Source organism: Mangifera indica, chromosome 6 (genome assembly GCF_011075055.1).
Source record: "Mangifera indica cultivar Alphonso chromosome 6, CATAS_Mindica_2.1, whole genome shotgun sequence".
Lineage (NCBI taxonomy): Eukaryota > Viridiplantae > Streptophyta > Magnoliopsida > Sapindales > Anacardiaceae > Mangifera > Mangifera indica.
The window spans coordinates 18,428,393-18,572,571 of NC_058142.1; the positions used below are offsets into that span (position 1 = coordinate 18,428,393).

Below are 144,179 nucleotides of genomic sequence, written 5' to 3' on the forward strand. Positions count from 1 at the left end.
GCAATTTGACAAAGAGCTTACATTACGTGAGCCCCGGGAAGAAGCAAATTTTGCTTTTGCAATTTAGTATTTAAATGACATTGAATAAATTAAAGAGACAGACATCCTTATAAGACTTTTCCAAACTCATAAGTCTTAGTCAATGGTTGTTGAGGTGGTGGAGCCTTTTGGGATTCCAAATTTTAACTCATAATGAAATCTATCTCTCACATGTATAAATAATGACAGTTGATTAGAAGTATTTTACGTCATTTTAGAAAGAAAATAGTTTAAATTTTAAATATTTATAAATATAACGCATAAATAGAAACTTTTGAAATCTACATTGACTTAAAAGTCTCTGAAACAAAAACAAAACATGGATAGAAAATGTACAAACTTTTAATAAATGACAAAGATTAATTTGTTTTATGAAAATGACATACTAATTTAGACTCTAAATTAATTGAAAAAATTAATAAAATATAACTTTAATGATTACAAGCAAAATCCTATGAAATCGTAATATGTTTTTATTGATTAATCATGGTTGGATCTTAAATATTATTATTAAATACCCAAGTGATGTTTCTATAAAAAAAAAAAAATTAATTAATTAATTGTAAATAACCTGTGTAGTAGTCAACCAAATGCATGAACTTGGAAAATAAAGTTTAGACAAAAATATAGTTGATAATTGCTTAACTCAACATATATGGACAAGATGCATAACTCGGGTCAATTTGAATTTAATGTCCAAAATGTGTTTGCTATTTTTAAATTAGATAACAAATTAATTATAAATTACAATAATTAAGTAGTAAGTTTTAAATTGCTTATTCATTAGTAATGAAATTGAGTCATATTTATTAAACATAATTTTTCATATACAAATTAATTATACAAACAATTTCTCAAAAATTGATGTGAACATTTCTACGTACTTTTTTCGTTTGCATGCATAATATTATTCATCTATTAGCTGTTTTATTTTTTACCAAATGATTTATTTGGGTGACCAAAAATATTGCTGATTTTAAATAAAATAAAAAAAAAAGATTTTATTATTGGAAAAGAGTCTACATCTTATTCAGAAGAAAAGAACAAGACAAAGGCCATATATTTCTTATGTATTTAATGGATGACATATATTCCAATTTTTTATTGGTTTGAGTAATATCATGGGTGTGAGTAAGATTATGGATAAAATAATTTTCGATTTGAAAATAGTTATAATAGAAAATATCAATCATATCATTAGAAATGAACTAAAAATGAAACGAAATAAAAAATAATATAGAGTAAACATTTAGGGGGTTTGAAAATCTCAAAGTCTCACTTATGGACTAACTGAGGTTAAAATTTTCTGTTAGAGATAAGAGTAAAATAATTATTTTATTAATAATATTTAAAAAATAAAATTCATTATATTTTCCCCTCTAAGTTTTAAAAGTTAACAATTTCACTTATACTTAAAGTTTTTTAACTTTGAAAAGTCACATTCCCCCCCTAAACCTAGGGTTTTGTTTTTCTCCACTTTGGTCACCATTTCCAATGTTGACGACCTCATCTCTCCACTCTAAATCATCAAAAATTTAATTTTTATGGATGTTTAATATATATCCATCTAATATTTGTGTGTACTGCAAGCACACAACCAATTTCATTTATGACATGTCTATTATTTTGTGGTTTACTCTGCATCATTCTTTATTTTGTTTTAGTCTTAATTCACTTTTAATGATATAACTGAGATTTTCTATTATAACTATTTTCGAATTGAAAATTATTTCATTCATGATCTTATCCATATTCATGATAACTACTTCTGGTAATTGTATTTATATTAAAAAATGATGCAATAGTTGTGATTGCATTCCCACCAATTTTTCCAAATTGCCTCTCCCGTGGTGGAAAAATCCACCAATTATACAACAAAAATTAAATTATCAAAACACCGAATTCCACATTAGGATTTGACCATACAAAAATTCAAAAAAATAAAAGAAGGATAGAAATTGCATATGGGATAGCAATACACCATCACTTTTTTTTTTTTTAAAAAAATTAAAGAGCTTTGTTTTTTTAATTAAAAAAAATTAAGCTGTCAAATCTTCATATTAAAGAAGTCAAGTTTTTATATGGGTCAACATGGGCGGCATACATTTTATAATATTGGAGTGAATTTCATGATTGCACCCAAGGTTTGGTCTGAAAACATTTTTCGCTTTTTAAATGTATAAATCACATTTTCTTAACCTAAAATCTAACTTGATTAAAGAAAAAATATTTTGCCATAATGTTTGAAAGTAAAATTATCATATCATACTAAAATTAAAAAAATATCATATTACTCATTTAAGATATTAAATTTACATTAATACCCTCTTTTTATGTACTATCACAACTATTGCTATCGAGTTTTTGTCACTCATATCTTAGTAAGCCACCACAATCCGACATACTCTCAAGGTTGCAAGCCTCCCTCTTTCTTGCATCTATCATTACCTTCCTCTTTATCGCATGCCTAATCGAACCTCACCACCCTCTCTCCCACACCCACCACCTCTCCCTTCTCTCTCGCCATGTTCTTAGCTTTCAGTATCCCAATTTGCTAACACATCTGCTTTCGACAACCCAATCCTCTAGCCCTTATTAACCTACAAATTGCATTAGACCGAATCTTTGTGCTTGCCAATGACCCACTCCAACTATTCTATTAGTTTCAATGGGTGTGAACAAAATCTTTCTATCATTAGTGAAGTCTCCATGTGCGGTCACTAATGTGCATCATTTGCAAGGCCCAAGAAATAGTTGATGGGTTATGGTTGTTTGGAGTTACAACTAAGGTTTCCAAAATTATAAAGACTATATAATAAGTTTTCAAACCTGTAAAATAGTTAAATAATATATTTAAAATTTTAAGACGAGATAACTAAAAAAGTTATTTTTATTTTTTAGATGTTTAAATTACTAAGTTTTTAGTTAAGATTAAGAAGAAAAAGGGGAAATTAAAAAAAAACAAAAAGGTTTCTAGACCAAACTTTGGATGGGAATATCTCATTCACCCCAAATTTTATTATTAAATTATCTGGCCCCACAAGACACGCCTTTGTAAATATAGCCTTCCGATTAGTATTTAATAAGCAAAGTTTACAAGGTTCTCATCAGCGTAAGGAGGTAGCTGGACTGCAAGAATTCAAGGCTCAAGATCAGACATCTGCTTGCAGCGATGAGTGCAAGTTAGTAAACTATCATATGCCTTTTCTCACTATTGTTTTCCTTGATATAATTGCTCAACTTTAAGGCTTACAAGAGGCTGTTTTTGAGCATAGATTTCTGTTTTATCTCATATCTTTAATATCATGGATGGATTCATTGTGTTGGGTTGTCACAAACAGTTGGAATATGGGTTAGGTGTTAGTCTATGGAGTGTGATGGAAAGTTTCACTCTTTAAGTTAACTTTTGAGATGAGATAGACCTAATTACACTTAGTTCTAATATTGTAGTCAGGTTACAACAACTTTAACAAGAGTCTTCGAAATGATAGTTGACATGAAAGTTCAATCAGTAACTTGTTATACCTTTAAATGGTTGGTTGTGATGGCTTTCAAACTGATGGCCCATGTGTTGAATGGAAATCATTGAGCTAACTTTTGGGAAAATCCGTTAAGTGTTGAGAGTAACCAGTAGACGTGAAGATCCAACCGGTAACTCGTTGCGTCTTTACATTATTAGTTATAGCCCAAATGGGTGAGGGGAAGTCCGTGAGCTAGTTTTAGGGGAAGTGTTTGAGTGTCAGAAGTTACCAATTAACGTGAATGTCCAGTCAATAGTCGTTACGCCCACGGACGATTGATTGTTATGAGTGTTAGAATAATGCCCCGATTTGTGAGGGAAAGTCCTTGAGCCACCTTTTTAGGATAGGAGATACTCAATAACACCTTTTTGATTTTGTCTGAACAATTACTTGAAACTTTGCGTTAGTTTATTTGTTTAAAATGAATATTACTTGGTCTTTAATCTAGTGTTTTTTATTCTTACTCTACAGATTTGACTAAAATCAAAGAGCTTGAGGCAAAGATAAGAAAAAAGGATAAGGAAATTAAGGAGCTTAATGACAAGGTGATTTGGCAAGACGGGAAAATTAAGCGGCTAGAAGGGAGGTTAGCTCGGAGGAAGAGTGAAGTTGACAAGATTTCAAACAAGCTAACTCAGAAGACTATGGAATTTGACAAGCTCAGGAATCAGCTTGGTGGAGTTATGAAAAGCTTGTCCTCAATTATAAATGGAGGACATTAAGAACCCAATGCTAATAAAATTAATAAAGTCTGCAAAAGCTTGCCTTGCATTATATTCAATAAGAATTTGGTTCTTGGATTCATAAATATTAATTTACTGCAATCGATATCATTTTATTTTGAGTCATGTTCCACAAATGTACACAAATTTGTCATGAAACAAAAGGAAAAATGAACAGTACAATCATAAATTCTCCAAACAATAACACAAGATGTTTTGAAAATATTCAATACAAAGAAATCACAGACGGAAGAAGAAAATTTACGCCCTTGGGATGCTTTGAGTGGCAAGTGTGTCGTGTTAAGTACGAGAATACCAGAATAAGAGTTCGAAATCTACGTCAGTCTGTCTAACCACCACTAAAACCAAATTGCCTTATTTACTTAGTCATCGTCCACTCATATTATGAAAACCATGCTCAAATGCCTATTATTAAACCGAAAAAAAAATTTAATTAGAAATTTCACTTTTCATGATCACCGTTTCCATTTTCTCAGTCCACCACTTAGCTGAAGCTTCAAGGTTGAAACTTTCTGCAGAAAAAAATGGAACTATAGGAAAAGTAAAGGTGCTGTCTTGGGCCTTTTTTTTAATTTCTGTTTTCCATTCGGCTTAAGAATTGTGTTCTGTTGTTGTTTCTTTGTTTTTCCGTATATCCAGATGGAGGATTAAGGTTTCATTTTTGTTTTTTCGGTGTTTATATATGAGCTGAAATAGTTTTATGTGTTTTTAGGGTTTAAGTTTTGAGTTTTGCTTGTAATTTGAGCTTGATTAATGATTGGTTTATTGAAAGAGCTTAATTTGCTTGTAATGAATAAGTTCAAAACACATCGTTTCATTAATCATATTGAAATGAAAAAAAGGTGATGGCTTATTGCAGAAGATGTTTGTCTCTCTCTAAAACTTGTGTTCTCTGACTAAAAGGGGATCTAGGGCTGTGATGTGCTGCTCCAATCAGGCATGATTTTAACGATGATGATGCGATTGTCGAGATAGTTATTAACAAGAAAATTAATAGTGAGTTTTGATGGGGGTATCATTTTCAATTAATAATCAGATGGTTTAGATTACTTTTGCTAGTTGTAGTTAGTTGTAATTTGGTGTATAAAAGATGTAATTTGTCATAATTATTGTATTTTTTTTTTTGAGACTATTGAATGAAGCTTGAGGTATTATTCAATTTTCTTCTCTCTGTGTTGTCTTGAGTGCTTATAGTGATGAAAATAGTTTTATTTTTAAGGTTCTTGGTGTTTGATAGTTAATTCTGTTTTCTCTGTGATTCTGATTACTTAAAGTGACTTAATAGATTCTTAGGGAAGTTTTTGTTGGTATATGTGTTGCTGGAGGTGTTGAATTAGGTCCTTGGGATCCTTGTTACAAAGAATTATAATTATATCTGTTTCACACCTTCAAAGTAAAATTTTTTCTATAAAAAAATTTTAGAGTTCAGTACTTTAATAAAAATATTGGTCTTTTCAATAAAACAAAAAAGTGATATTCCATTTGTAATGATATATCAGGAAATTGCCTGAAGATGAGTTTAACTTGGAGATTGAAACCGACAAGTAGTAAAAAGTTGAGAAATCAGAAAGGAGAATGGCAATGGAAATTCATGAATATAGCAGGTATTATGTGGGGGCAGTGGAATGTGAAAGTAATAGGAGAGGAGAGGAGAGGAGAGGAGAGGAGAGCCATGCAATTTGACAAAGAGCTTACGTTACGTGAGCCCCGGGAATAAGCAAATAGTTTTTATGTATTTTGCTTTTCCAATTTAGTATTTAAATGATCGTTATTATGTGATTAAATATTATTTTTTTAATTTAAAATTATATAATGAGATATTATTTGAATATTTAATTAAATATTTAAAATTCTATATACATAATTTTATTAAATTTTTTATTTATAAAATAAAAGAGGAAATTTATGTAAATGACTTAGAAGTTAGACTCCTGTAAAAAGTGATATTATCATGATAAATTGGTAATAGAAAATTGTACTGACAGCTAGAATTTTATTGTGATGGAAAGTGAAGAATTGTGTCCTCCTATGAGCTAATTGTTTTCAAATCGTGACACATGATATTATGAAAAGTGATTTCATGATAATAAAAATTTGTATTTGCATATTCATTAATTGTAAGAAACGTTAATAACTTATAAGAGTTCGTCTTCTTATTTTATAGACTAAAGGTCTTCCTTTTATATTGTATAAAAGATGAACTCTTATAAGTTATGAATGTTTCTTACAATCATGAATCGTCTCTTTATTTAAAATCTTTTCCTATGGATGACACAAGAAATATATGGGTGAAAAATTGATTTTAAAATCAATTATCAAATCATTTCTTATAATAAAAAATAAATGGTTGAAAAAAGGTTATATAATTTATATGGGTGGATTATTTGCTTTTGAAGAGATTATACTTGGAAAATAAGATGGTGGAACATTGATTTTCAAATTCTATTTAGAAGATAAAATATGGTATTTTTTTTATATAAATTTACACATTGTCCATATAGTATCTTTTATTATTATTATTATTATTATTATTATTATTAATAAAGAAAACGTTATTATTATTTTTAATAGTTATTGAAAAAAAATTACATTAAGTAAATTAAAGAGACAACATCCTTATAAAACTCTTCCAAACACATAAGTTTTGGTCAATGGTTGTTGAGGTGGTGGAGCCTTTTGGGATTCCAAATTTTAACTCATAATGAAATCCATTTCTCACACGTTTAGATAATGGCCGTTGATTAGGAGTATTTCACATAATTTTAGGAAGAAAATAGCTTAAATTTTAGATATTTATAAATATAATGCATCTATAGAAACTTTAGAAGTCTACATTGACTCAAAGTCTACATTGACCCAAAGTCTTTAAAACAAAGACAAAACATGAATTGAACATGTACAAACTTCCAATAAATTACAAAGATCAATTTGTTTCAAGAAAATGATACATTAATTTAGACTCTAAATTAATTGAAAAAATTAATAAAATATAACTTTAATCAATACAAGCAAAATCCTATGAAATTATAATATGTTTTTATTGATTAACCGTGGTTGGATCTTAAATATTATTATTAAATACCCAAGTGATGTTTCTATGGAAAAAGAAATTAATTAATTGTAAATAACCTATGTAGTTGTCAAACATTGCATGAACTAGGAAAATAAAGTTTAGAAAAAATAAAGTTAATAGTTGCTTAAGTCAACATATATAGACAAGATGCATGACTTGAGTCAATTAGAATTTAATGTCCAAAATGTGTTTGCTACTTTTAAATTAGATAACAAATTAATTATAAATTACAATAATTAAGTAGTAAGTTTTAAATTCCTTATTCATTAGTAATGAAATTGAGTCATATTTATTAAAAATAATTTTTCATATGCAAATTAATTATACAAACAATTTCTCATAAATTGATGCGAAAATTTCTGCATACTTTTTCGTTTGCATGTATAATATTATTCATCTATTAGTAGTTTTATTTTTTACCAAATGATTCAATTCGGTGACCAAAAAAATTGCTGATTTTAAATTTAAAAAAAAAAGATTTTATTGTTGGAAAAGAGTCTACATCTTATTCAGAAGAAAAGAACAAGACAAAGGCCATATATTTCTTATGTATTTAATGGATGACATATATTCCAATTTTTTATTGGTTTGAGTAAAATCATGGGTGTGAGTAAGATCATAGATAAAATAATTTTCGATTTGAAGATAGTTATAATATAAAATTTCAATCATAACACTAGAAGTAGACTAAGATTAAAACGAAATAAAGAATAATGAAGAGTAAACACCTATGGAGTTTGAAAAACTCAAAGTCTCATCTATGAGCCAACTGGGGTTAAAATTTTCTGTTAGAGGCAAAGGTAAAATCTTTGTTTTACTAATAATATTAAAAAATATTTCTCATAAGTTTTTAAAACTAACAATTTCATTCATATTTAAAAGTTTTTTAACTTTGAAAAGTCACATTTCCCCCCCCCCCCCCAAACCTAGGGTTTTGTTCTTCTTCTCTTTGATCACTATCTCCGGAGCTGACGACCTTCTCTCTCTACTGTAAATCATCAAAAATTTAATTCTTATGGATGCTTAGTATAGATCCATCCAATGTTTATGTGTACTAAAAGTACACAACCAATTATATTTATAACCATATCTATTGTTTTGTGGTTTACTCCACATCATTCTTGATTTTGTTTCAGTCTTAGTCCACTTCTAGTGATATGACTGAGATTTTCTATTAAAACTATTTTCAAATCGAAAATTATTTAATCCATAATCTTACTCACACCCATGATAACTATTTCTAGTAGTTGCATTTACTTCAGAGAACGATGCAATATTTGTGGGGCAAGTTTGATGGTTTTTTATTATAAAAAAAATATTAATTCAGAATTTTTTTTCATGATATTATTACTATATAAGCATATTATTATAAAAAAAAAAGTGGAGAATATTTTCTCTTTCACATTATCTCAATCAGAAAAAATTTTGAACATCATATAACTGTATTAAATTACAGAGTCATTGGGAATATTATTAAATATAATGTGCAACTTTATCTTTTAAATTTCTTCACAAATTTAATGGATTTATCATCATACCCATATATTCGGCTCGTAATCCTTCAAGGATGTTATGTCAAAAAATAGTACTCTTGCATTTGTTCTTCTGAGACATTCTATTTAATCAATTTTTCAAGGCTCATATATTTAAGGTGAAGAGTCATGTAAAAAGCTCATTTAATATCATCCATCTAATTTTAGGAATTTCAGATTCAAATATTATCATATTTATAAAACTTCTAGTTTTGTAGACAATATATATGAGTTAATCTTTGAAACTTTCAACTTAAATATTATCTCACATTTACAAAATAACTGATTTTATAGAAAAAAATATTAGGATTAATTTCTGAAAACTTTAGGTTCATTTACAAAACTTCTGGTTTTATAATTAGTATTCAGAATATTATAATAAGTATTTTGATTATATTTTAGACTTTAAATCTATATTTTTTATAATTTATACAAACTTTAGATTGTAAATATAATATAATTATTATAAAATAAATAATTTGATAAAACTTAGGACTTGAGACCCATTTATGCATATAAGTTACAAATGAAGAGAGGAGAAAATATTTATACTAGTTTTTGCCACCTCCATTTAATGAGATAAAGCAATTTTCCAAAGCCATTTAATGCAAGCCACCCAAAGTCAATATTGCCCGCTCAAATGGCTCATTTCTTTGCTGGGTAGAAAATTACATTCACATGTGGGAAGTCACCAAATCATTGAATGCATTCCCACCAATTTTTCCAAATTGCGTCTCACGTGGTGGAAAAATCCACCATATGTACAAACAAAATTAAATTATCGAAACACCTAATTCCACGTTAGGATTTGACCATAAAAAAATTCAAAAAAATAGAAGGACAGAAATTGCATATGGGATAACAATACACCATCACTTTTTTTTTTTTTTTTAAATTGAAGAGCTTTGTTTTTTTTTTTATAAAAAAAATTAAGCCGTCAAATCTTCGTATTAAAGAAGTCAAATTTTCATATCTTCTTATTAAAGAGCATATGGGTCAACATGTGCTGCATACATTTAATAATATTGGAGTGAATATCCTTTTTGCACCCAAGGTTTGGTCTCAGAACATTTTTCACTTTTTAAATGTAGAAATCACATTTTTTTTAACCTAAAATCTAACTTGATTAAAAATAAATATTTCACCACAATGTTTGGAAGTAAAATTATCATATCATACTAAAATTTAAAAAATATCATATTACTCATTTAAGATATTAAATTTATATTAATACTCTCTTTTACATTCTATCACAATTATTGTTATCGAGTTTTTGTCACTCTTATTTTAGTAAGCCACCACACATTGACAAACTCTTAAGGTTGTAAGCCTTTCTCTTTCTTGCATCTGTCATTACCTTCCTCTTTATCGCACGCCTAATCGAGCCTTACCACCCTCTCTCCCACACTCACCACCTCTTGTGAACTCCTGTGAAAACCTTGGTGTTCAAAACGGAATTGAGTGAAAGTTCAGGTTCACGGTGGGATATCAAACTCAACTTATAGCAACTTTGGGCCCACTCGGAAAGTCAATTCAATGATAAGAGGTGAATTTGAATTAAATCACTTTTGAGTTTAATTTTATAGTAATATTATATGTTTAATTTTATATATAAATAATAAAATATTATTATGTAATTACATAATTTTGCATTAAAAATAAATAATATCTAATTATACAGTAATATATCATTATTTTTATATAAAATTATATATATTATTTACCTACATAATTTTATTATTAACTGTAATTTTGAGCTAAGATTAGATTTTAATCCAATCAAATTTGAATTGAGTGGTGGCCAGTTCAATAGCTTGACTTATCTGAGCTTGATTTCACATATGGTAATGTTGTTATTCATTGGTGACTTTGACGTGAGTTAGAGTACGTCTGAGTTCAAAGTGGCAAAAAATTCGAGCACCTACAGGTTTGAATTCAACTGGGGACAAAATTCTCAGATTGAAATTGACCTCAGCTTATTCCAAACAATGGAGAAAGCTTTGAATAAAAAAATATTAAATAAAATGGTCAAAGAATTGAGAAGAAGAATTGATGTGAGGAGTTATGAAGTAATTTTAAACTTTCATTCTTTAATTTTTAAAAATTCAAATATTCATTTATAAGTTAATTTTTATTAAAAATTTTAGTGAAGATTAAGAGTAAAATCGATCTTTGTTCGATGACAGTGTTTTTATTTCAGATGAAGATTGATCATTTTCATCTAAAATGAAAGGAGATGAAAGGAAGAGTGAGCAAGAGGGAGAGAGAAGGTCGAAGAGAAGAGAAAAAAAACCCAGGGGTAAAATGGATATTTTTCAAACTTGGGGTGTTAGATTTTTCAATCTGGAGAGAAAATTATGATAAAATTTTAATTTTTTAAAATATTTTTAGTAAATAACTATTTTACTCTTAACCTTAATTGAAATTTTTAACAAAAATTAACTCATGAGTGAGTATATGAATTTTTGAAAGCAGACATGTGAGTGTTTGAAATTAGGCTAGAGAACTATTTTCTACCTAAGTTTGGATGTGTTTCCAAAGTCACACCTGCGAAGTTTGAAAAACCCAAAGTCCCACCTATGAGCCAACTATGGTTAAAATTTTCTTTTAGAGATATGAGTAAAATCATCATTTTATTAATAATATTAAAAAATAAAATTCATTATATTTCTCTCAAGTTTTAAAAACTAATAATTTCACTCATACTTAAAGTTTTCTAACTTTAAAAAGTCATATTTCCCCCTCTAAACCTTGGGTTTTTTCTTCTCCTCTTTGCTCACTATGTCTAACACTAACAATCTCTTCTCTCCACCCTAAAATGCTGAACAGTGCCTCCCTTCTTTAGATCTCTTCATCTCCGACGAAGAGATCAATCTCTTCATTGAGAAGAAGAGATCTCTAGATCTCTTTGTCGTAGATGAAAATAGTCTTGGCCACAATTCATGAATCATTGATTTCGATTCGGAATTGTTGGTTCATGGTTCAAAAAAATAAAAACCTTGAATCGGAATCATTACAGGACGGTTTATAATCGGTTCATAACCGACATTGAATTGAGGGTTTCAATTCATGGCCCTAGTTCAAAACCAACATTGAACTGTTTTTTATTTTGCCGCAATGTTTGAAAGTAAAATTATCATATCATATTAAAATTAAAAAAAATATCATATTACTTATTTAAGATACAAAATTTTATTAGTACCCTCTTTTATGCATTACCATACCTATTGTTATCGCGTTTCTGCGATTCTTACCTTAGTAAGTTCTACCACTTTTACCTTAGTAACCACCCAACACTGACACATTCTCAAAGTTGCAAGCCTCCCTCCTTGCATTTGTCATCACCTTTCTCTCTATCGTATGCCTAATTGACCTTCACAACCCTCTCTCCCTTCTCTCTTGCCATGTTCTTAGATTTCAGTATCCCAATCCATTAACTCATTTGCTTTCGACGACCCAATCTTGTAGCTCTTATTCACCTGCAAATTGCATTAGACCGAATCTTTGTGCTTGCCAATGACCTACTCCAACTATTTTGTTAGTTTCAATGGATGTGGACAAGATCTTTCTACCGTTAGTGAAGTCTCCATGTGTGGCCATTGATATGCATCATTTGCAAGGACCAAGAAATAGTTGATGGGCTATGGTTGTTTAGAGTTACAATAAGGTTTCCAAAATTACAATGACTCAATAATAAACTTCCGAACGAGTTAAACTAATATATTTAAAACTTTAAGACAAGATAAGTAAAAAGTTATTTTTATTTTTTGGGATGTTTAAATTACTTAGTTGTTAGTTAAGATTTAGAAGAGAATTTGTGATTTATACATTCAGAAATTATAAAAAAAAAAAAGTTTTTAGACCAAACTTTGGATGGGAAAATGTGATTCACCCCAAATTTTATTATAAAATATCTAGGCCCCCAAGACACGTCTTTGTATATATAGGCTTCCGATTAGTATTTGATAAGCAAATGTTACAAGGATTCTCATCAGCCTAAGGAGGTAGCCGGACTGCCAGAATTCAAGGCTCAAGATCAAACAGATCCGCTTGCAGCGATGAATACAAGTTAGTAATCTATCATATGCCTTTTCTCACTACTGTTTTCCTTGATATAATTGCTCAACTTTAAGGCTTACAATGGGTTGTTTTTGAGCATAGATTTCTGTTTTATCTCATACCTTTAATATCATAGATGGATTCATTGTGTTGGGCTGTCACAAACAGTTGGAATATGGGTTAGGTGTTTAGAGTATGGCGGAAAGTTTCACTCTTTGAGTTAACTTTTTAGATGAGATAGACCTAATTACTCTTAATTCTATTATTATAGTCAAGTTACAACAACTCTTAACAAAAGTCTTCGAAGTAAAGATTGACATGAAAGTCCAATTGGTAATTTGCTATGCGTTTGAATGGCTGGTTGTGATGATTTTCGAATTGATAGCCCATGTGTTGAATGGAAGTCATTGAGCTAAGTTTTGGGAAAGTCCTTAAGGGTTGGAAGTAACCAGTAGACGGGAAGGTCCAACCAATAACTCTATGCGCCTTTACATAATTAGTTAAAGCTCGATGTGTGAGGGAAAGTCTTTGAGCTAGTTTTAGGGGAAGTGTTTGAGTGTCAGAAGTTACTAATTAACGTGAATGTCAAGCTAATGGTTGTTACGCCTATGGACAATTGATTGATTGTGAGGCGTGTTAGAATAATGCCCCGATTTGTGAGGGAAAGTCCTTGAGCCAGCCTTTTAGGATAGGAGATACTCAATAACAGCTTTTTGATCTTGTCTGAACAATTACTTGAAACTTTGTGTTAGTTTCTGTGTTTAAAATGAATATTACTTGGTGTTTAATCTAGTGTTTTTTATTCTTAATCTACAGATTCGCGTAAAATGAGTAAGGCAAGCATAACAGCCATGGATAAGGAAAATGAGCTGGTTAGAGATACGGTGACTCTGCGAGATGAAGAAATTAAGCTGCAAAACGAAGAAATTAAGCTGCTGAAGGAGAGGGTGGCTCTGCGAGACAGTGAAATTAAGCAGCTCAATCAGAGGGTGGCTGGACAAGATGGTGAAAATAAGCAGCTCAATCAGAGGGTGGCTCGACAAGATGGTGAAATTAAGCAGCTCAAAGAGAGGGCGACTCGGTGCGGTTTGTTCTGCTGTTGACTGCTTATATTATGCTCCAGCTTGTGGCTTCTGATACTGTAATATCATTGCTTTTTTTAAATCGAAACTGGAGGGTTCGCATTTGTTAGTATTTAAGGTTGTATTTTGAAGCTTCATTTCGGTTTCTTAGATTGCCAAATCAGTCTAGTGGTGGAGAATCTGTGTCTTCTAAGACTGAAGATCTTAAAGATACAAATTTTAGGATGAATTATGAATGTTCTGTCAAAATCTGTTCTATAATTGAAGGTTTTCTTTTTGTTTATGGTTGATTCATTGTATGGATGACATTAGAGAATACTTTTCACAACATAATATGTAATTTTGGAATTTTCTGTTTAGCTTGCAGAAGATGTTTGCCTCTGAGTGTTAATTGACAACACAAAGACACTAGTTGAAATGATCCTGCTTGCAATGTCCCACACGCTTGGGAAGGAATGTGAATACTAGTTAAATAATGGGAAATTATTAAAAATAGGCAAAATTAAAGGGGTCTAAGCGAAATTGCCCAAAAAATCTAGGTTTAAGCAAAAATGCCCAGGTTTTGTGAAATGACGAAACTGCCCCCATATATAAACACAGCAAATTTTCACTGTACAATTCAAAAAAAACCCCATCTCCCACGGCAATCCCATGGCGAACGTCATTTCGGCCGATTTTCTTGCTTTCCGGCAACCGACAATGACAAATAAGGTTAGTATATCTCCCGTAATCCTTTTTGGATCAAGTTATTGCTGATATTATTGAGATTTGATTGAGAATTTTGGGTTTGAAATTTTAGGGTTTACAGTTTGAACAATGCTTAAAATGTTTCGATTTTTGGTTGTTTTCGTTGAATTGATTGAGGGGTTTATGTTATACAATGTGTAGATTTGATTTATGTGAAAATCGGAGGTCGAAACGATCAAAATTTGGCCGAAAATGGCTGCCGAATGGATCGGCAGTCTTGCTGTGGGAACAGCGTTTCCCACGGCAAGACGATTTATCCCATGGCAACTGCATGGACAATGGGTTTTGGGGGGGGTAAACTGGCTTTTTTAAAACATTGGGGTGTCGGGGAAATCCTTAGCCCACGTTGGGTTTTTATGAAATTTCGCACGTTGTCGTGGGAAAAGCAAAATTACGAAACTGCCCCCTTATAAGCACAGCAAAATTTCCCACAGCAAATTGCGTTTTCACTGTGCATTTCCACGAAAATTCCAAAAGCTTTCCCCCTCCCACGTCAATCCCACGGCGAAGGTCATTTCCGTCGATTTTCTTGCTTTCCGGCAACCGAAAATGGCAAAGAAGGTTAGTATATCTCCCGTCATCTTGTTTGGATCAAGTTATTGCTGATATAATTGAGATTTGATTGAGAATTTTGGGTTTGAAATTTTAGGGTTTACGGTTTGAACAATGCTTAAAATGTTTCGATTTTTGGTTGTTTTGGTTGAATTGATTGAGGGGTTTTATGTTAATCAATGTCTAGCTTAGATGTATGTGAAAATCGGAGGTCAAAACGACCAAAATTTGGTCGAAATTGGCTGCCAAATGGATCGGCAGTCTTGCCGTGGGAACGGCGTTTCCCACGGCAAGACGAATTTTCCCACGGCAGCGTATTTTGCATGCTTAGTTGGGGGGTAAAGTGGGTTTTTTAAAATGTTAGGGAGCCGGATGAGATTCATTACGACACAGCGGTTTTTTTGGAAATTTGTCATATAACAGTGGATCTTTTTAATTAAAGAATTTTCATGAGGGGTTAAATTGAGATTTTTCTTATTTACGGTTTCTGATCGTGTTGTTTTCAAATTTTATATCCGTTTTTGCTGTTTTAGGGTTTTGTATATGTATTTTTAAAATTTTAAATTCGAGTTTTTGAATTTCGGTGCTTTTTGACACAACTTACGATGTAACGACGTAATTTCAACTTGATATTTTGATTTTTTCGTTTATAAGATATATCGATTTGTTTTTTTTTAATTTTTCAAATGATTTTTCGGTTGGCGACATTCATAGGTATTTCAACGTATAGAATTCGAATTTCAGTTACGTTTTTCCGAATTTCACCATTTTAGGATATATCGATTCGTATTTTCAAGATTTCCGAACGATTTTCCGAGTATCGTCACTTTAAGGTATTTCAACGTATAGAATTCGAATTTCAGTTCCTTTTTTTCGAATTTCACCATTTTAGGGTATATCGATTCGTATTTTCAAGATCTCCGAACGATTTTCCGAGTATCGTCACTTTAAGGTATTTCAACGTATATAATTCGAATTTCAGTTCTGTTTTTTCTGAATTTCACTATTTTAGGATATATCGATTCGTATTTTCAAGATTTCCAAACGATTTTTCGAGTATCGTCACTTTAAGGTATTTCAACGTATAGAATTCGAATTTCAGTTCCGTTTTTTCGAATTTCACCATTTTAGGATATATCGATTCGTATTTTCAAGATCTTCGAACGATTTTCTGAGTATTGTCACTTTAAGGTATTTCAACGTATAGAATTCGAATTTCAGTTCTGTTTTTTCAAATTTCACCATTTTAGGGTATATCGATTCGTATTTTCAAGATCTCCGAACAATTTTCCGAGTATCGTCACTTTAAGGTATTTCAACGTATATAATTCGAATTTCAGTTCCGTTTTTCTGAATTTCACCATTTTAGGATATATCGATTCGTATTTTCAAGATTTCCGAACTATTTTCCGAGTATCGTCACTTTAAGGTATTTCAACGTATAGAATTCGAATTTCAGTTTCATTTTTTTGAATTTCACCATTTTATGATATATTGAATTTCACCAACGACAATGGCATGCTTGCACGGAATACGTGAAAGCTAAAACTTTCTACACGTGCAAGAGATGTCACCAAAGTCCACAATACCCATGAATCCACCAAATCCAACAACCTGATACCGAGTAGGTGTAATCGGTCGAACCTCCAGACTTGCAGACTTTGAAAGGCGATTGCTGATCTTCTCTTCTGCCCAAGGGGTGAGGAAGTTATGACATTCACCTGTAATTCGAAAAAAATATTAAGAATACATTTGGTAATATGATTAACAAAGTGGAAAAAAGTATATGAGACAACTTTTAATTAAGATCAATTTGATACTTACTTGCATGGGTTCTCCTCTCATAAAACCATCGTTGCATGGTACCATGAATAAACTCCAAAAGCATGGTTATAGGTAGGCCCCGAGCGTGTCTGACAAGGGCATTAAATGACTCAGCAATATTTGTGGTCATGATGTTGTATCGATATCCTGGAAAGTACACTCTACTCTAACGGTGAAAGCCGACATCCCGTAGATAAGCTCCAGTTTGGGGGTTCATTGAGTCAATGGATTGCATCATCGAACCAAATTCAGACTCTGTGTATGATTTAGCGGCTTTCCAATATGCACCCGCGACCTGTAAGATGGTAAAAAATATGAAAACTCATTGTAAGCAAAATGTTTGAAAATGATAAACTATTATAAGTTTAATTACTTGTTTACAATATACCTTTGAGTCCCGTTTATACTTTGCCCGCATGTTACACAGAAGGTGATGACAACAGCATCCATGGTGGACATCTGGAAAGACTTCAGCCATTGTCGAGTAGATAGCATGATGTCGATCGGAGATTATTGCAAGCTCAGAGAGGTCAGGGATGCATTCTTTAATTCTCATAAGAAACCAACACCACGTGTCGTGATCTTCTTTTTTGCCGACACCGAAACCAATAGGGTATATTTGATTATTACCATCAAGAGCCACCGCAATAAATAAATGTCCCAGATATCGACCTTTAAGGAAAGCAGCGTCAATGCAAATAACGAGGCAAAGATATTGACTAAACGCACGAACGGAACATCCTAACACCATGAAAAAATTTGTAAATTGATGCTCATCATCTGTTTCAATAGCAGTAACGGTGCCCAGATTAGTACGTTGTAAATTGTAACAATAATCTGGTAACAGCATAAAAGATTCCTCCGGTGAACCCCTCAATGAATTGATAGCTCAATTTCTTGCCCGCCAAGCCTGTGAGTAGGAAATATCAATTTTATATCGGTCGGCGATGTCTACAATTATTTCTTTAGGCCGATAAATTCGATCAATCATCACAAACTTTGATCTCATTAATTGACCTAAAGCTCGGGCGCCAGCTTGTCTGTGATGTGGCAAGATTTGATCAACTAAACATGTGTGGGTAGGATTCATAGAGTTGATACCCCACACATCACCAACAGTGGACTTGGTTGCATGTATATACCACTTACAATTTTCGATCGTGCACTTAATTTCCCACCGTTTCTTGTCAGACTTTTTGACATCAAATTGAAATCATTTCAGTAAGGCGAATTGCTTCACAGCGTCTTTCAATTTGACTTTATTATGAAAAATATCCCCTATCTTGACACCATGCTCCTCTCGGATCGATCTGGAACTACCTGATGATGCTGATGGCTGTGGAGGAAAATCAAGAAGCCACCTAAATGGATCAGTGGGGACATTGTCAAAAAATGGCCCAGAATAATTTCCACCACCTGAAATAGGATCTTCAAGCTGTAAACTATCCATACCCTCGGTAACTGATGCCATATACTCAGGCTCTACATCTTCTGAAGGAATGTCGGGCATATCATTTCCATCAAAGTCACCCCAATAGGGAACTATATCTTTTTCTCCATGAGCCCATGAGTTTGCAATATACAACGGGTCATTACTGAAATCAATCAACTTTTCCAAATCATATTCTTTTTTGACCCAACTACTTTCGTTTTTATCTTCATCTTCATCTTCATTTTCATCCTCCTGCCCTTCAATTGGGGTACATGTAACAAATACATGAATACATTCCTGAAAGTACTGGGACATATCAAGAAGATCCCTGGACATCTTCATCATTTTGGATCTGGATGGGGCCGTCAAGCTCAATTTTTCTTGGCTTCATTGATACTTGAATGTAGTTTTTCATTGGATCAATACTGCAAGACTCCGTCAAAAGCTCAATAAATCCCTCGAATGTTGTTCCATAAAGGATTTTAATCAATTGTTTGGCTCCTCCAACATATTTCATTGTGTTGTTGCGACCTTGAATCCATTCTCCCTGATAACGAACTGATGCATAACCATCCATTTTAATTATGAATCCTGCAATGACCAGTTTTTGAAGATAATTATTCATTTATAATAAAAAAATCAATAATAACTATGAAAAACAGTCGTACAATTATTAATAATTAAGAAAAACTCCTAATATTTTTCTAATAATTTATTTATCCCCCTATAATTATTTGACAATTTATATAACAATTTATATAACACTTTCGTATGTTATTTTACCCCTCAAAATGCATCTATCTGTTTGTAACGTTCCATTTAAAACGTTTTTATAATATCTATACTTTGAAATAGATATTCAAATTTTATACTTTGAAATGCTTTAAAATGTCAATAATAAAAAATTTCTTCAGAAATCTGGAAAATACTAGTGGATATATCTTAAAACGATAAAATTCAAAAAAACAGAATTGAAATTCAAATTCTAAAAGTTGAAATACCCTAGAATGGTAATAATCGAACAATTCTTCGAAAATCTGAAAAATACAAGTTGATATATCCTAAAACGGTGAAATTCAAAAAAACAGAATTGAAATTTGAATTCTAAAAGTTGAAATACCCTAGAATAACATCAATCAAAAAATTCTTCAGAAATCTTAAAAAAACGAATCGATATATCCTAAAGGGATGAAATTCGAAAAAACGGCACTGAAATTCGGAATCTAAAAGTTGAAATACCCTAGTATGACAACAATCGAAAAATTCTGCAAAAATCTGGAAAATGTGAATTGATATATCCTAAAGGAGTGAAACTCGAAAAAACCTATAATTTCAATTATAATGCGCCTACCATGTTTAATATGAAAATGTGCCCTAGTTTTAATAACATTTCATTTGACATTTTAGAAAAAGTAATTAAATAAATAAATAAATATCAAAATGCCTTTATAATGTCAAATATCTAAAAACCCCCCATATTTATCTTAAATTACATTTAACCCCCTATACTTGTGAAGCATTGCATTTAAACCCCATATTATGGCATAAAAACTAAATTTAACAAATGAAATTAAGTTTTAGACTAAGATTGACATAAATACCTTTTTTTGATGAATAGTATTTTTTCGAATCGAATATAGAAATACGAACTTCTTCCGTCCGAACGAATCCCTACTAATTGATGTTGAATAAAAACGAAAGTGAGAGTGAGTGTTTGAGTGATATGAGAAGTGTGTGTAAATAAAGGGAGTGAGGAGGGTTTATATAGATGAGAGGAAGGGTAATTTTGACATTTTAGAAAAAGTAATTAAATAAATAAATATCAAAATACCTTTATAATGTCAAATATCTAAAAACCCCCCATATTTATCCTAAATTACATTTAACCCCCTATACTTGTGAAGCATTACATTTAACCCCCATATTATGGCATAAAAACTAAACTTAACAAATGAAATTAAGTTTTAGACTAAGATAGACATAAATACCTTTTTTTGATGAATAGTGTTTTTTCAAGTCGAACACAAAAATACGAACTTCTTCCGTCCGAACGAATCTCTACTAATTGATGTTGAAAAAAAATGAAAGTAAGAGTGAGTGTTTGAGTGATATGAGAAGTGTGTGTAAATAAAATGAGTGATGAGGGTTTATATAGATGAGGGGAAGGGTAATTTTGACATTTTAGAAAAAGTTTGAAATAAATAAATAAATATGAAAATGTCTTTACAATGTAAAATATCCAAAAACCCCTCATATTTATCTAAAATTATTTTAACCCCCATAATGAGTGAGGGGAGTTATATAAATGAAGGGAAGGGTAATTTTGATATTTTAGAAAAAGTTTGAAATAAATAAATAAATATCAAAATGCCTTTATAATGTAAAATATCCAAAAACCCCTCATATTTATCTAAAATTACATCAAAACCCTATAGTAAGTGGGAGAGTTATATAAATATGAGGGGAAGGGTATTTTTGGTATTAAAAAAAGTCATAGGCATTTTTTTTTTGGAACAGTGATTTTGGGCATTTTGGCTTGGAAATAGTGATTTTGGGTATTTTTGCTTAATGGGAGGGCATTTTGGCCATTTTTTAAAATTTCCCTTAAATAATTTATGTTCTCCTAAATTATTAAACGTGTTTAGGTTGTAAAACTCAAAAACAAAATTACGATAGATTTTGTGTCCAAAGTGAACAATTCTAAGTGATGTAAAGATACTTTTAATCAATCAAAAGACAAGAGTATATAGTCTAGTTCTCTCATGGGTTGTTCTTAGAGTTTCTAGATGATGTAGAGATACTTTTAATCTATCAAAAAGAAAGAGTATACAATCTAGTAAAGGATTTAAGGGCGTAGTATGACCTATCATTATGTTTTTCTACAAGACGTCTCCTCATATCATTTTGGCACATTGGAATTTTTTTCGCATTTAATAACAAAATTTTCATAAGTAATGACAAACCGAAAAATATAATATAGAGTGGTCAAATTATATAAATGTAAAAATATAAGGGTCAATGAGAAATAATAAAATCTAAAAAGTCATTGTTATATTTTGGGGATTGTTTTGATTTTTTTAATATATTAAATTAATAACTTTTCAAGCCTAAAAAGATATTAGAATATTTATTTTTCATATTTAAGGGGTATAACTCAAATGTTTTAAATACAAAGAAGGTTAGATGACCCTCCTTGACCTCATTACTATTCATATGTCCTTCACTTATATGTTGAAGTTTGGTTTCCTACTCTATTTTGTCATAACATGAGGATGGAGCACACTCATTATAATTTTACCATCTGAATACAAGTAGTGTTCAACTCATTTTTGATATTATGCTACATAATTACTAATTCCAAAGAGTTTAAACCACATGTAAAGGCTCAACAAGAATGTTTCAAGCTATGTTGGAGTAAGGTAACCGATATTCTTGTATCGTGTAGTTCCACATAGTCGTTTTAATAAGTTTGGTGATAATGTGATTATTAAATATGTATGGCTTATTAGTTCCCGATTGTTCATATATGTGCAACCATTTGAAGTTAACCCTTCCAATTTTGTGCTGGACAGCACCATGCCCTTCTGGTTGGGTTATCAGTCCAGATAAGAGCAGGTGCTTTTGATACATAGAAGGCAACCAATCATGGGATCAGTTGGAGATCCAATGTAAAAACTTTGGGGGACACTTTGCTGCCCTTACATCATATGAAGAACTAAACACTGCTCAGAAGTTATGTAGTGAAACTTTCAACGGCTGCTGGACTGAAGGAAGAGGCATTAACAGTACTTCTGGTTTGAATTGGAACTGCTCTGATAATGCACCACAACGGAATGAATCAAGCTAGCTGAGTAGATCTTTTTACTCTAGTTGCTCCAATTTTTCTTGCCATGTCAATGCTTCAGTTGATTTTTGTACATTGGTGACTAATGGATCTATGACCCTTGTGATTGATAGATGCAATGCATCTTATGCCTCTATTTGCATGATCAATTTTGATAACACCTCAGTTACCAGACTGCATTCATCTCAATATCTTATTTTCTCTCTCTCTCTCTCTCTCCATTTTTCCATTTTGAATTATAAATTTTGGTTTAGTTGATATTATTAGTTTTGGTTGGTTAGGATGTCAGTATTTAGCCAATTGTTGACATCATTTTATCATCTCTTTCAGATTCTTTCTTTCTTTTATGACTTTTTATTTCTTTTACATAGAGAACAAATGTTACCGCTTGCACTGCCATAGGGAATACCCTATCATCCTTGGAGTTGTTAGTGGTGGTATCACAGCATTTGCTGCCGTGATTTGGCTCCTTGTGTACAGGTGGAGCAAAAGGTGCCGAAAGTCTTGCAAACTAACAAATAGAGCAACTTTTGCATTAGTTCCTCCATCCTGGAAGGTTTTCACCAGCGAGGAATTAGGTTGATTACAAAGAATTTTAGTGAAGGAAATCGCCTTATGGGAGACGCCAAAACAGGGAGCACATATAGTGGCATTCTACTTGATGGATCAAGGGCGGCAGTTAAGAGGTTAAAAAGGTCTAGTTTTAGGAGGAAAGAGTTCTATTCTGAGATTGGAAGAGTTGCAAGGCTTCATCATCCAAATTTGGTGGCTGTCAGGGGAAGCTGCTACGATCATGGTGATCGCTACATTGTTTATGAGTTTACTGTAAATGGCCCCTTAGATCAATGGCTACAGCACATACCAAGGGGCAGACAAAGTTTGGATTGGACAATGAGAATGAAAATTGCGACAACTCTTGCTCAAGGAAATTGCGTTAAGTCTTAATCCTTCTACCTCCTATAATGCTCAAGGAATTGTTCTTATAATGTCTTCTAGATGCAAACTTAAGTTTTGGTAACAATTATCATATACCAGAATTGTGATGATGACTGATGCCTTGGGTAGTTCATATGTGTTGCAGTGAACTTATCTAGTAAGATCTTTAATGAAGGATAAAGAGCAAATTTCATTATTTTTTAAACTGCTAAAAGATTGGTCATGACTGAATAAAAGTTCATAGTTTTGTTTGGTGCATAGTCTTTTGTATTGTTTAATTCTTTTTCTCTTGAAACAGGTTATTGCATGACAAGGTTAAGCTGCATGTTGTGCACCGGGAAATCCATGCCAGTAATGTTTGCTTGATGAAGAATTTGGAGCACTTTTGATGGGAGTTGGTTTGTCAAAGTTTGTGCCATGGGAAGTGATGCAGGAGAGGACTGTAATGGCAGGTGGCACATATGGGTACCTTGCTCCAGAATTTGTTTATAGGAATGAGCTTACAACAAAAAGTGATGTTTACAGCTTTGGAGTTCTACTTCTGGATATCCTGAGCAGGTACAGGCCTGCCCAGGCAGTTGATTCAATGGGCTGGCAGAGTACATTCGAATGGGCCACACCTTTGGTGCTCTCACATCACTACCTGGACGTCTTGGATCCTTGCATATCTTCTTCTTCTTCTTCCAACATTCCAGAAGCCACGGTCGTTCAGAAGGTGGTGGACCTCGTATACACTTGTACACAACATGCCCCTTCTATGCACCCAAGAATGTCCCACGTTGTTCATCAGCGGCAACTATTGGCCCAGCCAACTGTTCCAAAGTAGGTCCTCTCATCTCAGCCTCTAGAAGGATTTGCAATACTAACAATAGGAAACACGCAATTGAGGTTTTCTCTAGATGTTGAGACTTTATGTTAGCTTTTGAGAAACAGTTGCGAAACAATAGCTTAGAGCCAACTTATATTAACAGACTCAGCATGCCTTGATGTATTCTTATTTATCGTAGTTGTAAAACAGGTGTTTTCGATGCAAGTATTGCAGTCATTTTGTAGATTATTTTCATCTTTCCATAGCACCTTACATTGTGCAGCACTAGCTGAATCTAAACTTCCTTTATAGTTGGGAAAAATCGTCAAATCTGATACGCGTACAACCACTCATCAAAGAACAGAAAACAAGATTTTGTGCAAGACACTTGAAAATTGAATCCTACTAACCACCAGAGTAATGCAGATGTTGGTAGGTCAAAATTCGAACTGAGCTGGCTTGAGTTTGATTTTCAACTCAAGTCAATCAAGTTTGAATTGAGCAGTCATGACTCGAGTTAAAGATCAAATATTAATCATTAGCATGCCAAGATATGCAATGGAAATGTATAATTGAGGCATGCTGTTGTATTATTAAAAGGAACTGCAATGCTGTACATTAGTGTTAAAAGAACATTGAACTTTTTACATATGAGTTTCAAGAAATGCTAGAACAGCCATACCAGCAGCCCAGACATCATCATCTAATACATGTTCAGCAGGGGAGTGACTTATTCCTCCACGACAACGAACAAATAACATTCCGACCTGTTCAAAAATATGCATGATTGCCATATGTTCTGGAAGCTTTACTTTCTGCAAAATGTAACGTCAGCTCTAGAGTACAAACCTTGGTTAAATCAGCCATGGCCATTGCATCATGCCCTGCACCGCTCATTAGAACAGGAACTTCATGTTGAGCCTTACCTGTCATTTTCTTTAATGCAGCATGGGCTGCAGACTTCAGCTGTGAACTTAATTCGGAATTGCAAATCACTGCATTTGCATTGTGCTGAAACAATCCATAGCACATACTGTTACTGGGTATGCTTTTTGAAAGAAAAGTGCAGTATAAGATGAAAATGCCTCACCTTCCGTTCAATGATGCAAGAAACCGAACGCCTTTCACATATTTGATACATTCGATTAGATAATTCATGAAGGACATCCCCTCGTCCCTTGTCATCAATCGCTCGTATATCCACTGTGAATGTAACCTGCAGCTTTTGATTTCTGTCAGTTCAAACAGTACAAACAGGACTTCTCAGCAGAATCCATTGAAAGAAAAGTTTCTTGCCTGTCCTGGAATGACATTGCTTGCACCAGGCCATGTTGATATCTCTCCAACAGTACAAACAAGAGAACTAGATAATGATTCCAAGGTGGTAGCATCAGAATCACCATCATAAAACAGATAATCTTTAGGATGCTTGCAAAGGCTTTCGAGCACTACAATTAACTCTGCTGCAGCAGCCATTGGATCCTGCCGCATCGACATTGGAACTGTTCCAGCATGCCCTTGTGAACCTCTTACAGTAACCTGAAAAAGCAACCATGCAACAAAGTATCTTTTATGAAATCTCTGAGATAAGTGGTAAAAGAACCTCATACACCTTCAATCTTGTCTGTCCGGCTATGCCTTTAACTACTCCGAGAGGGAAACCGACATATTCCAGTACAGGCCCTTGTTCAATATGAACCTGCAGCAGTGAATTAATATAATGTCCATGAGTTACAACAAAATTTCCAGCAAATGTGCCCAAATAATCAGCTAAGTTTTGTTCTTCAGACAATGCTCTGTGGGCTGAAATACCTCAATGTAACCCCAGACTGATGATGGATCATACTTGAGAAGTGACAAACTTTCTTCTGCAATGTCTATGGAGTGCTTCTTCAGAGCATCTTGCACTGTTACACCACTGAAGAAGGATTATGCATAAATAGACAGATAGCAACAGTGTTTTAAATCAATAAAGTTGGGAGTTACTGGAAGAAACCTCTTATCAGATGTCTGCAATGTTGTCACTGGTAAAATGCCAGCTACAGCACCACTCCCTAAGAAAGTAGACTGAAACCGCACACCTTCCTCATCACTAAAAGCAATCACCTGCAGAGTTTAGACACACAAATACTCAACATAGGAACACAATTATTTACATGGAAATCCTAACATGGGAAAAACCACAGGTAGGCATAGAGAATTTCATTACAGATGATGAAGAGATTACTCTAATTTTGCAGCACACACTCTCACTCACTTAATCACTTTACATATACTTATTGGTCATATCAAGCTTCTACCTACTATGTTCGACTAAACTAACCCGTAGACAGGGTTCTAACCGCTACATTTTCTCAAGTGTATTCGGAAGGGTCTCCTTGAAACTATTGGTCTAATCCCTCTGTTACAACCACAAATCTCCTTGAAAAGTCATTCTTCCAATCCATTCCCTGTTACTTCTTTTCTTATTGAGGCAAAAATAGGAGATCAGTGTAGCCAATGCAAGAGTTCTATGATCTACTTTCTGCAAATCTTAACAAGCATACAAGAAAATGTTACAAGAAACTTCACAGACCTCAACAGGACGCTTAAGTTTCCCCAACATCCCAGTGCTATTCAAAACCTTCAATGCAGATATGGCCGAGATTATGCCTAATGACCCATCAAACATTCCAGCATCAACAACAGTATCCTATTTCAGAAAATACAAAACTGAAACTATCAGTAAGTATACAATCCAAATCTTGTCAGTATGTTCAGATTTAAAGGCCAAAATCATCACCAAATGAGAACCAATCAGCAGAGCATCAGAAGTCATATTCATCCCCTCAGTCCGACCATGAACATTGCCCATTTGGTCCACCCACCTGAAAATCAAATAAACCAACATCATTCAACAGCCCCAAAACACAATCTGATCAAAGGAAGGTCGAAAGCTAACGTTCTCAAACCAGCATCTTCCATCCATTCGCCAAGAAGCTTCCCAGCCCTCACTGCAGCCGGGCTCATGAATGTCCTCTCAAGATACCCATCAGCATCACTCACCTATTATTAATACAATTAGTTCCAAATAAGCCATCAAATTCTCTAATACCAACAACAATCAGTCAAGATGATCAAATCAAAATTATTTTAATATTTATAAAAAAAAAAAGAAAACTATATAATATACAAATGCGATACCTTTCCAAGTTCATTCAGCCTAGCCACAGCCTCGTCTCTTAATATTTCTGGAAACAAGCCATCCCTTTTATCATCTGCAGATTCCATTGACATGAAATATTCATTCAGCTCAAACGGGTATTATACAAACATGTAAAGAAAACGTTCATGGTTACCAGAATACAGGTAGGAGGAAGCCAAGGGAGGGAGCAAAGAGAGAGCAACAGAGCAAAGCCAAATCGAATAGAAACAATGATGAGATTTTGAGTGACAAATAGAGGCCATGGCTGCAACAAAAACCTTGCAAAAACAATCACGCAAGTTAAAGAGGAGCCACGGAAACTGAAAGAAACATGTTCATGGTTAAAATACAAGATTGAGTTTAAGTTTTGTTTCTTCACAAGTGGGGTCCCAGCAGCCAGGAGCCAGCAGAGGCAAGACACATGGTGGCCATGTTACTCTCACGTGATCTCGTTCTTCAATTTTAACATTTGATCATTTTAGGGTTAGACATATGTATATATGGTAATTGAACTTTCCACGATTTTTAAAGTCATTCTATAAAAATATCAAAATAATAAAATTATATATATTTATTTTGAGTATATAAATAGATATATATTTAAAAGTAAAAAAATTTTAAATTAAAAATAAAATAATACTTAATTATATGATAATACATATAAGTTTATATTTATTTATGTATATAAAATAGGTACATATAATATTAATCATATAAAAAACTATAATTGTATTATCTGAATGAAATAAGTGAAAAATTGTATTAAAATATTTGAGAGATGATGAATGTTAGAAGTGTCTTTTATGAGATTATTGTAACACATATAACTGATTTTTGAAGTGTAAAAGTACTTGATATGATGGGTATTAACGTAATATCAATATAATAAGTGAATAATTATGCTTTAATTGTGATCGTTAAAAATTGTGGAAAGTGGTTTTAATATAATAAGAAATTGTTATTTAATTTGGAGAAATTGCAAGGGTCTTGATGGATATAAATAGGGTTAAACTCGAACCGAGTCTGTTTGAGTTTGAGCTCAATTAGAACAAATCTGAAATGAGTTAACCCTATACGAACTCGATCAAGCTCAAGCTATTTGTTAAAATTTTCAATTAAAAATTTTGATACAAAATAACATCATTTTGATCATTAAGTATTAAAACGACGTCATTTTAACAACGAAAAATGAGTCGAGTCAAATTCAAACCAAGTTCGAGCTTAGCTTTCACGAGTTTGACCTCGACCTCAATTCGGCTCAAATCCGACCCTAGATATGGACTGTTGTTTCCTAATTGTGGCTTTTAGAAGGAATCTGCAAGAGCCGAATTACATATTTGGTCAAGGATGAATTAAACAAAAATCACATAAATTAAAATTTCAATATTCCACACCTAAAATATTGGTAGAGTTAAATGTTATAAACTTAATTATAATGTGATTACTTATTATTAAATATTCCAATAGAGATAACAATAATAGAAAAATATTGGATGATAATTATTATTCTATTAAAGGATAAAAATTTGTTTTATTTTATTAAATAGGTCGAAATTTCTAATTTAATTAACAACTTTAAAGTTTTTATATTCATTAAATTAAATTTTTATTATTTTTTATTAAATATTAAAGGTTTGATCTATTAAATGATAAAAAAAAGTCAATTGATGATATTCTAGGAAAAGACCCGAAGATAATTTTAAGTTTAACTGAGAGATTGAAAATTGCAAAATTTACAACAACAAAATTTAGTAAGAAGATGAGACGTTGGAGAGGAGAATTACGATGGAGATTCATGAATGTATGTAGTATCTGGAGTAGAGATGACAATTTCATTTTAATTTTAGGGACAACGATCCTCTCTAACCTTAATTTTATTTATATTATGTTTAAAAAAAATGAGAAAATTTTTTTTTCTTACATACATAGAAAGAAAATTTTTCCTAGCGTTGATTAGGAGAGAATAAGGGGGAGAGTTTTCTTAGAGAGGATAAAAAATTGTTTTTATTTTTATAACAGAAATAGACTGCAGATGAAAATTAATATTCCCACGATAACAAGAATGGAAGTCCCCTCTCTAATCTTCATAGTTGTCATCCCTAGTCTAGAAGAAGATCTAGCAAGGCTGACGTGGGGGCGGTGGAATGCGATAGTAACGGGGGAGAAGAGGAGAGCCATGCGATTTGACAAAGGGCCTTACGTGAGCCTCGTGAAGAAGCAAACTAGTTTTTCTGCATTTTGCTTTTCGAAGTTAGCGTGTGGGGCTCCTCAATTTCAGGCTTTTAGGTGGATTCCATTATCCTCCACCTGCATCATCCCCACTAATCTTTTGTAAAATCCTTGTTTATAGTTTATCTTCTCAAACGTGGCCTTAAACCTGCGTTGTAATTTTATAAGTTATTACTAGAATTTTATTGTCTATGAAAAGTTGAAGATTGTGAGCGCATCATTTGGTATGAATTAATTGTTTTTCAAATGTGACATTAACTATTCATATCTTACTATATATAATAAATATTTTGTAATATGGTATAGAACAAATAAAAAGTAATAAATAGTCTAAAGTGTATCGCATTACACTTATTTAGAGATATATTGACATGATAGAAATACATTTGAGAAAATTTAAAATTTTATATAATGCTTGTGATTTTTTTAAGATAATCACACGATAATTAAAATTTTTTATTATTTTTATTAATATATTATTTTTAAAAAGACATATTTTATAATATGATAAAATATATGATATATAATATAAAAAATTAGATTTTTAATATAAATTATAAAACTCAATTTGACGATTATGACTATAACTGAAAACATTATAGAAAATGTTCTCATAATAGTAGGAAATTAATCTTACATGTCAAGAAGGAGAAGGATGGTAGCTATCAAAAGTTCTACTTTTTACTTTCTAAACAGAAAGTATTTTATTCGTACTGTGTCAATAGATTGATGTGTAAATGACCGAGTGACTGTTGAAGTATTCCTAGTTCTTATTAGGCCAAAAGAAATATTCCCACCCAAGGTTTGATGTACTACCCAACTCTCACCCTCAACCTTTCAAAAATCAAAATACCTATCCATAATCAAATTCCTATTACTTTTTACTATTAATTATAAAGGTAAAAACATTATTTCATTAGTAATATTAAAATTATACATATAATTTTATCCATTTTCCACCCCCACATATTAAAAACTAATATTTTTTCCTCAATTTAAGTTTTAAAAAGTCACATTTTTTCTTTAAGGTGTTTTTTTTTCTTTCCACTATTCTCTAACGATCAAAATTCGGTCGAACCCATCTTCTCCATCACCACTCTCTGTCGACATTCTCTCTCTCTAACCACAAAGTCAATGCTCTCTCTCCTTGAATCTACTCAATTTGTGAGATGAAAGAGAAGACAAATGGGTTGATTCATCTTTCTCCTTTGTCTCCTGAATCGACAAAAAAAAAAAACGAATAAACCAAAATTGACTCTCCTTCTCATCATGTCTTCTCTTTCATCACGCTTTCCAATTGATTTGTGAGATGAAGGAAAAGACGAATCAACTGATCCATCTTCTCTTTCATCTCACGAATTGGCTAAATTCAGGGAGAGAGAGCGTCAACTTTGTCATGGCCATTGGAGAAGGAGCGTCAACGAAAGTTTAGGTTGGGAAGAGAGAATCACCAGAGACAAAAATGGTGGCCAAAAAGGGAAGAAAAAGCTTTAGAGATGGAAAAAAAAAATCACTTTTTTAAACTGAAAAAAATTAATACTGAAATGAAATTGTCAGTTTCAAAATCTGAGGGGACAATGAGATTATTATTTTTTTTAAATTTACTAATGAAATAACATTTTTATCCTTATAGCTAATAGCAAAATGTAACAAAAGTTAATTGACAAATGGGTATTTAAAATTTCGAAAAATTGAGAATGTGAGTTATCGAACCTTAGATGGGAATAGGTCTTTCGACCTTATTGTTATTGTTTGAAAACTTTTGGTGGTGATGTAAGATGCAAGAATTTTACTTGGCTTTGTGCTTGCGCTTCTTGATTGACTTCTTCACATGTCCTTATCATATCATATCTTTATTGTATAATTCTAAAACGCGCAATAGTTTCTAATGCCTCAAGAGGTTAAATTAAATTTCGACACCAATTTCTATTCGTGTTTTTGCCGTGCTGCCAAACTCAACTTATATATTTGTTTCATAAATATATCAAATCGTATGTTGTGAGCAATTTCATATTATGCTATCTCAATATTTCAATTTTCACTCACTCATAATAAGTAGAATAGAAGAACTCTTTAAAATGTGAAATATCAAGTGTAGAGTTAACAAAGCAGGTTCAATTGTATACTTCAATAAATAGATTTAAGTGTATATAGAACTATCTTATAACATGCACGCATTGAAGTGAGAAACCCTAATAATGTTGGGTTAATCTCTTTTAAGGTTTATCAATTTAGAAATCAGTCTTCACTAAGTGAGATTCTTTGTAATTAAATAAATCACTATATATTAAATGTTGAACAATCAAATTATCAAACCTAGAAACTAATCGACAATTTGATACTATTCACCAAAGTCAAATTCAATCGAATAATTAAAATAGATTTTAACTATGACTCAAATCAAATTTGACACTAATAATTAATAAAATCAATCAGTTTTGTCCAGATTTTAAGTCGGGTATATCTTTCTCATGTGGATCATGCTGCACCTATTTATTTTAAATTAATTATTGTAAGTTGGTGTTTTCTTATAACAAAACTTGGTGTGAATTTAAGGAAATTTGTTGATTAAATTTGTATGTATGTAAGAGTCTTCACTTTTAGATAACAAAAGCCACATTATTATATACCATGAATACTTAGGTAAAGCTTAAAGTTTAAGAATATGCATTGGCATTACAAATATAATACATAAAATTCATTTCCACTTAGAAAGCAATTGACTAGAAACCATATGTATTAAAATATTATGGCCAAAAGACTTACTCCCACTCAAGTTTTAATCCAATTCCGAAAACTTAAGTGTGAAGTTTTAAAAACTTAAATATTCACTCATCATGTAACTTCAGTTAAATTTTTTTGTTAATTATAAGGGTAAAATCGTTATTTTACTATTAACCTTAAAATAAATAAAATTACATCTCATTTACCCTCGTTTAGTTTAAAAAACTAACAAGTTTTCTTTACTTAAAAGTTTGAAAATTTACATTTTTCTCTTGTTAGGGTTTCATTTTTTCATTTGAGCTTTTTGACAATTAATCTTTTATGCATCTCCCTCTCTGATGGTTTTTTGATATAGAAACTATCTAAAATCTAGTCAAAACGATCAAACAATATCACATAAATCTATGCAATATTACACAAATGTGTATAGTTCAACCATGTGTGCGTTAGCATAGTAAATTATAGATTACTGGACTACTCCAAAAGTTTACAATTCAATTTGATAAGGATGCATTTGAATCAAATTATGCCTAAAAATGAATCAATAAGCTCGATTAGACTTTAAAAGGGATAGTTCTAGATTAAGTTCGGTTCACTCAAGATTAAAATAGTAATGTTAAAAAAGAAAAAAAATTATCAATAAGATAAAATACAACGATATTAATTAGACATCAATCTTAAGCTCCCGTCTTGCTTGCTCCCTTCTATTTCCCTAGCAGAGACTTGGAGTGTCTTTGGTGGGTTCCAGGAATCTTACCAAATGACAATTCGTTTATTTATTATTGTATATATTCATACTCACCCAGCACCACGACATATTATATCATCTAATTATATTTTTGTTTATTGTTTGTGCTTATCCTAAGGCACAGATTAGCCATTTGTTTGACCTCACAAGTACAGGATAATCATACTATTAAAATAAGTTTATATCTGCAATTTTTTTTAAACTATTACCCATTTTGTATCAATGTAATAAAATCACGTATAATTATAATTAATATTAATAATAATATATTATTATATAATTACATAATTTTAAATTAAAATTTAAATATTATTTAATTATATTATAACAATTATTATTAATATTTATTATTAATATGAAATAATTTTACGTATAATTGATAGTTAAAATGAAAAAACTCTTTCAAAATAGAAAATATCAATTACTTATACATGTAGAACTTCGGCCTAAAGCCCAATATTGTTTTATGGGCCTTAGGCCCAAACTAAAAGGAGCACATCGGGACCTTTTTAAGGAACAAGCCCGAGAGAACAATAAAGAAAATCGAGGGAAAAGAGTGAAGAAAGGTGAGAGAAGGGAGACAGCGAGTTGATCAGTGAAGATCTGTACCAGTGAGTATGGCGATGTTCTATTGCTTTTTGTTTTTTTTCAAGAATTTGTCACAATTTATTGCATCAAGCTGTGTATTTGCTTGGAGTTTTTATGGTTCGTGTTATTTTATTGGGTGATTAACATCTGGGATGTCAGAAACGTTGTTATTTGAATGATAGGAAATGGATTTTCAAAGGGCATGTATTGTGTTTGATGTTTTCTTTTTCTACACTTGTTTAAGAGGGCAAGAAGAAGGTTAAAAAAGAGAGCTTTTCTTGCGTTTCTCGGATTTTATAGTATGAATTTTTTTTAGTTTACAACTGGGAATTAGTTTCTTCTTGTGAGATTTTCAAATTTTGAGTAGTTGAGTAGTCTTGAAGTTGCATTTGGTGTTCTCCATACCAAATTTTTTGTTATGAATTTTGGGTTTTTTTTTTTTTTTGTGTACTTCAATATTGTAATGGGAAATTCATGTGAGAGATGAAATTTTTAAGGGGAATGAAGAAGTTTTTATTACAATGTAGTTGGAATAAGAGTGTGAAGACAGGGCAATCCTGCATATGTTGAACATGTTATGAGTTTTACTTATTTGGGAGCAGAGAACTTTTGATGAATTTTTATAATTTTTGTGTTAAGAGTTTCACTTCTACCCAACATGTATCGCGATCCTAATTACATCTCTATAAAACGTGTTCATTTACAGAGGTGTTAGAATCTGAAAATGGGTTTTGAAGAAGCAGTGATGGTGCGAAATTCTACTGCTTGTGCCATGGAGTGGAGCATTGAGCTTGAGAAGGCCCTGCGCTCAAAAAATCCTGGTGAGAATTAGAGTATTCCTATATAACTGTATGTTTATTTTGTGTGGGATTTTAATTTGAATACTTTTGGACTCTGATACTGATGTGCAATCAGGTAGATGTATTGAGGCAATATATCAAATTGGACAAAGACTGGAGCAGTGGAGTGGAGAACCAGAAAGTACAATGGTAGTTTACAACATGTTTGGTCTGGTACCAGGAGAGGACAGGCTGTTTGCAAATACTATCTTTTTACGCCTTGCTGATTCATTTCAGTTGGGAAATGAACGTACTAGGGTCACCATTGTCAGGATTTTCTTGTCACTGCTCAAGCACTGCAGAAACAAGAAGAAAAATAAACAAATGAATGGGGTTTTATCCAAGTCTAGGGTACAAAACCACTTAGAACTGTTGAAAAGAGTTAAGAGTGTTTTTGACTCTGGGGATGCAGAGTCGAGAGCATTGGCTTTAGTCTTATTTGGTTGTTGGGCTGATTTTGCAAAAGACAGTGCACAGATACGATACTTGGTACTTTCCAGCTTGGTATCTTCTAATGTCTTGGAGGTCAGTGAAATATTCTTTCTACTGTTAAAATGCTTCTATTTTCTTTTTTTAAAATTATTTTTATCATCATAAATATTCTCTTTATATGAAAATTTTTAAAATAAAATCTAGAATTTCTAACTTATTGATAGTTGGCAATTTTTTTTCTATCAAAATTACTTGCTATGCATATTGTGTATTTATATGTAAAAATATATGCATTTGCATTTAGTTCCACTACGTTGTGGGCTTTTGCAGATTGTATTGTTGTGTTCATGTCATTAACCATATTATCGTTCTGGGAGCAATGGAAAGTTGTCTGAATGAGGTTAAAATGTTGTATTTGACATGACTAATGTTAGAGAAGAGACACTTGTTAAATTTATCATCATATAGTTATATAGATGGCAATTGGTTTCTGCCACCCAACCAACCGTTAAGCGGAACAGAAAAAATTATTCTCCCATCCTTTTGTTAGCCTACGCATGTTGCCTTGTTTTTTTTAATGATTTTAAATGAGTATTTTTGCAGAAATATCTGCGAACTTAGATTCTATTCTACAGGTAAGAGCATCATTGTTTGCTGCAGGTTGCTTTTCTGAGCTAGCAGATGACTTCTCATCTGTTGTGTTAGAGATGCTGGTTAATATGGTGACTTCTTCTGAAAAAGAGTCAGTTGTGAGGCTAGCTGCTGTGCGTGCTTTTGCAAAAATGGGGTGCACATTCTCTAATGCAAATAGAGCTTTCAAGGTTTCTTGACTCTCTCTGAATCCATTTAACCCTCAGATAAAATTGCATATGCAAATTTCCCTGTAAAAGAATATTCTTGTCATAGTTATAGGTGAAAAAGGGGACATGGTAGTAATACATGCATGGGATGTTATGAACCGATATGGAAGCTCTAAAATTTTTCTTCTATGTTAGAAGTTGAGAACTGCATACATGTAATCTTGAATGTACATCAATGTAGAATTTATTTTTCACATCATTATAGATTTTAACTTTAATCTTATATTAGTTCATATGAAGAGTAATAACTGTTTTCCATTTTCAGATGTTTTGAACTTTTATATTTTGACTTATCTTTGATTATACAAAATTATGCTTTTCTTAATCATAATACCCAAAAGTAGTGAGAATATTGCTTGGCCTTGGCTAGGCTTTGGAAGAATACCAGAGCAAGTAATAGAAGTGTTGCAAAATTGCTACAAGTGTTTGGGTTTTTCTTCTTTAAAACCAATAATATAGGTAAGCGTTCATTTAAAGGGATGCTTCTTTAGAGCATGTTGAGTAAATTGATGAATATCTTATGAAAAATTTTCTATTTAAGAGCGAACCAGTAATGTGTACTATTGGTCTTGTAGAAGAGTCATATGATGACAAACTATAGAATATGTGGAAACTTATCATACTCCATAAATATTTTTAATAAACTTCTATTTGCATTGGTAGAATCATTCATAATTTATGTGGTTCCATGATTGGTCATGGTTGCTAATCTCTATGTCTAATATCAACTAATCATCAGCTTCACACAGGCAGGTCTAAAGCTGGTTGTCAACTGTCCTGAAGAGGATATTTTGGTTGCAATGTTGGCTTCACTCTCAAAACTATCTTACAAGTCTACTGTTCTTATTTCTGAACAGGTATCTATTTATTCATCTGCGTGTGTTCTAGTCAGGGGGCTACTGTTTGGGTTCGTGCCTATCTTATTCTCAACATATCCAAAAGGCTTATTTTATTTGTCCTAGATTCCATATGTCAGTCCTTGATTAGAGCAAAAAGCTGTAGACTAAGTCCATTTTGCTTGGATGGATTAAAATTTGTATCCCCCCTTCTCTCTCTGCCCCATATGTTTCCTTAAATCTCTGTTTTGATCCTTCAGAGTTTTAACTTTGTTATTGGTGACAAGTTGGGCAGAAATTTTGCTGTCTTTTTGTCCTTTTAAAGTACAAATTGAGAACGTTTTGTTAACTTTGCTATATGGATGCAGGTGGATTTTCTTTTATTGCTTCTTAATAGTGAAAGATCTCTCCGTACTCAAGCAACTGCCTTAAGATGTCTCCATTTTATTTTTTCGAAGGGAAAATGTCAATCTCTCATCTGTGCAAGTGTGATTAAACCATTACTTATCATTACAGATAATCCTGAACTTCCATCAACCATGCAATGTGAAGCTCTACAAATTCTACATAAGGTCAGCCCTGAACTCATGTGGTTAGCTTTGTTTTTGTATTGTTAGAATTGTGGCCTACTAATTCATCTGAGGGAATTTGCAGATCTTTTTGTGTACATCATCCAATCTGGCATCCATTGACATGAATGAATTTGCTGAGCTATTAAGAATTGTTAATAATGCATCCCAATCTACAAACTTGTCAAGGAGCCTCCATGCCATCCATATCCTGGTAGATGTGGTAATTAGGTTTCAGAGAATAACAGAAATGGATACCTTACCTCTACCTTCTCAGGTTATATCATTAATTATGAATCAAATCACCTTGCTGGTGAAGCCATTGTCAGATCTGTGCCAGTTTAATTCTACAGTATTTCAAGACATCCAAAACCTTCTCAGTCTTCTTTATCTTATTGTTGGAGAACATCCAGACATCAGTGTCTTTGTTCTGGATAAAATTTATTCATTTATTGAGCATCTTGTGAATAGTTATAACAACGTTATGTCTGGTAAGCAAGCAGATTTAGCAGTTAATGATATTATGGAGTTCAATAGGGAAAGTCATGAAGCCGTCACTTCAAAGCTTGTGTGTATTGTGAGCAGATTTGTGGTCTCCTGCCTAGAGAGTCTGAATGAAACTGGTGCCTTCCATAACCAAGTCTTTGATAAAGTAAAGCTTCTGGTTGAGTGTGTACGTCAGTGCAATTTATTTAATTGCTATACACACACAATCTACTCTATATTGTTTCATTCTCAAATCATCTGGGTTTGCATGGTTAATAGGAATGAAGGAGGTGGTGGAGTTGAAGGAAACTCACATATCTTTGGTCAAAATTACTTTATTGAGCATGAACTCTGTACCCTTGAGTTTGCAAAGAGGCTGTTAGCGAAGGGGGATTACTGGCCTGCTTACAAAACTGGAATATATGCAGCATGTCGAGGAGTGTGGTTCACAGCCACATTTATATTTGGGCAATTAGTTATGAAAGTTCAATCTGATACCTATGGTTGCTGGTTAAAATCATTATCTCAGTTGGCCCACTGTGAAATGATAAACCAGCGGCTTCTCTTAGCAAAGAAAGGTTCTCTCTCTTTTGATTGTCCAGAGATGAAAGAATTTCATCTCATGCTTTCCAAGGATTATTTGTGTGAAACTGGAAAGGATACCACTGGAAATATCTGTGAGCTTAATTTTAGTCAAGCACTTGAGATAGCTTACAAGAGTTGTGGCTCTGCAGGAAGAACATTAGAAGGCACTTGCACATCTGGTAAATCATTTTGTTTTCAGATATGGTTTTTCACTCTAAGAGCTAAGCTTCTTGAAGTGCTTGTGGAAATATTTGGAATTTTGAGCTCTTTCCCATCAGAACAGGACAACATTACTACTTACTCACAAGCTGGGGAAAGTTTGATGGTTGAGAGACTCAAATCATTGCAACAAATTACTCAAAAATCTTATAAGTTTAAGAGGCTATCACAGGAGTTCGATCTAATTGCCACATCTTTCATTGGAATGGACAGAAAGAGTTCAAAGTTCCTCCAAGCACTTGCTCTAGGTTGTTCAGCATTGGCCTTTAGCACTGGATTTGCTCTTTACTCTCATTTACTTCCTACCTATGGGAATCTAATGACTTGTGATCTCAAAGGCACACAGAACTTTTCACAGGCAATGCTAATACAAAATTTACTTGGGAGATTGTGGAATCTAGACCGAGAGACCTGTGCGAAACTCTGCATGCTTTTAGAGGCCAGTGAACAGTCCAGGAATTGTTTTCACTTGCAATCAAGAAATCAAAGACTAACTGATAGTAGTGAAGTTAAAGGTATTGTTGACATCTGTAGTTATGCTGTTTCTGGCATTGCTTGCCTGCAAAATGAGGCAAACAATGTGCATAATGAGGAGAATCTATCGAAAGTTGCTGAGGATGGCATCCATCTTCTGTCAAACATTATTTTGAAATGGATGTGCATCCCTTTCCGAGCTCCCAAGTACCTATTCAAAATAAGGTATGTCAATCTTACAATTCGTTTTACAGATGTTTTTCATGGCAGAGAATTAGTTGAACAGACTTCTTCAAAATGAGGTCAATCACTTCGTAAATCTACTAGTAGATAACAGTTAATTTAAGTAAAGATAAATCACTATTTTTTCAAAATTTTTGGAAGAAGTTGAAAATGTTTAGACTTGATATTCATTGTGGATTTTAGATTGCTTGCATTATGATCTTGTTTTTCTTTCATTAAAATTCAGGCCATGCTTTGGTTCAGAGCTCTTTGTCTCCAGTGCTGGCACGAGTAACCTCGGTGGAATATTCATCTCAACAGGCTTCCACCTATCACTAAATCTTTGTCTCCAATTGAAAAATGTGCCACCAGACCTCCCAGTTCGGCTGACTAAGTTCTACTGCATCCTATGCTGCAGTCAGAATCCTGTTTCAGATAGAAAAAACAATAGACAAATGCCTCAGAGTTCTCAACCTTGGGAAAAGGACAACATGGTAGAAATGAATGAAAAGCTGTTCCAGTACGTGACAGAGTGCACTCAAAAGATCAATCACAGTAAGCGTGCTGGGGATACCGATATTGATAATAATGCTAGGACTGTAAATACATTTGTGCAGATTGAACCAAATGACAGAGGACAAGGGTTCTCAAATTGCTTGCTTGATGTTTCACAATTTCCAGTAGGTACTTACAGGATCAAATGGCATAGCTGTTGTATTGACAGCCAAGGTTCTTACTGGAGCCTTCTCCCCTTGAATGCTGAACCTCTCTTCACTATAAAGTGAGATTTTGTTTCTGACCTTCTATGTATATATATATATATTCTGTGGACTTCTTAAGGTTTATGCGAATCAGGGATTGACACCAGGTTGTTAGCTCTAATTTTGTATGTTGTTAAACTGAAGTTGGAACTTTAAGTTGGTTGAATTGCAACTTCTGGCAATGTTGCCATGAAATTTTGTTCCATCTGAATTTAATAAGATTTTCATCTTCTTGACAACTTTCATCTTTCTTGGTCACTTTTCTTTTCTGGTAATTCTTCATTGTCATTTGTAGTAACTTTTTTTCTTTAATGCGTTTTTACATATTCTTGATGATCTCATCACTTGAATTGGATTTTTTGGATTTGAGTCAAGTTTGAATCAGCTCCTACTTAGACTCGATTCAATTTGAATTCACTGCAATACATCCCTGTCATCTAAGCCTGATAAACTCCTAATGTGACACAGGGCACTTTTGAGCAATGAGTTTAATTGAGCTTCAAGTAAGCCCACTGAGCTGGAAAGGGGTTCATCTAAGCCATAAAGCCTAATGTCACCTAGCTGAGCCCAAAAGAGGCTTATCCAACCCAAAGTGAGCCCAATTGAGCCTCAATAACCCAATTAGCTCATCAGCTGAGCCTTAATAGGCCCCAACTAGGCTATTCTTCTCAGTCATATGAGCCCAACATGGGTTTTTCCTATCTATATTATCATCCAACTCTCTCCTATAAAATTGTGTTCAATAAAATTATGCATACATATTTTTAATTATATAAATTAATATATACAAAATTTATCATGATATAATTATATAATTTTAAATTAAAAATAAAATAACATCTAGACAAATGATGATATATCTTATATGTACCTATTTTTTTACTAAAAAATATGTATATATAGATTTACTCATTTATATAGTATTTCATATATAAATAAGTGAGTATTAATATGTATAAATAAATTGTCATTATATAATTAAGTGATTTTAAATTAAAAAAAGTAAATAGTTTATTTACTCGACCACACAATAAGGCTAAATTGCTTACAAAATTAAAAATTATTTTGATGATTTCTTGCACAAATTCAATGATTTTATAATAGAAACATCTTGATGTGAATAGTGGTGGTGTTGTAAACCACAAGCAAAGAAGTAATCTTTTTGCACTTTAAATAAATATTTCTTGAAAATGAAGCAACAAATCATATAAAATTATTAATTTTAGCCAACAAACAGCATCATTGAATCCACAAAAAAACATTCCGTGCCTTCTCATTTCTGTTTCTCCAAATCTATTATTCTTTCTTACTCAACCACATGTGATATTTATCTTTTTTTATTTTTATTTTTATTTTTATTATTATATTAAGAAATATTATTATATATATATTCTTTAAGTGTAAACAATTTCGGACCAGGACTTGCATTGGTTGGCCATATCGGGACTTGGCGGCCATTTCTAATGTGAGTCTTGACATAATTGAATTTATGTCATATTATTAATTTATCTGACTAATTGGATTCGGAAAATACTTGAACCAAGTCTTTGGTTGTGTTAAGGTCTGGTTTTATTAGATATGACAATGGAGAGGGGTGGGGCAAGAGGGGGACGATTATTCCCGTCTCATTCTTGTTATGGGAATTATAAGAAATTCTTGTTCTTTATTTAATACGAATAATTCTCTCAATTTTTTTTTCATCCTTGTTTTTAAGTGCTCTATTTTGTTTTTTTCCTTATCTATTTTTTTGCTTATATTGAAAAATCATCTCTTTGTAGAAGATGAGATGAAGCAAGACAAACGAACTCTATTTTTAGAGTCAAAGTTGTCATCTCCAGGTTGAATTATTAAAACACTGATTAGGAATATGGTAACCTAATTTACATCATGCTTCTGATTAGAAAGATAAAATTAGTTGAATAGGTAGTGATTGGCATCAAAATATGGATCCCAACTGAGTGAGAATGGTGACAAAGGAAGCATTGTGTTGGATGCAGCTTGGCTCCATCCAAATTTGGAATCTGCTAATCCTATCTCGTGAATTCTTGTCTGTCCTACTCCTACTGTATCTAACAAAGTGAAAAAAAAAAAAAAAAACAATCAGGCAACTGCTAAATTCTGATTTTGCGGTTGAATTTGATTTGAGAATTGTAAATTGTATTGTGCAATTAAGTGTATGCTGTTCAAAAATTATGAATAGAGTGCAAATTTAAAATGGTTCGGCTTATTACTTAGAAATCTATATTCACTATTATGTTATTGGTATTTAAATAGAAATTTGGTAGAGTGATAATATTTTCTTATTTTTATTGAACAAAGAAGAGAGGATTATAATGAGAATTATAACATAATTATATAGTTAAACACAATTAATCCCTAGTATAATGAATTTAGATAATTGACTTAATTTCAGTTCTATCAGAAGTGATCTCAGAATAGTAGGTCTTGATTGCTATCTACCTTTAGTCAAAGAAAAATTAAAACGTAATATCATCATTGTAGGAGATAGATTTGACACGTTAAAGAGATTGTAAGAATAATTGAATTTACCTGGTTTTTAGATAAAAGAGCTTCTACATAAATGTTAAATTGACTTGGATGTAGATAACATAACTAGGTGTATTGTACCACTCGCGTAGAGTTAGTAATGGAGAAAAAGGTGGAAGGGTGGGAGGTATTAATTGTGCTGAAGACGTAAGACAATTGAATGGTAAGTTAAGTTTTGATAGAAGTAATTTGTGTTTAGAAATGAGTTTAATTAAAATAATAAAAAGAGTCATTTGTGTTGAGGAGAAGTTATTAAATATAATAAAGAGTTTTTAAGGGTAAAGTTGATTTTTAAAGTCCAATTTTTTTTTTTAGTGAATGATATTCATAATATATTTAAATATATCATTTTCTTGTATAAGTATAAAAGTAATAATTCATCAGTAAATTAATTCATTATAAAGAAAAATATAAATATATATTGAAATAAAATCGATTTTGATAGACGTAATCTTATTTTTAGTGAATCAAAATAGATATAATATGATTTTTAGTTTCTTTTTTACAATTGATTCCTTAAACCAGGAAAACTATTGGTAAGGTTTTGTAATTGAACCCTGCACACAGTGTCAAAGCTGGAAGATTTTCTTATGAAGTTTTTGGTTTTGGCAAGAAAATCAAAGTTTTTTGTTGAAAATCAAAGTTTTTTGTTTGTTTCCTTGTAAAAGTTGTTAACTGCTTACCTTGCCCGTCAGGAAATTAAGAAAATTAATTTTCAACCAGTAAAAGCTTTCATCATAGGCAGCCAGTCCCCATGTCATGTCATCTATAAAAACACCCAAAATTATTCTAGTGTCAAGCGTATGAGCATTTATATATCTACCCAAAACTCTTTATCTATCATTTGCACACGAAATCTTAGTTCACCCATTCTCTTTCTATGCCCTTTTCTCTCTGGTAAAATTTTCCAGGTTGTATAAATTTATCTCCAATGTTGCCCATCTGTTGAAAGTAGGCCCTGGAAGTGAAAAACTCCGGCCTCGGAAACTCTCGAAAGTAGGCCTGGAAATCCGAAACTATGGCTAAACCAGGTATCTTGCTTCTTTCCATAGTAATGGCTTTCGCCTGCTTGGATTTCAGAGTTCAGGTTTCTGCTGAGGATACTGAAGATATTCCTGTTCATGGTGCCCGGTTTCATGAACAAATGCTCCGAATGCAGGAGTTTAAAAACTCGCTCATTCACGGCGAATTCGCATCCTCCATTTCTCCTGCTCCTGCCTCTAGCTTTGTTCCTCCATCTCAGGTTTGAATATTGTAACATAACTTAGCTTGTGCCTGGTCAAGTGTGTGCCTTGACAATAATGTCCATTTTTTATGATGCCCAGGAAAAACCAGGTCCAAGAGTGTATCGTGTGACATCATATGGTGCTGACCCTTCTGGGAAATCAGACAGCACAGAGGCAATCCTGAAGGCAATATCAGACGCTTGCAATGGAACCAGTCAAGGGACTTTGATACAGGGAATTAGTAATCTTGGAGGAGCTCAGATTTTTCTTGAGGGTGGAAATTATTTAATCAGCAAGCCTCTACGGTTGCCGGCCGCTGGTGTAGGGAATTTCATGGTAGGCCCTCTACCATTGGAACTTTTTCAATTTTGTACTTAACTTCATCTAAGTCATGCCTTCCTATAAATTAGACGGTAAATTACGTAGTTGTTGTACAAAGGGAACGGTATAAAAAGAAATTTGAAAGGGACCGATATCGCTCTAATAAATAATACCATGTAGACAGGTCAACAATATGTTATTTCCAGGCTGTTTTTAAGAGTCCACATAGAACCTAAATGTTAAAGATGTTAAATATTAGACTTAGATATGACATTAAAAAGTATGAACTTCTGATACGAGATTTATATGATTTTAAAACTATCTAATCCTAATTTAAAAAGTATGAACTTCTGATACGAGATTTATATGATTTTGAAACTATCTAATCCTAATAACCAATTTTTCGGTTGTGGCTTTCCCGAGATTTGTCAACAAAATCTGCCAGATTGTATAAGGTGGTGCCCATCAACTAATCCCAATTATAGAAGTTGGATATATTGGCCAAGTTTTTCTTTAAAGTTTCCAGGTACTTACAGATAGAAGTGTTTCATGTGAATGAAATGATTCCAATATTGTTCCCCTTAAGCTTTTTAATTAAAAGCCTTGTTGCTTTGCATGAAATGGCAGCCTTTTGCTGATCCTTGAAGACTTGTGTCACAATTTGAAAAAAAAAAAAAAGCCCTTTCAAAGAAAAGAATCAGAATTATGTAGAGTTTTTAAAGTTTTTCCCTGGCTTGACAACCCATTTGGGACGAAGCCTAACCACAAAGCCAGTAAACCTTGGATGGGTCAAAAACATAAATTTTATACATTTTTTGTTGGTAATGTCACAGATTCATGGAGGAACAATAACAGCCTCAGACAATTTTCCTACAGATGGATATCTAATTGATTTATCAGCAGCAACTTCATCATCTTCAGCCAATAAACAAGAAATCAATCAAACTTCAACTGTTTCTCAGGTGCTTGCTTCAGGATCCTCTTACAACTTTGAATACGTAACCCTCAGAGACCTTATGCTAGATTCCAGCTTCAGGGGTGGAGGCATTCTGGTCGTAAATTCTCTCAGGACTGGCATTGACAATTGCTACATTGTCCATTTCAAAACCAATGGCATTCTGGTCCAAAGTGGCCATGAAACTTACATCCGAAACTCATTTCTTGGCCAGCACATCACTGCCGGTGGTGATCCTGACGAACGGAACTTCTCGGGCACGGCAATTAACCTGATGGGGAATGATAACGCCGTCACTGATGTTGTAATTTTCTCAGCTGCTGTAGGCATTATGGTTTCAGGTCCAGCCAACACATTTTCTGGGGTCCATTGCTACAATAAGGCCACAGGTTTTGGTGGCACTGGCATTTATTTAAAGCTTCCAGGATTGACACAAACCAGAATAATTAATTGCTACATGGATTACACTGGCATTGTTGCTGAGGACCCTGTCCAGCTTGATATTTCTAGCAGTTTCTTCCTAGGGGATGCATTCATTCTTCTAAAATCAATCAATGGCATCGTGAACGGGGTCAATATAGTCGATAACATGTTTTCTGGCAGCGATAATGGGGTTGGAATAGTTCAACTAGATCAGTCCAATGGAGCCTTCAGTAAAATTGATCAAGTTGTGGTGGATAGGAACAATGTTAAGGGGATGAATTTGAAAGCAACAGTTGGAAGAGGCTCAATGCAGGGGAATGGAACCAATTGGACAGTTGATTTTAGTTCAGTTTTGCTATTTCCTAATCTTATAAGCAATGTTCAGTATTCTTTAATGACAAGTGACAGTTCCTTCCCTGACCATGTTCTCCGGAATGTGTCGGCGAATAAGGTCGTGATCGAGTCCAATAAGGCGATTCCTGGCAACGTTTTCGTTACGGTGAATCAAGGAGGAACAAATTGAAGCTTAGCTCAATTGATTTGGTCATGGAGATCTTGCCTCATAACTGTGAATAGAGTTCAACATGTATACGCATTTCCTCATGGACCATATCAATATAAATCCCAAATAATAAAATTCAGCTTTTATTTGTTTGAAGCTCACATTTTTCTGCAGATGCGATATGCATAATCAAGCGTCCAGATATATATATCCTACATTTGCAGGAGATCAAAAACTTTATAACAAAAATTTATTCATAAATGGAGCTTCGTTGAAATTTTGTCTTTTAATATTTTTAATAATTTGCTAATCCTTATAAATTTTTATTGGAAAGAGTTTTAAGTTGAAATTAAGGTAAGTACTGTAGGGTGAATTTGAGTCAAATCAAACCCAAATAATGATTGACTCAAGCTCGAGCTTAAATTAAATTTAAAAAAATCTAATTTAAGTTTAAAATAATAATAAGTTGTCGAATAAGCTATCAAAGAGAAAGAATGAGGGTTGTCCGAGACAATAAAAAAAGGGGATTGTCAGAAAAAGTCAAAAAAGATGAAGCCACCCCCATTGTCAATAAAAAGTTGTGAAAAATCAATTGAGAAAATGGATCTACCAACATACTTTACAACGACTCGACAAAATCAAGCCTTGACTGGAAATCAAGTTGGGCTACCTCAGCAGCCTACGTTTTAACTCATTTAAATTAAACACTAAATCAAATCCAAATCGAATCTAACCTCTTTAATGTTGAAGATGAAAGTCTCATATCTAATAAAATCAATATAAATAAGTGATATATAAGTGTAATAGATTAAACCTTAAAACAATTCAATTGGTTTTGTATAATATAAGTTTCGATCTTTACACTAATAAGTCTAATATATTTGGATAATATGTTCTTTAAGAATTGTTGAAGTGTGAAATAATTAGTTTATTTGTCACAAAAAGGCGCGGCAGTTGAAACTATTTGTTAAATTGAAATTTCTTCCATGGAAATATGCAGGTCAAAAGTTGAAAATACTCTCATTCCTGAAGCTGATGCTTGATGCAGGACTCTTTAAACCTGTAAAGACAGCAGTAATTTGCCGATATAAACATTAATTTATTTTTTCAGGTAGAATCCGTATATTGGTTGAAAATTGATAATGAAAGTTGAACTACTATTTGCTATTTTATGAGTGTTTGTTGGGCATTTGATGGTGGGTGAGCCTACTCTTGTTGAAGAATTTAATTATTCATGTGCAGGTTGAAACAAAGAAAGTGATTGCTCTTGGTACGTTACCAATGTGACGTTTTTATGTGGTTGATTACTAATGTGATGATGCCCAACTATGGTTGATTTAATCCAAGCTCAAATTCGAGCTTGGTATAGTTGATTTTGAATTGATTCTTTTAGACTTAAATTGATTTCGAGTTACATTTGTTAATGTTCAACTTTGATTAAATCTAGCCCTATACCCAAGCAGGGGTGCATCCGTTCCAAACTAGTTTGGATCAAATCTATGACTCAAACTAATTGATTTCGAGTTAGAACTCTAATTTAATAGCTCGACCTGAAATTAACTTATTTCTTTATTCATTAATATTATTCATTTCGTTAACGATATTGTTTATTTTGTCATCAACCCATTGATAATACTATACACCAGTTCTAACAAGTTTAAATTTAAACTCAAATTGAGCATTATGACTTCAATCCGTGTTCAAGTCAATCCTAAGTTTGACTCAGTTTGGATCGAATCAACCTCCATATTTAAAAAGGAAAATGTTCTAAGTTAGGGCTGATTAAGCCCAAAACTTCACTACAAAAGCCTATTTGCATATGGGCCAAATCTTACTGTTTAAAATAGTCCATGCTACTTTTTCTTTCCTTGTTAAGTTACAGGATTACAGCAGACAATAAAGCGAAGCCCAGTTTTTATAGGAAAGAATATCTATGAATTATTCAATTTTTTCTAATGTTTTTATTTATTCGGTTTTATTTCAAAATAAAAATAAAAATTCTCCCTCAAAAACATGACCTAACATTTTATAATGTGTACTAAAATTAAACAAATTCATATTAGAATTTGAAGAAGAGTATACGGTCCTCAAAGTTAATATATAAAAAAAACGAAAAAAATTAATTCATGTTCAAGTATTATAGGATGAATATTGTTTTAAAAATCAATTCAAACTAATAAGTTAAATCGGTTTGATTGGAACTCAATGGTCAGTGCAGTCCAAGGCAAATGTTTAAACTTATATTTGCCATTAGACTAGACCAATCTCGCAGTTGAACAAGACAAATTATGTTAAGACAATCTAACAAAATTATCATATTAATGTCAACATATTGTTTGGTAAACTTTTTCAATTGCGTGGGCTCAAATCGAGTCCCAACAATTATAAGCAATATGCACCATACAAGTCTAACAATTGCAAGGGTTATGCATCATAGGAATTCATATGAGAAGAAAATGACACCACATGCTCTCATATAATAATTTTGTTGGTTCCCGTCATTTGTAGTTGTCCAAAACCTTGTTACGGCTCTATCTTCAAGTTCTAATTAAACTAGTCAACATATAAATCAATCTCTTCACCAAATTGATACCCTATTCAGGTTTGTGAACAGAGGGTGTGAAAGGAATTTTACTAGTCTTTAACTTTAGGATAGAAAAGTAGTGTCAATTATCCATAAGATTTATCAATTGCGCTTACATTCATCCGTGTCGGAAGTCGGTGGTATAAATTTCCAATTTAGTCAATCTAATCCTAAATTAATTATAAGAAAATTTAAAAGATTTTGACCAATTTATACCTCCGACACAAACAATTGGTTCCTGTACAAAATTTCAGCATCACTAATCAAAATGGTGGTCCATCCATTTATACTTTTCTGTAGAAAAATAAATCCCCTAATTTGTCCTTAACGGTAAATATTATTATTTTAAAATCGGCACTAAACGGGTCAAATTGTCGAAAAAACCAGTCATTTTATCAAAACATGTGAATATATTTCTTACATCTTGTAACTCTAAAATTAATTTAAAAAAAAAAACTATATTACAGTCATAAACGAAAGTATTATTAACTAAACTACATAAATTTTGATTTAGGATTTTTTTGATAACGAAGAATTTTATCCGAACCAGATTGTTACATTGGGTTAGAATTAATCATATCAGAAGTCAGTAATTTCATTTAAATATACTCTCAAATAAAGTTTGATTTCGGATTTCCTTACAATTAATAATCAAAATAAAGAGGATTATGAATTAACTACAAAAATTTCAACTACCCTCGTTATTAATACAATAAATGCATAATATTGAGTTGCTAATCTTTCTTGTAAAGTGTAAACAAGGTTGCATGTGTCGTTGATAATAAAGATGGCAATAAAGGCAAAAGAAAGAAAGTTAAGGATCCCACTTCCCTTAACCATAAGCACTTTCTACCGACTTCTGCTTTGCTTTCCAGTTAAGCCTCAGTAACCTACAAGAATCACTTTCATTTCCTCCGAGCTTCCACTTTGCTTTTTAATATTTTCTACGCTCTCCATCATCATAATTTTCTTGTCATTTCCCATGTCTACTTTTGTACAAATTCTCACTTATAAATTGGATATTGAAGAGTGACACACATGGTGCTCACGGGCCCATAAGCTTCGAAGTGATTTGGGTTTAACCTATGAAGAATCAATTCAGGATTTTTATCAAGAATAAGAATCATAGTAAGGTTTCATTTTGGAATCCAAATCTTTGTATGTAAATATATTATTCTCTTACAATTTACTGTAATGACAGAGGCATACCGGGCCCATAAGCTTTATTTTTTTTGAAGTAAAAGCCTTACAAAAAATGGTTTGAATGGAATATATTCAGAAAAAAATTCCAATAAAGTTTATAAAGTTATACGAAAATGTTTTCTATATTTAAGACGTTTTAATTATGCCTATAAAAAGTTGGGAGCAGAAACTCTAATTTTAGACTCTTAGAACTAGAGGTGGATTTAATCATAACTAACTTTGGGGTTAGTTCAAAATTGTAATTATAATACTTAATTTAAGCTCGAATTCAAATTTGTTTGAATTGATGCATAATGTCATTAAAGGGTCATCGATAGATGAATGATATTATCAAAGAGAGATCAACCAAATGAATAATTAAGCTGATCTCGAACTAAATTGTCAAACTGAAACTTCAGTTTGAAACTGATTCGAATAAGTTCGAATCGGATTCATTCCTATATGAAACAGATTTTAAACACCTATTTAATCATTTGTAAGCTCTGTTTAGCTTCTAAACATATGGTTTTTTTTTTTTTTTTTTTTGCAATTTTATTTAGCTTTTTCTGTGTATAAATACGAGGGCTTTGATTTGTTCAAGTCACCCAACACATAAAAGGAAATAGACAAGTCAAACAGCCAGCTTAACCAGGAACAATCTCCTTGGCTCCTGCAACTTCTTTGTTTTTCTTTTTATTTTTGTACCTTGTAGTAATAACAATCTGACCACTAAAAACAAAAATGCAGAAGCACTTCTTAGCTTTCTGGTGCTTCTTTTGTTTCTTTCTCAGACAAACAACTTCTTCTTCTTATTCTGTCAAAGACAAGAAGCTGGCTGAGTTCCAAGCAAGGATTCAAGACATTTCTGCCCCTAATTTGCCTCCTGCAGCTCCAGGCACCAAAAGGGTAGCTTTTTTTATGGAAGTTTTTATGTTCTTGTTTCTGTATTTGTTTTTGTTTTTATTGTTTTTGAGACTCTGTATGTTGCAGAGCGGGAGAGTTTTTTATCCAACTGGGTACGGAGCAGACCCGGGTGGAGTAGAAGAAAGCTGTGAAGCCTTTCTTCAAGCTCTGGAGGAAGCTTTCCAGGTGCAGAAAGGCCTGGAAATGCTGCCTGGTGTCAATGACTTGGGGGGTCTTATCGTTGATTTGCAAGGTGGAAACTACAAAATCAGCAAGCCCATTCGATTTCCCCCTTCTGGTGGAGGCAACATTGTGGTTAGTGCTCTATCCTTTATCACCATTCTTCTTAAATAGCAAAATGTTGACTTGAAAGACAGATTTTATCGTGGCTAGAATAGCACGAATAGGCGTGAAATCTCGTGGAGTCTTTGGACCCCGCTCAACTTTACAATCATAAATAGATATAAATGTATACATTTGCGTCTTTTAATACCGGTGCATTGAACTTGGAGGAATAGTGTCAAATGCAGAGATAAAACTTAATAGGGTAAAAGTTAAATAAAAAATAAAATACAGAGAATTAACTAAAAATAATAAAATTTAAGAAAGGTCACTATAAAATTTTAAGAATTAATATTAATATTTTTTAATATATGAAACTAATAATATTTCAAATCTAAGGGGCTAATCCCCTTATACCCTTTGTGTGTCCATCTCTAGGTAATAGGTTGTTAGATTGATCTTCTCGTGTTTAATAACTTAGATGTAAGGTAGATTGTAACATTTGGACTGATTAGGTTAAAAACTATAAGGGGTGTTTGGTTCAAAAATAGAAAAATTATTCTAGTAATTTATTTTTTATTATTTATATTACTTTATTTGATTAATAAGTAAAAAGAAATTTTGATAATCTTCTATTACTAATGACGGATAATATAAGAGGTAATATGATTACCACTTTCATTTTAAATATTAAAATATTAACAAGATTATCTTGATTTTATTATAAATATATTCTTATTTATTAATTTTTTTATGGTTAAAATAATTTCATTTTCGATTAATACAACAAATAACATAAAAAATATTTTAGAATAATTAAATTTAAGGGTATTTAAGTAAAATAATATATTAATATTATTTTATTATCTCTAACCAAATATAATAATTATTTATATCTATCTATTTTTATCAAATTTTATCAAACATAATAATAATTTATACTAAATAATCCTTAAGAGAATCTATCTTTAAGATAATCTTCTAATTTTAATAATAAAACATTTATCAAACCAAACGTTCCCATAGAGTTAAGAGTGGATCCAATGAATTTGAGTTGGCACAACATGAATCCATGTCTTATTTTGAATGAATTGATCTCGAGTTGGAGCTCTAGCTCCATTCAAGATCAACTTATTTGTTTATTGGTTGATGTTATTTATTCTATCAATGACACATTTTTTTCCTTCGACGATAATGTTTATCCATTCGATGATATTATATATTCATCCTTTCAGTGACAATGTTTATCTCTTCAATAATATTATTCGCTTCATTGTTAATCCTCTAGTTATATCGTACACTAACTATGAACAATTTAAACTTAAGCTTGAGTTGAATATTACAAATTCAATTTGAACTTGAGTCAACCCCACGTATAGCTCGAATTGAATCCACCCCTCTGTAAAGATTATAGAATAAAAACAATTTACTCATGATAATAATAAATAGTCAAACAGTGAAATAGTATTTATAATATAGATTAAAATAATGTTATACGATACGTATAAATAAATCATAAAATTTTTTTATATAAACTGATATGGTAATATTTAATTAAATAGTTATAAAGTAAAAAAATAAATAAATAATCATATCATATAATAATAAATTATCACCTCAAATAATGTATAAAAATTTATATAATTTATTTATTAAGATAATTTTATTATAGATTATTGTTAAAAGTCTTTGAATGGGGAGGGTATTTAAAAAGAGAAATTGAGTCTTTTGAGCAATCTTGGTACGTGGATTTGTGCCACACGTTCCGCCTGTCATGCACGATAATGCATTTTTAAAATTAGTCAATTCTCACTTCCTAACTAATTAATTCCGATTAGGGCTTTATTCATTATTCATGTGTAGGATCAACATGTCAATACCAATAAGTAAATAAAACGTTTAGGAGAATCTCACACTCCTTTGGTAAGTCGAAATGCGTCAAGTTTTTCACAAGCTAATCACGGTTCGGTTTGTTTAGAGTTGGACTTGACTTGATTAAAATCAATTTGAATTCAAGTTAATAAAGTTTGACTCTAGAGCTAAATACGAGTTTGATGTTGGTTGTCTTAGTGACTTTACGTTTCAAAAACAATACCGGTAAACCCTTAATTCTAGTATCATTAAAGAGTTGAAATCTGAATTTCCAAGAATATAAACGTTTTCAATTTAAAAAAAAAAAAGATTAAATACAAGAATTCAGGAATAGAAACTAGAAAGTAGTCAAAAAGGTAGAGAAAAGACTTTCTACTATAATATTTTTTTTCTGCCTTTTTTCTGCAATATTCATGTGAGTGTTTCAGAAGAAGGACCAGGTAAAATAATGCAAGCCACAAGAGTACCAATAATTATATGGCTAGGCGATTTTAATGTGCCAATACCTTTTGAATTTGTCTTGGAAAAATCACTCTTTCAATAAGTAAACAATTATTTGTTGAAGGGATTTGTGCACGATCCCTAACAGAGACACGAATACAACATTTTTCTTGACCTTTGTAATTTTGTTTCTTTGAAATTTATGAACCCTATGGTTAGATTTGAGCAGCCCCAACTCAATGTTAGTTCATATGAGTCGAAGTTGAGTTAAGATTGAATTGGTTTGAATCCAAGTCATTGAAATGTTGTTGACAGATCTCTAATGACTTTTTCTTTCTTCCAACGATTTTCCTTCATCTTTGATAATCATTCTGTTTTTTCTTCAATGCTTTCGAACAGTTTCTCTAACAAATCTTTGACAGTTCAAGCTAGACTTTTGGAATAAGAGCCAGATTTAAACTAACTCTTGTTTAGACTTGGCTTAAATCTATCTCTAATGAACCCTTTCTCTTGAAATATTATGGAATATATAATATCCTTTTCGACAAAAATATTAGATCACCAACGAATATAGAAACTTTAACTATATTTGTTAATTTTCTTAGGAGTAATATAGATTTTATTTGATGAGAGAATGTTATATGTTGGAGAGAAAGCAGAGTATCGTACTCTCCCACATGAGTCTAAACTAGCTCAAAAAGAGTAAGGTTATCAATTTTAAGTAAGGTTTTAATTTAGTTTAAGATCAACTCCTTTATTTATTTGGTGACATTGTTTATACTGTCGATGATATTATTCATCTCACTAATGATCTTTTGGTGATACTATGCACTAACTTGAGTAAACTTAAATTCGAACTAAACATTATAGTTTTCAATCTGAGCTTATCCTTAAACTTAGTTTGACTCAGATTCAATCCACCCCTACACATGGGTCATTGGATTAACTTCGAAAGAATCATGTAGTTTTGATCCAAGGACCTATGAAGGTAACTTTACCCATAAAATTTGCCCTTTCTTGATGCTCCCGAAAGCTATTGAAGTTCTTTATTGCAAGAAACACATTATATTTTTATATTTTATCAAGCTAGAAAGCTACATCACATGCATATTAGCCTATGAAATTGCTCCTTTAAAACTTTATCAAATTACTCATTAAGAATATGTAGCAGAAAACTTTCTCAAAAGAAGAATACGAAAAGAATCCTTTATTGGATCCATGTGCATGTTTAAACTTTATTGAATCATTTATAAGAAAAAAAGGTAAAAGAAAAGAAGATTTGATAAAGAATAGGGCAATGTGTTTCTTTTTCTCGCTTGCTAATCTTTTACCTTTCATGTCTTTATCCCTAATTAGGAGTGGATCCAATTGGAGCAACTCAAGCTCAAATTATTGTTCAGCTTAAATGAGTCAAGTTTGAATTGAGAATTTTCAATTTGAATTCAATTTGACTCAAATCATATCGCTTTGCCAGTGTCACCGTACTCAATCTCACCTTATTGATGATTCTTCTTCTTCTCTTATGATTTTTTTCTTCTTTGGTGATTTTTTTCTAGATTCAAAATATTTTTCTTTTTTTGTAGTGATTCTTTTAAATTCGAATGATTCTTTTTCTTAAACAATTGTTTTTTTTTTATATTTCTTCTTATTCTTTGGGAATTCTTCTAGATTAGAACGATTTTTTTTAATAATTCTTTTTCTATTTTTCTTATTCTTCTTCTTCTTCTACAACGCTTTTTCTTTCTGGATGATACTGTTTATTAGTCAAATAAATAAAGTTCGAACTAAGTGCATTAGATTCAAATCAAACTTAAACTAACCATTGTTTGGTTTCAACTCAACTTGAATTTCAAGAACTTCTATTGTCTAGGTATAGGCGGGCGTTTATGTGGTCTTTTTAATTTTACATTGCATCCATTCATAAATGTGCCTAATTAATTATTTATGTGCATGTTACTGAAATGATATATATTCCAAACAATCGGTACTTGGTATACACTTTTATCTAGTAAACAATCAGTACGCAGACTTTTCTTTTCTTGTAGAAGTCATTCATTGTTTATTACTAAAATACCAGTCTTTTCCAGCATATTTATTTTACTTCGGCTTTATTTTATATTCATTCATAAACATGACTAGAATGTTATTCCGCATGTTACTCAAATGATGTTGTGTATTTTTTTTTGTTTGAAATACTTAATATATATTTCACCCCATAATACTTTATGTTTAAAGAACTGATGTTCATTAGGGGTGTAAATCGAGCCGCCGCTTGCAAGTAGCAAGCAACTTGGCTCGACTATTGTGGAGCCGAGCTTGCGTTTGAGTCACTTGATCCTACTCTGAAGCCAAACTTGAGTTTTGAGGATAGTTGGCTCTCAAGTTGAGCTTGCAAGCTCACAGCTTGGCTTGATTAAAATATTAATAAACTCTTAAAAATTTATAATCTTATACTTGTATCTCTAAATCTTAGTTTTTGACTTTAGATATAGGGTGTGATCAATAAATTTATAAGTTATAAAATTTAAATATAATGATCTAAAAATTGAGGGTTTAAAGTAATTTCTTAGCGAAGCTCATATCAACCATTTGTATCTCAAGCTTGAACTCAATCCAGGATCTCGCCAACTCAACAAGTTAGATCTCTGCATTAAGGTAATCAAGCCAAGCACTATTTGGTTTGGCTCAGTTCGATTACACCTTAGTCCTAATTGATTAAAGTGTTCTTTTGTTATTAGATTATTTTAAATTAAAGATAAAATAAGTAGTTAGATCACTTAATCATATACTGACTCATCAATTTTTAATGCCCGCTAGTACCCTACTCTATATATACATATATATATATATATACATATATATATATATATATATATATATATATATATATATATATATATATACATACACACATATGTACACACACACAAAAAAAAAACAATGTATACGTGTATAAATTTGTGCAAAAATAATAACATGTTACTATGAGATTGAATGATTTTGAATTAAAGATAGAATAATACCAAATCATGTAGTAATATATTATCATTTGTATATAAATTCATGCACATAGTGTTACTATACACACACACACACATACATGCACACATATTAGAAATGTAATTTAACAAATATTCACGAAACCATAGTTAGGGCTGGATTCGAGCCGACCTCGAGCTCAACTCGGTTTACATATAGCTGAGCTCGAACTCGTGGAAACCAAGCTTGAACTCGGTTCAAATTCGGCTTGACTCGTTTTTTGTTATTAAAACGATGTCGTTTTGTATCAAATTTTTTAATTAAAATATTTGGCGAGTAACTCAAACTCGAGCTCGATAGAGCTCGTATAAGGCTGGCTCGTTTCGGGTTTGTTCGAGCCGAGCTCGAATGGGTCCAGCCCTAACCATAGTAGTATAAATTTTAACTTTTGTTATTATTTCACTAATTTTTATCATAATATTTAGTATGTCTTTAACCTTTTAGTATATTTGATATAATATTTTATTGAATGATACAGTATATAATTAATTTTTTTAATATTGTTTGTGATTAAAGGGGTAAATTAAATATCTTAATAATGAGTATTAAGATGTTTATTTGCAATATTTAATCATATAATAATGAATTATGGAAAAAAAAAAAACATAAATTAGCATTCATGGTTAATATATATAGATTTATTGGTGACTAAAATGACGGTGTGGACCACTTTTCGTGCTTTCTATCTAGATAAAAGGAGGGACACTACGAGCATCAACAACATTTCCAACTGATCGCCATCTCATAGAGCTGTGGTCACCAAATTCCATAGTGAAAAAAACCTCCACAGACCAACAAAATCCTGATGTTTTCACCATGAAATCACAAGCATTCCAAAACTATTACGAAGACATAACCTTCCATGACATCCTCTTCGATTCAAGCTACCAAGGTGGAGGAATTTTCATTGTGGATTCCGTCCGAATTCGCATAAACAATTGCTTTTTCCTTCATTTCTCCTCCCAGGGAATCTCCGTCCAAAAAGGCCATGAAATCTACATCTCAAACTCATTCCTCGGCCAACACCCCTCTGTTGGCGGTGACAAAATCGAGAAGGATTATTCTGGCACTGCCATTGCACTAGCCAGCAACGACAATGCCATAACCGATGTGGCGATTTTCTCGGCTGCCATTGGAGTTTTATTAACTGGACAAGCTAATATTCTCACCGGGGTCCATTGCTATAATAAAGCTACAGGATTTGGAGGTGTTGGAGTGTTGATTAAGCAATCTGGAGCTCAATTAACCAGGCTTGATAATTGTTACTTGGATTACACGGCAATTGTGATTGAAGATCCTGTGCAGGTTCATGTGACAAATGGCTTTTTCCTGGGGGATGCCAATGTTGTTCTGAGGTCAATTAATGGCAAAATTTCGGGGCTAAATATTGTGGACAATATGTTCAACGGCAGCCCTGGAAAAAATGTTCCAATTGTGCAGTTGGAAGGAGGGTTTAGTAGAATTGATCAAGTGGTGATCGACAGGAACAACGTGAACGGGATGTGGCTGAAGTCGACGGTGGGGCGAATGGCAGTGGCTGGAAATGGGACAAAATGGATGGCTGATTTTTCTTCCAGGTTGGTGTTTCCTAACAGGATTAGTCATTTTCAGTATTCATTTTACAGGAAAGGGGTGGTGGCTCCAGGGCTTGTGACACACGCTGTGACTAACATTTCTCACAATTTGGTGGTTGTGGAAAGCAATAAGGCGGTGAATGCGGTGGTGGCGGTGACAGTTGATCAGAATAACATGGTGGAAGAGAGTAATTTTTTCTGATTATGAAGTGAAAAATTATATTAATAAATATTTGCACGAGTTTTTATTAATAATCAATCAGTTTGTATTGTCTCCCTTGCTTATAATTAAGAAAAAAATTTATCATTTTAAATTCTGTATTAATTGTGACAAAAAAGACAGAAATTAAGAATAATTATATAATATTCATCTGCTTTCACAAGAAAAATTGTTTGAATCTAGAAAAAATGCAAGAGGGAAGAAGAATAATCGTCGATAAAGTGAGTTCCGATTTCAACCAAACCAAATATCCATATGAGGTCAAGCTTTCAATGTGAATCCATCCCTATTTGTTATTTACTTGAACATGAAAATATTAGAACCTAAAAGCCTATGCCCAACATTTAGGCCCAATCCAATGATAAAACTAGTCTTGGCAAAAGTGAGATTTCAAAGTGGATCACCGACAAACAAGGGTTAAAAAGCCTAGAGCCAATATGTGCACGGGGTTTGATTTCAATCGGAGCAATTAGAACTCAAATGCTAATTTGGATTAAATGAGTTAAAGTTTAAACTTATCCAAACATTGGAGTTTGGCTTGGCTTTGACTAAATCTAAAATTAAATTATTTTCGAATTGAGTTTGAATCTTCACTTATTCTCAAACTAAATCTTTTAGATTTAAACTGGGTCTTGTTTAAACTCAATCCAAATCGAATCTAGTCCAAATTTTGCATCCCTACTTTGAGCTTGATTATACATGTTGTAGTAAAGAGTAGTGTTGTCCCTACTAGTTATTGAATTATTGTTGTAACAGGGTGATAATATCCCCTTCAACAATTGTTTTTTTAATAATCAAAATTTGAAAATAGAAGAGTAACGTTGCTCCCAAAGAGTTTTAATTTTAAAAGAATCGCACTTCAAAAGTTAACAATTGAGATTAAAAAGTCTAAAATAATATAAATCTTATACTAAAAGTTTATATTTTTTAATACGAAATTCAAGTTTAATATTCTCGCACTTGAAATTGTACCACACACACATTATTTTATTAAAAAATAAAAAAAGCAAAGAAATATTAGTGGCAGAAACAAAATCCTGTGCTAATTATCCTCATTGAAAATTTGTGGTCTAGCCAGAGTTTACTTTTTCAGAAAACAAAATTGTGCTGTCTGTTCCAACTTGGTGAAACTTTCAAGTAGAAAATGACAAAAATCCTGGAGAAAGAGATGCTCTTTTCACCCTTTGAAGCGCATAAATGAAAAGAATAAAAAGTGGGTGGATTTTCTTGTAAGCATGTCCCATCGCTATGCTCCATTTCATATGATCATGATTTTATTTTTGGTAAAATATTTAATTAATATTCTCTTATCATTCTAAAACAATATAAAATATTTATACATATATAACATTTTTCACTTATTTTGTCGACAAATGTTATAATCAGGCTTGTGGTTTATTATGGTAAAGTTTAGAATTTCAACCCTTTGATTTCTTTTCACCATATTCCTGGCCTCCCCTCCGTTTCATTTCACCATATTGCTAATCATTAGTAGATTATTGATATTATTTATTTCTTTCTATATAATTAGGGGTGTACCATTCCAAATTGGCTCAATTTGAATTCATCATATGACCTGAATGGGTTAACTTCAGGCTAAAGTCTCAATTCGACTCAAAATAGACTCATTTGTTTATCTAATAACATTGTTTATTTTATTGATGGCATTGTTCACCCTCTCACTAACTGTTCAACCTGTCGACAATCCTTCAATGATATTGTAACAAGTTTGAATTCAAATCGAATATTATGGGTTCAATCCAAACTTGGGTCTACCCTATATTCGACTTATTTTGGATCAAATTTCAAACCAAACTGAACTTCCTCTAATTTGAGTTAAATTCAGTTTTAAAAATGAATTAATCCTTTTGGCTCAAATTCGACTTAAACGAATTTAAGTCGAACCAACTTTTAAGACCGAACTAGCTTAATTCAGTCCAACCCTTAATGTGAATAGTTTGTACAGACAATTCAAATGTGCTAATGTTTATTTATTGCTCATAGTCCTCATGTCTCTTTAATATTTTCCCACACTTTCTCTCAAATATTTTATCTCTCTTTCTCTATGGCTGATCTTTCACCATCTCTTTCTCCAAATTGTCGTGATCACAATCACCAATCTCAGCAACAACAATCCTCCGCCATCAATTTCAATGTCATGGTGATCGTGGCCGCCATGCTCTGTGCTCTAGTATGTGCTCTGGGCCTCAACTCCACCCTGCAATGTGTGTTCCAATGCACATACAGAGCCCTCACCGAGCCCAGACAATGGCTTGTTTCTCGGAGACAAAACTCAGGGCTTAAAAAGAAAGAAGTTGTGGCTTTGCCTACTTCAACTTTCGCCATTAATAATGCAGGTAACTCACCATCATCATCAGCTTCAGGAACTTCTTGTGCTATTTGTCTTGTGGACTTCATTGATGGGGATAAAATTAGGGTTCTTCCCAAATGCAACCACCGTTTCCACGTTGCATGTATTGATAAGTGGCTCCTCTCTCACTCTTCTTGCCCTACATGCAGGCACAGGCTCAGGCAAAAATATTCCAATGAATCATTGCCTTCCTTAGATCAGATAGTCGTCACACCTTCGTGAGTGATCTGCCTTTGTATTAACTACAAGCAAATTAGTATGTTTTATCTATGATTTTATATAGAGAGAGAGCAATAACTTTTTCCAAAGTTAATGGCATCCTGAATACACCCATTCTTGGTGCTTAGTTTTGCATACACCATTTATAGGTTTAGGATCACTGGTTTTATCCTGTCATTGACTCATTAGGAGAGCAATTCCAATTCTAGACCAATTTGTGCAAAGATGCTCTAATCACTTCTTCAATATTGCACAAAGCTCCACTCCTAAATAAAGATAAGTGAAGATAATAGGATGAGTGGTGGAGTCAAATCTGAGAAAAAGTTGGTGAAAATTTTGTGTAAATCTTTTGTTTTGGAGCCATTATCAAAAGGAGTTTTAGGCATTGATGATGTTTTACCTTTTTCTTTTTTTTTGGGCCTGGGTTTCTGAGTGTATTGTAGTGGATTATTTTGATTAATAGATGAAGGTTTTGTCTTAGTGATGGATGGGTTTATTCATTATCTAGTATGATGTAGATTCAAATCTTATAGGTGAATAATAGGGATCCTTCTCTGAAAAGAGAAGTGTCAACCATTCTTAAGATCTATTCGAATTCAAATGAGCTAACTCATGATTGACCAAGAGGGATCCTTTTTGTTATGAAGAAAATTAAACATTGTTTCCCAAAATTCAACAATGAATTCCAAAGGCAATTTCATTTTATGAGATTAGGCATTTTACTTAATGATTGGATCTAAATCGAATCAAACTTGAATAAGACTAAGCTCAAAAATGACAAACTAAAGATCAAACTTAGCTATGAAATAATTTAATTTAGGATTCAATCTAAATTAATTCGAACTTAACTCATTTATAAAAACAAATATAATCTCTAGTTGAAACTCATTTGATTCAAGTTAAAATTCAAAGTCAAACTATTCAGATCAAATCCAATTCAAACCTTACCTAATTGGTAAAACTTAATGATACATTGTTATTATCTAAAGTAGCTTTTTAGACTAAGATTTATAAAAGTACACGACAATATAAAATTAAATTCTCTTATTCATATTAAGAACACAAAAAGAAAAAAAATTTGAAGATAATAGTGCATCCTACACCTAAGAAAACCTGAAAAAATGCTTTACTATATGGTGTTAACATTTTCCATACTATCAACTTTGAAAACAAAATAGAATCAATAAGAAATTAGGAAGCATAAGGAAGGTGGATGTCTAAAAGATGGCACCTTCATTTTCCTTTTGGTCTTATACAACTACTTTGAACTTGAGCTTGCAATTGACCCCAAAGATAAACTTTGATTGCCAAGACCAAAGAGAAAGTGGGATGCTATAAAGCTTGTTTGTACAATTTGCAAGCAAAATATGCCATGATCATGAAAGCAACCACCACTACCCTTTAAAGGACAAATTGCAATTTCATCAATGGAATTCATGTATCTTGTCCAAGCTAAAAGACAACATATACAAAGCATCATTGTAACACATCTATACAAATTCCACATTGGTAAAGTATAGGAGAAATGTTGAGTATGTATGAACATACCACATTCCTTGAGAATGCTAAGATGACTGGTTAAACAACCACTAAAATCCTAAGTTGTCAAGACACATTTTGGGTTGCAAAACTCAAAACAGAACTATGATAAAGTGTTCTCATATCACTTAGGATGCTAAGACAATACTAATTAAATAGTTTGCAAGCTCCTAAGTTATCAAGACATGTTTTAAGTTACAAAATCTAAAAACAAAACCATAATGAACTATGTAATGAGTCAGACTATTTAGATCAAGATGTTACAATTATCATCAATACAATATATAAAACCATGGATCATATCATCCATACCAAGTCTAATAACATTCCATATTTGCATTTTCTTTCCTCCTCCAAACTACAATATTCTAAAAACATTCTTTATATATTTCCTGTCCTGCTCCAAACTACTAAGAACATACGCATAATATGATTCTTAATACAAGAATGCTTGAATATTGTTGATAAAACTTACAAGTATTTTGCAATATGAACTTCCTATTCTGTCTTTAATAACAAAGTACCTGAGATTCCGTGTGGTCATTGGAAGGGAAAAAGTATTCTTCAGCAAAGTTTATAAATGACTGAGATATGAAAATGGCATTCAACAGACAACTAAATTATTATAACATGTGACAGGAAAAGAGTCAATTCATGCCATTGAGAGATTTTGATATTCAAGAAGAATTAATTAACATAAATGGGACACATGGCAGCACGGTAGATGCCAACTGAGATATGGCTATGGCCAACTTGTTAGGAACATTTTATATGGAGGAAAAAGAGGGACCAGAACTTGAATATGGAATCAAAAATTCACAGGATATTCTAATCTTATCACTGATTCTAAGACATACAAATTCAAATGCAATAAGTCATTAATACGATTCTAACAAAGACAATTTATGTGTGAGGTCTTTGTGTTGTCTTTTTATCTCTTATCAATGGCATGATCTAGTCCTGAGTCGATTCCCAACTCAGACAGATGAATGGTGATGATTCTATGTCAATGCACACTCTTTCATTAGTCGGATGCCATGCATCAGTTCTATAGAATATTTTCACGTGGATTCAAGTAGCCATGGTTTGAGGAAGAAGATGCAAACTCTAGAAGAGCATGGGACGGCTATAAAGATTTAGGTTTGATGCATGTGTGAGCTATGATTAACAAACTAGCCTGGCTTACAGCATGTTTTACTACACGATTTCCGTTGAAACATTTTACTTATTGTATAATATGCAATGCTAACAAGCCGTTAGCACTGCATATAAAAAAATACTAAGACTTGGTAAAGATGCAACGCTTCGAGAATTTTTCAAGTTTTATCAAGTCACCTTCATGTTTGCATTTTTTTCTTTTTCATCATCAGTGTCATCCTAGTAGTATGCATCATCTTTGCCTTCTCTGTCACATATGAACCCAATTAACTGCTGCCCTATTAACTGCTCTTGGATCTGATCTCTAATAGCAGTTCCCTAAGTAATAAGAACACATCATATGTAGTCAGTATACAGGAGAATCATTTATCGATTTATATTAGCATAGGCTGTAAGGTTGAAATATGGCAAAGTTAGTTAAGCCATGAAGCAAAAGAGGGATTAACCATTTTATGGAAATGTTTTTCGAATATCTCAAGAAATCCAGCAACCAATTGGTCAGCATTCTCTACCCATTCATTGCAATGCATACCAGCTGTTTTCGCCACTATTTGTATCTGCAATGTCAATCAGAGTAAAAGTGCTACTGACGCAAGTGATATGCAAATTGCTCAAAGACCTAAACACCATCCACAGGCAATATTAGTCATCACAGATTACAGAATTTAGGAACACTCTCACTTCTAAGATGTTTACGAGTAATGCAATTTGTACTTATAATGAGCACAAATTTGGATACCAATGAGATGTGTCATCATGTGATTAGATGTAATATTGAACTCTAAAGATAGCAACATATCATCATTAGTACTCAAATAATACACATTATAGATGCACATAACATTACTCTATGTTTACATAAACAACTTTGTCATAGTACAGTTTAAGATGTTGATATCCTAAATAGGTCAGCCTGTGTAGTATAATATATGAACCTACCAGCTTGCTTGAACAAGTATATAAACTTTCTACAAAAAGAGAAAATTCTCCAATGCATAAAACAGAGCCGAACTGAATTCCAAGCATTCCGGCACTGCAGTAACATGCCAAGAAATTATTTATACAAGAAAACTTCTTCAGTTTCCGGAACATGGTGTGGTGTTGAACATGGCAGAGTAGTGATTTTGTTATAAGGACTGTTAACAGTTCAGTCAATCAAGGTCACCCCAAAAAGTAAATTTCTTAGCAATTTTCTGAAGCACCAGTTCTTTGAAACGAATTCTGCATACTTTTCTTTTTTTTTCAGTTTTTCAATAAATTTGACAAATCCGAACTCCTGTATGTATTCTTCATTTCTTGTGTGACCAAAACTTGATCCCAATAACTTCTATGCAACTGAAGTGGATCTTACCAACTGAAGTAGCTGATGGAATACGTACACAATTTCATAATCTAAAAATTGTAGCTACCTTTTAATTAGAAGAACAAAGTAAAGAAGAATATGTTCTATCCCATAATATCAACATATGTCACTCAATCTTTCAAGAATTCACAGCCATTGATACCATCAGGCAAGATTATAATTACATAGCATAGCTTAAACATCTTCTTTTCTTACTTATTCTTGTTTTTTCTTAACTTTCTCATGAAACATTTTAAGCCCCATATTCATTCTCAGCCGCTTTTCCTGACAGAGAGGAAGAGGAATTAAAGAGATCAGCTCTCTCACAGGAGCAGACTGTAATCAGGCAAAGCTTGAAAGAAGTAAACTAGTGTCGCATAATAAACAATGCATACCTTAACATAGCTAAAACCTAAATCTTTTCTCCTATATCCCTGGTCCAAATTACACATCACACACTGATTGTAGTCTTTAGCAATCCTCACTATAATGTCTGATATAGAGATCCCATCAGTCTGTTTTGTGTTCTTAAATCTCCCAATGGACTTTACCTGTACAAGAATTTTCATGTTACACGGAGAACTAAATTGGGACCACCCACAACTTGGGAGTTATTAGACATTTTTTGTTGTTAATCTGCTCTTCAGTTATTAGAATTTTTTTTTTCTATTTCATTGTTGTTAGGAGTCCATTCTTTTTCATATGAATCTAAGTTAATAACAGGGCCTTTTTGTGCTTAGGTGGTATTCTTTTGAATTCTTCTGAGAAAAAGATAGCAATTTCCCTGAGTATAAAATCCTAGGCACAGTCAGATAAACAAAGTCTAAATGTAAGTCTATGCACTTCCAAAATGCTTGAGTTGATTAATGAGAATCCAGGTATAGTTTGTGGCTTGTCAAAAGTGATTTGTTCCATGAATTCTTTATTGATCTTTCTTTTCTCCCCTACTATTCCAGATAAACTATAAAAAGTAAAGATTGTTCAGAGTTAATAACAGAGCAATGCTTTAAAACACGGTCCTGTGAGAGAAGCCAATTTCAATTACCTGTTTCTGAAAAAATCAGAGCCCATTCTAGAACCAAGGGTTATCAGAACCTAGTAACTTTACCAAACCATTACCCATCACCTTCACCACCACCACCATCGTAAAATAACAACAATTGTGAACCGTTTGTAAAAGCAAAATGATCACATAATTCAGCTATCTCTCAACTTACAAATTCATAGACATCCTTTCCAGCACCACTTGCATCAGCGTAACTACAATTTTTAGGTAAAAGAAGTAACAATTAAAATATATCAGTTGCTCATAATTATCTTAATGAAATAAAAATAATGATACTGAATGCAAAATTAAGGGAGAAAAGCCATGTAGGAGATAATGCAGAAATCATCACATTGGACAAAATATAACTAAATTGCGAAGCAACCAAAAAAATGCAAACTTAGTTAGATGGAAAGAAATTTTGAAATTTTAGACAGGTTTTGAACAGTTAGTCCTAGGAAAGAAATAGAAAGAAAAAAAAAGAAAAGAAAAGAAAAGATAAAGCTACTTCAGAGAATGGAAGAACAAATTAAATAAATTTCCCCTACCAGTAAGAGTTCATCATTTCGGCACCATCAACTCAATTTTAACATACCCCTAATCAAGAATTTAGCAATATATATATATATATATATATATATATATATATATATATATAAAAGTAATAGATAAAGCTATTTCAAGAACAAGTTGGATAATTTTTAATGTGGCTTTCATAATCCCAAATCAAAGAGTTCATATTTCATCACAATCAACTGATATTCAATATATCCAGTATCCACACCAACCTTGGAATTACTTCAAAAGGATGGGATTTTTTAAATAACATGCTATAAAAATTTAAAGTACACTTCTTGGGCTAAGTAACCTTACGGAAGAGAGTCATGCGCCACATAGTCAACTTGATTTTCTCAAGATACTCTTGTGTGACCACCAGGGTGCATGAGGGAAAACTTCATCAACGCAACTGCATCAGATACGATAGAAAGTAGGCCTTCATGCAACATAATTTCAAATTTCCATCGATGCACTATAATGGATAATTAGAGATCAGATCCTAGAAAAATTTGTTCCTTCCTTGGTGATCAACAAAGTGTTACAAAAGGGAGGAAAGATGGAATTTCATGACATTTCAAATGAAAATTCAGCTGAGTTGAACTTAGTTACTAAAGCATGCGCATATACACCAACATCCAGTGGCAAGTGACTCATAGAGCTCCTCATCATTCAAGATAGTTTTCCCCTTGTATTTGTGAGTATCTTCATCATTGTTGCACCCAACAAGCAGATTAGTATTTGGAAACCTACAGTTAAAGCCATGACCAACTATTAACTTAATGAAGTTAATTGACAAGCAGCTTTCAGCTGCAGCACATAGGGTTTAATTCACACCCCATTTTTGTATAGTCACTTCACTGAATCCTAGGTTCTCCAAAATTGAACCTATACTTTCAGTAAACCAAATAAAAGAAAGAAAAACGAGTGATGAAATGAAATAAACATAAAAAAAAATCAAAGCAAATTGGCATGCAGGTATCATAGTCAGGGATCCTAGTAACAATGCCCGGGACAATAGTTGACAAGGAAAATTAATTTACCATATGGGAAATTGATAACTTACTACCCTGGTAACATCACCCTGGCTTTATTGGCCACTAAAACAGGGTCCATCAATGGTGATCCAAGGGCCGGCAACAGGGGGTGGAGAAATAACCTTACCCGTAGTATGATAGTAAAACACAACTACTCAACTAAAAAATCGGCAACAGAATCTAAACAGCTCACGAACTCATGTAAATAACACACAACAGGGTAAGAAAACAAGTATTCTAACCCAATTTCATAGAAAAAACTATTAATTTCAGTAATTTTAACACTATGTCTCCCTCTCAACACCATAAAACATAATCAAAATCATAACTTGACTTCTATGAAAACAAGAACAACACTACAACTTAAAAGAGAATTACACTTAAGGGAAATCACACAACAAAAAGGGCAAAAGGAACTTTTTAAATGGAGTAATAACAGAGTAATTTACAAGTGATAATCTATGACAGCTAAGAAAGAGTAATTAATAAGTAATCTCAATTCTGGGTTTTACTAACTGCATCAAAATGTACAAAAAACTAAAAGTTCCCGGAAAAAGTGTAAGTTAGCCATAGAACAAACAAGAAATTTTTCTTTAAAAAATTACAGCTATAGAAGGAGTTATTTACAAGAAATTTCGTTTCTGGGTTGACCAACTGCATCAAAGGGTGAAACAAAAAAATAAAACTTTTCCAGGAAAAGTCCAAGTTTCTCATGAAACAAGCAAGCAAATAAAATGTCAATTAACCGTCAATTTCGTTCTGGCTTTTACTAACAGCACCAAATGGTATATCAAAAACTAAAACTTTCCAGGAGAAGTGTAAGTTTTCTCATGAACCAAACAAAGAAGAAGAAAGAGAAGGGATAATGACAGCTCTTGGACTTGTTAGAGAGCACAAGCATGACCGAAGTGGAAGATATCGTAGACACCGTCAGCATTAACTTGAACAGAGCGATCTTTGGGAGGCCCTATGCTGCTGGAAATTGAAGGTACCATCTTTGGCTCCGGAGAAAAGAATTTTTCTGCGTCTAATTAAAAAAATAAAACCCATATGAATTTACTAATATACCCTAATATTGAATGAATAATATTAAAAAAAAAGGATAATAATTAAATTTAAATTTTTAATATCTTCCATTTTTTTTTTTTTAAATTGGCTAATCAGAAAACAAAAATTAAAAAGTTTGATACTCTTGAATTTCTTTTCAGCTTTCTTAATATTAAAAAATTCTCTCCCATTGTTTTGTAAACTCTCAAGTTTCAATATTTAACTTATCAAATTTGATAGTTTTTTTAAAAAGAACACGTAGTTTGCATTTTGAGTAATTTAAGGAAATTTAAGATATTTAAGTTAAGTTGATTCGGGGTTAACTTAATTTCTGATTTAAACAAGTTAAATTTTAGTTAAAGAAGAATCAACTCATTAAATGCAAATTTAATCCAAAATCATTGCCTCATTAGCATTATCACATTAAAACTCATTTTATCAAGTAATTATTTTTTTTTCTTCGATAATTCTTTTTTTTAATCTTTTATTTATTTAGTGTTACTATTTCCCAAGCTAAAACAACTTAAATTCAAATTAAAATAGGTCAAATTAAAGTTGGTCATTTTGAATTTATATCAAGTTTAGACTAACTTTTGTTCAAACTTGACAAAACTCGAATCTACCCCTAGACCAATAAATCTTAACCCTTGGATTAAAGTTAATAGCAATTTAATTGATCCGAGGTTGTGAGTAATATTTTTATCTTATAAAAATTTAAGATTACTTGATAAAATATTTGTTATCAAAATTAAACTATAGCGTCTAATATGACTCCTTAGAGTAGAGACAGCTTAAAAGGATTTTTTCATTCATTCGTAGTTATTCTTCTGTCTTTTTACGTCAATAAACAAATTTAGGCCTTTTGAATAAACAATTAATTTTGCTTAAAAAAATATTTTTTAAAAAATTTTCTCCTTTACAGTCAAATTAATATTTAATTTTAATAAAAATTAGAATAATATAAATGTGGAATTACATAATGTTTCTAAAAATATAAATCTATACCCCATATTATAAAAATAAATTACTTGGTATGATCCATTAAAGAATGTGCCCTCAAGAACAAAGTATTCATGCCGGATGAGGGCTACTGCCTGATCCAACTGATCAATTATTTGAATAAATATTTAAAATAACATTCAAAATGAATTTGTATAATTAATCAAATTGATCTAATGTAAAAATAAAATTGAAATGGTCGCACGATAAATGCATATAAATCGATACAACTATAAGTTCGAGCCGAATAAACTATTTATAACATGAAAAATATAGGTCCATATGATTAAAAGTGCGGCATCAGAAATGTCAAAAGAAAAAGAAATGCTAATTGTGAAACTCCCATAAAATTGAAAGTGTACTAAGAATACCAATGGAAAGAAGCTCAATCCAGCGCTTGATATCCAGAAATAGGCAGCAGGCAATTCACACAACTTGGTAATTTTCTGTGGTCAAAATAGTTCTCTGTGAAAACTTGGGGGAAGGTCCACCTCTTAGAGGGAGGATATTTACAACCTGCACCAACAACAATTTTGAGTTTAAATCAAAATAAACATATAGACGACCATGCAAAAACTAGAAGCAGAAAAGTTAGATGGAACGACTAATTTATATGTCTGAATTTACTAATATACCCTAATTTTACTAACATATTAACAACCGCAAAAATAAATCAAGCCCACATCAAAACCTCCACAGGAACAGAACTAGTTTAGCCACCTAATAGAACATAACCATAAACATCACATGCTGGACATGCATATCTTAGAGCAATTTTCAATCAGTATCAAAGGGCAGGACATGCATATCTTAGAGCAAAATTCCATATAACATAAACTTCTGCTATGAAGCACATAGAATTAATGGTTACAAATGATATATAACGAGAGCAAATAAATTAACCAGAAACATTGTGAAGTTGTGATGTTACTGCAAGATTGTAAATACAAACATAGATGCAAACACGTTATTATATTTGTTGAGACGATAACACAAACAAATTGTAATGTCAAGCAAACCTTTAAGTCACTGTATGTACTGGTAGCTGAAAACCGCACAGAGACAGGGAAGAAGGCTGATGAATCAGCTGGTGGCACAACAAATTCCATAGATCCACTGCATATTCAGAGAACAATAAGAAAGCTATTTGTTGACATTAATACAAGTTATGTAACTCATTGAATTGGAAAGTATAGTAGTCACTTACCTCCGGTTGGAGTTATCAATGAGAAGTATTGACCATTCCAATACAGAATTTCTAGAGTCATACCTGAAAGTCAAAAGAAATGCCAGTGTTGAATGCACATATTAGATAAAACAATATTTTTGCTTTACAAAAGGGAACTCCAACGGTAAAAACAGAAAAAAGGAGGTAAATATTTAGTTTGAATTATGGAAAACTATCACTTCAAGCTATATAGTAAAAGTAAAGAATTTTAACTAGCAAAATTTTCACAATCTACCAGAATTCACAAGTAAAATTTGCTAGTGAAACATGATTTAAATTTCAAAACATGTTCAGATTGCCACTCTTTATTTTTTCATAACTTGAGAATATTTTAACCTCTTAATACTTATATTGCAGTTATGACAAAACCCATTTGAACTTGAATCTAATACCCCTAAACTGGATATGCTTAAATTTCTTACCTCCATTCCCCATCAATCTGGCTAACACTTGGTGCCTCTCTAAGAGATGGAAGAGGTACTGAGATCACAACATTACGCAGATCAAACATCGATGAAGCTTCATATTCAATGCTCACGTAAGTTTCATTTCCAGAAACAGAGGGCCAGCAGTTGACTGCAATATATATAATTCCAAGTTTATGCTTTTAGCATAGAAAAAAAATGTTATAAATAGAAAATTCAGCTGAAGACTTGAACTCACTTGACAACGGCACCATTGACTCATCAGCACTTTGCATTCTCCACTTCAAAAGACCTACACCTCCTGCATCACCAGCTTGGCCTGTGGGGAAAGGCCTATTAGGGTCCTTCAAGCCCAGTATATTTTCATTGGTGAAGAGTTCTTTGTTCATATTGGGATGGCTTTTGAAAAGAATGGATGGATTTCCTCCAGTCTCAATCTGAAATAATGCACAATATATTGTAATAAATAACAGAACATGGACCACAAATCTAAAAAATAATGTCAAGCATTCAGCAACATAAGTCAGGTCAAGCATCTTTTCTTCAAAAAAGAAATGACACAACAGGAACACAAAATGGTAGCCATCACTCAGACACATATAATCATGGTAGAGAAAAGTGGAGCACCTGAACTTGGATTAGACCATCTTCTTGATTAAGAATTTGAAGTGACAAAGTTCCTTGGACATCAAAGTTATTCATTCCGCCATCTCGTTTCAAAGTCACATTGAGTTTCTCCTCAACTGTCAAAGTGATAGGATCAGTTGGTGGTGGAGCAGCTGATCTTGAATGGCCTGCTTTTGGCTGCACATCTTCAAGAATTACTTCACCTTCTGCTTTCAGAGATTCCAAGAATTGATTTGTCCTTTGGGATTTACCAAGCTGCATGCCAAAACCCTTAGGAGGAGCTGTGGCTGATGAAGGTGGACGACCTAATAATGTAAACATATAATAAACAAATATTCTCTTCAGTTAATAAACAAATGATCAAGTAATCCAAAAACAGTTCCATTAAACTGATTTCCACAAAAAGGAAACAGACAGACATCTTTTAGACAGAAAAGTATAAATGATCTGCCTAGTATTCAAAAGGTATGCATGTTTATTTGCTAAAATACAGCACGTATGCCAACAAAATCCACAACCAATCAAAAATCAGCAGTATGCTCATAGAATTGATTCCACTTAAAGAATCCAAACCTTTGGAATTGCTGGAAAAGGACTCAACATCAGTGGTCAAACCAAATCCAGAGCCATTACCAAAACCACCACCACCACCACTAGAAATGCTCATATCACTAAAGCCACTCTCAATTCTTCCAGATCCCATTGACTGCAAGGACATAAAGCCTCCTTTTTCACCTCTATTCTTCTCAATCTGCAGGATACATAAGAGTTTCAAATTGCAATACAACACAAGAAACTATGGAAGGCACCAATTAGAAAAGGAACCACTACATAACCATAAAAAAGTACCTTGCTTTTGTCAATCTCATTAGCTCTGCGCCTCATGGCTTCCTTGGTTTCATTGATTTTGCTCAGCAATACCAGCCTGTGCAACTTCTCTTCATGACTCTCCATCTCACAATACTGCTTGACCTGTGCAACTGTCACATTTTCTTTGTGCCCAAGAGAGATGACTTCATCAAAAGCAAAAATCAGCTCAAAACCTGTCTTGCAAATACCCTCCTCATCTAGTGAGTAGGAATATTCAGGTACCTAAAAACATTAAGGAATACACAATACAATCTTTCTACATAAAATGGGATTAACAGTCTCGGAAACACATGCACAGATCTGAAAATTTTGATTAAAAATGTAAAAATAATATGTGGCATGCATCAAAAAATTGTAATAAGCTAGAAACGACGAAGGAATAATCACGTAATATAAATATATACAAGAAAAGCAGGTTCCAGATCCACAGTGGTAAATCCGTGACAACAAACAGAAGTCATATTTCCTATCAAAAATGGGCAACTAGCAAGAGTCATAAATTGTCAATCTTGATTTAAGGAGATGACAAGTAAACAAAGAGTAGCTCTAAAAGGATACAAGCTTGGAGAGCAGCCTCAGAGTTTCCAGATCTTCTAGGATGTTGCTCTGCTTGTTTGTAACAAGTAACAAGTACAAAGCTTCTATTGGCTGGTAAACATAGCGGACATTTTCTGTTTCAACATATGTATGTTGTTTTCCTGTGCCCACCAACTTAGGAAAAGCTGCAAGAAGACCCTCAATTCGTATACGAGACATATCCACAAACTGCCTAGAAACAAGCACTGCATGGAATAAAGGATGTAAAGAAGAGAAACCAAAAGTAGTCACTGTAAAATATTATCATAAGCAAGCAAAACAACAGTGCATGGTGTAGATGAGAGATAAGAATGAGAGATAGAACCCAAAACCAATGAAAGCAAGGACTAATGCCAGGCTGTTAATATGATACCAAACAACTTTTAACAGCCAAACACCATCTTCGTGGCATGCTTATTAAGTGCCTCATTGTTATGTATAAACAAAGTTCATGAATCAATTAAAAGAGAACTTAGCAAAGTCAGCACATAAATATTATGAAACTATTACAGTAATGACATTGGAAACTATTTTTTTTCTTTTGCTGCATATAAAACTTTCAACATACAATGGCAGGCAATAAGCAAGAAAAAAAATATACAATTTGCTTTTATAAATAAAGAAATAACTCACCTTTCCCAGATTTGGTCACAATAGAAGCTGCAAGAACAACCTGTATCACAAATAAAAGATATAAAGAAGGAAATTTTCATTCAAAATCAATGAATCAATTGATCATCCTGTCATCTCTACACAACAGAAATTATTAACAAGCATCTCTATTAATAAAATACATAGCTTTGGAGAAAGCTCAAACAGTCACAAGAGTTCTAAAGACTTTCTAACCCAATGTGATGATCGGATTAATTGCTCAGGTTACTCACTCCTTACCAAACTGCTCTATGTGTGAAAAAGATAAAAGAATATGCTAAAGTCACCTCCAACAAGTTTACTGATAAATTCTAATCTTTCTACTCTCCACATGCAGTTTTGATTCACATAATAAACTGACTTAAACACATTTTCAAGTGTAATCTAGCCGTAGTCAACCTTGGTTTGTTTGAACCCAAAGCCAGAAAAATAAGGTCCACAAGCAACACCATACAAGCTACAGCCCCTTGACTACCTATCATGGGCCTAAACAACCTTATACCAAGAGATTTGGTATTATAAAAAAAAAAAAAAAACCAATGGTACAGCCCAGCAAAAACTTTGGGACAGAATGATAATATTCAATATGCGGACAAAACAAGAAAATCAATTCACCGATGACAGAAAATCCATATTACAATGTGAAAGATCAGCTAATCAGTAGATTTAGACTTCTATAATACAGTCTCCAAAAAATATCTTCTACTCTCACAATAACTTTACATTATAATTTTACTATGAAAATTGCAATTCATATAAACAGATCTGAAAAATACCGAAATGAAGCTGACCTTATACTTGCACTAATAGTACGTAAACAGCATAATCTTATTAGTTTCAAAAAGTAAAGAACAACAGTATGCAACATCTAAATTCATGTAAATTTCATCATATCATTTCATTTCATTAAAAAAATGACAAAACTTACCATTTTGGCTTGCGCAGAACCAACCACCACAATAAGCGAAACCTGAAATATCAAATAGAACAATATATCTAACATTTCCATAATTCAATTACAAAACTCGAGATCCCATTCAATTACAGTAAGATCTCACTAATCCACAAAATACAAATCAAAATTAACTCGTCCGTTTTGTTTTCGAGGAAAAGCATCCAATGTAAAGCAAATTAGAAAATAAAGAATTCTTGGATCTGAGATCTACATGTCCTGATTCCTACAGCGTAAAACGAAAATCTAAACTTTCAATAGATATCAGAGTGAAATAGAAGCACAAATCGAGGGCGGAGATTGCAGCGGAGAGAAATTTAACGGTGGAAATCAGAGAGGGACTCACCTGGAATTCGATCTACTCTGCAAATGTGTGTAACACTCTTCTTCAGAAGCAAAGAGAAATTGGCGAGAGAATTTGTGAAGTCGGGTAAGAACATAAAAGATCTGCGTTTAACGAGGCCATCTCTCTTTTGGGCCGGGGCCCGGGTATTCAGTTGGGTACCCGCCTTGGTGGTAATTAAATAAATTAAACTTAAAAATCAAGAAATCCTTATGATGCATTTGAGTAAAAAGTATTAAAGATTATTTTAATAATTTATTATTTATTATTTATATTATTTTATTTAGTTTATAAATAATAAAATATTTCGATAATATTTTATTATCAATAGTGATGTGAGAAGTAATATAAGAGAGAATCCGATTATCATTTTCATCATAAGTATTAAAATATTATCAAAGTAATCTTTATCTTATTATAACTATATCTTTATTTATTTATTTTTTAAATAAAAAATAATCTTATTTTTAATTAATATAATAAATAACATAAAAAAATTTAAAAAAATTATACTCAAGTGTATTTAAGTAAAATAATATACTAGTATTTTTTTATTACTTCTAACCAAATATAACAATTATTTATATCTATCCAGTTTATTAAATTTTATCAAACATAGTAATAATTTATACCTAGTAATCCTCAAAATAATCTATTTTCAAAGTAATTTTTTAATTTTAGTAATAAAACATTCTTCAAACCAAATACTTTTTACAAGTATTATCAAATGAATAAATAATATTGTTTGGTAAAATGAAGAGTATTATTGGATAGACAAACGAGTTTATTCAAACCAAACTATCAAACTAAAGTTTTAACTTAAAATCAATTTATTCATACCAAAATGCAAATCCACCCCTACTTATATTCATGGTTAATATGTGAGTAAAATAACTTTATTTACAAGGTTAGATTTGGTATGAACTTTTTAAACTTAAATTCAATTTTGAATTAAATTATTTGAGTTAAAGTTAAATATTGAATTTATTTTCATTAAAAAAAATTGAATTTGAGTTAATACAAACATTTAAGTTTTAACTAATTTACATTAAATTTAAAATTAAATTAACTTTTAATTGAGGTTGAGTTACAACTTATTGATTTTAAGTTGGACTAAGTTTGGACTAAACTCAAATTTAATCTTACCCTATTGATTACAAAGTAATGTGTCAGCTCATCCAATTTAAATTTATTATAATATAAATAAATCCATTTTTGTTTTAATTAGGTTTAATCATTAACAATAACACTCTATGCAGGTTTGGTTTGAGTTTTGGCATCCATAATGCTTAACTCTCACCATCATTTTGTTAGTGTAGAAAAACCCTAATATAATTCTAATTTACATAACATATGGTTGGCTGGTAGAGAGTAGTATTATAGTAATATATTATTATTTATATAAAAAATTATACGCATAATTTTATCATATTAGTGACATTAGCGATTTAAATGAACAAAGCAAAGTTTAACTATAATTGGTTTAAAACATACATACATACATACATACATATATATATATATATACACACACACACACACACACATATATATATATATATAATTGGAGTTTTTTATAAAACTATATTTTTAAAGAAATATTTATTATTTGTCACTTTATATTCAAAATTAAAAAAATAAAGATATAAATACTATCATTTAAAATTTTTAAAAATTTACTAATATTTTTACTAATAAAATAATATTGTTTATGACTATTAAAAACTATCAATCTACTCATCAAATTTAGCTTTGAGATTCATTTTTAAGAATTAAATAATATTGTTCGAAATGGACATTCAGTTAAAAAGTTGAATTCTAGTTAAAATTTTAATTTAATAACTCAATTCAAATTTGGTCTATTTTTTCTCTAATTATATTATTTATCTCATCAGTAAATACTATTTATTTTATTAGCGACTTTCTAACCAAATATCTGGTTAGCTCAAATTAATTTGAGTTGTCCATAATATATTCGAACTAAATTTGAGTTAACCCATATTTAAACTCGATTCAAATTTATCCTCAGTCAGGGTTCTTATGAATTACAAACATACAACACAGAACATTATATAAATTATTTTTCAATATATATTATAATATAAGTTCAGAGTTTAATCACGCACACTAAAACATATATATTAAACTGTTCAATTTATAATTATAAAAGGTCTTCATTTATATCTGTCAAGGCTCCTAAATAAACCTTCTTCTTCTCCCTGAGAATCCGATACCAGTTCAATCTTCATTCTGCAACCAATATTTAATCATGTTCCTGCATGGCCGATTAATTAACAAATAATGGAATTCATTGTTTTACTTACCATAATTGGGGCAGTGAAGATTGAAGTCTTGAAGATTTGGCTGAAGAGGCTGAAGCCTGTAGGGGTGACAATCAGGAATGGCGAGCTCAAGAACACCACGGGGCTGTGCCTCGCCGGCAAACGGGAATTGTTCGAGCACCTGTCGAGGCTCTTCGATTTTTGTTGCCATTGTTAACACTGCTTCAGCTGCCTGTGCTTGCTGTTGCTGCCAGGCAGCTGCCTCATGGTCCCTAATCTATAACACAAAATCAAATCAAATCAAACCATTTCATTTTCATGATCTTCTAAAATATAAATTATAATATCAAAATGTGTTTTTTTCAATAGATTTTGAACACTTACTAGTCCATATATTTGTTCGTTTTCCTCCTCTAACAGTCGCCCCTAAACATAAACAATGAAAAATTAGTACTTAAAAGTTTTTAATTAAAAAATAGTTTCGACAATTTACATTGTATTTTAGCTTTTTAAACTTATTTTCGTATTAAAAATCAAACAAATCTAAGGGTAGATTCGAGCCGAACCGAATCATTAAGCTCAGTTCTAATACAATACGGCCAACTCTCGCTCGAACCGGTACTGTGTTCGACAAAAAACTGTATGAGAAGAAGAACAAGAATGGTTATCCAAAATAAAGAAAAAGAATTGTTGAGAAGATAAAATATTGTTAAAAAAGATGAATTTATTAATGACTCAATCAAATTAAGTTAGCTTGACTCAAGGTATGACTATCCTTACTCAAGCTCAGCCAGTTCAAGTTGAAAAATGAGAGAATTCGGCTCGGATCCACCCTTAATTGCAAACCCAATGTATTTATGTTTTTTTCAATATGTCTATTTTTAACAATAATATAATTGAAGAGTTACCTTCCTCCTCATATTGTCTGCCTGCTGCTGCAAGAGCTCAAACTGCAAGACCAAGATCAATAATTTTTGATAAATCAGAAGAGCTTACACATGAATTAATGTAAATCAATGGAAGAAAAGTGAAACCTTTCTGGCTCGAACTTTGATAATTGAGCGTTCAAGTTGGTGTTCAAGTTCAGCCAGTTCTTCATAATTCACACAGCTCAAGTCATCGCAAGTGTAGCGTTGCAGACTCAGTTGAAGATTCTGGGTTTCCCTTCTCATTCTTCTTAATTCATCATGAATTTGTCCCTGCAAAATTTCACGCTAAAAATCAGACTGACAAAAATCCAAACTTTAATTAAATTACAAACAGCCAGAAATGAATAATTGAATCCAAGAAGTTAATTAATTTACCACATCGTGATTAATGGTCTCCGGAATTCTCATTCCTTTGGCCAGCTGATACCTTCTTATCAGCTGCTCCATGCTGCTTCAAATGCAAGTTCAAAATACAATTAAAGACACAGAAAATTTATGAAAGCTAGAGGAAGAAGAAGAAAATAACCCTACTTTTGAAGAAGAAGAAGAAGAAAGAGAAATACATAACAGGGAGAATTTAGGAGGAGTAAGATTAGTTTGACCTGGTGGTTTCACTGCAGTACTCAAACAATTTTCCAGTGCTGGAGAAGATGATGAGGCCTATTTGAGCATCACACAGCACAGAGAGTTCATGAGTCTTCTTGAGGAGCCCAACACGGCGTTTTGAGAAGGTAACTTGCCTGTTCGTCCGGTTCTCGATCTTGGTGATGACTATCTTTCCCCTTCCCATTATTTATACTGGTTTGAAAGTTCTAAAAACTTCAAATCCTTGACACAAATTGTAATCAATATTGAAGAAGATGATGAAAAAGTGGAAACTGGGTTACTAAAAACCCTAAAAAGTGAGAGAGAAGAAGCAAGAGAAAAGAAAAATGGAGAGAGTTATTGTTATTACCTCTTTAATTAATTCTGCAGCCCTTAATTTCTAATTCTTCTTCTTTGCTTTTTGTAATGGAAATTTGCTTGAACTGGTGTTTCTAAAGAGAGGTTATTTATATGTACATATTTGCAAGCACACAAACATTCTGAACTTCTTAGTGTCTTCCTTTTAAGAGTAAATTTACGAAAATGCCTTTAATTACATGCATTCACTTACACCCATGAATAATAGTGTGTTAAGCCTAATGGTCCTTTATGTAATTAGATATCATTTTATCTGTAATTACTTAATCATATAATAACAATAACACATAAGTGTTTGTGCTTATACTAATTGTTAGTACATAAAGTATTATTCAATTTTGTTTATAAACTTTTTATGTTCAAAAGGGCTTATTACATTTGTTTCAATCCGATTAATATCGTTAAAATATATTATTTTTGTTCTAACTAGGGATGTAATCTATTCAAATTGAACTAAACTCAAAGTTAGATCAAACTTTTATAATACTAACTCAAACTGATTCGAGTTGGGATATAATATCATCGAAAGATTATTAATATGATAAACAATATCACTAATGAAATGAATAGATTACCGAATGGATAAACCAGTTGATCTTACAAGCTCAAGATCAGCTTGCTTAAGCCAAGTGAAAAATTCAAGTCAAGTGAGTTTAGATTGGATCCATGCGTAGCTCCAACACAAGCAAGTGCCACCAAAATATCATCTTTCAAAGATATTTATTTTGATACATTCAAATATTTTACAAGCATGGTAGTTTAATTTTATATCATATTGTATATCAAAAACCTAATTTTTTACATCGTATAGTATATTATATCGTATTATAAAATACATCTTTTTTAAATATAATAATAATCAAATAATTTAATTATTATATCATCCTCTTTAAAAAATATCACAAACACTCGTTAAGATTCTAAAATTTTTCGAATATATTTTTGTCACATCATCATTTTTTTAAAATAGTGTATCGATCTATATAAAAAATATATATCATATTACACTAGTTTTTTATATAACTTGTAAAAATGTATATCATTTTTTACTTGTATAGTATCGTATTATAAGTATTAATAACTATGTATATCAAATACTCTTATTAATTGAAAAAAAAAAATCTTTTTTCTTTTTTTACAGACAATTATCCATCTGCAACTAATATTTAATTAGTTGTTACAGTGCATGTGAAAGTTGCTGATGAAGATCATATAAATGATCACAGATGTTGATATTGCTATATAATCGTCTGTAATAAGGTCAAACCTGTAGCTTAAAGAAGTGATAAATAAGATCAGAATAAATAATAACTTCAGTGACCAATAATGGAAGAATGAGCGACAATCAGAAAAGAAGATGTGAACATGACCTCGTCTGTCATTAAACATTGCCGAATAGGGAAAGCTTCAAATTTTTGAAGCGAAAACCATAGCAACCCAGAATGGAATTAAAGAAGGCGATGTCCCTTTTAGTCTTAGTGCTTGTCTAGTTTCAACAAGCTAATTAGAGCCTTAGTCATTAAGCACCAATACCATACTTTATCTTTCATGAGATCTTTTAGACTCACTGATTCAAACACTTTCTGCAATTTACAGTTTCCCCGAAACATCGTTCACTTCTTTGGCTTCGGGATAAACCCTAATGATTCATCACATTTTGTTAGGCAGTGTGAACATGACCTCTGAAGTCAATCTTTGAAGTCGGGGAGCATACGAAACAAGTCGGCCCCAAACATCCTCTTACTCAGGTTTGGTTTAATTAAAAATTATGGTAGTTCGAATTTGTTAAGCCAAAATTAAAAATAGTTTAAATTAGGTTCGGTCCTTAAATTTGAAGATTAAAGCTTGATTGGAGTTCATGCCTCAAATTTATAATTCAAATTCATGGTTTATTAATAAATTGACATCATTATACTCAATAATGGGTAAAACGATCTCATTTTGATAATTTTTTGATATAACTTGAATCAGGTTACAAGTCAAACTTGAATCGAATTGAACCATTACCTGACTTGTAAGTTGGATCAAATCAAATTTCCTCTAACTCAATTTAAGAAATGAGTTGACCCACCCTCTTAGCTTAAGCTCAATTCGAGTTTGATCTAAACGAATTCAAATTAAGTCAAATTGAGTTGCATCGATTTTTAAAACCAAGCCGACTTAGTTAGGGTCCAATCTTGCCTTGAAACACAACTAGATGCAACGAACTACGGATAATCATTAGTTGACTCTTCAACTTGAAGCTTATAGTAGAATCAAGACTTAAACACTAGGACCAATAACCACCAACTAAACAATATGATACATACAACCAATTACTGTTGTAAAAACTAGTTGAATTCCACACCACAACATCTTACAACGATCATCCAAAAAAGATATTGACTTTCACATAAATAAAAATGTCATCAATATAGTATAATTTCGTTTATTTAAATTCAAAATCATAGGTTAAAACCCTAAGAAAAATAAGGATTCAAATATACTTTTTAAATGAAGAGAGAAAAAGAATGGAGAGGTGAAAACTCAGAAAATATACTAGAGATATTATAAACTATTACATTATTCGTTCATTATACAAAAAGAGTGAGAACATTGTGATTTTGATCATCAGACTAAATAACGTAAAATCTTTAGTGTCTCTAACTTGTCTTAATCCATTTTCATAACAATTTCACACATCCATAATAGACTTACTCAAATCTTAGTATAATATAATTACTACTATCGTGCCCTATTTTTTACATAAATCTATAAATTACGTATATCAGTTATTCATGAGAAATCACATTAACAACATTGAACCGTTTGGTTTACGTCATGAAGTCTTAGTTTCCACCTCAAAGTTGCAAATCAAGCGCCGAGAATTTCTGAATTGTAAAACAAAAATATAACATAATTAATCACTTACGTGCCATAATAAAACTTTCCTTAATTTTTAATGGAGAATATGTTAATAATGTAAGCTAATCTTAATTCCTTAAGATGCTAATAAATGCATGATCTCATGGCAACTTCATCAGCTAGCTTGAAGAGAGCTAAATAAGGTGTTCTTAAAATATTGTTTTGAAACTTGTATTGAATTGATCGGTTGAACCGATTTAACTAAGATCTAGTGATCAATCTAGTATGGGTAATTCAAGCTAAACATCAATTTGAGAGAACATGGTTCGACTTGAGTCAATCTCTAAACTCAACATTAAAAAATTATCATAATTAAAAACATCTAAAAGTTTTATTGTTTCAATCGGAAAATATGAAAGTTTGGTTTTTTTAATAGATAATCTTAAAATTTGATCCCTTCAATTAAAAAAATTTAATCTCTTTAATAAAAAAATGATAGTTCGGTATCTTCAAGTATCATTATCTTTATCAAAATCTCTAGTCTATCATGTTCAACTCAAACCGAACTTAAACTAACGAAAGATATTATTGATCGATAGGATAAATATTACTATCGTTAAGATGAATAATATTACTGATAAAATAAATAGTATTTTTAATAGTATAAACAACATTACTAAAAAAAGGTGTGAATCAAACTATTAAATTAAACTTTCAATTTAAATTTAGCGAAAACCAAATCGAACATCACTTCAAACCAAGCTGAGTTGGTTAAGTTCAACCCTAAATTCGACATGAAAGACATCAAAATCGCTAATATTTATAAGGCCCCCTCAAGTCAACATCGAACTTACTCCTTCGAAGAAATTGCCCTCGCAACAAAAAGAATAAAGTTAAATTTTGACTCAAAAACCTTTGAAATTTTCAAGCCACTGATGAAAACCCTAACACCATTGCCATTGCCAGAAGTAAAATCCAGAGAATCTTTATCTTCTTAATGCAGTCACATGAAACTACGAAGAAGCCATGATGATTATATACATATATAGGATAACATAACAGCCTTCATATGTGAGCTTAAATTTGCCAAAAATGAAAGGCAGTTTCACGTCAATTGCAACCCTCTTGCCAAAATTATGAAATTGACAAGTCCTTTTGCAGACAGTTCGAGGATAATTTCAACAACCAAAAATAGGCTCTGCCGACAAAGGGAGATTGTGGAAATCATAATGTGAAATAATAGAAAGAGAGAGCACAGAAACAAAGAGAAGAAATGAGTGTAAAATTTTCCCTTATACGGTAAGAGTTGATTCAAGCCACATTTATTGTTTGGCTCGAAGAACCGAATTCGAATTAGAATTTTAGTTCAATAGAATTTGAATTGAGTTTGATTTGTTTGTGTCTCCAATAATACTATTCACTTTGCCTGTTAACGATATTATGTATAAATTCAAACGAGATCAAAATAAATCTTATTGATTTGAGTTGAATTTAAACTAGCTCTGGGAAGCCAAATCAAATCCACTCTAATGGTAATTATGAAAGAAGAAAATGGCCAGGTTTTATTTGAGAAAAAAAAAAAACTGCTTTTCTTATTGAGTTGAAAAAGCTTTTTTCTTTGCGTGTTTCTGAGAAAATTATATTACAATTAAAGCATTGACATCAACTCATTACATTTACTTATAAAGCATCACGCACTTATAGGAATTGTCATTATTTTTAATACTTAAATCGGTAATTATAATAATAAATAATTTTTATTGACTTGTATAATATTCCATGCATTTATAATGAGTTTTAAATTATATTATTAATAATAATATATTATCATATAATTAAATATTATTTTATTTTTAATTTAAAATCATATAATTATATGATAAATGATATCATTACTATATAAGTTGGTATAAAAAATATTATCAAATAAATAAATAGTATTATAGACGAGATGAATAATATCTCTTAATGAATAAATGAATCAATCTTGAATCAAATTATCGAATTAAAATTATAATTTAAATTTAACTCATTCAAATCAAACCGTGGATTTAATTTTTATTAACTCAAATCAAGATCTATGTCTAGTATAAATCTTGATGTATTATTCTAAAATAAGTATTATTTTATTTCTATTTTAAAATTATATAATGAAATATTAATATTTGAACGAGTATTTATATGCAAAATATTGTCATGAAATTATAATTTAATCGGAAAAATCATTTATTTCAATAATAGACCAAACCCTTTTTCAAAAATTTCTAAAATTATGAATTTTCTCTTTCACCAAACAAAAGTGTCCTTAAAATCCTCACCAACCACAAACCTAAAAGCCAATTGCCCAAAGAATATTTAAACCTAAAAGTCAATCTTTGCCTAATATACTATATTTATTTGTCAATAATAATTCAATAATTAAAAAAAAATGATAATACAACCAATCTTGACATAGAATGTCATTTATACCCTTCTAGGTCTTATGTTCACATCATTCTCTCCATGAAATCTTGATTAAAAGTCAAACGTTAGTTTTAATAATTAAAAAGTATTTCATTAGTTTGTAAAATATGTAAATATTAAGATTAATACCACTTATCTCCTTTTTAAGTATAAACAAATTATTTTTCTCTTACCAAATTTTCACTTTGACCCTTATTTTTAATTGAGAAGAATAAAACTCTAAGCCTAAATATGTAACGACACCTATAAATGTCATTTCATATTGAATCTCATCAATTACAATAAGTTATCGATAACATTTTGTTATTGACGTTAGCTTAAAGTTTTTAAATTCATATTATTTTTATAAAACAGGGCATTTTTTCATATATTTATTTTAAAAATTAATTAATTAATTAAAATGTAATTATTAATTATTAGCCCCTAATACGTTTTAATTGTTTAGCTGCTAATTAATATCTAATTTTCACTCATAAATAAAATTAAATTACTCTCCATTAAACCACAACAAAATCTATCTCATCCATTAATTTAATCAACCTCATTAATACTCAATTTTCAATGGTTTGAAAAACAATTAACCAAATTCCAAATGTCAATCTCCGCTCATGTAATTTTTTTTAGTAATAAATCCATCTCTATATTTCTATAAAATTAAATAAGTTCCTAATTAGTATTAATAATTAATTAATAGTTAATTAAATACTTTCCTAATCTCACTCACTTTTTGATTAAAATAATAATGTCACTTTTCAATGATTTAAAAAAACTATTTATGTGTATAATTTTTACATATAATTTTATATATAAATAATAATATATTATTATTTAATTAAATAATTAAAAATTAAATATAAAATAACGCATAATTATATAGTGTCATGTTATTATTTATCCACAAAATTTGACAAATCTAAAATATGAGTTAAGTTAAATCAAGTTTAAGTATAGATTAACTCAAACTTGATTTAAATTTATAATAATCAATTTGAATTTAAATTCAAATTTATTTGAACAAATAAAAAATGTCATTAATGAATTATTAATAAAATAAATAATACTATTAATAAAAATGAATAATTTTGTCAATAAAATTAATAATGTGGTTGATTTGGATCGTGCACTAGACATGTCCGCCTCCCCCATATAATTGGCTTGATTAACTTTACTAATCAAAATTAATTATCCCTTTAACCTCAAGTCCGTGCACAAAAATAAAAATCAACTGTTTAGTCAATTCGCAATTTCACAAAGAGATGCCACCATTATCGCTAACTTCGAATTTCTTACACTTTTACCCCCGAATCAGATCCCAGCCATTTCTTGTCCTTCAATCTCAAGTACCAAAAGAATCCCACAACTTTTCCACGATTGTTTTTGCTTTCTTCAAGCTTCTGCCTCACAAAGTTTCGATTTTTCCTCACTTTCAATCCCATGGATCTGGCCCCGGAAGAGCTCCAATTCTTGACCATCTCTGACATCTTGCGCGAGTCAATCTCCATCCCCCGGCGAGCCCCCAGAGCCTTCTATCTCATCACTCTCACGTTGATTTTCCCTCTCTCGTTCGCCATTTTAGCTCACTCTTTGTTCACGCATCCGATTTTGACTCGAATCGAAGAACGCCCATCTTACGACCCGGATACCGGCCACCAATGGACCCGCTTAATGATCTTTCAGTTCTGTTACCTTATTTTCCTCTTTGCCTTCTCGCTTCTCTCTACCGCTGCCGTTGTCTTCACCGTCGCGTCGCTTTACACTTCAAAGGCGGTGTCTTTTTCCAACACAATCTCGGCCATACCCAAAGTTTTTAAGCGCTTGTTTATCACTTTCTTGTGGGTAACTCTTTTGATGGTTGTTTACAATGCGGTGTTCCTTGGATTCTTGGTAGTTTTGATTATTGCAATTGACACCCAAAATCCCTTTTTGGTGTTTATCTCTATAATATTGATTTTTGTGTTGTTCTTGGGCGTTCATGTTTATATAACTGCTTTGTGGCATTTGGCGAGTGTGGTGTCGGTTCTTGAACCGGTTTATGGATTTGCAGCCATGAAGAAAAGCTATGAGCTGTTAAAGGGGAAGACTCGCATGGCCGGGATACTTGTCTTTGGTTATTTGGCGATTTGTGCAGCCATTGCAAGTACTTTTGGAGCTGTTGTTGTACATGGAGGAGAAAAACATGGAGTTTTTAAGAGGATTGTGGTGGGTGGATTCTTGGTTGGGGTGTTGGTGATTGTAAATCTTGTGGGGCTGTTATTGCAAAGTGTGTTTTATTATGTGTGCAAGAGTTATCACCATGAGGGGATTGATAAGAGTGCTTTACATGACCATCTTGGTGGATATCTTGGGGAGTATGTGCCTCTCAAGAGCAGCATTCAGATGGAGAACTTGGATATTTGAATTGGTTTGGAATGGCATTCTGAATGATTGTGATTATTTGTAAGTGTAGGTTATTGTGTTTGTAGTTTTTGAATTTTGTTATATATCAAAGGACTTAGAGGATTTTCACAGCTGTATTTGATACTCTTGTTTTTGTTTCTTTCTGCTATGAAAATTTGTGGAAGTCTTTGTTTTTAGTTGCTGTATTTTTCCTTGAGTTAGCTTCTTTGTTGTGATCAATTCTAGATTTATTATTTTTTTAGGTTTATGTGACTATGCATACTGATTATTGTATTGTGTATTTTCATGGATCTTTGGCATGCTGTATGCAGGAGCTTTCAGTTTATAATGAATCATATAAATATATTAGAAAATGACATATGTGCTCAAATAAAGACAGGATAAATATTGTTTTAAGAGGCTTTGTTTTGTGAGTCAAGATATATGGCTCCATTCTTTTGAGATGTTGACTCTTATGTTTTGTTTTGTCAAACTAGGATTTAGAATTCTTAATTGATGTGCTTTTTGATATGGCTGAGCATGCATTTACTTTGAGTGTTGACTTGAAAAAGCTTCAACTTTGTAATCTGTTTGGTTGGTCTTCATGAAGCCTTCTCATTGACACCATGTCTCCTTTGCTTGACTCATTTTTATTTGGTAATGGGAGAGGAGAGGAGAAAATATTGTTTATTGATAGACTTTGACATGTCATATGCGAATAGTCCTGTCCACAGGCCCGGTCCGGTCCGGTCATGCAGTGGCATTCAGTTTATAATGAATCATATAAATATATTAGAAAATGATATATGTGCTCAAATAAAGCCAGGATAAATATTGTTTCAAGAGGCTTTGTTTTGTGAGTCAAGATATATGGCTCCATTCTTTTGAGATGTTGACTCCTATGTTTTGTTTTGTCAATCTAGGATTTAGAATTCTTAATTGATGTGCTTTTTGATATGGCTGAGCATGCAGTTACTTTGAGTATTGACTTGAAGAAGCTTCAACTTTGTAATCTGTTTGGTTGGTCTTCATGTAGCCTTCCCTTTGACACCAACAATGTCTCCTTTTCTTGACTCATTTTTATTTGGTTATGGGAGAGGAGAGGAGAAAATATTGTATATTGATAGACTTTGACATGCCAGCACGTATGCAAATAGTCCTGGCCATGGGCCAGTTCCGGTCCGGTCATGCAGGAGCTTTCAGTTTTTACTGAATCATATAAATATATTAGAAAATGATATATGTGCTCAAATAAAGACAGGATAAATATTGTTTTAAGAGGCTTTGTTTTGTGAGTCAAGATATTTGACTCCATTCTTTTGAGATGTTGACTCTTATGTTTTGTTTTGTCAAACTAGGATTTAGAATTCTTAATTGATGTGCTTTTTGATATTGCTGAGCATGCAGTTACTTTGAGTATTGACTTGACGAAGCTTCAACTTTGTAATCTGTTTGGTTGGTCTTCATGAAGCCTTCTCATTGGCACCAACAATGTCTCCTTTTCTTGACTCATTTTTATTTTGTGGGAGAGGAGAGGAGAAAATATTGTTTATTGATAGACTTTGACATGCCAGCATGTATGCGAATAGTCTTGGCCATGGGCCAGTTTGGCCTGTGAATCAGACCAAAACCGGCCCGTGTAAAATCAGAATTGGCCTAAACCAGAACCAGAACCAGAACTGAATTTTGACAGTTCGGTTCAAGTTTTTCTTTTTTTTGAGCCACCGGTTCAAAGATTCATGAACCGGCGGTTTAATAATTTAATTAAAGAAAATTATTAATTTTGAATGAAAATGATTAAAATTTTTTGTATTTTTTCAATTAAAAAAAAGTTCAAATTTCTAGGGGATCATAACGGTCCCCTGCAAATTCTAAGCCTTTGCAAATTATATGGCCATTAGGCCTTTTAATTTTTTTAATTTAAAAAAGGTTTAAATTTGTAAGGTTTCTAACCAACGGTTCATCGATTTCAGACTAGTTACGAACTGACTTGTAACGGTTCTGATTAAGGGTTTCTATTTTTTTGAGCCATGAATCAGAATCGCCGGTTCATGAACCGTGACTAAGTCTATATGCGAATGACTTTATAATGTATTTAAGGAAGTTTTGGTTGTATAGACTGTCATGGAGCCTCATCTTTGGCAGTTTAAATACTAGTGTCAAACCCTTTCTTATATGTTTAGTCTTTGGGGATCATGGTATCATAGTTAGGTTGAACAGGTGATCTTGAATTCTACTCTTTCATTCAACCAGTATAAATTATAATGTAGGGAAAGCTGGACACATGCTTGGATCTGTATCTGTGTTCATGTTAACTTCCTTGGAACATGACAGAGTGTAAGAGAATTTAAACACCGTCATTTAGCTCTTTCCTAGAAGTTAAGCTCTTGGAAGCAAGACTTTTTTGCATATTCATTGAAGAGTTAGACAAATGATTTACCTTTTAGAAATAATGCCTGTAGATGTCAATGGGTTTGTGGTGATCATTTGGCTTTTGAATGGTTGACTTCCTGTCATCCTATGAACCAAAGCTGTGAAGATCTTATGAGATTGCTTTATGGGAATGCTTTGCTTTATGTTGTCTTTATTTTGTGCTTTCTTCTTGAGTGTTTAAATCACCTACGTATTGAAAATAGTGCCTGCATGGTAAGGTTTGGAAGCCATGCTGAAATTCATTGTGATGTGGTGGGAACTTCTGTGCCATGTTTATTTAATTCTTGATTGGAATTGTTGGACTGTGAATTAATTTGGTGAAGTTAGCTCTGCTGGTTTTGTAACATTTTTGAAAGTTGGCACCAATGAATAGGGCGTGCTTATAAGCTTGTTAGACATATTGGTAAATAGGCCTTATAAGAGCATCGTTAAGATGGACTGGCTGGATGTTCATATGCATATGATAATGGAGTTTTGTTTAATCAGGTAGCTTTTAATTTGTATATAGAAGCATATAGGGCAGGATTTGAGCCTAGTTGAGCACAGACATAGCCTACCTCACGTTCAGTTATAACCCATTATGTCAAATTCCAGCTGATTGAATGAATGGTATCATTGGTGGATAACCAAGTTATCAAATTGAAATTTGAATTCAAGTCAAGCCAAATACTAATTCAAGCGGAGCTGGCTTGCCTCTAGTCCATTCCTCTAAGTTTAGAGAGTTGTATATGAGAATTTTCATACCAATTGATCAGGCAGGTTATCTTCTTAGAAAAATAGCTCTGCCTTGGAAATTTTTCTTGCACATTTATTTCTGCAAGTTATTTTTGCCCCCATTTATATTAATATTTTGTTGTTGTTAGAAACATGGTAATTTGTATAGTATAATACACAATATATATCTTAAAATACATAAAAAATTAATATAATACAATAAATGTTTCACACAACATGATATATATTATCAGTATAAATTAATACAACTTTTTGAAGTATGGCATGATAGAATGTATAAGCAAATTTTTAAATTTTTATAGGGTGTTTGTGATTTTTTTTTAAGATAAAGATGCAACTATTAGAATTTATTATTATTATTTTTAAATAAATAATTTTATACAATATGTGATATATAAAATTATATTTTCAACACACGATAAGATAAAAAATACGAGGTTCAACTACTGTGCTCAAAATATATTTGAAAACACATAGCAACAACACAATGTTGAAACTTCAGGATAACATTTCTGTAATGAGACCACTCAATTTAAATTTTCCTGAAAATATAATGATGAAATGAATCATTATAACTTGCTCTTTGGAATGCCGACTGATGCATCTCTTGACCTCCTCTCCACTGATCTTGATACTTGCGTCACCACCTCTTTTGGAAGATGCCTTGGCTTGCTCAGCCATAGCCCTCCATCCACAATCATTGTTGTACCATTGACATACTTTCCTTGAACCATAAAAATTATAACATAAAATCTCAGTGCATCATCAGAAGATTATAGTCATGAACATAGGCATTTAACTGGACTCTCCATTCAAAATCTTTAGTAAAGTTTAGAGCTGGCAATTTTACTAAAACAACTGACCTGCATTAGATGCAAGATAAATAGCAGCCATTGCAATATCCCATTTCTCCCCCAATTTGAACAGAGGCATATGCTGTCTTTCTTTGCTCAATATATCACCAGGTGCAAGTTTACTAACTCCTGCTGTCTCTCCGATAGGTCCTGGTGCGATTCCATTGACTCTGATATCATAATCTGCTCCCCATTCCAGGCCAAGCTCCTTGTAATGCTATCAACAGCTGCCTGAGAAAAAGGTTACAGTTCTTACAAGTTTCAGATATTTCAGAAATCCAGAAAACCATATGCAACACCAACCTTGGCCGCGGATACATGAATTTGATACCAAGTTGCAGTGTAGTGCAAAGTTGCGCTTATGTTTATTATTGTTCCACCACCACTGGATGAATCCTTCCCAGGACCCCCTTTCCTCAGATACTTCAATGCTTCATAGCACATAGTGAAAGTGCCAACTGAATCTATGTCTATCACTGCACAAACCATCAAAAGAATATGCAAACATATCAACCTAATAGCCTTCCATGAATAGTTGTCAAAGGCGTGTCTATGTGATGTGGCCATTGCCTTGAGTATGGTCCACAAGAGCAGTGGTTCAGAGGCGATGCAAAATTTGCCTAGGGACACTACACTTTCTCAAGACATGAACTCATCATCATTAATCAAAATACACAAAAATCTAACCTGTTCGAAAACCATTGGGAGATAAATCCTCAGCTGGTACAAGGAAATTTCCAGCAGCTGCATTGACAAGAATATCGAGCCTTCCAAAATGCTTTACTGTTGATTCAATAACTCTCATAGCATCATCTCTTTTGCGAACATCTCCCTCAAGTCCAATAGCCTGCAATATGAACAAACTACATCAATTTAATTTAGGATAACAACACCAGGAGATATCTAACTATCACTTTTTTTCTCTACTGAAAAACAAACTTTGAACTTTCAAATTTTTATACCAAACTTTATTACTAATGTTTCACTATTTTCCAAGTATCAAATTAATCCCAATTGTGCCAAAAATAAAACAAAACAAACTATTTTCCATATCTTCAATTTTAAATACTGAAATTTCTGAAAGTTCAATAATAAGAAAATCTAAAAGTTCAGTCAAGCAATATGAACATAAATTTTCCCTTCAAACAAAATTCAAGAATGAAAATAACAACAATACGAATCAGCACAACATAAATACAAATCATATTGAGACGAAAGAAAGAACTATTTAAGAATCATCTAAACCATATTTTCTTCTCAAGTTTTCATCAGAGAACTAAGCTACTCAACAAGAAGATCACTTTTTTTCTCTTCATGACGAATCTAAAGTCAAGACCTTTGACTCCAAATCACAACTTTAATTAAAAAGAAAAAAACGGTGGAGGAAATGAAGATTACAGGGATGCCAAGAGAGTGGAGAACTGAAACAGCAGAATCAAGAACGCTTTTACGTCGGCCCATGATGGCAATGGAGGCTCCATGTTTGCCCAATTGAAGAGAAATTTCAAACCCGATTCCGGATCCTCCTCCTGTCAACAAAGCAACCTTTCCCTTCAGAACATCTGCTTTGAAAGGTGACTCCATTTTCCTTCGCTTTCAGAGCAAAAGTCTGTGAAATGAAATGAATAAAAAATGGTGAGCCTCTTTAGAGAAAACGGGAAGCTTTGGTTTGACTTTGCCGGCTCAAACTTGCAAAGAATTCGGAAAAATAATGTTGTCGTTTTGACTTGCTTTGGATTTGATGTTCTGAAGCTTTGTCTTCATCCAATGAATTTAGGCCGAGCAAAACTCGTGGTCCGGGAGAAAACTGAGACTTTCATGTCACATATTTTTTACAAAGGATTTAAACGTGATTTCCATTTTTCTAAATGATAAAATACTTCTTGTTTATTTACATGAATAAAGGCCGGTCCTGACATGATAGTGGTTTGTATCGGATCGAACTTAGCGTAGCCCGTCATGTCTATAAAAAATGCCTTGTCAAGGCCCACCAATTGACGATCCATACAGGGCATGTGCAAGCATGAGTAGGCTTCTGACACAACCCAAGACCTTAGATCGTGTGTTCATGAGTCCTTTGTAGGTCGAGCTGCCCCCATATTATTCTTTTTTCATTATTTTTAATTATTTCTAATTAGTTATTATTTATTAGCGGATCGATCCACATGCCATATCCCAAGGCCCCTACAGGTCACATGTCTGTCAACTATGCCAAAAAAAAGGGACTTGAGTTGTCTCACATGTTAACCCAAAACCCTTAATATGTCTATGGGTATACATTTCTTGCTCAGAGGAGGCAATCTGTAGGCAATCTGTTAACTTAATATCAAGCTTTGTTTGCTCAATTGTAAATAGTAATACCAACGAGAAAAATTGTTAAAGGAGAAAAAAAAGTTGTAAGTAAAGCGAATTGTAGTGTAACAACACTAGTGTGGCATCAATTTCGAATCGAGTTCAAGATCAATTAGCTAAAATTTTTTTAATTTAAATTTGACTTGTTTAATCCGAATAACAATTCAAATTTGAGTAATTTAGATTGAATTTAATTTTAAGAGTAACATTTGATTGTGGGTATGTTTGGAGTTGTTCGAACAAAATTGGGCTTAGCCTATGGGCATGTTGATGGGCTATAATTTAATTGTTATTGAACAAAATATGTTAATATATATTGCATCGTATAATTCTTGTAGCTTTCTTTTTTTGACTATGATGTGTATTAAAAAAAAAAAAGACTTTGCAAATATTTATTTACTTTATATGTTATAAAATATTCAATTTTTTTAAACTAATTTTTAACCACATGTTCAAATAGTGTTCTTCTTTTGTTTTTTCTTATGATTTTCAGAAGATATGAAATGAAACCCACTTTATATTTTTATCTCAGCATGTTTCCAAGTCAACCTATTTAGATGGTATCTTATAATAAAATACAGTATATTGCTCAAGTTGGTAACCACTTTTGTTTACTAACTGTAATGTACACGAGATTTTGCTGCCCAATCAGTTGGTGGGGGTGGAATTTGTTGTTCAGTGAGCAATCAAGTAAATTTAAATTTAAACGAATCATCAAGGGAAAAAAATTATTAAAAAAATTGGATTTGTCAACTATTTGTTTGGGGGTGGGGTGAAATTTGTTGTTTAATGAACAATCAAGTAAATTTAAATTAAAACGAATCATCAAGAGAAAAAAATTATTAAAAAATTGAATTTGTCAATGATTTGTTGGTTTGAATTAATTTAACTTAAATTTTAGTTAGATTATCCTAACTTAAATTCGATTTATCTGAGTTAAACACCTAATCGAAATTAAGTTAATTCGATTTGAATCTAATTCAAGACAGTTTTCTTAAACTTTTAAATAGTTTGAATTGAACCCATAAAAACCCTCTTTACGATTTTTTTTGAGAATAAAAATTCTAATAAAGTGTTTTTTTTAAATAAAAACTTTAATATATAAATACATTATTTTCATATATGAGTAGTATAACAATTTATTTTTCGTAACGAAAACGGTAATGATATAGTAAAATGATATTGGTTGTGTTAAATATGACAATATTTTAGATGAATCATAATAAATTGCGTGTGTTATTTCTAGTTCCAATTTCAAACAAATCAAGATTCCGTAATGGAGAACTTTAGGGATAAAAAAAATAATGTAATCCCCGTTTACTACCATTTTCCTAGTCAAAAAGCATTGGTACAATAAATATGCCCAATGTCTACCTTACACATTCATATTTCTTTTGTATATGCTAATTTCAATATGGCATATTCCATAATTGTTGGTTCATTATTTACAACTTTGACAAAAATTATTATTTAATTAATCTATCCATACTCTGAAAAATTCAGTGGGAAATTATCGGATTTTAGACCTTTATTTCGTCAATTATTCTATAATATGAGCTAGGGATATCATTTTTTTTATTAATGAAAATTTTTTATTTGAATTTGATTATCCTTTTGGGATTTAAGGAAAAGTTATCTTTTTTATCTAATTGGGTTTAAATAATCATATAAAATAAAATAAAAACTATTAGTTTAATGATTAAATTTATAATTATTATATTCAATAAATCAAAATTTTAATTTTAATATATTGTTAACATATTTTAAATCTATGCCCCTTTTATTACTTAGGTGTCTCTCTTCTTTTCACTTGAGCTAACCTTTGAAAGGGAAAATTTCCCTTCCCAATCAGTTGAACAAAATTTGTCCTCTCATTTAATTTTATATTTTATATATTAAGGATTATTCTTGCCATGAGATCACCACATGTTAATGTATATGGCAGGTGGTCAACAATGATTTTAGATTTGGACAGGATATTAATCAAGTTAAAAAGTTGGCATAGGCTTTGATAGGTCCAACCATTACACTAATGATATATTAAATAAGCATTAAAAATAATATTTAATTAAACAAAATTATGACCCGTTATATGGTCTATATTCTTTTTCAATAAACTCCAACCCCGTTTGTGATATGTTTTGAATAAAAAATAATTTATCAATAAGATTGTATTTGAGTCAAACCTAACTTGAAAATGAATTCACTCAAATTTGGTTTGAATCCCAGGTGGTTAATTCAAACCATTCATATAAGGTAAAAATGTTGCAGAAGTCATACAATGAGATGGATAATATTATTTGCTAATAAATATTATCATCAACAAAATATTTATTGTTCAGTGAGCAATCAAGTAAATTTAAATTAAAACAAATCATCAAAGGAAAAAATTATTTAAAAAATTGAATTTGTCAACAATTTGCTGGATATAAACTGGTTTAACTTAAACTTTAGTTAGACTACTTTAACTTAAATTCAACTTGTTTGAGTTATACACCTAATCGAAATCAAGTTAACTTAATTTGAATCTAATTCGAGACAGTTTTCTTAGACTTTCAAATGGTTTGAATTGAACCCATAAAAACCCTCTTTGCAATTTCTTTTGAGAATAAAAGTTCTAATAAAGTGTTTTTTAAATAAAAACCTTAATGTATATAAAAGGGAAATCAAAATTTTTAGCTTCATTTTAATCAATATATACATATATGCCACTCATTTTTAAGCTTAAACAAATATACCATGACAGTAATCTACTTTTCCAAAATACCCTTCTTTCCAAGATTCTTTTTTTTTTCTCTATAACTTTTTATCTCTTCTTTCTCAACTTTCAAGTGAAAATCCATATAGAGAGATCCTCTCTTTTTTTCTCTGCAACTTGGAACTGTACTATGAAAAATAGAACAAGTGCTCCAGAATGGAGCCAGTGCTTCAAAAACAAAAAAAAAGAAGGAAAAAACTAAAAAGAGTAACCCATCAAAACTTGATCACATCCATTTCATATATTATATTAGACCTCAGCTACTAGGATGATCAAAGAAGATTATCTGATAGGGTTTAATTGGAAGAAATGAAGAGTTGGCGTTTAATTGAAAAAAAAAGTTACTAGTTATTAAAAAACAAGGGTTTTAAAAAGGCATCACGTCAACCCTCATTGTAAATAAAAAGGTCAACGCCAAGGGTTGGCGTTACGCTAACCCTTTTCCATATTTTGAAAAAGGTTGGTATCTCAATGTCGACCCTTTTAAATTTTTTTTTTTAAAGTCTCAACGCCAAACCCTTTTAAAATTTTTTCTTTTTAAAAGTATCCAGTGATTTGAATTTTTTTTTAAATATTTAAAAATCTCAATGCCAACCCTTAAAATTTTTTTTTTTTTAAATCTCAAGTGCTTCAAGATAGAATAATGCACTAACATGAATATGAATAATGCATCAAGACAGAATAATGCATCAAGACAGAATAATGCACTTCCATGTTTTCAACAAATACAATGAATATATATGAATAAGGAATTTATCAATATGGAACCAAATGTAATACCAATGCAACCAAGCTTTATACATACGTATTTACAACACATTAAACTATCATATCATTAAGTGATGTACAAAAATTGATCAAGGCAAGGCAATAAAAAATAGAAGAAAATAACAGTGCCAATTTTGTAATTTTTTATGTAACTCTCTGCCAAGACAGGGAAAACAATATACATACGAGCACCAGATTGGAATAAATAAGCTTAAAAAAATAAAGAAATTGAGTGCAATAAAAGAAAACAAAAAATAACTAAATAAATTCACTGGGACCCGGGGGGTTGGCATTAACCCTTGGTATTAACACCAACCTGCTCTTTGTCTGGAATTTTTTCTGGTCTGCATTTTGATATTTTATAACCATCACTATAACATTAAACAATATTATAACAACTTTAAATAATAGAAACAACATGAAATAATAGAAGAAAAATAAAAATAAATAAATAAATTCACTGGGACCCAGGGGGTTGCAATTAACACCGAGGGTTGGTGTTAACACCAACCTGCTCTTCGTTTGAAATTTTTTCTGACCCGTATTTTGGTATTTTATAACCATCATTACAACATTAAACAATATTATAACAACTTTAAACAATAGACAAAACATGAAATAATAGCATTAAACAATCTAATAACATGAAATCACAATAAAATTAAATTTTACATGAAGTTATGAATATGAATCTACCATACTTATTTTATTTTCAATTGTTCATAAAGAAAACACATAACATATGGGCTTAAGTCAAGACTGACCTGAATATGGATGATTTTGCTATAAAGTCTTTGCAGTAAATATTAATTCTCGTAATAAATTTAACAATTTTTGTCTCTCCCTCCTTTGTATTCAAGTTGAATATTTTATAATGGTTTTCTTACAGGGTTTCATTGTTCAATCACGTGTTTTCTTCCAATAATAATTTATTTTGTTTATGCTGTAGGGATTTCTTTCTCACTTGAAAGTTGAGGAAGAAGAGAAAAAAAGTTGTAGAAAAAAAGAGAGAATCTCTGTATTAGTTATTTCAAGAGGGATATTTTGGAAAAATAGATTACTGTTGTGGTATATTTGTTTAATTTTTGAAATAAGTGACATATATGTATACATGGATTAAAATAAGACTAAAAATTTTAATTTTCCACATATAAATACGTTATTATCATATATGAGTAATATAACAATTTTTTTTTCGCAACGAAAAAGGTAATGATATGTTAAAATGATATTGATTGTGTTAAATATAACAATATTTTGGATGAATCATAATAAATTGCGTGTGTTATTTCTAGTTCCAATTTCAAACAAATCAAGATTCCGTAATGTTTTCCCCGTTTACTACCATTTTCCTAGTCAAAAAGACATTGGTACAATCAATATGCCCAATGTCTACCTTACACATCATATTTCTTTTGTATATGCTAATTTCAATGTGGCATATTCCATAACTGTTGGTTCATTATTCACAACTTTGACAAAAATTATTGTTTAATTAATCTATCCATAGTCTGAAAAATTCAGTGGGAAATGATCGGATTTTAGACCTTTATTTCGTCAATTATTCTATAATATGAGCTAGGGATATCATTTTTTTTTATTAACGAAGAATTTTTATTTGAATTTGATTATCCTTTTGGGATTTAGGGGAGAGTTATCTTTTTTATCTAATTGGGTTTAAATAATCACATAAAATAAAAAAAATTATTAGTTTAATAATTAAACTTATAATTATTATATTAAATAAATTAAAATTTTAATTTTAAATCTATGCCCTTTTTATTACCTAGGTGTCTCTCTTCTTATCACTTGAGCTAACCTTTGAAAGGGAAAATTTCCCTTGTCAATCAGTTGAACAAAATTTGTCCTCTCATTTAATTTTATATTTTATATATTAAGGATTATTCTTGCCATGAGATAACCATATGTTAATGTATATGGCAGGTGGTCAACAATGATTTTAGATTTGGACAGGATATTAATCAAGTTTTAAAATTGGTATAGGCTTTGATCGGTCCAATCATTACACTAATGATATATTGAATAAACATTAAAAATAATATTTAATTAAATAAAATTATGACCCGATGAATAGTATATATTCTTTTTCAATGAACTCAAACCTCGTTTGTGATATGGTTTGAATAAAAAATAATTCATCAATAGGATTGCATTTGAGTCAAACCTAACTTGAAGATGAATTCACTCAAGTTTGGTTTGAATCCTAAGTGGTTAGTTCAAACCATTCAAACAAGTTAGAAATATTGCAGAAGTCATACAATGAGATGGATAATATTATTTGCTAATAAATATTATCATCAACAAAATATTTATTGTTCAGTGAGAAATCAAATAAATTTAAATTAAAACAAATCATCAAGGGAAAAAAATTATTTAAAAAATTGAATTTCTCAACGATTTGTTGGATATAAACTAGTTTAACTTAAACCTTAGTTAGACTACCTAACTTAAATTCGACTTATTTGGGTTATACACCTAATCAAAATCAAGTTAACTTGATTTGAATCTTATTTGAGACAGTTTTCTTAAACTTTCAAATGGTTTGAATTGAACCCATAAAAACCCTCTTTACGATTTCTTTCGAGAATAAAAGTTCTAATAAAGTGTTTTTTTAAAATAAAAACCTTAATATATGTAAAAGGGAAATCAAAATTTTTAGTCTTATATTAATCCGTGTGTACATATATATCACTCATTTCTAAACTTAAACAAATATATCATGACAGTAATCTACTTTTTCAAAATACCCTTCTTAAAATGACTCATGTAGAGATTTTCTCTTTTTTTCTACAATTTTTTTTCTCTTCTTCCTCAGCTTTCAAGTGAGGATTCATGTAGAGAGATCCTCTCTCTTTTTCTCTGCAACTTGGAACTGTACTATGAAAAATAGAACAAGTGCTCCATAATGGAGCCAGTGTTTCAAAAACAAAATAAAGAAGTAAAAAACTGAAAAGAGAAATAGATTTTAGATTAAGAATTCTTCAAAGTAATGATATAAAACAAAAAGAGTAACCCATCAAAACTCGATCACATCTACTTTATTTCTTATATTAGACCCTAACTACTAGGATGATCAAAAAAGATCATTTGATAGGGTTTAACTAAAAGAAATAAAGGGTTAGTGTTTAACTAGAAAAAAAAAAGTTACTAGTTATTAAAAAACAAGGGTTTTAAAAAGGCGTTACGTCAACTCTCACTATAAATAAAAAGGTCAATGCCAAGATGCCGACCCTTTTCCATATTTCAAAAAGGGTTGGTATCTCAATGCCAACCCTTTTAAAATTTCTTTTTTTTTTTTAAGTCTAAAGTGCTATGAATTTTTTTTTTTTTTTAAATTTTAAGTCTCAATAACAATCCTTTTTAAATTTTTTTTTTTTTAAATCTCAAGTGCTTCAAGATGGAATAATGCACTGACATGAATATAAATAATGCATCAAGATGGAATAATGCACTTCCATATTTTCAACAAGTGCAATGAATGTATATGAATAAGAAATGTATCAATATGGAACTAAATGCAATACCAATGCAACCAAGCGTCCTACATACGTATTTACAACACATTAAACTATCATATCATCAAATGATGTACAAAAATTGATCGAAGTAAGACAATAAAAAATAGAAGAAAATAACATTGACAATTTTGTAATTTTTTATGTAACTCTTTGCCAAGACAAAGAAAACAATATACACACAAACACCAGATTGAAATAAATAAGCATAAAAAATAAAGGAATTGAGTGCAATAGAAAAAATCAAAAAATAAATAAATAAATTCACTGGGATCCGGGGGGTTGACATTAACGCCAACCCTTAGGATTAACACTAACCTGTTTTTCATCTAGAATTTTTTCTTACCTGTATTTTGGTATTTTATAACCATCACTACAACATTAAATAATAGAGCAATGCTATATGTACCCATTTTTTATACATAATTTATGTATATAGTGATGTGTCATCATATAATTAAGTGATTTTAAAACATGTGTTATCATATGATAAAGAAACATTCAATCACATGATAATATATTATCTGTGTATACAAATTTTGTACCAAAAATGGGTACACATAGTTTATTGTAAACAATAATATAACAACTTTAAACAATAGAAACAACATGAAATAATAGAAGAAAACAAAAAGTAAATAAATAAATTCATTGAGACCTGAGGGGGTTGGCATTAACATCAAGGTTTGGCATTAACACCAATCTGCTCTTCGTCTGGAATTTTTTCTGGTCTATATTTTGGTATTTTATAATCATCATTACAACATTAAACAATATTATAACAACTTTAAACAATAGAAACAATATGAAATAATAGCATTAAACAATCTAACAACATGAAATCACAATAAAATTAAATTTTACATTAAGTTATGAATATGAATTTACTATACTTATTTCATTTTCAATTGTTCATAAAGAAAATATATAACATACGAGTTTAAGTCAAGACTAACCTAAATGTGGATGATTTTGCTATGAAGTCTTTGCAGCAGATATTAATTCTCTTAATAAATTTAATAATTTTAGTCTCTCCCTCCCTTGTGTCTACGTTGAATATTTTATAATGGTTTTCTCACGGGGTTTTATTGTTCAATTACGTGTCTTCTTTCTTTAATAATTTATTTTTTTTCATACTACAGAGATTTCTTCCTCACTTGAAAATTGAGGAAGAAGAGAGAAAAAGTTGTAAAGAAAAAGAGAGAATCCCTGCATAAGTTATTTTAAGAGGGGTATTTCGGAAAAATAGATTACTGTTGTAGTATATTTGTTTAAGTTTTCAAATAAGTGATATATATGTATACACAGATTAAAATAAGACTAAAAATTCCAATTTTCCATATATAAATATGTTATTTTCATATATGAGTAGTATAACAATTTATTTTTCGTAACGAAAACGGTAATGATATAGTAAAATGATATTGGTTGTGTTAAATATAACAATATTTTAGATGAATCATAATAAATTGCGTGTGTTATTTCTAGTTCCAATTTCAAACAAATCAAGATTCCGTAATGGAGAACTTTAGGGATAAAAAAAATAATGTAATCCCCGTTTACTACCATTTTCCTAGTCAAAAAGACATTGGTACAATAAATATGCCCAATGTCTACCTTGCACATTCATATTTCCTTTGTATATGCTAATTTCAATATGGCATATTCCATAATTGTTGGTTCATTATTCACAACTTTGACAAAAATTATTATTTAATCAATCTATCCATACTCTGAAAAATTCAGTGGGAAATTATCGGATTTTAGACCTTTATTTAGTCAATTATTCTATAATATGAGCTAGGGTTATCATTTTTTTGTTAATGAAGAATTTTTATTTGATTTGGATCATCTTTTTTGGATTTAGTGGAGAGTTATCTTTTTTATCTAATTGGATTTAAATAATCATATAAAATAAAAAAATTATTAATTTAATAATTAAATTTATAATTATTATATTAGATAAATCAAAATTTTAATTTTAATATATCGTTAGCATATTTTAAATCTATGCCCTTCTTATTACTTACGTGCCTCTCTTCTTATCACTTGAGCTAACCTTTGAAAGGGAAAATTTCCCCTCTCAATCAGTTGAACAAAATTTGTCCTCTCATTTAATTTTATATTTTATATATTAAGGATTATTCTTGCCATGAGATCACCACATGTTAATGTACATGGCAGGTGGTCAACAATGATTTTAGATTTGGACAGGATATTAATCAAGTTAAAAAGTTGGTATAGGCTTTGATAGGTCCAACCATTACACTAATGATATATTAAATAAACATTAAAAATAATATTTAATTAAACAAAATTATGACCCGTTATATGGTGTATATTCTTTTTCAATAAACTCCAACCCCGTTTGTGATATGTTTTGAATAAAAAATAATTTATCAATAAAATTGTATTTGAGTCAAACCTAACTTGAAAATGAATTCACTCAAATTTGGTTTGAATTCCAGGTGGTTAGTTCAAACCATTCATACAAGGTAAAAATGTTGCAGAAGTCATACAATGAGATGGATAATATTATTTGCTAATAAATATTATCATAAAAAAAATAAACAATATCAGCAAAAAATGATTTAAGTTAAATTTAAATTGAATTATCAAATTGAAACTTTAATTCAAATTTAGCCAAATATTAATTCAAATTGTACTAACTCAAATTGAATCCAATGGTTCGTCCCAGTTTTAAAACCTTGGCAGTAAATAAAAAATGAAGTTTCCTCGTGTATGATAAATGTATAAATGTGGCCGAAAAACTTGTTCTCACCTAAGGTTAGGTGTAATCCCAACTCACACCCTTACACTTAAAAAACTCAAACTCCTATTTATAAGTAAAATTTTCAATTAAAGCTAAAGGTAAAAGTATTATTTAACAAAAAAAAATTTAAAAACTAAAGTGTTCCCACCCAAAGTTAGTTGTCACTCCCAATGATAGAAGGACTGATGGAATTGATCAAATCTCGTAAGATGAAGATGAATATTAGTCGAATATCTGGGAATCTCATTCGTCTTCAAGCACAATCAGGCGATTTTTCAGTTGAACCTCGTTTGTCATCGACTATCGAAATGAAACGAACAACGGAGAGGGACAATAGATAAAATTGACGAAGAACCTATCTTTGATTTTTTCGATTCATTGAGAATCGAACGATGAAGATGAAGATGTCGATAAACGATAAAAAGAGTGTAGGAGAGAGAGACAAAGCCAATCTTCACTAGAGTGACGGATTCTTGTCACCCACAAAAATGAAGATAAAAAGAAACCCTAGGGGGCAATAGGTAATTTTTCAAAACTTAAGTTTTTGGAAAAAAAATTTATTTTTTAAAACTAAGAGGTGAAAATGAGATAAATTTTATTTTTAATATTATTTATTAAATAACATGTTTACCTCTATTACTAATAAAAAATTTTAATAAAATTTGGATGATGAACGGATGTTTGAGTCTTTCAAACTTAATGGACAAGAGTTTGAAAATACGCTAAAACTTGGGTGGGGAAAAATCTTTTGGCCTATAAATATATATATTTTAGTTTCTTTTAATCATTTCAACTTAATTATTTTATAAATAAAATTGGATTAGACAATCAATTAAATTAATAAATCATGTAATTGTAGTTAAGAGACTTATCTAAATATAAATAATTCAGGCAGATTAGCAAGATCCCAAATGACAAAATTTTTTATGATAATTTTATTTAAAAATATTACTGTTAATCTGTCATCAAATGATAATGTGAACCATTAAATAAATAAAATTTAATATTAATGACAAACACGTGGCGATTTTTGAAGAAATCTTGAGTTATTAATGCTTCAATTTCAATCCATATAATTTCAACATTATAATCACCTGAAGAGACCTTCTCAATATTAATTTTAATTTGATGACATAATATTTTATCAATGTTCATTTAACAAAATTATCTTCTTATTGAATATTTATCAACAATAATTATACTCAAGCATCAGCTGAGTACTTTGGTTCGAATTCGAGAGTTCTCTGATGATTTTTAATATGAGTTTTCTTTTATAATGTTTTATTTTATTTTTTTTATTTTCTCTAACCACTCATAATGATAAGTAATACTATTACTTATCATTCAAACCAGTTCGAATTCAAATTTGTTTTTGTCATTCCAAATTCAATTTCTCTAAGTTTCGGTTTTAATTTTTATAGTAAAAATTTTATATCAATGTACGAAATAGTTTGTCCCAAGGAACAACTCTCTATTTTGACACCTGTGATGATGCCTTTATTTTAAGGTATATACTAAGTCATCTCATATTCGAAATTATGTTTGATTTGAATAAATTAAACTCGATCTAAAACCCTGACTTGACAATCCAACTCAAATTCAAAGGTTTATCAATGATTCTTTGTTAAAATGTTAATTCTCTGGTAATTTTTTTTTTTTATTTAATGATTTATTTCTACTATTTTTCATTCTCTAAAAACTTACTATTTTCTCTAATATTGTTACTCCTTATTATTCGAGTTTACATAAACTCAAATTTGAACTTGAATTTGTTATTCTAGATTTGAGTCAAACTCAAATTAATGAACAGGTAAATAACATAATTAATAGCCAATCGTTTCCACGGTGTTAACAAAAACTTTATCCTGCATCATGTTGTCATTGAATAAATAATGGCTTACGGCCTCAACCATTTTCACTTGGATAGTTCAGAGAATGAATGTCCCAGAGAAACAGATTCAGGCTCCACCTCGCCGCCCCGCGCACCTGTCGGCCACAAGAGAAAAGGATAGTGTGATTGTCTCTTTGCTCTATCAGGCAACATGAAATGGTGACACTGCAATTAATGAAGATAAGAAAACCAATCATTAGGGATAGATTCAAATAGAACCGAGCTTGAATATGGGTTTGTTCAAGTTCATCTTGAATTATAAATATCCAATTCTAGTTCAGACTCAAATTTGTATGAACTAGCGAGGATATTATTAGAGATTGATAGCAGAATAATAATATTTCTAATAAGATATATAATATCGGTGATAAAGATAAATAATGCCTCCAATGAAATAAAAACAGTGTCAACGGAAAGGGATTCAAGCCGAACATAAATCAAACTATGGAGCTGAAGCGCTAGCTCAAATTTGGCTAGAACCCTAAATAACCAACTCAAGTTCTAACTTGAGGGAGATATCGTTAAAGATTGTTAATAGAAAAAATAATATTTTTGATGAGATAAATTAGTATTGTTGATGAAATAAATAGTATCATTAAAGGGGAATGCAAAATGAATTCAAACTAAAATATCAAATTAAAGTTCTAGCTTGAAGTTGACTAAAATCCTAAATAACCAACTCAAGTTTGAGTCATGCGAACTAGCCAGAGATATCCTCAAAGATCATTGGAGGGATAAATAATATTTCCAATGAAATAAATAGCATGGTCAAAAAAATAAACAGTATTATTGAAAAGGGATTTGAATTAAACTCAAATCAAACTACTAAATTGAAGTTCTAATTCGAATGCAACTCGAATCAATCTAAACACTATATAATTTGATAATTTTAAATTAAAGATAAAATAATATCTAATTATATAATAATATATATAAATATATACATATTTATGTACTTAACATAATATTAGTAGAAATCTATTATTAGAAGAGATAGGGGTATCCACTTAATATATTAATAAACATAAGAAAAAAGTAGTTGGAGTTTGAAAACCCTAATAAGATAACTCAGAATGATGAATTCATTGAATTGCTTTGTTGAAGCAGATAATATTATAAACCTAGAGAGGGGACTTGCGGGGCACCCCGAATTAAATATGTCTAGCTTTAATTGAACATCTGGTTTCAGCCGGACACCGAGCTGGTGGGTGAACTTAGTTAGGTTGGTCACGTGATTTTTCGTCATATAAACTATAATAATAATAATAATAATAATAATAATGGTGAGAATTAACTATATAGTTCTACATCAATTATGTTCACGTGAAAGAGAATAATAAAGATGAAAGGGGTTCTTAATGTGATTCAACAAATTATTCAAGAGTTTATGTCTTATGTTATGTATTTTTGAGAAAGTGTTGAGATAGATAGAGTTTTTACAATCTGTATGACCTAGAAGGTTGCCTGCCACCCCAAGTAGAAGAAGTTGTGCCTGTATACCAAGCAATTGATTGCTATTCATGCATGTCATCGCTTTACCGTGTGTCGTTTTATGAATTTGGCCAAGAAAAAGTTTTACAGAATAACAACATACATGCACATAAAAAAACACATTAAATTTTTACGTATTTAATCCAGTTTGCCTTCTGGGCCTCCCTCTGGCAGGCTTCCCCAAAACTGCTAGATTTAGGGCAAAGGGAAAAACAAAATTTGATTTATATATTATCAATTATTAGATTTAAATTTTTACTTATTTAATATAATTAATTCAAATTTAAATTAAATTAAAAAATTAGCTCATGAAAAGGATTGTCCAATTTAAATTTCTCATTAACAAATAATAATATATGGACACGTCATTCCCTATTATTTATTAATTTATTACATACTCTCTCTCTCTCTCTCTCTATATATATATAAATACCTAATTTTTTTTATTTTGTCCCCTCCCTAAATTTTTCTATAATATAAACACTTGACACCTGTAATGCATTACCTAACATTTGTAAGACTGATTGGGCTCGAATCAACTAAAATATCTTGTATCAAATTTAAATTCAAATTAATATATAATTAAAGGATTATCTACCGAATAAATAATATTATTAAGCTAATATATATTATTGGAAAGAATAATAATCTTCTCTAATAATGTTGCATTGAAAAGAAAGGATAAAATAATATTATTAAAAAATATAATATTATGAACAAAATAAGAATTATTCTCTAATTAAATTAAAAATAATTTGATAAGCCTTAGATCCAATCCGATACAGCTAGGATGGGATCCACCTTTTTGTAATAACCTTTCAATGCCGCTCTAGTCATTATCATACATATTTCTGCTTTGTCTTTTTCTTGGATGCTGTTCTGTCTTTTTGCTGGATGCGTCGAAACATTTTTCATTTCTCTTGTTCATATGTTTATAAAATAATTGGACATGTTTGCTCTATCGGAAGGTCGAAATTTATTTATAAATAATAAAATTATGAATATTTATTTTTAACATATAAAATATTATATCTTTATATATATTATTATAAAATTATATAATTTTAAATTAAATATAAAATAATATTTAATTATATATTTAAAATAAATATGTATAATATTATTTATTTATAAAATTTTTAAATTCATAAAAATGATCTCGAGCTATTTGAGGTCGGACCCAATTTAAACCATTTAAGATTAAATTCGAATTCATATTAAATGAATTGAGTGTAAACAAAAAATTCGATCCGATATTTACAAACCAAGTGGATCCCAATATTCAAAGTGTCAACATTGTTGAAAGTGGAGAACTTATTCTCTGTATGGCACTGAAGAAAAGAAAAGCCAAAAAAAAGTAGATATGAAAGAATAAAATGGCTAAAATTCCAACACTTTGGAGGAGGTGATTGAAATCTATGTATACACATTGCTTTCAAAACCAGCACCTTAGCTTTGAGATGTTATTCAAATTATTATATTACTTATCATATATCAACTCTCGTGAGCTTTCTAGCTTTTCATACTTTTGGTATTTTTTGCTTTAATGTGTAAAATTGTAATTATAGGCTTAAAAAAGTTATCAAACGAATATAACAACTGGTTAAGTTGCATAATTTTAAAGGTGGAGTTAAAAGATTCAACTTTAACTCTACACCTCAACAAATAAATTTAAGTGTATATAAATGATATAATCAAATCAAATAGTATTTGATTCAAGCTCAAATTTAAGACAAAATTGGCAAACCAGAGATTCTTACGATAAATTGTTGAGCCTAGTCTCCCTCAAATTTACCGCCTTATGAGAATGGCGGATTGAGAGACATAAAAGTCTCAAATGTCCCACCAAGGGAATGGATGATTGAGACTTTACCAAATGAGCGAAGTTCTTGGAAAAAAAAGAAAAAGGAAAAAAGTTTGCAAAGGAAGCCCAAATTAAAGATTTAAATATAAAAGCATTGAGCAAAAGTGTCGTTTGGAAAGGCCCACTTGATATTTAATTCTCCAAGTCAATTATTGAACTGATAATAGACTTGGTTTCCGCGACAGCATTGTCAAATACGGTTGTATTGAAGTGACAATATGTATTAAAAATATATATATAATAAAAATCTAAAAGCGGATCCCACAACTTCTTAATAGATAAGTTCATGAGCCTAATTTTAATATGAAAATTATTTAAAACCTAATTAAAATGATTGAATTTATTGTATAAATATATGTAACAAAATTATATAGATTCGTGTAATAAAATTGTGGTCAACTGAATAATGTCTAAACACATGCAATGGCCGGACATTAAATTTTCAAAGAGTAGTTTTAACAACATAGCAATATGAAAACTTTAACTTAAAAAATTATAATACAAAATTGTACTTAAAATAAAAAATTATAATACAATAAAAATATTTCATGGATGCATGTATGAACACGATTATTTAATAAATACATAAAATATAATATAATATAATTTCATCAGAAATCTCAGGAGTGGCAAAGGTCAGATTATTCTGATTCATGTGCCTCGAAAATCTCAACCTTCTATTTTTTTTTTAAACTTAAAAAAAAAGGGACATGTGGTCCTGCAAATTATAACCCTATAATTTAGATTCCCTGACACTATGGAAGGAAACCATTCAATCCTAGTCATACCTGAATTGGTGGAGCTCATGGAGTCAGTGAAAATTAATAGTTTTATTTTTTTCAATTAAAGAAATTTAATTTTAAAATTTTCCTATTAAAAGGTAAATTTTTAAATTTTTTTTATTAGAGTGGTTAAATTTTTATTATTTTTTATTGGATTTACCAAACTACCCACATTGTTTCTAAAAACAAACAAAACAATCTTAATTAATTATATTTGTTCGATACCTTATAAAAAATATCAAGTAATTGTTCTTTTTATAAAAAATCTAAAATTTTGATTCCTTCAATAGAAAATTTTATTAGTTTAATCCTTCAATTTAAAAAAAAAAAATTGGCCTTTTCAATATAAATAAAAGGTGATGACTCAATACCTCTAGGTGGGGGTGGACTTGAACTATGTCAACTCAGTTTAAATTGACATTCAGTTCGATTCGAGTTAATATTTTAGTTTGATATCTCTACTCAAATTAAATTTAAATCCTTCTTCAGTAATATTATTTATTCTATCTATGATACTATTTATAATATTAATAATATTATTTATCTTATCAATAATATTATCCATCTCATTAACGATCTTTCAATAATAAATTTAAATCAAACTGAAGTCAGTCTATTTTTAACTTCGATTTAACTCAATTCAACCTTCTTCTTGTTTTTTCAATTTAAATTAGAGAATTTAAAAATAATTTCGTGCATTAGAATCGTAGGACCTGCAAACCTGCCCAATCAGAACTCTTCTTCGTTTTCTTTGGTTTTCAAAGGCACGTGTAACATGTTGCATTTGAAAAGTACGTGTGGTGATAGTGGAATTTTAAAGAATTTAGAAAAGTTTTTATTCTTGGAATATTCTTCATATTGCAACACGTAAATTTATTAAACAGACAGCGACTAAAACCGAACCATATTGATCATATGGATTGACAATTATGCCCTAAATTAAATAGGAATGTGCTTTTCCAACTCATTCATTTAATTAATCGAAAAAAAAATCGTGATTAAAAGATATAAAATCTCAAACGTTAAAGATAGAAGATGTAAAAAATTATTGTCAAAATTAGTAAACAGTATTATATCCAAAAAAACCAAATTGTTATAAATAAAAAAATCATAAAAATAAATAAATTATCTAAAAAGAAAAAAATAGTTAATAAAGTGACCTTAATTGTAACGTTATCAACAAAGCTACGAACCTAATTTATTTAAACCGAATAATAATTTGAATCCGAATCAATTCAAACCAAGATCATAATTTGGTTTTCAGGGGCAGGTTTTTTAATTGGACCGACTATTTTTTTTTTTTAATGAGACTACGTTTTTCACACACACCTCAAATTTCATGAATAGAGTCCTTTCACATCTTTTTAAATCATTGCTTCTTTTATCAACTTTTGAAATTGCAGTAATAAGTTCTCATGATTTTAATTATTTTTCAGTCAAATCAATTTTATTATCATGTTCTTTGGAATCATTTTTAAAACTTAATTATCAGGTAACATACAAAATTATTATTATCCAATTAAATAAAATAATTATTGAGATTTAATTAAGCCATATATTAAAATTTATTGTTTCTTAAAATACTCAAATTAATATTTTTATAAAAAAGGTTAAACTTTTATTCCACCACACAAAAATGAGAATAATTTCTAATGTTGTCAAATGTTAATGACATTGATTTTTCTTTTTATTTAGAAATGATATATTCGATAATTGTTAACTATGATAGATATTGAATTACTAACGCAAAAATTTTTACGGCTAATGTGGATCATGTAGGGTTGATATGAACAATTTTAATTTACAAAAAATAACAAATTAACTTCTTCTTCAAAATTTTTTTATACGATAACATAGATAATATGTCCACATCAACACACATATCGTCCATATTATTGCACACAAATTTTTATGCCAATGCCCAAAATACCCAAGTTAGTGTCACTAAGGAATAATCTGTCATGTCATTGTAATTTAAAATTGTTAAAATCGAATTGAAAATTTGGTTACTTCGAAATGAAGTATTAAAGTTGGGTCCCTACAATGATAAAATAAAAAATGTCGGTTCTTTTAATAAACAAATAAAAAAAATTCGACCCTTTCATTCAAAGAAAACTCATTATGTCTATGTGTTATTATCCCATTTATATTTTGTAATATATGAATTGTCGTAGCATGCATCTATATTATATACATTAAGCTCATTATTGATTTTATTAATAAAAAACAATTTTTATTTATTTTTATATATTAAAAGGTTTTATTTATTAGAATACATTTTAAGTCAATTCATAGAATATTATAAATTATAATCTTAAAATGTAAAATAATTAACTAGATTGAAAATATATTCTCACTAGATAAGCATAAAATTTTGTCTTTTCAACTTAATTTTTATTGACAAGTAAGTTATATATATATAATTATAATTATAATTATCCTTTATTCTAGATTCCGACAAATTTCTAATGAAAACAAATGGGCAGCAGATTCTGATAATTATGGATAAGTGCGACAAAATAAAGTTTTCAATAGCATCAGGTTTTAAATAATAAAAAATATACTTTTTAACTTTTAAAATATATTTTTCAAAAATGATAATAATATTTCAACAATAAAAAATAATAAAAAATTTCAGCTACCACATTATCTTAAAATAATCACACATCCCACAAAAAAAAAATTAAAATTTCTTAAATACACTTTTATCATATCTTTATATTTATAAAAAAAAAATATTAATTCATATAAATAATATAAATATGTATCATATAATAAATTTATTATATCATATAAATATTTGATATATTTAAAAAAAAATATATTTTTTCATTTATATTATATCAACTAATTCAAATAAGTTTAAACTCAAATTAAAATTAAGCAAACCCATGTTTGAGTTTAATTAAGTGCGAATCCAACTGTAATTGTCGATCAAAAAGCTGCAAGTGTTTGTGTTTCATTATAAAACCATAAGGGTGTAATTATTAAAATTTTCAAGTATGTGGGTCTTCTAGTTCTCCCACTAAAGCTCAGGGGTGTCCCGAAAAAATCTCCAGCTAGTGTACAAGTAGGCGCTAGCTAAGCAGAGATTAGAAAGGTATCATCAGTCACAATTAAAAGACACCACTAGTAATTTACATTTTAAATCATAAATAAAACCTTCCCCAGATCTCTATCGTAATTATTTTCTTATTTAATGGGAAAACTGGCCATTCCTTTTTAATGAAATCCAACCAGTAAGTCGATAAATCTGACGAGATTAGTATGATAATCCAGCATCAGACTTCCCCACTCACAATTATTCATTTTATTAATGCTCTAATCATAATCACAATATGAAGAAGTGAATTCAATTAATTTGTATGCATCTTGAGTTTATAGGAATCATTAATAACTATTTTAAATTTGAATTGAGTTAAATTTATAGTTGTATACAAACTTAAACAGGACTGAATTCGAGATCAATTTTATTAATTTTAATCTATAACTCTTCACTCGAGTTTGTTCTTATTGTCTCAGGCAGTAAAAAGAAGTATACTGACACTCTTTTGAGTCATAGATCTTATAATCAGAAAAGCTTTCCAAAACATGTCATATGGAAAGTTTCTTTCTATCAATCTATCAATTATGGTCTTTGGCCATTGTATTTTAATGCCCATGAGTGGTCACTTGCACCTTAAAGCGAAGCATTTCTCTTTATTTTGTGTCCCAAGCCATTATTCTGCAAGAAAATAAATAAATAAATAAATAAAATATGTTAACTATTATAATTCATGTTTAATTTGAAAGAAGCAAAACAAAAATTTGAAAATTATACATTAAAAACCCTAAATGGGAAAATATTAATATCCAAAATAGAAAATATCAAAAACCCTCTAGAATTAGAAAATATCAGAAACACCAATCATGCTTGTTGTACATATTGAAAAAAAAAACACTTATGATAAAAAATATCTGAAACCTTACCACGTGTGACCCATATGGTAGATTGTAAAAACTCTCTATATATCAAAAAAGAATTGAAAACCCTCACCACATGGGCGTTATGTATGGTTGAAAAATTCACAAACTTCTTTGTCTTCAACCCTGATGATCACCCGTGATTCACATGATGACTATAAATTATGTGTGGTCATTGAATCACACTAAATCTACCGTTTTCAAATTTGATTTAAACATTAATCGATTTTACATCTATTATAATACAAAACTATTAACAATTTTCATTAAAATTATAAAGGATTCAATCTATTTTATGCAAAAAGGGTAAACCAAAGCTCTAAACACTCTAAATGTACATACTAAAATACTTAAATCTCTGCACTGTTAGCTATTAAACTTGGTAAAGAAAAATTCATTAAAAAAATATATATATATATATATATATATATATATATAAACATTTTTTAACTTATCTATATAAAAATTAGCGATAGGAAAATGCAAAACTATTGAATTATCATATTAAAAGAAACAATTTTTTTTTTTATCGGAAACATTAAATTCTAAAAGTTCTGTTTTTTTTTTTAAATAAAAAAACAAAAAGCTTCTATACCTTGGTTGGGTGGGAAAAATACTGTGGCTTTATACAGTATTATGGTTATCTCTATAAAATTATTTAATCTTGTATGGATAAATCATAAATCAAAATACTTTGAACTCCCTGGGAAAAGCCGTAAATTTTCTCTCTCCTTTACACTTACTTGGACAAAAACTTGTATAAAAGCTGCTTGAATTTTAAAGAAGCTGAGATTTTGACAGCACCTTCCAGAATCCTAATGAAGATCGGAGTCCACCGAATGATTTTCAATCATACAGCAACGAACAAACTTTGCTACTCTCTCGTTCTGTCTCTATAGAAGTTGTCAAGAGAGACTTTGTGGGAGTTAACTCTGATAAGAGAGAACGAAAAGCTCTGTTTCATAGTTTTATTTATACTTGTATTCAATGAACCAGCCAAAACCAGGCGGACACAGTTTTGTTTTCTTCTTTTTTTCAGTTCATAATTTGCGCAAAACCACCGGGGTTTTGCTTATTTTCGTGTTTTGATTGAAGGGTTCATGGCTTTGTGGTGGTCTTTTGGAAGATTTTACTGAGTTTATCATCTTGTGGTGGATATTAAGCTGACCCCACTCAAAATTTTGGGTGACAACTACAAAAGCCTGTGGAGCTGAAAATACAAGTGTCCATTTGGCGTTTTTATTCATTAGTGTTTTTTTTTCCAATTATGTGTAGAGATATGAAGCGTGCTTTGACTTGTTTATCTTCTTTTGGTGTTTTGGGTTCATACTTTTGAGTATTAGCTTGCTGGTAATTGAGATTAAAGTGTCAAAAGTTACAGCTTTTTGTTCACTTTTAAGCTCAAAGTAGAGAATTAGGCTTTACTCTTTCTCTCTCTCTCTCTTTCTCTGGCTTGGATTGATTGAGTTTTCTGGTAATTGACAAATTCTGGTTCTCTTCAAGATCTTTTAGATGGTTTTCAGTTTTTGGTTGGGTTGGTGATGGATTTCCTGTGAAGTTTAGATTCAAAGAAGTTGTATTTGAGTTACCCCTTGTTTTGATTTAGGACTTGGGAAGCAAATAAAGTGGTGATTTTGTGTTCAGAGTTGTTGGGTTTACTCTAGAGAGACAGATTAATAGAGTTAGGTGGAAGCTCGATAATCACTTTGAGGTGGCTTTGGAAATGGCTGCTAGAGTTGAGATTAATGAAGACACTGAAAATAACCAAGGAAGCATGTGGGTTTTGGATCAGAAGCTTGATCAACCCATGGACGAAGAGGCTGGAAGGCTGAGAAATATGTACAGAGAAAAGGTTAGATGCAATTGCCTTTTTGACACTCTTTCTATTTCTACTTCAGATAGATAGAATTATAACTTCTACTTCCTATGTCTTATCAAGTTATTTGGATGAACTAAATTTCATTGGCCTGTTTATGAATCCAGCTAAATCATTTTTGTTGCATAGGCCTTGAATTCATTTATCATTTTGTGGATTTATTCTATTGTTTTGTTGGGTATGGACTTAGATTTTCATAGATTGAATTGCATTAAGTAAGATGTGTGCATGACGGGTAGAAGAGATTTATTGATCAAATTTGTTGATTCTGTGGTTGTTATAATTGGTATTCCAGATTTTTATTTTTATTTTTTTATATTTTGCTGATTTATTGTTGATTCTGCAGAAATTTTCAGCCTTGTTACTTCTGCGGCTTGCATACCAAAGTCTTGGAGTTGTATATGGAGACTTGGGGACGTCTCCCTTGTATGTTTTCTACAATGCATTTCCTCGTGGAATCGATGATCCAGAGGATGTGATTGGAGTTCTTTCATTGATTATATACTCGCTTACTCTTGTCCCGCTCATCAAGTATGTTTTCATTGTGTGCAGAGCGAATGACAATGGTCAAGGTAATTTGATATATAATTGTGGACTTAAGTGATATTGTGAAATTATGAAAATTTTTCATAAAAGGATGAGCTTAATATTGCATTTGCTAAAGGGGCTAAGAACATTTTTTATTTTCTCTCTCTTTTATTATTTTTCTTTTCTGAAGATTAATAATTTTTTCTTCCCATATTACTGCCTTTGTGATTGGAGTAAATTATAATTTATCTTCAATATTTCCTGTTGCCTTCTAGAAAAATGTCATTTTTAATAATTCTGTCCCAAATTCCGAAAGACAGGTTAAGGTGTATTACTTGAAAGAGACCTGCGTTTATTATATATCTTTAATGGGAGAGATACACCAAGATTAGATATAAATGGGCACACAAAGTAGGCTTTGACCTTCTATACACTGAATTCTGAATTTGAACTGTATTAGAGCTGCCTTGAAAAATGAAGGAAATCAGTAGCTGTTTATGTGCCTCAATCATGCATATTGAGTGATCAGAGAGAATTAATGGTTAAATAGTATATATTGTAGTTTTTGAACCATTTTTACAAAAATCTACCACTGAATGTACTCATTGTGTATTTTGATCTTTTTGTGAAACTTCCTCTGTTATTTAGTCTCATAACATATTGACTACAATTACTACTTTTTTGCTGAACTTCTATGGTCCATTTTGACTTTGTAAATTTGTTTCTTTTTGCAAAACATCAGACCGATCACAGAATTAGTGAAAAGCTACACAGATACAAAAAAGTAAAGGTTTTATGATACAATTGAGATCTTGCTATTGAATAGAATATGAAAGGTGCTTAAGATAGTATTTGTTAACTTCTACCTTTTTTGGTTTCATGAGAAAGAAAATGTATTTTTAAAAAACAGATAAAAAAGTAGATTTGTGAGTGAGCTAGCTGTCCACAAAGGAATAAAATAGAAAACTAATAACCTATCTCAGAGTTTAGGTTTGCAAGTCCTTACTGAAGGCTTGAAAACTAACGACAAAAGTGGCCCCCAATAAACAATCCCCAAATTAAAGAACACTAGAAGGTTAAGAGATTGCCACTTCCCAATCAAAATGAATGAAGAATAAGGGAATATCTCTAAACCTGATATTGTGTATATTTTACTTTTTATTTAACAATGTCTCTGATTTTTTAGTATACTGCAACATAGTAGTACCAGCTTTGAGATGCTGATAGGCATTTCTCTCTCTCTCTCTCTATATATATATATATATTATTTTGATTTTTTTTTGGGCTTATGAAGCACCATTGTCTCTTAACTTATCCTTTTCATGGTTTAGGGGGAACTTTTGCACTATATTCGTTGCTTTGTCGACATGCAAAAGTAAAAACCATTCCTAATCAACACCGAACTGATGAAGATCTGACAACTTACAGCCGTTCTACTTTCCATGAACAATCATTTGCTGCAAAAACCAAGAGATGGTTGGAAGGGCATGCATTTAGAAAGAATGCACTTCTTATTCTTGTTCTTGTTGGTACTTGCATGATGATTGGTGATGGGATTCTCACTCCAGCTATATCAGGTATATCAGTCTTGATCTCTTTGAAACATTCTTTGTATCCTCTTTCAAACAATTTATCCAAGAGGATAAAGTTGATTGTTAATGATTCCTTGAAAGTAGAGAATGAGATAAAATAATTCAAACGATGTAGCTCTAGCAAGTTGTGGCCATTGTCAAGCTACATTGTGTGCCATTCTGTGTCAAAATGCAATTGCAGATTTGCTGCCGTCTTTAGTTCAAATATGTTGTTTATATTTAACATCTGGCTAAGATAATGCTTCTTAAGGTCCCTCAGGTGTTCTGCCAATTGTGTTAACTGAATCAGGAACCTTGCCTAGATTTACAAGGCACATGTAGTCATGTACTACTGTCATGCTACAACTCTGATTTTGATATCTTTTATACTCTACTATTGTATCTTTGTGGCAAAATGTTATGCAACATGTACAATTTACTAGTATTCTATGTTGTTATGAATACATGAGCAGGTAAATTCATGAAAAAGTTGAATGTTTTATGACCATATTATCATCAATTGATAAATTATTTTTCACCATCTCCATCAGTTATTATTTTTCCATGGATCCCATTAATATATCATATTAAGGGTCCTGAAAGAACCATATCATACAAAGTCTGAGAAACTTTAAATAGGATAAATGAGAGCAACAAAGAGGATGAAAACACCAAAGTCATGCTTGATTACTCAATGGAAAAGTGTTTCTGTAGTTTGTTTAACTGTCCTGCTATAAATACATATGTTTCCTTAGATGATGATATATGCCAATCTCAGGGATTTTTAATTTCTGCTGTTTGTGGTTTTAGTGTGCACCATCTACTTGCTATTCCTATTCTACTGTCAGATGAAAGAATTTGCTATAATTTTAATTGTTAGTATTGTATCTTAAGATACACTCCAATGCTTTTTCATTATTACCTTTGGCAGTTCTTTCAGCCACTGGAGGGATCAAGGTGGACCACCCCCATATGAGTAACGGTATCTCTTTTACTCTTTTCTGTAAAGAGCTTCACCTTTTCTATCTGCATGTCTGCAACTTATTCTTTAGTTTTTTCCTGAAATTTTAATTAATTTATATTTTCAAGCTTTTAACAGTTACTTTGTTTACTTGGTTCAGGTGTAGTTGTGGTTGTCGCTGTTGTATTATTAGTTGGTTTATTTAGCATGCAACATTATGGTACAGATAAAGTTGGCTGGCTCTTTGCACCAATTGTGCTGCTCTGGTTTCTCATGATTGGAGGAATTGGCCTTCTCAACATTTGGAAATATGATAGCAGAGTTTTAAAAGCTTTTTCACCTGTATATATATACCGATATTTTAAAAGGGGGGGACGAGATGATTTTACCTCCCTTGGAGGTGTCTTGCTTAGTATTACAGGTACATTTACTATCTTGTGGTTGGTCTGAATTGGTTTTAAATTGTCAATTTGTCGGACAAACCATTTGGTCCACTCTTACATTAATTTTTACTACTAATACATCCTTTTTGTAAAATTATGCTAAAATTTGGTGATGCATTTTGATATTTGTTTATGGATTCTGACAGGGACTGAGGCACTTTTTGCTGATCTAGCCCATTTTCCAGTTTCAGCTGTACAGCTTGCCTTTACTGTAGTTGTGTTTCCTTGCCTTCTATTAGCCTATTCTGGACAAGCTGCCTACCTTCTGAAGCACCAGGATCATGTGGTCGATGTTTTCTATCGTTCTATTCCAGGTTTGTTCTAATGTTTGTCTGTGATACTTGTTTCTTCTTGATTTGCTGGACCCTTTTTAAACATAGCAACACTGATAAAAAATCATCTAGTGAATTAATTATTTGTGATCATGCACAATCTAAAAGAGGGTGAATGAGTACAAAGAGTATTGCTGATAATCTTTTTATGGTATAGATGACCCGTTCTATTTGGGGGATAGTTTTATCATGGATCCTGATAGTTTCTTGCTATGCAGAGAGTATATATTGGCCAGTTTTTATTGTTGCGACTGCGGCTGCTATAGTAGCAAGCCAGGCTACCATATCTGCAACTTTTTCGATAATTAAGCAGGCCGTTGCACTTGGGTGTTTCCCGAGAGTTAAAGTTGTGCACACATCAAAGAAATTCCTTGGGCAGATTTATATTCCAGATATCAATTGGATCCTTATGATTCTTTGCATTGCAGTGACTGCTGGATTCAAGAATCAAAGCCAAATTGGAAATGCTTATGGTAAGCCCATCCTCTAAAAAAAGGATTTGTTTTCTGTTACATCTTTTACTGTGATACAATGTTCTGTAGAATAGATCTCACTAAACAAACTTCCTTATTATCTAAGTGTGAAGGTTGGGATTTAGACGCTAAAGTTATATGTGCTAGACCATGAGGAAATTGTCTTACACTTTTTGTGCAAATATAATAGTTAATTCATATTAATCATCTTTGTATAAATTTCTTGTAGTTTCTCTGTTGAGCAGCAACCCATATCACGTGATAAAGCATGAAATGTATTCTTTATTTTACATATATTATGAATTAGAAGGATAAGTTTATTCAGATATGTTGGCTTCACTTATTTATCTCATTGTTTTTGACCTATAGTACGTTAAGTTTTTTCTGAGATCGGTACTGCTGTTTTCACTTAATTATGTGATAATTTAATTTGAAATAGGGACTGCCGTCGTCATAGTCATGCTGGTAACAACAATGCTGATGATTCTAATTATGATACTTGTATGGCGCTCTCATTGGATTATTGTGCTGATCTTCACTGCACTATCATTGGTTGTGGAATGCACATATTTTTCTGCTGTGCTCTTCAAGGTTGATCAAGGTGGCTGGGTTCCCCTTGTAATTGCAGCAGCCTTTCTCCTTATCATGTATGTTTGGCATTATGGTACCTTGAAACGATATGAGTTTGAGATGCACAGCAAGGTTTCAATGGCCTGGATTCTTGGCCTTGGCCCTAGTTTAGGACTAGTTCGGGTCCCCGGAATTGGACTTGTGTACACAGAACTGGCAAGTGGCGTGCCCCATATCTTCTCCCACTTCATTACGAACCTCCCCGCCATCCATTCTGTTGTCGTTTTCATTTGTGTCAAGTACCTCCCTGTCTACACAGTCCCAGAAGAAGAAAGGTTCCTTGTAAAGCGGATTGGACCCAAAAGTTTCCACATGTTTCGATGTGTTGCGAGGTATGGCTACAAAGACCTCCACAAGAAAGATGAAGATTTTGAGAAAAAACTCTTCGATAATCTCTTCTTGTTTGTCCGGCTTGAAGCCATGATGGAAGGGTGTTCAGATTCAGAGGAGTATAGCATATATGGACAGCAAACTGAGCAGTCAAGAGAGGGCCTGCTGAACAACAATAACAATGGAAACACATCCTCCTCCATGACAGGCCTAACCATATCGTCGGCAGACTCAATCACGCCAGCAATGAAATCGCCGCTGCATGCAAATAATACAGTGAGGTCATCCAGTCAAATGAGCAGCCAAACTGAGACAGATGAGTTAGAATACTTGAATAGTTGTAGAGATGCTGGAGTTGTGCATATTCTGGGGAATACTGTGGTAAGGGCAAGGAGGGAATCAAAGTTCTATAAAAAGATAGCAGTTGATTATATATATGCATTTCTTAGGAAGGTTTGCAGACAAAATAGTGTAATATTTAATGTTCCTCATGAGAGTCTGTTGAATGTTGGACAGATTTTCTATGTATAATTTTTTCTTTTTATCCTTTTTATCAAAAAGAGTAACTTTGTATTGGTTGGTTTTAATAATCTATTTCATCTTTCCGGTTAATTTTGTTAGCTACAAAGCTCAACAAATTTCAATTGTTATTGCAAATCAACATGATGAGAGGATGCTCTGGTTGAATCAGTGGTTTGATTGGTGAAATCTTTAATAAATACTAAAAATAATATTGAAAATAATTTTTTATAAACAATATTAAAATTATAATTTGAATTATTTTAATATAAAAATAAATTTGGTTTAATGGTATATACATACTATAATAATAGATGAAGTGCTACAAATAAATTATAAAAATTGTAAAAATTTTTATATTTTTATAAAATATAAAAGATTGGTTAAATTTAAAAAAAAAAAAAAAAAACTTCCATTCCATCTCAAGGCTAAGATCCAAGTTCAAGTCTCAACTTTGAATAAAATTTTCAATTCTTTTTGTTGATGTATCAACATCAAGATTGGATCATGATCAAATTGCTAACCGAAAAGGTTTTACTGGTTAGACTGCAATCCACCCAAGTCTAATTGCTAATATAATTTTGGGGCCTACTCTGAATTTACCTCTAAGTTTTAATTGAATCAATTGGTTATATCAGTTTAGTTTAAGTTCTAAAACGATCATTTTAGTAATTATTAATTTTTTCTTATTTATTTTTTAGAGGTCTATCATAATCTCAAAAATTTTAAATAAATTTTAATATTATAAATTATATTAAAAATACTTATGAATCTCAATTAAATATGTTTAAAATGCTTCCTATTATTTTATAAAATTAGTCACCAACTTTGTTGAATAGTAGGTCACTTGGCCTAACTAGAGATGTCTACATTGACTTTGAAAGATAGAAAAATTGCCCCATTTTTGTTTCATATGTTGTCATCTTTTTCTCCCTATCTATCTAATAAAGAATAAAAAGAATGAACTGAGGTTTCACATTTTAAAAATGGAAGTTGAAACCAAGTTGAAAACATTCACATAATAATTCTATTAAAATATTTTAACATCATTTTCAGTTAGTTGTGACCATTTTTTAGGCCAAAACACTATTTCCCCTCAAACTTGGATGAACTATCATTTTTCACCTTTAAGTTTAAAAATTCAATTTTCCAACCTATTTGTCAAGGTCAGATGTGTGGTTTTGTTATATTATATAATATATGATAAGCTTATTATCACTTTCACCCCTAATAATGCAAAAGATATATTTTAACCCTAACTGCTTTATATTTTTCTTCTATCATTTTCATTTTTTTCCTTTTCTTCTTTTTTCTAATCTTTTTATTGCTGAAAAACACAAAAAGAGAGTTCATAGATCTAGATGTGTTTAAGGTTTGTGTAAGTGATAAAGTATCTCAAAGTTGATCAAAACGACAAGATCTAACCCAAATGAAATTTGTTAATGATAAATCTGAATGAGATCTGATAAATCTATGTCGAATTGATAATGACCAAAGACAACAATACTGAAAACTTAGGAATAGACTTGCAAATTTAGTGACAGTGGAAGGACCCAATCCGGATAAAAAGTTTTATAAATTTTAGAGGAGAAATGTTATTTAGCTTAATAAAGGTGTAAGCATTTTCATCTCAAAAAATAATAGCCATAACTCAATAAATTAAGAACCCCGTGAATGTTAAAATTTTCAACTTTTGATTTGAAATTATTAATATTTTCAATGTTATGATATAGAGGAAAATTATTTACTTTGATAATGTGTATTAATTTATATACTAAATATAACGTATTATTATATGATTAAATATTATTTTATCTTTAAAATAAAATCATTTAATCACATAATAACATATTATTATTAGTATATAAAATAATATTCATTATTAATACATATAATTTTATTATATGATCTGTCATTAATTATAAATGGAATAATAACACTTGAAAAAAACTATGCATATCGATCTTGAGTATATAAATTAGAATTCAGACTCTTCTGTGCAAATAAAAGTGGCAATACTCTTGTCCCATTATAAAACGTTATCTCAATAATTAAATTTAGAGTGGTTAAAAATCATTATTTATATATGTTAATTTTACGTATAATTTTATATATAAATAATAATATATTATTATATGATTAAATAATTAAAAATTAAAAATAAATTAATATATAATTATATTTTAATATATTATTATTTATATATAAAATTATACATTAAAATTATATAAGTAATTTTATAGTTAAATTAATGCATAGAATCAGTTATGCTTTAAATAGTAAAACCGTACAAAATACAAACCAAAATATTAATTTGGAGGGAAGGAAAATAACGACCAGTAGAGGCAGTTATAATCCTTCAAAAAGCTTTCCCCGGTGAACGCCATTCCGTAATTCTTGGTGAGTTGCCATTCAAACCCAATTCAACAAAGGAAAACAACTTAGGAAAAAAGGAGTTGGGTTTTGTTTTGTAGAAATTTCTTGTGACTTTATGTTGGCATGCTAGATGGAGCTAGCTTTGTGTCAATTCTTCCAAGGAAGGAGTCACGCTACGTTTCCTGGTCATATTCATCATTCTTCCTCTCTTCACATCCATATTTTATGTTGTTCTAATCATGGGTTTGTGTGTATGTTTTTGTTTTCTGTGCTTCAGGACGAGATAAGGAGTTAGGAATAAATGATATCTTTCAAATCTGTCATATGGCAATGTTTTTGTGTTCTTGGTTGTTTTTGATTTATTTCATCCTTTCATTTGAAAATGTTTTTGTGTTTTTGGGTTATTAGTTGAGAGATCATTTGGAGATCAAATTGGGATCTGAAAAATTTTGAAAAAGTTCACAATTAAGCAATTGTAGGCTTTGTACTTGAATGTTTTTGCAAATGTTTCCATTATTTTCAATAAGCAAAATGTTTCATTTATGGAGAGGATTTGGAATTGCATTTTGTGTTCTGTGTTGTTTTTGATTCATTTTATTGTCACATTTGGCAATGTTTTCTGTTTTTGGGTTATTAGTCCAGAGATTATTTGGAGATCAAATTGGGATATGAATAATTTTGAAAAGCTGACAATTAAGCAATTGTAGGCTTTGTACTTGAATGTTTCTGCAAATGTTTCTGTCTTTTTTCAGTAAGCAAAATGTTTCATGTATTGAGAGGGTTTGGAATTGCATTTGGTCAGGAATTATTTATGAGAATGTGGATTCTGACAGACTGAGAAAGCTAAAATGAAAGTGACTGCAGACTGAGGGAAGCAGATAAAAATTGGTGAAATCATTTGGTCAAGAAATTGGTAATCAGCCAATGGATGAAGAGGCTGAGGCGAGTTCAAGTACATCGCAGAAAAAGGTAAGATTGAAATTTATGATATTGTCCATTTTCAGATCAGTATGTATGAAGAGACTTTGAATTTGTATCAAGTAAAAAGATTTAGAGAAGAATGTAATTGTTGATGCTTTAAAACTTGTTTTCTGTGCTTATTCAGTGTTGGCTTTTTGATCCTGCAGAGTATATCAGCTTCATCGCTTACGTGGCTTGCATTCCAGAGCCTTGGAGTAGTTTATGGAGATTTGGGCACATCTCCCTTGTATGTTTTCTACAATACATTTCCAGATGGAATTGAAGATACCGAAGATGTTGTAGAGGCTTTGTCATTAATTATATACTCCCTCGCTCTCATCCCTCTCATCAAATATGTTTTCATAGTTTGCCAAGCAAATGACAACGGCCAAGGTAATTCAAATCTCATTTTTTTCTGCAGTTTCCTTATCCATGCATCCACATTGTTGGTTTCCCTTAAGTTTTGAAGCTAACTGGAACCAAATAAATTGTGGGAATTGCATACAAACAAGAAGGGAAAGGGAATTTTGGCATTGGTGTATGTGCATCATTCACTACAGCGTTGTTGAGAAATGTGATGCCAAATTTATTTATGCTTGTTGTACTGCAGGTGGGACATTTGCTCTTTATTCTTTAATCTGTCGACATGCAAAATTAAGAACCATTCCTAACCAAGACCAGTCTGATGAAGAGCTAACGACTTACAGTTGTTCCATACACCAAGAACAATCATTTGCTGCTCGCAGCAAGAGATGGTTGGAGAATCATGGTAGCAGCAAGACAGGACTTATAGCTCTTGTGCTTATTGGCTCTTCTATGGTGATTGGAGATGGGATTCTGACTCCAGCTATATCAGGTTCATTTTTTGCTGACAGACATATCCTTAGAGCCTTTATAATCAAATGAGTTAATGCTTAATCATGTCATACATCAGTGAAATGGGTGGATTAATGTATTACTTTTTAATCATATTGTTTTTGGTAGTTTTATCAGCCACTGGTGGGATCAGATTAGAATACCCCAAGATGACGTCGAGTGCCTTGAATGAAAGTATTTCCATTCTGATACTACAGAAGTTCTTCTCTTTGCTTCCCTATGTCTGCTTCTCTTAAAGTCTCCCACTGAAGCCCTTCTACTTCTTGTTTTTCATGGTGCAGAGCTAGTTGTGATTGTTGCAGTTGCAATATTAGTTGTTTTGTTCAGTGTGCAACATCATGGTACAGACAGATTTGGCCATCTCTTTGCCCCAATTGTCTTCCTTTGGTTTCTGATAATTGGAGGTATTGGTATATTCAACATTTGGAAATATGACAGCAGTGTTCTGAAAGCTTTTTCACCTCTATACGTATGTCGGTTTTTCAGAAAGGGAAATGGTTGGACCTCCCTTGGAGGTATAGTGCTTTGTATAACAGGTAAACTTAATATTGTTCTTAACTTAAATAAGGCTACATATCACAGGTCTTACATGACACTTCATTCTTAACGATCGCAAGTTCTAATGATTAGATGTTAAATTGATGCAGGGACTGAGGCCCTTTTCGCTGATTTGTCCCAATTTCCAGTTCTAGCCATACAGATTGCTTTCACAACAATTGTGTTTCCATGCCTTCTTTTAGCCTATGCTGGACAAGCTGCCTATCTGATGAAAAATGCGGATCATGTTTTTGATGTGTTCTATCTCTCTATCCCAGGTTTGTTCCAATCTCTATCCTGAATCTTCCTTCCAGTTAATGATATAAACACTTGGCTGCTTCTGAAAGCAAAAAAACAAAAGCGAGATAGGGAAGAAAACAGTGATTCTAAAAAAATGTCAACTTGACATGTAAGAGTCCATGAAGATTTTGGTATCTAGTAATATATAATGTCAAGCCAATTAGTATTTACTTCATTTCTCAGCCATTTCAAATCATTTTTGCTTGGCAAGTTGCTCTGATCCAGGAAAATATGCATTTCTTTATTCAGTTTTGACATGGAGCCTTAATCTCTTTTTGCTGCTCTACAAAGTTTTGCTTTTAATTTTATAAAATAAAGCTGCCTAGAGACCATGTCACATGTTAGTCAAGATAACAAATCACCTCTCCAAATAACTCTTTAAGTGAAAGGAATCAATTATTTGCTGGCTGATGAGAGGTGCCAGAGAATTTCAGATGAATCTCCGAAACTGGCAGATTGAGAATATGTAGCATGCAATGTTAACTCCATTTGACAAAATCTAAGATAGTTGAAGTTTATTTCTTCAAGCGAAGTGCTAAATAGACCTACCTAAACTGATTAGACATAATGAATCTTCATTAGTCTGCAAAACTTCAGGCTAAATGCCCTGCTGATGTATTAATAATAATGATACTAGAAAATTCATAATGTTCAGCAAACTGTACTCCTGACCTAGAAATTTGTCGAACAACTATAGTCTTACATTTAACTGTCTGACAAATGATCATGTTTCATAATTCTGCAGATACCATATATTGGCCAGTGTTTGTTGTTGCCACAGCAGCTGCTATTGTTGCAAGTCAGGCAACAATATCTGCAACATTTTCATTGATTAAGCAAGCTGCTGCACTTGGCTGTTTTCCAAGAGTGAAAGTCGTGCATACATCAAAGAGGAACCATAGCCACATATACATTCCAGAAATTAATTGGATTCTTATGGTTCTCTGTGTAGCTGTCACAAGTGGATTCAAAAATCAACACCAAATTGGAAATGCTTGTGGTGAGTTCACCCTCTGGTGAAGTTTTAAATGAAAGAGAATGATCTGCAGCATCTTTTGTACAAATTTCTTCCTGTCTTAATTGTCCAAAGAAACATCAATGCATTGCTCATCTACTTTCTTTCATGTCACATAGGGCTAGCAGTTGTGATAGTAATGCTGGTAACAACACTGCTGATGATTTTGGTTATGGTATTAGTATGGCGCTGCAATTGGATTCTTGTCATGTTCTTCACCAGTTTATCACTACTAGTCGAAGGCACCTACTTTTCATCAATGATCTTCAAGGTTAATCGAGGTGGATGGGTTCCGCTCGCCATTGCAACAACCATTTTCATAATCATGTCTGCTTGGCATTATGGTACAATACAACGTTATCAATTTGAGATATATAGTAAGGTCTCGATTAAATGGATTATCGGTCTTGGACCTAGTTTAGGACTAGTTAGAGTCCCTGGTGTTGGGTTTGTTTATAGTGATCTAGCTAGTGGAGTGCCTCACATATTTGCACATTTCATCACCAACCTTCCTGCAATTCATTCTGTTGTAGTTTTTGTTTGTGTCAAGTACCTTCCTGTCTACAAAGTCCCTGAAGGTGAACGATTCCTTGTAATGCGAGTTGGCCCCAAGGGCTTCCACATGTTCCATTGTGTTGCTAGATATGGTTACAAAGATCTCCATAGGAAAGACGATGAATTTGAGAAAACACTCTTTGAAAGTCTCTTCAGGTTTATCCGGCTTGAGTCCTTGATGGATGATTTTTTAGACGCAGATGTGTACTCCGAGCTTTCAGGAGATGACAATGCCACCCATAAGAACTCCAAAGTGGAAACTGAAGCTGACATAGATTTTGCTTCAGTAAGCTCAGTTACCACCGTCGAGTCCACAGCTCAAGTAAACAACAATGTCATCATGCCTGCGAGTCAATTCATGCATAAGAATGATGAAATGGAGGAGTTTGAGTTCCTGAGAAAAAGCAGAGACACAGGAGTGGTGCACATACTTGGGAGGACGGTGGTTATGGCGAGAAGGGATTCAGGGCTTTTCAAGAAATTAGTGATTGATCACATCTATACTTTTCTGTGGAAAATGTGCAGGGAGCCAAGCGCATTGTTCAATCTTCCCCATGAGTGTTTACTGAATGTTGGACAAGTGATTCTTGTATAACATGCACAATTTGTCTGATTGACAGAGGGAATCATAGAGGAATGTTATTCAGTTATAAGTAAACAGTATGCATCAGGATGAGAGATTGGGCCATTACATTAGCATGAATTTTCAGAAATTTTCGTAGGTTTAAGTAATTTTTAGGAGGTTTCAGCTTAGAATATAGGTGTTGTGCATTTTTTACTTTAATAAGAATAAATATTTTCATTTATTTTCCGTGACTCCAAAATCAATCATCTCATGTTGTTGATTCAAGTTTCGACAGAAACCTAAACCAAACATACATCCATACTTTTTTGTTTTAAATAAAATTATATAAATTAATAATAAATACATACTAATTTGTATACTTTTTGTATCATCAGATCATTCTTCATTTTTGACACTCAACATATCATTGTACAAGTTGACATCCCCACCCAATTCTAGAGGGACCAAATAGTCAGATTTTTGCCCACACAACCTCTTTTGAGACCTTTAGAATATAGAATGATAACCACTGAAATGGCAGGCACTAAGGTGCAACGAGCCAACTTAAAGGGCTTGTCATGCTTGATTAATTTTGTACTTGCATCCAGGCAGATGGACAGCAAAAGACGAAACCCCATAAGCACTATAATAAAAATTATGTATATATATTTTTTATATATAATTTAAGTACACAGATGATATGTTATTATGTGATTGGATGATCTTGAATTAAAGATAAAATAATATGAAATTATATGATAATATAACAACTATATACTTAAATTATGTACACATAACATTGCTTCACAACAATAAACTAAGCAGAAAACCCAGATCAAAGTTCATATTTACTATTGACACAGACGAGATTTACATATATGAACAGTGCGTTCAGGTTCTACACAAACCACAATCATACCTTACCCTTTCAATGGTGAGCAAAAACTTGCTATTTTGTATAAAAATACACGCAACTTTAAATGTAGAACATATATGAAAAATTATATACATAACTGACATTATTGTATCTCACCATAATGGCTAAATTGGCTTAATAAAAGAATCATTCGCGGTTACTTGGCTACCTGGTTCTGTGGATGTGATTTAGTCTGGCATGCTGCAGACATAACGCGTAATTGTCTAGCTATCTCTATAAATGATGGGCATGCCATAAGACACTAAGATTTGTGCTTGTGATTGATGGTAAGGCATGAGAGAGATATTGGGTTTGCCAAATCGTTATGTGCATCTCATATTGTTTGAGAAGTGTAAGATAAGATTAGTTAAGTACTTAAGATTGGTTAAATAATCTTTGCTCTTTCAGCAATAATGGGGTATGAGAGTATGAGAGAGGTGTTAGGTTTGTATGTACACCCTTAAGCAAAGTACAAGAGAAATGTTTGAATTATATGTGTATCTCACATTGTTTGAGAATGTTAATAAATAAATGGCTATATAGTCTGTGCTCTTAAGTGATGGAGTCTAAGATAAATCTAGTTAAATATTTTGTGCTTTTGAATAATGGTGAGGCATGAGAGATGTTGGGTTTGGGGAGTCTAAGATAAGATTGCCTAAGCGATGGTGGGGCATGAGAGAAATTGTGGGTTTAGAAAATTTAAGATGAAATTGGTTAAATGGTTTGTCAGCTTGTTAAGTTGTTTGGTTGAAAAGATCAAAAACAAAATATGTTTAAAATAGGCAATATCTTAATATTGGACAAGGTTATTGGACTAAAATATTACAGGGGGACACTTTCTGAACAAAATGAGGAGTCCATGTCTCCCCTTTGGTGCCACCTGGGACAGTGAAAGTGGCAATAGTTTGTAGTGTCCTTTTATCCATTTCTTCCCCTGTTGTTTTAATTCTCTATGCTTCTTAGTAAATACAGCACCGGGAGTTTCTCCTCTGCCCTTTTTATCGTGAGGATCCAATGGATGCATAATTGTGTTCACTTACTACAACCAACGTTGTAAAAGTTCTTATTAATTAACGAAAAGAATATTGTTCATCAAAGGAGCGTTGCAATATTTTACCTGTTGTAGTTACAGAGCTGCACCTGACACAACATTGAGCTGGATCTGCTGTTGCCAGCATTCCAACCAAATGCAATTTATTATTCTCTTTTTTATCCTTGGAAGCAACTTAAAAGCACCAATCTCATGAATTAATTTGAAGATGTCCCTATGACGATCCATAACCGCAAAATGAAAGATGCTATAATTATTTTATCAACTTCCAGTATCAAATCAGGATATTCACAAGTACAGTTAGAAACTCAATGTTTCCTAGTTCTGCAGCTGCAAATATCAGTTGTCGGTCTGCTCTCACAATATTTGAAACGGCAGAATCATCTTACAATATAACTTTTTCGGTACTTGAAACTACACATTTGATTAAGCCAACATAAGCATTCAGAAATCTTTGGTTCCTGAAACTACTTATTTGATTAAGCCAACATCAGCTTACAGAAATCTTTGGTACCTGAACCTACAGATTTGATTAAGCCAACATCAGCTTACAGAAATCTTTGGTACCTGAAACTACATATTTGATTAAGCCAACATCCACTTACAGAAATCTTTAGGCTGACTAAAAATGGCAGGTCATTGCCTGAGTAAGTAAAAGGAAAAGTACATCTAAAAAACTAACCGTCAGAGATTAAAGAATCCAAAGACATATAAACCTCACATCAAAAACCCATACATCTCATATGGGATCCAAGTCTCATAAGATGATAAACATTAAATTATCCTTTAAGAATCTCTATCAATATGGAAAATATTATTTAGATAAGAATAAGGGAAAGCATGAATGGAGTGATTTCATACATGATTGTGGCATTTACTAGGGGTCAAGGATAGAGATTCCTTCTGATTTCACATAATTAAGAGTGAATGATAAGTCATAGGAAACTGAGATCTTAAATGAACCAATCTAATAGTAGAAGTTCCACTTAACAAAAAAGTCATCAACGATTCATAGTTTATGCAAGTATCTTTTATCATTAGAGATAGAGATGACTATTTTTGAATGATTTTCTTCTGTAAATATGACCAAAACAAAATCTCCATACAAGTCAGATCAAGTTTAACTTTACCCTTAATATGTTAAGAGCTCACTAACATACTAGAGCTAAAGCTAAATGGTTTGTCCAAATAATGACTAGACAAACTCTTTCTTATATGCAATTACTATACCTTTGTAGCATATATCTCAGATTAATCCTTAAGAATCTTTGAAAGAATAGAAAGTATTATTTAGATAAGAAGGAACTTTTGAGATACTGAACTGCGCAAGTGGAGTGGATTCCTGTGTAATTCACTTTCAACATGTGGTATCCATAAACGGCTGGGTGACGAAAGGTTTTAGCCTTTGTTTTGTATATCAATTTAAAGAGAGATATTTTAATAACATTATTCAGCTTTCTCTCTATAAATAGCATGAATGTGAGTCTTTCTTCACAAACAGAGCAGAGCAATATTAAAAAAAACAAAAAGTCATGTCTAACTGGAAGTAGCTTAGTGGTGAAAAGAACTAGTCAGGTCTCTTAAGACCTACTAAGAGAAGCCTTGGCCAAACTTATATTCATTATGGTAAAAGAATCAACGCCATCTATGACACCGTTGAACACATCCAAACTTCTCCAAGGTATGGAGAGAACGAGTTCTTTTTTCAGGCTGGTCTGGGACTTTACACCATGAACAACTATGTTTATGGTGACTCAAAAACAAATTTCTTTGCTAAGGGCTGACGTGCATGGATTGGCTACGTGGCCATTGCCACAGATGAAGGAAAGAGACAATTAGGAAGGAGAGACATTATGATTTGCTTTAGAAGAACGGTGACACCCGAATAGTGGGTAAAAGATCTCAAGTATGGTCAAACCTCAGCTGCACCAATTTTAGGCCAGCATACTGGAAATTCTCATGTACATGAGTGGTTTTTCTTCATCTACATATCAACTAGAAACCGGATAAATAATTCATGTATAAGTTATTTTGTTTGTATAATATTTTTCTATATAGTGACCGACTAGTCGGAATATGTAAGAACATAACCATATCGAGCACCGGACTGGTCTATCGAAGAAAGAGATCATTGAACCTATTTGATTTAGAAGAGCTAAGATTTATGAACAAAATTCAACTTTTTTGTTTCTATTGTTGTTATATATGCAGGCTCTTAACACAGTTAAGAAACTGGTGAATCAATACCAAGATGAGGAAATCAGTATAACAGTAACAGGCCATGGTCTGGGAGGTTCGTCGGCTATCTTGAACGCAGTTGACATAGTTGCCGACAGATATAAAAGTAAGTTCGATTGGTCTTGCATGCCAAAAGCCATGGTCACAATTTTTGCCTTTGCAAGTCCTCAGGTTGGAAACTCAGACTTCGTCAAAGTGTTCGATCAATTCAGCAATCTTCATCTCTTGCACACTAGGCATTTTCTTGACATTGTTCCTGGACTTCCACCAATTGCTAATTATTCAAAGGTGGGAACTCTGTTACACATCACCTAGACCAATTTTACAATATGGGATCTTCTACTTCGCACTGTCCTCACCGTCTATGAAATTCTAACCAGTTGTCACTATTTAAAGAATTTACTCGTGGCAATTGAAATACAACAAGAAAAGAAAGGCCTCCTTTTCGTGGCAGCTGCCCGTAAGGTAGCAGCTTTTGGTGCTCCGCGGCTTGCAGGTCTTCCTAAGGCTAATTTTGCTATAGCACCTTAGGGTGCTCCACAGCTTGCGGGTCAAGGGCAAATTTTGCTACAGCACCTCACGGTGCTCCACGGTTTGCTGGTCTTCCTGGGGCAAATTTTGCCACAACACCTTAGGGTGCTCCGCAGCTTGTAAGTCCTCCTGGTGCAAAATTTGCCACTGACGATACTATCATCCTTGATAATGAGATTGATGAGTCAAATGTGGTGATGGAAAAACTAGCAAATGGCAATTACAATTACAAGCTTTATCTGCAAACTCCTCAACTTCAGATTGCTTAATAATCATGGGAAAATATTAACTATAAGTATTAATAAATAAAATTTGTGCTTCCAGTTTGCACAAGCACTAATAATATATTATTGCCAATGGCTGTATGTGTCGCATTATATATCAATAAATGAAAAAAAATATATTGAAATGCGTAATCACTTGTCCAAGAAAGAATTTTGATATCGAATTTCAGCTTAAAAGAAAAAAGAAAAAAATTTGGGGGCAACAGAAGTTAAAAAATCAGATTATTTTACTAACAGCAATACTATGTCTATTCACTTTGGGGTGTACATACATATTTATAAATGTCATCATATGATTAGATATTGTTTTATTTTTAATTTAAAATCACTCAATCACATGATGACACGTATAAGTGTATACACATTTGTATATCCAATACAGGTACACATAGTTTTATTGTTTTACTAAAGCAACAAAACAACCTTAAAAGTTGAAACCAAGGTAATTTCCATATCAATTAAGCAATAGACATACTCTAATATTGCTTAAGCCCAAGATTTAACAGAATTAGTATGAATTCTGGACATTTTCTTGCTCACCACAGGTTCTGTGGTGTGATAGCTTAAGTGTAGAAGCACTTGCTGCTAATTTCAGATTGGCAGAAGGTCAGCAGGTAAAGATGCTTACTCTGTCATGACTCTGTTATGTGTTCTGCAGCTGTATTCATTCTTAATATAAAAGCTGAAGTTTCAAAGAATGAATAAGGCTTTCAGCTGCATTTTCCACGAATTAAATGAGCAATTTGCCGCAGCCAACAGGTTTAGCTCAAACAAATCAGAATGGTTATGAAAAAGAAAATTATCAGTGGCCATAATTGATTGTATATTTATATAAAACAACAGAAAAATTCTTCAATCATTTCAATTACAAACTTTAATTCAATATAGTGAAAGAATTGAGGTTATTTATGACACCATCGAGTAAGACTCATCTCTCCTTCTTCTTTTATAATTATCTTTGAACTTCGATCTCTCTCTTTACTCTTTAGAATCAAATACAATTAAAAAACAAATCCCACCAAAAGAGTAGTCGATCAAATATGGATGTATTGCTGGTAGCTACCTGGTTTCGGTAGATGCTGGTAGCTATTGAATAAAATTCTATTGCAGTACTCTGTGATGTTTTAGCAAGAGACAGAAAGAGGTTCGGTAACTTTGTATTATTTAAATATTGACCTGACTTTGTTTGTCTGCTTTGAAATGAAGGATACCTAAACCCTCTTTGTCTGTTTTGAAATTTTCTTTATAAATAGCATGCAAGTGAGCATGTCTTCACAACGCAGTTGAGAGCTAAGGGGGGAAAAAAAAAGTCATGTCTAATTGGAAGGAGTTAAGCGGGGAGAATAACTGGTCAGGTCTCCTAAAACCTCTCAACAAAAGTCTTTGCGACAATTTAATTCATTATAGTAAAAGAATCGAGGCTGTTTATGACACGGTCGGGCAGAGTGTAGCAAATCCTCTCTGTTACGGGCAACCCACATATGAAGAAAAAGATTTGTTTTCTAAGGTTGGCTTGGAGCATTACACCATGAACAACTATGTTTATGGTAAGTCGACATTTGATTTCATTGATAATGCTATCCCACGTTCATGGTTTGGCTTCGTGGCCGTGGCCACAGATGAAGGGAAGAAACACTTAGGAAGGAGAGAGATTCTGATTTGTTGGAGAGGAACAGTGACCATCATGGATTGGGTAAAAAATCTTCACTTTAATCAAATCTCGGCTTCACCAATTTTGGGCGAACACACTGGAGATGCTTGTGTACATGCAGGGTTTTTCTCTATCTACATGTCAGCTAGAGATCAGGTAAATAATTTATAGTTAACAATAACATACAAATTTATTTTTATTCCATATATTCTATGCAAAATTCAACAGTTTTTTATTATTTTCTATTATTATATATAGGTTCTTTCCACAGTTAAGAAACTGGTGAAGCAGTATGAACATGAAGAGATCAGCATCACAGTAACAGGCCATTCTCTGGGAAGTGCTTTTGCTATATTGACTGCTGTTGACATTGTTGCCAATGGCTATAATTCTAACTCTAGTTCCTCTTCAATGCCTGATGCCATGGTAACAGTCTTTGCTTTTTCAAGTCCCAAGATTGGAAACTCAGACTTTGTGAACGTGTTCAACAAGTTCGACAATCTTCATCTCTTGCACATAAGACACAATCTCGACGTTGTTCCTAGAGTTCCACCCACTTCTAATTATTCAACAACGGGAACTGTGTTAAATATCACCTACACCAGTTACACAATAAAGGATTTTTTACGCCCTACTATCACCTCTGTCTCTGAAATGGTGATCAGGTTTCACATTTTGAAAAACTTACATGTGGCAATTGAAAAACAGCAAGAGAAAAAATTCCGATTTTCGTCGCTAGTACCCGTACAACAGTTGACGCTGTTCCCCACACAACCCATCTTGAAGAAAATTTTGCCGCAGCAGATCACGGTGCTCCCCATGGGAGACACGTTGGCATTGGCGATATTGTCATTCTTGACGGTGAATTTGAAGAATTATCTAATGTGATAATTGAAATCTTGGAAATGGCTATGGCTATTACAATCTGTGTCTTCGAGCTCCTCAACTCCAGATTCAGATTGCCAGGGAAGATAATAACTACATATTGCTAAATAAGGTTTGTGTCACCATTTTGTATAAACTAATACTATGTTTTGAGAATAAGTTCCTCCACTCATCGAGGATTCAGTTTGCGTTTTCATGTTTGTCATATGGTTGGTTTGCTTTGGGCTTAGTAGTCAGTACTCTGTACTTGCGTTATTTTGTATCAATAAAATACCTACTATTGAAAGCTATACACATGCTTTTTTTTTTTTTTCTTTAAAATGAAAATCATTGTAATGAGCCGAATTGAATAGGGTTTAACTTGAGTTTGATTTGATAACATTAAGGATAAAGTTGCATTTACCAAGCTAGAAAAGTTGGATAATACGCAATTCAAGTTTGAACTTGCCAAAGGAATGGTTGAATTGAACTTAGTTTAAAAATTAATTGAAACCCATTAATGTTTAGAATAACATTAAAATTTCATTACTTTTATATTTATTAATTATCTCAAATTCAAAATTAGAAAAAAAAATTAAGGGTCTAAGTACTTCAAACTTTAAGGATATTAATATTTTATTTAAACTGACTGTGAACTCATAAGTTTACTAAGAATAATAAAAAAGAAAAAAAATTTTAATGTGGATAAGATGTTAACAAACCCTATATTCATGTTAGCTCTTCACATATGGGTTTTTTTTTTTGGTAAGTAAAAATATATTAACAGGAAACGATGAGTCTTGAAAGAGGATTCGAGAACAACCTAAACTTAACTTGCAAAAAGGGAGGACAACGAACAAAACAAAAAGATGCTCAACTTGCTATAATAAATCCTACAAAACGCTAAGGTTCAATCCTCTTAAAGACCTATTAAGGTTTCCATGACGATAGGGTTCAAGAGGAGGATATGACAACACAAAACCAAGGCTATGAACCTAAGCTCTCCACATATGTTTAGCTTTGCTTTATCATGAAGATTGTGTAACCATTGTAACATTTCTTCCCAAGAACATATCCTTACATGTAATATGCCTCTATTTATTAAAATAGCATAATTAAAAACATGATATTGAATACGAACTTAAAGGTTGCGAAAAGGTGTAATGAAAAAAAAAAAACTAAGATACCTCTATTTATTAAAATCATAAATCATGTGCTTGAAAACTTAATCTTTAAAAATGCCATGCCAAAGACATCTATACAATCATAATTTGAAATGATAAAATACGCAAATATGAAATAAAGTAGAAATGATAGTTATGCCCTCACCTTCATGCAACTGCTCTGTTGGACTACTAACTCTCTTGCATGCCCTACAACTCACCTTTACATATAAAATCACATAAAAGGAACACGTGAGTGAAAAATACTTAGTAGATGACCTCTTGGTACCCTATGCAAAGTATAAGACTAAAATTAGCACTCCACTAATGAATCTCAATGTGGTCATAACTTGACACTCTTATGCCCTATACATAGGTCATTTAGAAAGAATACTAAGGCTTAGGCTAATTTCGACATATCTAATGCCCTAATGAAAACAAATGACACCTTGTGTGTCTACTAACTATTGTGTCTTGTGCATGTGCCAATCGACGTATTGGGTGATTAACTATGATAACTTTGTTACATGAGGGAACAATCACAATTTCTCCCTTACCACATGCATATAGTTGCAGGATTGCTAACTGAAAAACCATCATTGGATAACCATTACTACGTGCATGTATGTGATGCATCACATTGACTATGTGAGAAACTAATTGAAGAGCCACTATCCCTTACCATGTACAACTAAACTGAACTAAACTATGTGACTTCTTTTCCTTAGTGCTGAGTGCATGATGCATCTTATGAGTATCTATCTCGCTCCCACAATTGGTGACTATCTAGATGTACTTTACTTTCTTTATCTCTCTTGAATTTTTTACTTAGATTTGATTTGATTGGGGTCTATGCTGTTTTCTACACAATCAGATACTTTTATTATAGTTGTCCAGCTCATCTTGCTTGTTAGGAGTCTTTTCTATTCCTCTCTTTCTTTTCTTCCCTTTTCTTGCATATAGCCTAAGGGTAAAACGGTCTTTTCCTTATGTTGGCACATGCACAGGCATGCTGTGAGCTTGTACCTCTGTGCTCTTCATAATACTCAAGCATTGGTGTGCCCCTCTAACAATGGTCATGCCATGTTGGAGAAGCCAAACATGAGATAGAAAAAGGTTCAATAACTTTGTATTATTAAAGTGTTGACCTGACTGTGTTTGTCTATTTTGAAACTGATGATACTTAAACCCTTTTTATAAATAACATGCAAAGTGAGCATGTCTTCAAAACGTAGTTGAAAGCTAAGAAAATGCTTAACTGGAAAAAGTTAAGGTGGGAGAATAACTTGTTAGGTGTCCTAAAACCTCTCAACGAAAGTCTCTGCTACAATTTAATTCATTATAGTAAAAGAATTGAGGCTATTTATGACACATTTTTTGTGTTTTAGGGATGTTTATTTCTATCCTAAAACGCATAAATATAGAGAGAAAGATGTGCGTTAGAGCTTGTTGACAAAACTATCTTGTGGTAGCTCTAGCGATCATTTTTCGATGGTGTGGTGAGAGTAAAACTAGGAAGAAGGAGGCATGCTTGTGTGTCTGATTTGTTGCAAAATCGAGATAAGTAGGGCTTGCTATTCTATGGCTTCAATTAAGACTATGTTTCCATTTCCATATGCTCAGATGATAATGTTTGTTATTGAAAAATCATGTTGATTATATATGAATATTGATCATTGTTGTGTATGGGTATTGATAGTGATTTTTATACATGATGATGATTGTTGATATATGGTCAATATCTAGGCATGTATATTGCAATAACATATATAAATGATAGAATCCTTGTTGGCATGATGACTCTTGTTGCATCAATTTACATTGAGGAGAGGGATCAATGATTCTTAGTTATGCTATTGTTTATGCGTTTGTGAATGTGTTTGGATAAGTTTTTGTTCAATGATTAGACATGATATCTGTGATCATTGCTAAAATATAGCGTTAGTATAAGTGTTGTTTTTGTGCTAAATCTAAGAAAACATTAATAGGATGTGTAGTAATTAGACTAGAGTGTGAAACAAGATCTGATTTCTAGGTTTGCCACACGATAGTGTGGTATGTGACACACGTATGTGTGCATGACACCCATAACTTAGATCAAGTTTTTTTGGTGAATCGATAGTTATTAAACATTGTTGACCGATGAGCAATTAATTAGTACACATGGATTACTTATGCATAACTTTAGCATGACCATGTGTAGGGTAAAATGACCAAAATACCATTAAGAAGTAATGCTGTCAAGACAAGTTTGGATAAGGGAAGTGCAATAATTATTGAGAAAGGGCACATACCCGTGTATATAGAAAGAGTTTACAAGGGGAAAAACCACGAGAAAGATAGTCGCATATAGCAAAAGAGGATACACATCCATGTATCAAGAAGCACACACTCATGTATATAGGGTAAAAGAAAGAAAAGAAAAAATGAACTAGACTAAGAATCTATAGGTCATCTTAAGAGTTAGGAAAGAGATCTCTGGTATGTAGTAGTACCTTACATGTCTAAGAGATGAGAGTGTAAGACCCTTGGTAAAAGCTATATGAGCCAAGATGATAGGAGGCTTGATATGCATGCATGTTAGACATGATAAGATCATTACAAAGGGGTATCGTGAGTACACATTTCTTATTCCATTTATACTAGGACACTGTACATGTAGTAAGGTACTTCTAGTATACTTTTCATAACTCTCAAGTTAGACTGAGACCCGTTTGATCATTAAGGAACCATACACTAGATTCCTATCTAGTGTGACCATATAATCTTTAAAGTCAACTGTATCTTGTTCAATCACTAATGAACCACTAGCCTAGATTCCTATATAGTGTAATCATATTATCTAGCAATGAAAACATCGTCAATTAAAACTATATCTATAATTGTGTATTAAGCCAACTGAACTAGAATGAATATAGAGATTTGACACCTTAGTTATATGAGTTATATCTTTATTCCATTACACTGAAAAACGAACTCTCCATAATGATGAAATATAAAACCCATCATTATCCAAAGGAGAGTTCAGTAATAGACTCTAGATGACAGAGTTGATATGGGTTAAGTTTAGGGTATTTGGAAAATTATGTAAAAATCAACAATAGATGTAAAACTCGTAGTGTGTATCAAAAGAAAAATGGTCTTTATTCATGAGTATAGAGTGACACACAATTGTGTATGGAGAGGTCGTACCCGTGTGTCATGCCACGCCAACTAGATAAGATGGATTTTGCATAAATTTCAAATTTAAGTGACACACTACCGTGTGCCTTATACACATGCTCGTGTGTGTTGAACATAGTTTCCATTTTTATATGACATATTATTGCATGTTAGGGTTCATAATTCACAATCTCTAGATGCACGAAAACTCCTAAAAATAAAGAAAGTTTGATGCCCGATCTCCTGGCTTTCTATGGGCAACTTCTAATGACTTTTTTCAATAACATGGTGATAAGGAGAAAAGAAAGAAAAGGGTCTGCTTGTGCGTTCTTGTGCTTCTTGTTAAATTACAGTGTAATTAAGGATGGAATCATATGATTTTGTTATGATCTTTATGATGGTTAAGATATGCTAAAGGAGTGTGGCACACTTATTGTGATGTTGTTGGCTTAATTAATAAGTTAAAGTGATCTATATGTGTGTGTATTTATATATGTTATGTTAATAACCACTGACATGTTAATGGTTATATTATTGACAAACTTGTATGCCTTATGTGTGTAAAATCAGAAGAAAAACTTGATGATTTGAGTAGGTGGCTTAGTTTATGATTCCTAAGCATTGGACGACATGTTATTTGAGTTGTATTGATGTCGTGGCATAATACGCATGCCAAGGGATTGAATAGATAATGTTTGAGTGATTGGAATCGAATTAGAGATCAAAACTAAGGCACTTAACAATTGTCAAATGCTATTGACCAGTTAGCGGTCAACTATGACACATGAACTTTCTGTGTGTAGCTTTAGCTCGACCACATGTAGGGTAGAATGACTAGAGTACCCTTGAGAAGTACTACAGTTGAGAAGATAATAAGAAAGGAAAGTAGAATAATTATCTAAAGGGTAGAGCATACGTTTGTGTGTTTATAAATTGTGAAACACAGGCAAAAGCCATGGGAAAGTAGTTGTGTGTGGACAAAGTAAATAGATACTCCCGTGTGTCTTGATTTGCATGTCTGTGTGTATAAGGCAAAAGCAGTAAAAGAGCAAGGGAACAAGGCTAGAGATTTAAGGGTCATCCCGAGTGATAATACAAAGTTCTGGGTATGTAATAGTACTCTACGTGCCTAATAGTGAAGTCATAGTGTGATACTAGATATATTGGTAGATGGAAACGAGAGTGAGCTAAGTTAAGTAAAGACTTAAGATACATGCATGCTAGACAACATAGGATCGTTATGAGAGGGCATTGTGAGTACATATTTCTTACGCCGCTTGTAGTGGGACATGTCAACAGTAGGATATCAAACCTGCAGTAGGGTACATGTTTACAGTTGAGTCTTGTTAAGATATAGTTTAGTGAAACAAAGAGATAATTCACATGGCTAAGGTGTTAAATCTCCGCATTCGATCTAGATTGATCAACTTAGTATACAGTTTCAATTACAACTTTCAGATTCAAATACTTCCACCAAGTTTAGTATAGTCACGTTAGATAAGAATCCGAGGAAGTGGTTCTTTAATGATCGAAAGGGATATAGTTCAATCCGAGAGTTATGATAGACAATCTAGATAGTCCCTAGAATACAGTATGAGCACAAAAACAGTATATAGGACCCGCCATTATCCATAGAGAAGTGTAATGCTGACTTTGAATTATAGAGTTAGTATGGGTCAAGCATAGGGTATTTTGGGGATTTCAGTAAAAGTTATAAATAAAGTCTCCTACTTACTGTGTGTTTTATCACTCACTCCCCTACTTTTTTGTGTATAAGTACAGGTGATTACAATGATTGAGGGACGAGCAATAGTCCACGATGTAGAGTAGCGAAGGCGTTTTCATCTTTTCAACTTTTACTTTATTCAAATTTTATTTTTGTATTGGGCTACACATGTTATGTTTTTCAATTTACATTTCATGATTTGACATTTTTTGTACGCTTACGGTTTACTTTGACAACGGTATTTTAGTAATTTTATAACTTTGATTAAATGAGGTTTTATTAAGTTATTTCATGAATTTATTACTTATTTTCAATTAAATACATACTCAAAATAGTCAATTTGATGACGTCTTTCGTCTAGGGGACAATATTTTTGGAGAAGAGTGTTATAGTAGTCTCTTACTTACTGAGTGTTTTATCACTCAATTTCATGTTTTCATATGTGCAAATATAGGTGATTATGATGACTGTGAGATGAGCGACAATCCACAAGCATAGAGTTGCGAAGACATTTTTGTTATTTCATTTTTCTATCGGATTTTACACTTTCATTGCTATTTATGTATTTAGCTACATTTATTATAACTTTTCAGTTAATGTTTTGAGTTTGGGGACATCTTTTATACGCTTCCGACATATGATTTAATGAGTTTATCTTAATAATTTTTCAAAAATTAATAAATAAGGTTTTATTTAAAGGTTTTATGAGTTTTATTGTAAGCTTTTGAAATAAATGCATGCTCAAATAGTCAATTTAGTGACATTTTCTTTTATAGGGCAGTACTTCTGGAGAGGAGTGTCACAATGACTATGCTGGAAATGCCCATGCATTGACGGGAGTACAAATAGGAGATCACTCATGGTGATACCTACTATGAATCCAAAGTTGACAGATGATAACTATCGATACTAAAGGGAGCAGAGTGTAAACATGGTTGAATCGTTTGATCTTGAAGACCATTTAACGGGTTTGTGTTGTGTCCTTCACCTTTCACATATTTGAAAAATGAAAATAGTTCTAAGGTGCTTAAAAGACGAAATCCACAGTATTTGATCTGCAAGAAGCATGAGAGAGTCTTAATGACTTGGTTGTTAGCTTCAATTTCTGATTATATGTTCACTTATGTTTTTAAATGTGTGACTGTGAATGAGATATGGAGCACGTTGCAGACTCACTTTATCTCAGAGTCTAGAGTTAAGATTACTCAGTTAAAACTCACCTTGCAAACCTTAAAGAAGCGATCAATGAGTATAAATGAATATGTCAGGAAAATGCAGGAGATTTATAATGTTTTGACTGCTAGTGGTCAGGTGATCTCTGAAGAAGAGTTAATCAATTTCATTTTGGATGGTTTAGGAGGTGAGTATGATCTTGCGAAAATATCTTGTCAAAAATGGATTCTGAAACTGATATGATCAATTTAGTAGAGGTTAAGAGCTTGTTATAAAAGTATGAACACATTGAATGGAGGTTGATTCAAAGCTCAGGATATAGCTTTGATGTGCATGGAGGAGTAGCAAATTTTGCTAGAAGTACTAGTGGAAGTGGATTAATGCTAATGAGATCTAGAGGCATGGTGAATGAAAGGGGAGCATATGTAGCTGGCAATGCTCCAAGAGAGACTCAGTTTGGGTATAGGCAAAATTCACAACCTAAAGGATTTAGTTATGACAGTCATCAGTCTAGAGGAAAAGGCAGAGGTGAAACTTTTATGAAACCTAAGGTTGTTTGCCAGGGGCGTGGAAAAAGTTATCTCATTGCCTTAAAATGTTGCCACAGGTTTGATGTTACATTTTTGGGGGATGAGCAATTTCACTTAAATCAGAATAGTGGTGGATATGGTAGAATATCACAAATTAACAAATAAGAAGTAGACGATGATTTTCAGTATGATGATGATGGAGGTCAGGCTACTAAAAATACAACTCAGAGAGCATGTAAAATGTCTAGGTCAAAAATGATGAACACAGGAAAAGCAAAAGGTGCTCTGACCGGTTCATTGAACTTGGAGAATTATGATCATGCACAGGCGCTTACAGCCACTCCTCATATGGTTAAAGACCTCAGCTGTTATATGGACTTTGGAGCTGCCGATCATGTAGTATCTAATACCAAGCAACTGGATGGTAAGATGCAATACAATGGAAACAACAGCTTCAAGTAGGAAATAGAGGCTGCATACCGATATCTCATATAGGTTATATTTCTTTACCTTTGAAATTTGCCGATAAAACGTCCATTTAAAACATATTTTTTATATGCCAAATATTACAAAAGAACCTATTAAGTATCCCCAAATTAACAAATGACAACAATGTCATAGTGGAATTCAGTCCTGATAAGTGTCTGGTTAGAGATAGAGACTCAAAAATTGTTCTGCTACAAGGTGTACTCAAAGATGGTTTATGTCAGTCATTTGGTGAGTCTGTAAATAAATGTCATAGTGAAGATACTGTCATAAACCCAAGTCTCTATAATTTGTAGTTAGTTCATCCATTAAATAAGTTTGTGTATCAAATAAGTAAGACAGATCCTATATTGTGGAATAAAAGGCTTGGACACCCCTTTGGTTTGTGCTTGAGGGAGGATGTAAAGAATGATGGGTTGAAGTTTTAATGGCATTAGTAACAAGATCAATACGCTGCGTTTTCGAGAAGCAGGATTTTTGAAGAAGCACGACGTCGT

The 144,179-nt window shown here is 31.7% G+C and overlaps 12 protein-coding genes and 3 pseudogenes across 24 annotated transcripts; 10 read left to right on the forward strand and 5 right to left on the reverse strand.

Moving 5' to 3' along the window:
• The first annotated feature begins 12,819 nt into the window (after window positions 1–12,819).
• Window positions 12,820–14,332, forward strand: LOC123219308 (myocardial zonula adherens protein-like). The gene is made up of 2 exons (XM_044641190.1): window positions 12,820–12,976; window positions 13,784–14,332. Exons 1-2 carry the CDS (start codon window positions 12,967–12,969, stop codon window positions 14,068–14,070), a joined length of 297 nt encoding a protein of 98 aa, XP_044497125.1. The 5' UTR covers window positions 12,820–12,966; the 3' UTR covers window positions 14,071–14,332.
• Window positions 14,333–22,794: 8,462 nt separating this feature from the next.
• Window positions 22,795–24,361, forward strand: LOC123219756 (annotated as a pseudogene).
• LOC123219306 (allantoate deiminase 2) lies at window positions 23,822–27,704 on the reverse strand. Of its 7 annotated transcripts, none has more exons than XM_044641182.1 (13): window positions 27,531–27,702; window positions 27,376–27,449; window positions 27,134–27,237; window positions 26,975–27,059; window positions 26,768–26,884; window positions 26,189–26,298; window positions 26,005–26,110; window positions 25,805–25,891; window positions 25,489–25,731; window positions 25,283–25,408; window positions 25,042–25,203; window positions 24,841–24,959; window positions 23,822–24,228 (listed from the first exon to the last, which is right to left on the reverse strand). In XM_044641182.1, exons 1-13 carry the CDS (start codon window positions 27,637–27,639, stop codon window positions 24,222–24,224), a joined length of 1,449 nt encoding a protein of 482 aa, XP_044497117.1. In that variant the 5' UTR covers window positions 27,640–27,702; the 3' UTR covers window positions 23,822–24,221. The 7 variants fall into 7 exon arrangements, with proteins under 7 accessions (XP_044497117.1, XP_044497115.1, XP_044497114.1 ...); XM_044641180.1 differs by having other exon boundaries at window positions 24,207–24,279; window positions 27,531–27,703; XM_044641179.1 differs by lacking the exon at window positions 23,822–24,228 and adding an exon at window positions 24,318–24,523 and having other exon boundaries at window positions 24,875–24,959; window positions 27,531–27,704.
• Window positions 27,705–33,612: 5,908 nt separating this feature from the next.
• On the forward strand, window positions 33,613–40,187 carry LOC123219259. Of its 3 annotated transcripts, XM_044641102.1 has the most exons (8): window positions 33,613–33,688; window positions 34,372–34,486; window positions 34,581–35,029; window positions 35,572–35,757; window positions 36,546–36,653; window positions 37,001–37,204; window positions 37,287–39,190; window positions 39,435–40,187. In XM_044641102.1, the coding sequence occupies exons 2-8, from the start codon at window positions 34,390–34,392 to the stop codon at window positions 39,970–39,972; spliced, it is 3,486 nt and encodes a 1,161-aa protein (XP_044497037.1). In that variant the 5' UTR covers window positions 33,613–33,688; window positions 34,372–34,389; the 3' UTR covers window positions 39,973–40,187. The 3 variants fall into 3 exon arrangements, with proteins under 3 accessions (XP_044497037.1, XP_044497038.1, XP_044497039.1); XM_044641103.1 differs by lacking the exon at window positions 33,613–33,688 and having other exon boundaries at window positions 34,585–35,029; XM_044641104.1 differs by lacking the exons at window positions 33,613–33,688; window positions 34,372–34,486 and having other exon boundaries at window positions 34,893–35,029; window positions 35,597–35,757.
• Window positions 40,188–43,165: 2,978 nt separating this feature from the next.
• Window positions 43,166–46,078, forward strand: LOC123218044 (polygalacturonase QRT3). The gene is made up of 3 exons (XM_044639242.1): window positions 43,166–43,738; window positions 43,821–44,057; window positions 44,876–46,078. Exons 1-3 carry the CDS (start codon window positions 43,514–43,516, stop codon window positions 45,941–45,943), a joined length of 1,530 nt encoding a protein of 509 aa, XP_044495177.1. The 5' UTR covers window positions 43,166–43,513; the 3' UTR covers window positions 45,944–46,078.
• Window positions 46,079–50,272: 4,194 nt separating this feature from the next.
• Window positions 50,273–58,124, forward strand: LOC123218474 (polygalacturonase QRT3). Its single transcript, XM_044639937.1, has 3 exons — window positions 50,273–50,594; window positions 50,679–50,906; window positions 56,916–58,124. Exons 1-3 carry the CDS (start codon window positions 50,430–50,432, stop codon window positions 57,999–58,001), a joined length of 1,479 nt encoding a protein of 492 aa, XP_044495872.1. The 5' UTR covers window positions 50,273–50,429; the 3' UTR covers window positions 58,002–58,124.
• Window positions 58,125–60,016: 1,892 nt separating this feature from the next.
• LOC123218648 (RING-H2 finger protein ATL73-like) lies at window positions 60,017–60,629 on the forward strand. Its single transcript, XM_044640170.1, has 2 exons — window positions 60,017–60,376; window positions 60,540–60,629. The coding sequence occupies exons 1-2, from the start codon at window positions 60,085–60,087 to the stop codon at window positions 60,584–60,586; spliced, it is 339 nt and encodes a 112-aa protein (XP_044496105.1). The 5' UTR covers window positions 60,017–60,084; the 3' UTR covers window positions 60,587–60,629.
• A 1,779-nt stretch (window positions 60,630–62,408) lies between these two features.
• LOC123219757 lies at window positions 62,409–67,090 on the reverse strand (annotated as a pseudogene).
• Window positions 67,091–69,568: 2,478 nt separating this feature from the next.
• On the reverse strand, window positions 69,569–75,140 carry LOC123219314 (coatomer subunit delta-like). Of its 2 annotated transcripts, none has more exons than XM_044641200.1 (12): window positions 75,007–75,140; window positions 74,637–74,678; window positions 73,691–73,730; window positions 73,040–73,263; window positions 72,461–72,703; window positions 72,185–72,365; window positions 71,612–71,916; window positions 71,223–71,421; window positions 70,982–71,135; window positions 70,539–70,601; window positions 70,351–70,447; window positions 69,569–69,847 (listed from the first exon to the last, which is right to left on the reverse strand). In XM_044641200.1, exons 2-12 carry the CDS (start codon window positions 74,637–74,639, stop codon window positions 69,758–69,760), a joined length of 1,599 nt encoding a protein of 532 aa, XP_044497135.1. In that variant the 5' UTR covers window positions 74,640–74,678; window positions 75,007–75,140; the 3' UTR covers window positions 69,569–69,757. The 2 variants fall into 2 exon arrangements, with proteins under 2 accessions (XP_044497135.1, XP_044497137.1); XM_044641202.1 differs by having other exon boundaries at window positions 72,185–72,362; window positions 75,007–75,137.
• Window positions 75,141–77,071: 1,931 nt separating this feature from the next.
• On the reverse strand, window positions 77,072–79,255 carry LOC123219505 (MADS-box protein defh21-like). Of its 4 annotated transcripts, none has more exons than XM_044641496.1 (9): window positions 79,170–79,255; window positions 78,817–79,012; window positions 78,590–78,662; window positions 78,320–78,484; window positions 78,194–78,235; window positions 77,852–77,923; window positions 77,670–77,711; window positions 77,328–77,562; window positions 77,072–77,253 (listed from the first exon to the last, which is right to left on the reverse strand). In XM_044641496.1, the coding sequence occupies exons 2-9, from the start codon at window positions 79,002–79,004 to the stop codon at window positions 77,249–77,251; spliced, it is 822 nt and encodes a 273-aa protein (XP_044497431.1). In that variant the 5' UTR covers window positions 79,005–79,012; window positions 79,170–79,255; the 3' UTR covers window positions 77,072–77,248. The 4 variants fall into 4 exon arrangements, with proteins under 4 accessions (XP_044497431.1, XP_044497433.1, XP_044497434.1 ...); XM_044641498.1 differs by having other exon boundaries at window positions 78,817–79,042; window positions 79,170–79,212; XM_044641499.1 differs by lacking the exon at window positions 77,852–77,923.
• A 6,456-nt stretch (window positions 79,256–85,711) lies between these two features.
• On the forward strand, window positions 85,712–87,057 carry LOC123217925. The gene has a single exon (XM_044639009.1). The coding sequence runs from the start codon at window positions 85,919–85,921 to the stop codon at window positions 86,879–86,881; it is 963 nt and encodes a 320-aa protein (XP_044494944.1). The 5' UTR covers window positions 85,712–85,918; the 3' UTR covers window positions 86,882–87,057.
• A 3,392-nt stretch (window positions 87,058–90,449) lies between these two features.
• LOC123218279 lies at window positions 90,450–92,684 on the reverse strand (annotated as a pseudogene).
• Window positions 92,685–113,835: 21,151 nt separating this feature from the next.
• On the forward strand, window positions 113,836–120,816 carry LOC123219009 (potassium transporter 11-like). Its single transcript, XM_044640662.1, has 8 exons — window positions 113,836–114,912; window positions 115,283–115,508; window positions 116,796–117,041; window positions 117,967–118,017; window positions 118,157–118,417; window positions 118,586–118,753; window positions 118,990–119,244; window positions 119,684–120,816. Exons 1-8 carry the CDS (start codon window positions 114,784–114,786, stop codon window positions 120,733–120,735), a joined length of 2,388 nt encoding a protein of 795 aa, XP_044496597.1. The 5' UTR covers window positions 113,836–114,783; the 3' UTR covers window positions 120,736–120,816.
• Window positions 120,817–124,023: 3,207 nt separating this feature from the next.
• Window positions 124,024–128,106, forward strand: LOC123219758 (potassium transporter 10-like). The gene is made up of 8 exons (XM_044641738.1): window positions 124,024–124,068; window positions 124,227–124,452; window positions 124,670–124,915; window positions 125,044–125,109; window positions 125,217–125,471; window positions 125,583–125,750; window positions 126,518–126,772; window positions 126,907–128,106. The coding sequence occupies exons 1-8, from the start codon at window positions 124,024–124,026 to the stop codon at window positions 127,935–127,937; spliced, it is 2,292 nt and encodes a 763-aa protein (XP_044497673.1). The 3' UTR covers window positions 127,938–128,106.
• A 6,130-nt stretch (window positions 128,107–134,236) lies between these two features.
• Window positions 134,237–135,753, forward strand: LOC123219805 (phospholipase A1-IIgamma-like). The gene is made up of 2 exons (XM_044641793.1): window positions 134,237–134,734; window positions 134,837–135,753. Exons 1-2 carry the CDS (start codon window positions 134,240–134,242, stop codon window positions 135,464–135,466), a joined length of 1,125 nt encoding a protein of 374 aa, XP_044497728.1. The 5' UTR covers window positions 134,237–134,239; the 3' UTR covers window positions 135,467–135,753.
• The last annotated feature ends 8,426 nt before the right edge of the window (window positions 135,754–144,179 follow it).

Coding starts and splice junctions, on each gene's coding strand:
- LOC123219805 (XM_044641793.1), top strand. CDS start 134,240: ATGTCTAATTGGAAGGAGTTAAGCGGGGAGAATAACTGGTCAGGTCTC. Junction 134,735..134,836: donor ACATGTCAGCTAGAGATCAG/GTAAATAATTTA, acceptor TATTATATATAG/GTTCTTTCCACAGTTAAGAA.
- LOC123219009 (XM_044640662.1), top strand. CDS start 114,784: ATGGCTGCTAGAGTTGAGATTAATGAAGACACTGAAAATAACCAAGGA. Junction 118,754..118,989: donor TTTCTATCGTTCTATTCCAG/GTTTGTTCTAAT, acceptor CTTGCTATGCAG/AGAGTATATATTGGCCAGTT. Junction 119,245..119,683: donor CCAAATTGGAAATGCTTATG/GTAAGCCCATCC, acceptor AATTTGAAATAG/GGACTGCCGTCGTCATAGTC.
- LOC123219259 (XM_044641102.1), top strand. CDS start 34,390: ATGGGTTTTGAAGAAGCAGTGATGGTGCGAAATTCTACTGCTTGTGCC. Junction 36,654..37,000: donor CTGTTCTTATTTCTGAACAG/GTATCTATTTAT, acceptor ATATGGATGCAG/GTGGATTTTCTTTTATTGCT. Junction 39,191..39,434: donor AAGTACCTATTCAAAATAAG/GTATGTCAATCT, acceptor ATTAAAATTCAG/GCCATGCTTTGGTTCAGAGC.
- LOC123217925 (XM_044639009.1), top strand. CDS start 85,919: ATGGATCTGGCCCCGGAAGAGCTCCAATTCTTGACCATCTCTGACATC.
- LOC123219505 (XM_044641496.1), bottom strand. CDS start 79,004: ATGGGAAGGGGAAAGATAGTCATCACCAAGATCGAGAACCGGACGAAC. Junction 78,663..78,816: donor TACTGCAGTGAAACCACCAG/GTCAAACTAATC, acceptor CATTTGAAGCAG/CATGGAGCAGCTGATAAGAA. Junction 78,485..78,589: donor AGACCATTAATCACGATGTG/GTAAATTAATTA, acceptor GAAATTTTGCAG/GGACAAATTCATGATGAATT.
- LOC123218044 (XM_044639242.1), top strand. CDS start 43,514: ATGGCTAAACCAGGTATCTTGCTTCTTTCCATAGTAATGGCTTTCGCC. Junction 43,739..43,820: donor GCTTTGTTCCTCCATCTCAG/GTTTGAATATTG, acceptor TATGATGCCCAG/GAAAAACCAGGTCCAAGAGT. Junction 44,058..44,875: donor CTGGTGTAGGGAATTTCATG/GTAGGCCCTCTA, acceptor GTAATGTCACAG/ATTCATGGAGGAACAATAAC.
- LOC123219314 (XM_044641200.1), bottom strand. Junction 71,422..71,611: donor ATGGTCTAATCCAAGTTCAG/GTGCTCCACTTT, acceptor GCATTATTTCAG/ATTGAGACTGGAGGAAATCC. Junction 70,602..70,981: donor CAGATTGATGGGGAATGGAG/GTAAGAAATTTA, acceptor TTTGACTTTCAG/GTATGACTCTAGAAATTCTG.
- LOC123218648 (XM_044640170.1), top strand. CDS start 60,085: ATGGCTGATCTTTCACCATCTCTTTCTCCAAATTGTCGTGATCACAAT. Junction 60,377..60,539: donor TTTCGCCATTAATAATGCAG/GTAACTCACCAT, acceptor CCCTACATGCAG/GCACAGGCTCAGGCAAAAAT.
- LOC123219758 (XM_044641738.1), top strand. CDS start 124,024: ATGGATGAAGAGGCTGAGGCGAGTTCAAGTACATCGCAGAAAAAG. Junction 125,110..125,216: donor GTCGAGTGCCTTGAATGAAA/GTATTTCCATTC, acceptor TTCATGGTGCAG/AGCTAGTTGTGATTGTTGCA. Junction 126,773..126,906: donor CCAAATTGGAAATGCTTGTG/GTGAGTTCACCC, acceptor CATGTCACATAG/GGCTAGCAGTTGTGATAGTA.
- LOC123219306 (XM_044641179.1), bottom strand. CDS start 27,639: ATGGCCTCTATTTGTCACTCAAAATCTCATCATTGTTTCTATTCGATT. Junction 26,299..26,767: donor AACTTAAGCGTCCTGTTGAG/GTCTGTGAAGTT, acceptor TAAACTCTGCAG/GTGATTGCTTTTAGTGATGA. Junction 25,732..25,804: donor CCGGACAGACAAGATTGAAG/GTGTATGAGGTT, acceptor TTGCTTTTTCAG/GTTACTGTAAGAGGTTCACA.
- LOC123218474 (XM_044639937.1), top strand. CDS start 50,430: ATGCAGAAGCACTTCTTAGCTTTCTGGTGCTTCTTTTGTTTCTTTCTC. Junction 50,595..50,678: donor CAGCTCCAGGCACCAAAAGG/GTAGCTTTTTTT, acceptor TGTATGTTGCAG/AGCGGGAGAGTTTTTTATCC. Junction 50,907..56,915: donor CTGGTGGAGGCAACATTGTG/GTTAGTGCTCTA, acceptor CTTTCTATCTAG/ATAAAAGGAGGGACACTACG.